The sequence below is a fragment of the Aplidium turbinatum genome, chromosome 16 (assembly GCF_918807975.1).
Source record: "Aplidium turbinatum chromosome 16, kaAplTurb1.1, whole genome shotgun sequence".
Taxonomy (NCBI): Eukaryota; Metazoa; Chordata; class Ascidiacea; order Aplousobranchia; family Polyclinidae; genus Aplidium; species Aplidium turbinatum.
Window position 1 is genome coordinate 5,914,923 of NC_137487.1, and position 121,942 is coordinate 6,036,864.

Genomic DNA, 121,942 nt, shown 5'->3' on the forward strand with positions numbered 1-121,942 from the left:
GATAGCATAGCTTTACAATTGTATTTTGTATTTTTGTATTTATATGGATAGAATGAGATGGAGAATACGAGCAAAAGCAATTGCTGCAAGACAAGAATCGGCCACCCTTAACAGTAGGAATAAACCGAAGTTAGATGATGATAATGACCTTGGCTCAATTGATATATCTAGCCGACATGAAATTTAAACCAGCTCTCGGTTAAAGAAATTAACAAAAAAAGTTTTAGAAGATTAATTAATAATGTACATGGATAACTGTAATGCATTTCATATTTTCATAACCATCAAACCCAGACAGCAAATCAACCGTTTTTTTACATTCATTCAACGTCTGCATGTAAAAATCGGTTGATTTGCTGTCTGAGATGGGATTGCTGAAAAACAAATTAAAGATTTTTCTGTGTGTTTGGCTTTTTCGTATTATTCAAAATAAAAAAATCATTGATTAATCAGCAAGGTTTGTACTATAACCTCTCTAGCGCTGTTTAGCGGTTACAAAATCTTTAAATAAGATTTATTGCATCTTTTATTTAATATCGTTTTCAAAAACATTTGTTAATTATTTTTTCAACTTTAACTGTCGTCTTTTTTCAACAGAAACTTTCAATAAAATTCCTTGAATTTATTTTAATTCAAAAACATTTTTAGATTTAATATTTTATTATCAAAAAATGACATCAGAACTATGTTTATATTTTTTTCAAAATTTTATAATATATTTTTGTACAGTTGAAAGAAAATGACTTCGCTAGTTTCAAGTTTTAAACAACGCAACGGTCACATGGATACGTGATTATGATTGTCTGGGCCATTGAGAGGATAATTTGGGCCCGGTAACAATGAGATCCTCGGGCCCTGAATTAAAACACTTATAAAAAAACGCTATATATCCAACAAATAAGTTCTAGTTTCTTCAAGTTCTTGGGCACCTTAGAAAGGTTATGGCCCTTAAAGTCATTCTGGGACAGGTGCAAAAGTAACCCTTGTGCCCTTGTTAACCGTAATGATGATTGTCGTGATGCTCGAATGAGCTAGAAACACATGGCGACTTAGTGCATTGATAAGTATACTTTCTTGCCTCTATCTATCATATAACTTATGCTGCGAGGGTTGCTTCTACTCCAAAGCTTTCCGAAAGTTTATTCATCCTACGCTTACACAATTCAATGCATCCATTCATATACCGAACACTGGCTAAATACTGTCTGGAATTCCTTGTAAAATTTTTAATCGTTTACTGGTCAGCGTAAGTTAGGAAACGCTTCAGTGTATGACATCTTTATTAGTGACGTCCTACAGTAACCTGCGATCCATAGCTTTTAGCCACACTCGGCAATGCAACACTTAAGTGGTAGTTTTTTATGTCTATTCGATGTCTTGCAGTCTATTTTTTGTTCCAAAACACCCGTAACAACTGCTTGAATAAAAATTTTGCTCACAAACAAGCAGTAAACTACTTGTATGCTTACCAATGTATAAAACAAAAAGTACACATTGAAAATCAGACTGTGTTTAAACGTAGAAAGCATTCATGATCTGAAGCAAGGAAACAAAAGTTACTATATTCCATGCCACCATGTTCCATACCATCCGGCTCGGTGGCTTAGCGGTTAGTGCGCCCGCCTCTGAATCGGTAGGCATGGGTTCGATACCTTGTTGGGTCAGACCAAAGACTTTTTAAAAATGGTACTGAATCTAATTCTTGCTTGGCACTGAGCAATGGAGTGGATTCTGGTAATAATGTACTCAGTTGCACCTCTATACGGCTGCATTGACACTGTCTGCTTTGTAAAGCGCCGAGGAGCAACACATTTTGCGTTGGATACAGCGCTATATAAAAACTAACATTATTATTATTATACCAAACAAAGAACAAGAAAACTGTTTTAAAACATTATGTGTCGAAGTCTGACTATGAGAACATTTTAATCTAGACATAATTACTTCGTCTAAATTTGAGGAGATTGCTGTAACATGTTTGCTCTTTAAAAATAAAACGAGTCTGTTTACCGGGCGTTTAATTCAATAGCGTGATACGTTCATCAGGTGTAAACTAAGCTTAACTATCACAAGGTGTTTTAAGCAATAATCCGAATTAATTCCGACGTTTCTTCAATCAGACACGATTGACTTCTTCAGATGGCTCGATCAGGTAAATGACAACCTGTTTAACATGGCAGAACAGACTACCAAGTTGTCATATAACAACTAAACATGCAAAATGAAATTCAATTTTGAAAAAAATTATCGTGGGTAAATTTGAAACTTAGAAAAAGGAATATTTAAATGTTATTAATCAACAAACTGAAATGAAAGCAGAGAGGAAGAGTAACTGGCATGAATATTCAAGAATTAAATACACACTAGAATTTTTGTTCTTTTGTGTTCATTCCAAACGTTACTATTGTAATCGAGTTTTTTCAAGTTCAATTGTAATCACAAAGTGGATAAGATCACACAATTGGCAGATTTAAACTTTAAATCAGTCGTGATTGTTGCTGTAGAATAAGCTAACAATTAATTGATGGCTTTAGAATTGCATGCGAAGATGGTCGTAATCGACTAATCGTAGAATGCTCAAGTAATCGATTAGTTTGAAGTGATAAGTAATCGTAATGCAGAAAAAGTAATTGTAGTGCTTACCTGATTTAGCATTAGTAGGCGTTCCCATTCTGCCTTCCTCTGATTGGGCAGAGTTTTTTCTTTCATCATGACGCAGGGCGGTGTTTTGATCAGCGCAGAAGCAGCACTTGAATTTGAATTTTCCTCCCGCAATCATACAGCTTAAAAAGTTTAGACAAAAACCTAAACACAGGTAGCAGAAAGGTACCTAAACTTTAAATCACTGAAAAAGATTTGATAGAAACTGAGTAAATTTGTGAAATTGACGTAGAAGTTAGGATTACATTCACTCTCCCCTCTCAAAATGTCACTGCAAAATCTTTTCACAAAAAAACGAAGAAAAACATGTAAAATATTTTCACTGTTAGCCTTTTTAGCCTATGTTTTTACATTGATTGAACGTCAGCAGACGTTCAATCAATGTAAAAAACGGTTGATTTGCTGTCTGGGTACACTCAATAAGTATAAGACAAATAGTATTTTAATAAACAACTCTATGCTATGTTTCTCGGCAGCCGATTTGTAGCAAGAATTGACAGCGATAAACACGTGTTTCGCCCATGAGGCTGGGCTCATCAGTATCGCACCGTATTCTGCCACAAATTTATTCGACCACCGCTTTACCAGTCAGTTTAACTCTTATCTTTGTGGAAACAAAGAAAGAGCCAACAAAACCAGCAGGCGCCAGGGCAGAGGACATTGTGAAGAAAGGGGCGTTTCTGCTCGCTGAACTAGTGAGTGCTCAGCCTTGTGCTGATAGCCGGGAAGAACGCCCCTTTCTTCACAACTCTATGCTATGTTATGAAGTAACCTTTTTTCTGCAAGGCTCATTGAACTGAGTAAGACTTTAACATTACCAATTAAACTATAGAAGAGCGTAGTTTTACAAGTGAAAAAGTCACACTTTGTCCGGATTGTCGATAACAGTGAAAAAGCTCATGTAGTCACAAAGTGTAAATGCAAATTCACCGCTCGGAAAAAATGCCAAAGTCAACTTTAAACTGGCATAAGATTCAAAATAAACACAACTTCAATGAAATTGCGACTGAGATTCCACTGAAACTACACTCTTCAAGTAGCAATTTATATTATCCAACGATCAATTTTGAAGTGGAAAGCTTAAAATATGAAAGAGGTACGTATAGCCAAATGTGAGGTGTATGCGAATGGAATGGAAGACTTTTCAAAGGCATGTGACATAGAAAAGTATTATTACATTGCCTGTCACAATCAGCGGCAAATACACTTTTGCAGCACAAAACGCTTTGAAACTCATTGCGGTTCCACAATTTCATACGAGTTTGTTCAATTTTCAATTTTTATATCCAGAAATACAATCAATTTTATCTTGTCATCTAAATTTGATATGATAAGAAACTCATATCATATTTCATAAAAGTTATTAAATAATTAAAAAAGATAGCTAACTGCTCTAGGCTGCTGCTGAGCTGAGTCGGAGTCTGCCTCGCTTTCTGACCTAGTCTTGTTCTGACACGATCCCTGTTCCATATCTCGAAAGCTAAAACCTCAATTGCTAAGGTAACAGGGATCAGTAGTCAGTAGATGTAACAGAAAATATAACAGAAAATATATATTTTTTTGTTTGTTTATCTTTATCCTGCATTGCGGGAAAGCGGACTTGAGCGCTATGCATCGGTGTACGCCTTCCGACGTACACCTGACCCACGCTGCAGCCGACGGCAATGTCTGTTTCCGGTTGTCTACTTTACTTATGACTTAAATTTGGTACTACCCATTACTCGAAATCGATCACTGGGTAGAGGCAATTATCGTAAAGTTTCTTGCCCAGAGAAACACCAGCAAGTGCGGGTGGCTGGAGTCGAACATGCAGGCTTTCGACTGTGAGCCCAACGCGCTAACAACTCGCACTTGCTAGTGCATCGTCATTTCTGATCAAAACTGAACTGACGATGAACTAGCAGATCAGAACTGACAATGCACTAGCAAGTGCGAAATATATTTTCTGTTACATCTACTGACTACTGATTCCTGTTACTTTAGCAATTGAGGTTTTAGCTTAAAAAAGATACAGTATATTCATTTTTGTACACAAAAAATAACTTGAACTAAAACTAAAACTTTCGTGCATTTCCAGCTTCAATGTCAACGAAATCTAACTAAAACTTTTCCTGTTTCATTTACAGTAAGAACACTGCTTGTTTCAAAGACACTTCTTGTATTAAAAGCAAAACAAAATAGACCTACTGAATCTACTTTTGACACTCAAGCCAATGCAGTTATTTATTACTCTACTTTGACATCGACCTGTAAACAAACTTTTGTAAACTAGACTGCACCTTTAGTATGTATTTTACACTTTACGATGTAATTGTAATCTATTACAAAATACTGCAAGGCTATTCGAAGAAGAAACACTTTTTTTGAGTATTGACGAAAATCCTTGCTTTGTACCGTTTCGAATAAACTTTCCAAGCCACAATTTTCGTTTTAAATTCAAACCGCTTTATTTTCTTCGTCCTATGAACCTTTAGGGCCGAGGGTCTATCCTTTCACCACTTCAGATTTACAATGTTTCCGGACTATACTGAAAGGCTACAAAAAAGCAGCTGGTCTTTGGTTTCATCATCCAATACACGCTGACCGTTAGGGTGGCTTGAATACGATACAATCGTTGACGATGTGGTCTGTTCCTGGCAGTTTCGCTATCGCATACTTATGATAGGCTACACACTACACAGGCCCGGTTACCGTGACCAACAGAGTGAAGTTTCCGCTTATTGTTAAAGTGTTGTGGCCTGAATGAATGTCATATCTCTTCTAAGGCTGGCCGCATGAAAACGTAAAATGTTTCTTAGTCTATCCCATGAAATGTTTGGCTTAAAATGACAGCTGAATCGAGCAAAGAGGCTGAATTTTTGAAATTGAAAAAAAAATATCTGCAAAGTCTAACCATGGACTTCTAAATAGTAGCACCTGGACTGGAAACTCAGTGGGCAACAGTAGGCCAAACAGTTGGTACAACAGTTGGTCAACAGTGGGCCAACAGGGTTAGTTACTTGGCTGTTGGCCCACTGTTGGCCAACTGTTGTACCAACTGTTTGGCCTACTGTTGCCCACTGAGTTTCCAGTCCAGATGCTACTATTTAGAAGTCCATGGTCCAACTAACGTTGATTGTAATTCAATCGCGTAGTTAAAATAAAATCCGTGTTTTCTTTGGTAGTCCCATGTTTCAGACAGAGAAGCGGTTCTTTTCCTGCTTATTAAGACAGCGAGGCTTTTTGCTCATACAAGATTCATTATTAAAGTCTGCAATTCTGTCTGCTTCAGAAGAGCTAGGTGGAGACTCTAACACAGACAGCGCAGAAATAGGTAGATCTTCATACTGAGGTACTGGAATAAATCAAGAGTGAATGCTTGTGAATGCCATTGCTTTTTTTATCTTTTATCGTTCTATGGTGAACCTTTAAGCCGAAAACGATCACACAAATCAAAAAAAATAGTAACCATTTATTTGGTTGGCATATTTCACGATACTAAGCCTTGTTGAGCAAAGTTCCCGGAAAAGTCGTTTTATACCTACGTTTTATACGCGATGTTTCTACTGACATAACTGTAAAGCACATTTACATAGAAGCTTTTGAAAATAGTATTACTTTCCAAACTTCTATTAAAGCTCGTACTAAGACTTTGCACATTTAGTTGCCGCAATAAAACAAGCACGTTCCAAAGCATATTATATTATTGCAAATATTTTAAATACTATTGACAGTATACCAAAAAAACTGACGTCAGATTCTGATTCAGCAGCCAACAGTAACCTAAGACGCGCTCAACACAATAAAAAGACAAATGTTAACTGGTGTTGCACTTTTTACACACACCAGGTAACATTAGAGTAGGCAATTTAGCCAGCATTAAAGTTAGAAAGTGACCTCAAACCAATCCCAGTCGACTGTACAAGCAAAAGGTGTTTTAGTTTTTGTGGTTGTGACAAACACTGTGAGTTTTCACAAAATCAGAATAGTTGCGTGATGCATAAGAGTGCCGACATTGTCTAAATCTGAAACAGGCATGGTAGGCTACACGAAAAAGAACCACTCTCGTTAGCATAGAAGCCTAAGATTCAATCATAATTGCTGCACAAAAACCCTGAAACAATTCAACAATTAACTAAATCCTAAAACCAAAAGTGTTGTGCATAATTTGCAGCCTTTACATTTTAGTGCTGGTTTACCATATCCCGTCTGAATATCGCTCATGTCAAGCAGCCCTGTGACGTCATATTGGCTGCATGATGTCATTGGTAGCGCTGTTTTAGACCAGTGGTTGTAAAGTGCGTCATCTTCGTTTTCAACACAATGACGCTCGTTTTGGTATGATTATCACCCCAAGTCGTCTGCTATGGCAACAAAAGGCATTCTCAAATAAAAGGTTTGTGATCATTAACCAACGTAACAACACATCAATCAGACAAATAAGCACTTTCTGAGGCTTGCTTAAACGTCAGCAAAAGGTCGATTTTAAAATACATGAAATGACAAGAGGTTGTTCTATCACTTGAAAGATTTTTCGTTTTCTAAACTTATCAACGTTTGCGCATGTTGAATCAATGTAAAATCTTGATTCTTTTTACTGGATACCGCCAGTGTGGTGAACGACCCTATCCAGCAAATCGGCCTTTTCTACGTTTATTCAACGTGTACAGACGTTGCTGACTGAGACGTTTGCCTGCTCAGATGGCAATCGTTTTTACTACGGAACGGAAACCTCTTCAACATCATCACATTGATTGAAAACGTCAAGCTAAAATGCGAACTGCTCAGTGCGTACGTTAAATCTATACCTGTGCTCATTTCCGCTGAATTATATCGACACCTTACTTACGCTCTTGCTTTAAGGTTTAGAAAATGAACATTGAGTTAATTCACTCAGACTGTAAAATAAATAGCAGCGCCAAATAAGAGTATGTTACTGAAATGCTTGTGCCATCACAAATAAAAACCACCCATTCCACGATCAGGCATCACTACCAGCTCATTCAGACAGCAAAATCAGTCATTTTTGTTGCCTGGGCTGTGGCCGAGTGGTTTCGCCGACTCTGGTGCTGGTAGATCTGAATTCGATTCCAGTTCGGGTCTTACCAAAGACAATTAAAAAATGGTACTAATTTAAAAATGGTATCGATAGTTTTCTTTTTTGCATAACGCAGTGAGGATAAATCGTTTAATAATGTGATAACATCGTAAATCTGATACTAAATTAAATACGAGCTCTGTCGCTAAAAGACCTCAGTAGTTGTAATCGGCAACAATTATCTTGAAAAACAAGGAGTAAAGAATACAAAGGGATAGAAACCGAAAAATAAGTTAGTTATGCGCATAGCAACAAAAAACTTGAAACCAAAAAATTTCAATATCTGTTTGTTTTCAGCAAGGCTATCAAGCACTTATCTGCATTATAAATGACCAAAAACATCAACTGCTTCAAGAAATTCTCTGAACCAGAGCAAAACAAAAGCACCAGTCTACCAAGTACAGTTCGACATCACACGAAGCAACTAGCACTAGACATATTCCAAATGAAACAATCCAGAAGTCATTGATTTACCCTGACAGAAAACTTGGAAAAAAGAAACAAAAATAAAAGTACTTTTTCCAAATGAAAACCAATACTCTTGTCTAAACTTTAAAACAACAAAACTTAATATGGAAACGTTGTTTTCTAAACTGTGTTTTAGCTTTCAAGAATACACGTTGGACATTACAAAACCAAAGTTGTTCAAAACGCTCAATCAAAATTCCGCACTGCAAATTTATCACACTCGACTTGATAACGTAGCACAAAGTAGATAAAACAGCTTCAAACAGGCACCGCTTTCGACAAAAATACACTTCCAACTTCTCTGGAATGACATCAATTTTGCGATCGTCTACGTAGCCTACAGAAAATTTAATTCAGCTAATTCTAAAAATTCTATTTTAAGAGAACTCTATTGATACCTACTCTACTATCTATCACAATTTCTGTTTCCACTTATTTTGTGCAGTCAGGCTGAAATGTGTCCAAACGATATCTCAGTAAACTGGCATCAAAGTTGGAAGCACGGTATGATCAGTAGCGATTCCGGGGGCACTGTCACGTGTCCCCCTAAAAAAACTAGAAAAATCATATATTTTTCTTTCATTTTGCAAAGTTTTCTCCTTTGTTTCGCTCCATTCTACTTTAGTGACGTAATCGGCTACATTGGGAACGTAAGATTTCAGTGGTGGATTTGAAGAAGTAGACATTTTTACGTGGTCCTCAAAAACTAAGAAATAATGCAACGTTCCAAAATATATACATTGCTGACACAACTAAGTAACATCACAACTGATATATTTTTCCGTTAATAGAGGTAAGTAATGGAGTATTCAAATTTTAGGACACGTGCTGCGAAAAGGAAAATTAGAACATCTCTCTCTCACAGGCAAAATTGAAGGAAAGCGTGCCCAAGGCAGACAAAGATTAACCTACTTAAACCAACAAACCAATAAAACCAACACCAACATAGACCTAATACAAACAGCAAACAACAAAGAATCTTGGAAACTTTTCATGCAAGAGGCAGTCAATGCTTGGAATCAAGCGCGACAATAAAAGAAGAGGAGATATGAGGTGAAATGTGACTTGTATTTCACTTTAGACGATTTTTCGAAATTTTACTCCAAGATAAACAGACATAACTCAGCAACAACACTACATTTAACATTATAAAAAAAAGCAATAAGCGAACGTTTTCGGCTAGACATGATACTGTCCTTTTCAAGTCTGTAAAAAAAATATTTTAAAAGAAATACTAAAGAATCATACAGTATCATAGAACAGCATCACAGCAAAAATATGGTCAAACCTAAACATTTAAGAAACTGCTCATTTTCTGACTCAAAATGATATTGGGCCTGCGTCAGTGATTCAAAGCCTCTACAAGTATGCGAAACTGCCAGGAGTAAGCTCTGCAAGAAGCTTTCCCAGTCCGAGGATAAAAATTCAATCAATCAATCAATCAACTGAAAAATTACCCAGTACAACAAGTCGACTAGTATTTGAGAGATAAAATTAATTGTTCAGAAAAGGACTCAAGCAGATTACGCAAGATGGACAGAAACACAACACCAGATAGCGGCGCAACAAAGCAAAAATAAGAGTACAACGCGTGACAATTCAATCAAAAACGGTTAAAAGATAGGAGGCTCCGCCAGCAAATAATCGCCTGTTGAGCCCTGGGTTGAAAGATGATCAATGCCTCGGAGGCTCGTGAATCTTGGTGTCGAACTCCGACAAACATTAACGAACAATTTCGAAGGACTCCAATCAGGGTTTATTGTTTGAACACGATTGGCAGTTTCTAATATGATCTTTAATTGCGCTGTTTTCATTAAAATTAGCTAAATTCAAATGCTCTCCTACTCTTTTGAATTTAGCTAATTTTAATAAAAACAATGCAATTAAAGATCATATTAGAAACTGCCAATCGTGTTCAGCAAAATCCGCCATTTTTGCTTAGATTAAACATCTGGAAACGTTGAATCAATGTAAAAATGACGGACTTTGCTGTCTTGGATGTTGATATCCACTGCTTCAATGCTTCTTTTCAAAGCTTAGCAGGGCTTCTGTACTAACGCAAAGTCCTTCTTTCTTTTATAAAATTTCTCCCTGACAACAAGTTGACAACATCGTATTTATACATTCAACACTCATGAAAATGCAATAGATCAGAACATGTTTAGCTGAGGAAACACGTTTCACTGTTAAAAAAATGTTAAAACAGCACATTTAAAATGTCACTTGCCCAAAGTGTCAAGGTACTGTCACGCAGCACGTTTGCTACTTCTTGTGCATAAAAAAAACGTTTGACTTACAGAATGACTGGAAGTAGAATCCTTCAGTACGTTGTGGATTTAGGAGATTGGCCGGTTAGAATGTAAGTGGATTAAACACACCGGCGATTTCAAATGGTTGTAAACAAAACCTGCTAAACTTGGCAATTCTGGAGACACAATAACAATGCCATGAGTGACTGAAATTTATCAAGAAATTCACTTTTCAAACTGTAGTCAAGACTCTCACAGAATATACTTTCTTTGAAATGAGAATTACAGAGTGCTGATAAAAAAGTTACCAAATAATAAGCCCACCCAGTTTAACACTTTAAATAAAAAACAAAGTGCGGACAAACGAAACCGCAAACAGGAAACACTAACTGTACGAAAAAAGTTTTCAGACGTCATTAACAGTAATTGAGTGCATCAAAAAGATTGAGAAACAAGCAAGTCGTGAGGTGATGTCGCCAACCCGGTCCAGAAATTACATTCATCTAGTGTTGCCAAAAGTAGTTAATTTAATAAATTGCGTGAAAAAGTTGATGTTTAAATAGAACATTGGCAATACTATTTATGTATTACAAGTACAACAGAAAGCGTGCATTGCTTTACTTCTATTTTATTCGTATCATTTATACTTGTACCGCAGCCTACTATTTTCACAACAGATGAAATAAAGGGTTTCTCTCTTCCTCCCCTCTTTCTCCCACGGGTAATTCTCGAACTTCTGACAGTAACTCATGAACCACTAAAATTGTCAAATTTTATCTTCTGAGTAGAATAAGCTAAAAGGTAGATGAAGATTCCTAGGTAGCCTAACTAACTAAGACTGTAAGATAAAGTCATATAACTTTTATTGGTTTGTAATTGGCTATTCTTACAACCATTTTGTTCAACCAAGACACGGCAGAATTTGACTTGATTGCCTAAGCTACAGACTCGGCACTAATTTACCATCTGTCCACTTGGAAAACTTATCAAACCTGGTAGTATTACTTAGTCTTCACTATTGAGAAAAGCTGATCAAATTTGAAGTCCCACCCAAACTTTTGAGTATTTAAATTTATATCTCACTGTGCTAATCTAAATCTCACTTAAATCTCACAAACTTTGCAGCAATATTTTGTACGCAAGCAGTGAAAAATCTTTCATTGAATCTAGCTTCTTGACAGACTTGTTCAATTTTTATAGTTTGATATCCAGCCTGTTTGCAAAAAGTATCTTTCACTTTTCTTTGTTTTTTTCGACGAATTAATAATGAGACATGCTGTGTAGTAGGAAAGCTAAGGCATTGTCTGTGATGTAACAAAAGAGAAATGTGAGTGCAGTGCCGGTCTTTGGGATGTGCACTGTGCAAACCGTGCGATCGCACAGGGCCCGCAAATTAGGGGGCCCGCAATTTACTCAGAAAATGCAGTAATTTTGTAATTTCCAATGGAAAAATTCAACGAGTGAATTCAACTAAGAAATTAGCAACAAGAAATCATAGAGACTCAACGGGTGCAACCTATTTCGTCTCCTGAACATTTCGTACCCTGAAAAGATCGAGAAAAAAGACACAGCCGAAGTCGCTGGATCGGAGTTGCCGCAAACATTTCAAAATTTTTCCTGATCTTTTCAGGGGACGAAATAGGTCGAAATTTGATTTTGTTACTCCGATTTCAGGGTACGGAATCGGGCTACGAATTTTTCAGGGAACGAAATAAGTTGCATCCAGACTCAACATAGCTTTATTTCCGAAAAATGCCAAAGAATGCATGATCTTATCCTTTTGCTATGCCACCGGACAACACCATTTTACAGTAATATTCATACCCAAATTTTGAACATGCTCTCAGAATGCCCTAAATTCAAAGTAATCTTTCAAAATTTTCTGGGGGAGGCCCTTCAGACCCCCCGTCGCTGGGTGTCGCCTTCGGCGATCACGCCGTCAGGCTTCGCCCGCCGACCGTCAAACCACCCCCCCTCCCCTTTCAAAATACCTAGCTAAGCTACTGAATTGGATCATTGTCATTGGGCCCCGCAAAGCATTCCGCACAGGGCCCGAAATACCTGAAGACCGGCACTGGTGAGTGGAATGTTACATTTTTATAGACTTTAGATTAGGATTTAGGGGATAGCGGTTGGGCTAAATAATTTTTATAACATTTCGTGTGAAGAGTATACTTCAGTACACACCTCACATTACAACAAAAGTTAGAAAAATTTTAATCAAACAAGCAACCTCTGGTCAATCTGCACTGTCAGGTGGCTTTCAACTCAAGATTACTAAAATTATGAATCAAGGCCGGTGGTGAGAAATACACACACCACATGACCTTTTCCAACATCACTACCATCAAGTTTTGATTTCATATGAATCCACCAAAATGGTTAAGTTTGTCTAACTCTAACATTAACAAAATAACCCTGTCAAGATTTTATGACGCATTATTACTCTCTTCTTATCTGCAATACTTTGTTAACATTGTGTCATATTTCCTGCGCATGAAAAAAACAGTAGGCTAGGCCTAGGCATACAACCAAAGCTACAATACGGCAAAGCTACATCGCACAACAATTCAAACACGTACAGTAATGTGACAATTTGCAACACACAAAATCGCCATGAAAAGGCTTCAACGGGAGGATATGAAAAACTTTTCTCTACTCCACTTACTGCTCAACTTACTGCTCCTTGCTGCTATATCGGTAAGCTACAATTGGGCCCAAAATTTGGAAAATGCATCTTAGGGGGGAAGGTTGCTTCAATACCTTTGTGACGACGAAAGTATTGTTTGCCGCGTGAAAAGAATGAAGGAAATCAAGAAAATGGGCCCAAGTGAGATGAAAATAGCTTCAGTCAGAAAATTAAGGCTGAGTTTGGATACGCTGTGAAGAGCAAAGTATAAATGCCTATCAATAATTTGGTGGATATTATACTTCACACGCTAATCGGGTTATTTTAACATGTTTGATGAATATGATTACGAGGATGATCGAGAAAAGCACCTTGACGCAATTTTAAGCATCACCGATAACCACAGACGCACGTCTAAGAAAAACGAACTTCTCTTTGTTAATCTGCAGTTTTGCATTGTAAACCGTTGTTCTTATATCATGATGCCATATTTGATTTCTAATTTTTTTTTTTAATTTACAAAATTTCTGACTCACTTTAAGTTTTTAAGTCTATTGCGTGTTACAAAGCATATTATGTAAACCTCGACGTATAAATAAAACAAAATGTTGTCAGTTTTCAAAAATATTGCCTTGTCATTATCCCAGACAGCAAATCAACCATTTTTACACTGTTTCAAAGTCTGCAGACGTTAAGTCAATATAAAAAAAAACGGTTGATTTGCCGTCTGGGGAGCCACGATGTGAATCACAACACCTTAGTTGCAGAAATAAAGCGTTTGAATAAAACATCTCGCTTACGAAAAGAAACTTTAAGAAACAAGCTTTGCATTGAAACACAATAAAATTTGCTGTGAAAGTCGAAGATTGTATAATGTTAGTCTGAAAGCAAAAATATACAAACCGAAAGTTTTACCAACTTTTTGTGCATTTTCTACTTCTGATGATTGTTTTCATGCTCCGGTCAAACTCGCTATTGATACCATGACATTGAAGAAGTTCTTTGACTTCCAAAGAGAGAAGTTTTGCTTTTTCAAATAAAACAGAAAACACCACTGACACAGGTGTCAAGCAGTGTTTTTTATACTATCTCTGCTATGTTTGGCATGTATTGTTTTCGATATGATGATCAGAAGCAAAAACAAGCTGAAGTGAGCACTTCAGTCTAAAACAAATTTGTTTAGGAGCAAAATGGGTGGAACGCCTGCAAATTTCACATAAAACAACACCATTAACGTTTAACTAGATTTTAATGCAATACTTCCCGTGGTCCAGGAAGTACCTCAAGCTGGTGAGACACCACACTGAGTTTCGTTGCCAATATTTTGCCTGAATAGCGGTTCTCAGAGCTGTCTACGTGATGTGCCTGACGCATTGAAATTATGACGTTTCCTTGACAGATGGCACGACCAATAAACGCGGTCAAAGATGCCTACTTGTTACCTAACAGGAACATCGTCGATTGACATTTTTTTTCAAGCTTTTGTAAATAATTGACAAATAGCATATAGATCTCCCAGATAATTTTTTTGTCATTACGTCATCATTACGACACGTCTTCCTTCAGATAAGCAACTGGCTCAAGTTTTCATAAAAATGAGACTTGCAAACAACGTTTTTCTAAAGCTTTACTTTGGAATCCATAGCTTCCATCGTTTTCAGTGCACCATGAAGCGGACCACAAATTTAAATTCACAGTCAAAGATTCGAAGCCTTTTACAAAGGTAGGTTAACCGCAACTTGTGCTTCAAGAGGTAATTAAACTAAATGTGAAATATCTTAACAGAGGTCCCAGGATATCAGCGGGAAAGTAGACTTTCTGTGAAATCCATCACAATTGACACACCACTGTCGTTAAAGGCTGCAACAAAAGGGACTGGACAAAATGTTGCAATCATACCCAAGTCGTTTGCAAATAGAACATATTCCAAATATTGCACTAAAACTTTGAATGAATTTAAGACAATGGTGTGAATTCAAGGCAAATAGATGCTACATAAAGTGAATGGTGAAGACTGGTTCTTAGACAAGCGCAATAGTCTACTAGGCTTGTATCGAAAAAAACAACGATTCCTTTTCTATGGCAATTTCAAAGTAAAAAAAATCACATTATTATCAGGCACCACCCAATGAGGTACTAAAAGGTTGTACCAGGGCTCAACTGAAACTACAGAAAGGTAGCTGTCCCTAGTTTTCTAAAAAAACAATTACTGTGGTTTGTTGCCATACTTAAGGCGTAATATAAAAACAAAAAAGCCATAAATTATTTAAATCTAGTTTGCCAAGGGTGTCTTGCCTCTTTATGCCTATTAGTTGCAGCTTTGATAGTAATCCTGCAGGTAAAATATACCTCGATCATGACCTAGTTCGTGACTAAAAAGAATCCATGCTCTGACGTAGACTTTCATTTTTCTACTTCAACCAGCCGCTTGTTTGCTCTGTCTTGCACCTCAACTCATAACAACAAAATGTAGGCTGCTACCGTACATAAGAGATACTGCATAGTTTGCCATGCACAGGGTAACATAGAAAAAGCTACTAATTCTCATGCCACACAACAGCTTGTCTGCGTCACTTCTGTTGGTGTACGACATCCGTTTTTGAAATGACGCATTGCACGCAAAGACCAAAAAGTGACGGTATTATCGGTGTTTCGTCACAGTCTCGCCATTCCTTATATGGAATCAGTTTCTTTGTTATCACAACACTATGTCCAATTGTTATCTCACAATTTAATCAACTATTTAAATACAATTTTGAAACCTGTTATTTAGACGCTCAGTGTATTATTTTTTCAAGTGCCTTGCTACGTCAATCAATACATCATTTATGGTTTCTTCGGCATAACTAAGATGGCCTTTGTTTACCCTCAAGATTCTTTTCTTGGCCTGTAAATAAACTTTCATCTGTGGCAGCACATTAAAATTAATGTGGATTCTTAAAATAACAATTTTGCGACAATTTCTGCAAAAAACTGTGTTTCTTAAATTGGCGTTTTGAAAAAAAGAAGTAAAGCAGCTGTATGATTGCACCACTTATCATTTTACTTCAGAATTAAATCAAAAAAATGGCCCTTTGCAGAAGGCATCTAGAGTCACGTGACTCTGTGACTAAATTTGCATAAATTTGTAGAATAAAAACGTGGACTGCAAAGTAAAAAAAGTCTCTACAGCAGTGGTTCTCAATCCTTTGTCTTGGTGGAACTTTTTTGGTACCTTCGAAGCGGTTGCAAACCCCTAAAAGTTTTTAGCTGAAGACTGAAATGTTGATATATCGCTTCTTCTGAAAAAAAAATTATAAGTTTTGAAGCGACCTTTACAAATAATATCTCCTTTTTTCATTTGCAATCAATATTTCGTTGAAATCACAGTCATGGCAAAACTGTGAGTGCTGATAGATTGCTGACTAACGTTTGCCAGTAAGGTTAACAAAGGGGTACAGGAGGTACTTTTGGACCGGGGCCCGGGATAACTATGGGTCCCGGGAACTTGAAGAAATCACCGCGTATTATTTGGATATAGTGCGCTTTTAAAAAAAATTATGTTGAACATACATAGCCTTAGTAAAAAATTTAACTGTTTTATATTAATTTTGTTAGTTTGGAAACTGAGTTTTCGTGCGACTCCTTTTGAAATTTCCAACAACGCACCAGGGCGTCGAAAATCACTGTTCGAGAATCACTGTAGTCTAACTCTAATGCACAAGCAAAGTACAACCAATGTTTTTAAATGCAATTTACCAATCATGCTGTGAACTCAAAATCTTTATGGACCCCCTAAAAAAGCTTTGCGGTCCCCGGTTGAGAACGGTTGCTCTACACTCTACAGGCTAAAAGCGGGCTACAAATCTATGACAGCCCGTTTAATTTCTCTGCAAGACTAAGTATAAATTTTGTTGATATTTTGCTTTTATTCTAACAATCTAACTCATAGTGTGACAAATCAAGTTATTCTTTAAAAATAATGAAATAGCAGCCTATGTGCTAAAATAGTATGTTTTATTTCGTCAGTTATCTGTGTGTGTGAAAGTACCGTATCTGCTTATTACTTCAAACCTGTTTTGCTTTTTTCACAATGTAAATTTTGAGCTAAAACAGGTCGTCAAAATCTTTATTGTGAAGTTGGTTGCAATCATGCTGCTAAAAGCGAAACTCAATCAACTGTTTTGCTTTTGTTTTTACACAACGTTTTTAGCATACCATTGCAAACAACCAGCTATTGCCTTCACAAATTCTTTGCCATAGTTTTCACCACACATCTGCTGATGATTTGACCGACAAAGCTAAGACGTGCATGGAAAATTATTTGCAGGCAAATAACATTCGCATCTCAACCTGGACCATTCTTGGTGTAAGATTGAAAGGTAAAGTAAAAAGTTATCTCACCAATTGCGTTGCTTTGGATTTTTCAAAAAAAAAAAGAGATAAAAACACATGATTGCGAGTTCTTGACCAATCACCTATCATCGTCAAGTCATCAGAGAAAACATGTCAACAAATAGAACCTTCAATTATCATGGCGGCATGTTCGAGTTGAAATTTTACTGAATTGTATCAGCGGTAAAGAAGATACTGTCATCGTAAGCTATAACCTAACTGCTTACATAGCAACGTCTATGTCAATAAACTTGTATTCTTATTGAAAGTTAGGATTTCACAATGCACTGAAAAGGTAATACTAACGCAGTTGATCATCTTGTAGGCTGCCAGGCGTTGTTTTTCTAGCACACAAGTCGTAAAACTACATTTTGAAGACCTTGAAATTAATCGTATGCTTGTATGCGGCAACTTGGCCTGTTGGTATAATTTGGTGCTCGTATGTGCACATAAAGCACCAGGGACGCAGCTACGGAAGGTTGGGGGAGCAACCGCTCCAACTAAATTATATCTTGCTTCTCTCCTCTAAGCAAATACTGTACGTATAGCTTAAATGATGGCTAACTATCCAGAATACCCGTACTCTACATCTAAAGTCCTTTTAGTCTTTCCACTCGTCACGTTTTATTGGCTATGATTAGATTGTCAGGTTGTCTGCTTTGAATCACATCACGAACAGCTTGAGAATTATTCACTTTATCGTTAAGTAGGCTCAGCCTATCCTGTTAGCCTGTCACTATTGCATAGCCTTCCAGAGCAGAGTTGATTTTATAGCCCTAGCTAGCCCAATATACTGTATAGTGTACGCTAACAGCTTGATATAGTAAGTTATGTGGGCGGCTCGGCGTTCGAAAAGTCGCCTGATCGACACCGCTCAAAAGCACGTGGCTGTATCTTTGGCAAAACTTTTAAACTAAAGGCATGCCTGAAGGTGGACACGAAGATTGGCTTCCTTGCCTATCCGTCCACTTAGTTTAAATCTTCAACTCCTGGTCGTAAGCCGGGATACGACAAAAAAACAGCCAGTAAGCCTACACTTAAAATCTAAGACTGTTTAATACTTCATAATGAATTAACCGCTAAATAATTTGGTTTAACTAATTAACTTCACGCAAAATTACAAATTGTTTGGCAACATTACAGCTCAGGTCTTATTTTCAGTTTTTGCATCAGGCTTACGATATCACCACATTATTACCCGACTAATATTCTTACTGCGTTATGCGAGAAAGAGCACCCGACCCAGAGTCGTTCTCAGATCTACCAGTACCAGAGCCAAAGACGAAATCACTCGGCCACTGGGCTGGTTGATTTCCGACGAAAAGGCGCTGGTGAAATGAAACTGCTATTGGGAAGTTTTCAAAGCTGTAGGAGGGAAATCCATTGCAGATTACTTTTGTACAGATTTCAATTGTCTTGCGGGGTCTATTGTAATGATTGCATACGAGAGCCAAAAAGAATCGGTTTGATGCAATAAATTCTAATAGTAATAGTGCCATATCCAGCGGGCCAGATTAACAGAAACTGAAGAGGACTTTAGAATAAGCTTTGGCCCTTGGTCCATAGTTCACTTGCGTATGATTTCCAGCGTAATAAGCCTAGGCTATTATTAAATAAGTTTCAATTACAGATTACAAATTCATTAAAGTCTCATTGCAGAAAGGTAGAAATGTTTTTCTACTTTCTATCGTTCGCTTTAAACTGTCCATTATTTTTCATTTTATTTTGCTACCAGCTATGACTTGGTAGGATTTTAGTTTATTATTTTTACAATCCTGTTCTTATACAAACAGTACTGTGCATATGCCTACTCTATTTCAATTGATATCGACTCAGACAGCAAATCAGTCGCTTCTTGCATTAATTCAACATCCATGGACGTTGAATCATTGTAAAAAGCGTCTAATTTGTTGTCTGGGAACTTTGTCCGGGTTGTGTTTTTTTAAACAGCAGGACGTAAGTTATATTTAGCCCATATATTCACTTGCAAACTGTTCTGTTGTTTTTAAAGATTTAATGGTGCAGGTTATTTTGTAAGGCAAAGAACGTTATTAATCTAGCAATTGCTCTTCCACACGAGATAGCTTATTTATGTAGGCCTAAGATAAATTGATCCAACGCCTGTCAGTATTTTCTTTCGGCTGTTTATTCAAACACTGTCGTGGAACAAGTTCCACTCATTTAGCTAAGTACCATACAACTTGCTAAAATTAGTCTTTCATAATTCGATATAAACAACAATATTATACAACAAAAAGATTTTCATCTGAGCTCAATCTGTGTTTCTGATCTGCCAAGCACTGGCATATTGAACTTTTTGCTTTATCTCAGCTATTGCAGTAGATAAACGGTAAGCCCAGTAATCTGACCACTATCTTTTCCACTGTAACAAAACATACCTTGCGCTACGTTTTGTACAATAAGACTAAGGTATTGTTGGCACAGTCTTCTATTCGTGTGAGCTCAGCTGTGTCACTTCATAAATACGACAATTCACGCTTCGTTAAACAGCATTTTAATCGCTCATGCGTGTAGTGCTTATAGAATATCGGCTTGGTTCAAGCTTTTCGAACAAGCATAAAAAGTTTAATTTTTTATTTATTTATAACGCCAAACAAGTTACATCTTCTAAACGGCTTTTTTATCAATTTCTCAGTCAACCAATTGCACCAACCTCAACATCAAGGATATGATCACACTCAGTGAATCACTGTCTATAGCAGTGGTTCCCAACCTTTTTTGGTGTCGGGGCCGAATTTCAAACTTCAGAATGCGTATGGAGCCGCATGAAAACACTCAAGTAATTATAACGAAAATTTTAAAGCATGTAGGCTACCAACGAATAGCAACACTAACAAGAAAAATAACACAAATCAATTTAATGTCCAACTTGGCATTGGCTTTGAACCAAGTTTGTCAAAGCGAGGTGCAATTGCAGAGGATGCAGTATGCAGTAGCTGCTTGAGGTGGTCATCGGTCAACCGATTGCGATATTTATTTTTGATTCTGATCATTTTGATGAAAAGTGCTTCACATAGCCTACGTAAGTTGATCCGAATACAGAGGCATTTTTCTGGGCATTGGTTTTCAAGTTCTGATACTTTCCCTCTGGAACTCGACTACAAAATTCAACTAGGTCTTCACTTTGAAATAATTGTTTGAGCTCGATATCTGACTGCATGTCTAGCAACTCCAATTGAAAATTATCAGGAGCTGTGGCCACATTAACTAACTGCAATAGGATTTGCAAACATGTTCATCATTGGCAAAAATAAATTCATTCCGTTAATGCGGCAGTTGAACTCATCAATCAAGTTACTGATAAGTCTGCTGTATGCTTCAAATGATTCATTGGTTCGATGGTCAGATAGCGTTGGGAAATGTGTTGTAACACCACCTGCAAGCTGCGTTTTCCTTCAGATTTATCTTCAGATTCGTTACTAACCTTGAACCCTAATTATTATTATTAGATTTTTTATTTTTTTTGTGGGATTTTCAGGGGTCAATGAGAGCCGCAAGAAGGCTAGCTTGGAGCCGCATGCGGCTCTAACAGTCGCGGTTGGGAATCACTGGTCTATAGGCTGTTTTTTCTTACAAAAAGACTTGTGCCAGGCCTACTACTTTGGGTAGCTCAATATCAATCAAAACCTTTTTTACTGATTGATTGAAGCCATAGCGATCTTGAAACTTTATCCTCGAATCAGGAAAGCTTCTTTCAGATCTTCTTCCTGGCAGTTTCGTATACGACACCGTAGCCTACTTGTAGAATGTAGAGGCTTTGAACCACTAACGCAGGCCCGGTAACCGAGATTGACAGAGTGAAGTTTCCGAGTGTTGTTGGCGAGGAATTATTCAATTTATTTGGTGTCGCTACATGGAGAGCAGTTCTTGTAATGCATTGCTTAAGCGCACACTCCGAGAGTCGAACCAGCGCTGCTTGATCTTGAATTTTCTTCATTCACGACGTTGAGCACTAATACATAAAAGGTCACTGAGTTAATGACTATTTTAGTTATAGGCCTACGGTAATGATATCCTTGAAACTACATTGCGAAAGTTCTGTGATGATTATTAATAAATAATAATTGATATTTATAGCCGTGTTACTTTTTTGTGCAACTTACAAACTGTCCAACGAGCTGATTTCTGTCGGTTTAAGACTGGGTATGATAAGTAGGCAAAGAGGTTTGAAAAATTAAGAGTTATCAAATTTTTTTAGGTTTGCTTGACAATGATTCAATTGTTCCCAGTAGGCTACCGTTAATAGGATAAACTGGGCCCGGTAGGGATTTAGTGGTGATATAAATTTTTAATAAAAGTAAAATACTACATAGCTTAGGCCTACAAGTAAAATTTTATCGTTTTATTTCTCAGATCATTTCCATTGCTTTGAGCATTTTTTATTTGTCTTTTTCGAGCTTTTTCAATATTCTACAAATAATTTAGTGCAGTGAAATCTTCCTTTGGCAGTAGGCTTTTCATAATATAATAATTTTTTCGTAAAATATTTAAATTTTCCGTCGTCTTTTTGATATGAACCTTCTTCACCACTCCAACTAAGGGTTGAGGGTCTCTGCTTTTTATTACCATTGAGAAGTGGCGGCGACTCGGTCTAGATGTTTGGGAAGGTGTAGAGCAAACACTGATTTGATTCGTCATCCATTTCACACAGACCACGCACATCATTTGGCGCACGATGGATAGCGCAGTTTGCAGATGGTCCGGTCTGCGGTTTGTTCTTCCTTGCCACACTCACAGATCGCAGATAGAGCCATCTCCCACTTGTATGTTGGATCGGAGTAGTCCATTGCCAGTGCGCATGCAGTTCAGCTTCACCCAGGCCTTTTTAGCAAAAACATTCTGCTTGGGTGAGAGCCGGTTTCGGAGAAATTTTGAAGTCTTGAGGAGTTCTTCTTCCATTCCAAGCTCCATTGGTGGTCCGCCCAGGTAGCCACACTGATGGATTAGTCTTCAGTCGTTTTCATCAGGAGTTGTGCGGCCTGTACAAAATAAGTTTCTTGATTTCAGTTTCCGAGCTTGCTCGCTCACAGACTCGTAAAGACTTGAGTGGAGCAAGTAGTTGGGGTTTGTAGTGCGGCGAGAAAGAGACAGGATGGCTTCTTCGCGACGAAGCTTCGCTGGTTGGATGCCTGCAGGGACAGGGAGGTTGTTCGATAATATAAGTCGCAGACATCCAGTCACAATACGCAAGGCGTCATTTATGGCAATATCAACTTTATGACAGTGGACACTGCGACTCTACTCTAAACAGGTGCACAGTAGCCTATTCTGCTGGAGCACGAACTAGTGCAATGCTGGCAATGCACAGTATGTCAACTCTGGCTTCGCATGTGCGAAGTAACATATATACACAACGGTTCATGCAATATCAATATGAGAATATAAATGAAAGGCACTCATGAATACTACAGCTCCCCAGCCAATATTCGTGGTTAGGAAAATCACATAGGCCTATATTATTCATACACAAATTTTTGTTGAACATGCTCTCAGAATGCACCAAATTCAAAGTAATTTTTCAAAAATTTCTGGGAGAGGCTCCCTAAACCCCCCCGCTGGGTGTGTCAAGACCCCCCCTTTCGAATACCTAGCTACTCTACTGTATTGGATCATTGTCATTGAGGCCCGCAAAGCATATTCCGCACAGAGCCCGAAATACCCTAAGACCGGCACTGCAGGAGGTATAGGCTATGCCGAAAGTGTCGAAAACTCGACATGATTGATTGAAACTTTATCCTCGGACTAGAAAAGCTTCTTGCAGAGCTTAATCCTGGCAGTTGCGCATACTTGTAGAGGCTTTGAATCAGTGGCGTATCCTGGTTGGTTGAGCAAGGGAAGCAATAAAACTCGTGGGGGAATAGAGCGTGCCGAATGCACGTGTTTTCTAAGGGGGTACGGGGCATGCCCCCCGGAAAATTTTTGCAAAATTATACTCAAATAATGGATTATACTGCTATCTGGAAACACTTTTAGGGTAATATTTGTATGAAATTTATTAGCAGATAAACAGCTATTAACTTATTAAAGGTAGCTCTTACACACAAACGGGCAAAGGGCAAAAAATGCGCCTAAAATTAGAGAACACCAAAAACTCAGCTACAAAGTCAAGTCTAGCTTAGACCTCACATATCCTGTCTTATGCCAAAGTCTGTCCAGCCAGGATAACAATGTAAAGCCAACATTTGGCTCAAACTTTTGCTTACAAGGCCGATATTATAACCATAACAGTGCCCTGCCCTAGATTTTCTCATTCCATAGCCCACTGGCACAACATCCAACAGAGCAGAGTTGCCAGACTAGGAAAAGGTCTTAAAGCCAAAATAACACAAAGAAAAGGCCAAAACAAGGAAAATATTTGACAAAAAAAGCCAAATGGATATATTTACCTGTTTCTATCAAAAATAATAAAATGTACATATATTTTATGACTTGTAGCGGATTTTAATAAATTGTAGCAAAAATAATTCTGAAAGTAGCCCAAAAATAAAAGGACCATAGCGGATGAGTTTTGATCCGCCACATGACGGGTATTAAACAAGTATAGAACATGTATTGAACAATGGTGAATATGGTTTCATCTGGTAAGGTTACGATATTAGAGAAATATTGATTATTATGCATTTAGAAGAGTTAATTTTAAATAAGCCTAATTCGCGGAATTTGGCCAATCTGGAAACCCCGCGACTGGAAGCAGCTTTTAAATCGCTTCCACGATCAGTTAAAAGAAACGTAAATTGCGCAAACTTTGCGCTGCTTTTTTCCTTTCTTTCAAACTTGTTTCTTCTTATTGCAAAAACGAGAGCAATGGATGCAATACGAATCTTTGCTTCCCCAGCTTCCAACTTTTTAAAAATTAAAACCGAGTTAATATCATACGGGGGCATGAGTTAAAAACCGTTCTAAATCGCATTCAGGTAAAGAAATTAATGACAAAAAATAAAATGATTGAATGATTGATTGATTGAAATTACGAAATCGTTTTACTGAAAAATATCAGCTTCTCTTTTTTCAATTTTGACAGGGGAAGCAATGCTTCCATTGAGGATACGCCCCTGCTTTGAATCACTGACGCAGGCCCGGTCACCGAGATTGACACAGTGGTCACAACGGTAAACCATAATATCTTAGTGGGAAAATTGTAACATAAGATTCCCGCATCCGTTCGTCTGTATGTAATGACCGAAAGAAACACTCCTTTGAAAACCTCTATTCAAAATTGTATTTCTGTAAAATTAGCCACCTGGCTGTCGAAATTGGAATGCAACACCGTACACCACTAAAAACTTGTCACTACGATACAAACTACTTAGATAAAGACGGAACTTTCGTCCAGCTGGCAATCACTAAGCAAACAGTTAAATATGCGACTAACTTTCAAGCAACCATTTTACGAATGACTAGAATACATTGCTATATCTCAAACTCACGTACGCAGTTACTGTGACGTCATAGTGAAACATTGTAAAGCAATTCTCAACAGGTGTGATACAAGTCTTACGAACGATGGTGTAATCTTGGCTCATTTTTTAGGAAAAATTCCATGACGTAATACGCTAAGATTCAGTAGACCTGAATGGTTTTATATGACGTTAGATTTGGTGAACCATTGTCGGGAACACACAGTGAAGTTCTGATGGTTGAAGTGTTGCCGGAGAATTATTCCATCCATTAGGTGCCGTTGAATGGAGAACAGTCTTTAACGTGCGTTGTTCAAATGCACACCTCGAGTGTCGAACCAACGCCGCTTGATCTTCAAGCTTCACTGCTTCACAATATTTCCAGAAGTCACACGCTAACCAACTGAGCTATCGGGGTGGACATATCCTGGTATAGGGTCTCTTCTAATGTTTCCTAATGATTTGACAGGTGTAGAATGGCTAAATCTTCGGCATAGGCGTAGCCTACTTTGCGGATGCCGTGTTCGGCAGATCGTGGTTGTAGATGTTAAACAGAAGGGCAGCCATGCCATGGCAGATTCGTGGGACGCCATTTTTAAGGCGTCGTAACCTGCTTGGTTTACCACTTTCGGTAGACCTAGTGAACTAGGGTAAAGGGTTCTGCTGAACTGTAGATTTTTCTGACGCCAGCTTAATACAAAAATCAAATACCTTATCTAATTAGTTGGTTTCGGTTTTCAATCTTTATCCTTGGACTGACGTCTGACAAAGTATTTGACACGTTTATTCCTGGTGCTTTCGTATACTTGTAGAGGCTTTGAACCACTGATGCACGAACTGTTACCAAGATTTGCATAGTAGGCTACGATATATTTTCCATAGACTAGTTGTTGAAGTTTTGTTGTTCGTGAGTTATTCTATTTACTTAGGTCTACCATATTTTCATCGCCTAAAAAGAGGACACGTTTTGCCAGCGAGTAAAATACAAGTAGAATGTTACGTATGAAAATTTTTTTACATCCTTTTGGATTACTTATAAACCTATGCAGCAAAAGTTACAGCAAAAAAACAGACAAGTTTGCTTCTCGAAAGCCGATTTATTAGATTTGTATGACAAAATGAAAATGTGTTGTGATAACTGATAATGTCATAAAAAATGTGGCAAATCAGGCAATATCTGCAGGCAGCCATGCCTTAACTTTTTTCAGAAAAAAAAAGGATCAGCTTTAAAGAAATCATAAAATTACTTGCACGAAATATAATTGAAGTTGTATACAGCTGTTAATGAGATGCTACGGGCAGACTCAACTAAAAGGCTGTTTCTTTCCTTGTACGGTCCCATTGTGGCTGCATCATAGAAAGTCATTCTACATTTGCACTCACATAAGTTGTAAGTATCCATGCCACGATTTATTTTGAAATAGGCTGTATGTCATGCATAGTGCACTTTGGATTATTTTTCGATTTGCTTCGCTTTACAAATTAGCCAAACTATTAAGTTGGTAATCAGCAACGTTTACAAGCGTCAATACCAAATAGATCTGGGTACAATAATAATTTATTGTAAAAGTGTGAGAACCTTAAAATGTAAATGTGTCAAACTCTTTTGCAAGTTTTTGCATTTTGTAATGTTTCGTTTCTTAGTGATTTACTCTATTTTTTTATTTTCTTATTTTTTTTATTTTGTCCAATTTTTCATTTTCATAAATTGGTTGATCAGATTTCCTCAAATGAGGAAAATTTCTCACAAGTGGATTTGCCGTTCCACTCGCACTCATCACTGACCATTTTTTGGCTTTTAAGACAATCGCAAAGCAATGTAGCCTAGTATGTTTCAACGAACGTCTATGATTGTTTAGAACAGGTGTGGGGAACCTTTTTAGTATTGCGGGCCACATAAAATAAGAAATAACACAGGCAGGCCACTAAAAATTTCGAAGTTTTATGTAGCCTACAGATAAAAAATGCAGCGAAGTAGACAATGACTTATTTCACTTTCACAGCTAGTGGGATGGCTGAAAGTTTTTATTTTTGGTGAGTTGTGTGATGTCTGCTGACACGGACGATGTTGCAACTCTTAACTGCATCTCCACGTTTTTATCAGTAGGTCTGGAGCGAAGCCGACTTTTTGTTAGATTCAATTTGGAAAAAAAAACTGCTCTCAACGGTATAGGTGCTTCCAAACAGAGACACATATTTCAAAGCATGTTTCCGCATGACTATGATGGATTAACTAGTCATAGAAGGCCATTCGCAATATACCGAGAATGCAGAGCCTACTCTTTTTTGAGCTGTTGTTTCGATACATTTTGAGTAAAGAAATTTTGAAAATGCAACATGCTGATTTATAGAGCGGTCCGCAGGTTCCCCACCCCTGGTTTAGAACAGCAGATCAAATAGTACGTCAATGTTTTTTTTGAAAATCTATACATCAGCATGTTGCATTGGTACAGAAATGGTTGGAAATTGCGAAAATGTCACATAACAATGAAATCCTGTTTAAAATATGAGCAAAAAAACTGAAAATGTAAAAAAAGAGGACATTTGAGCATTTTTGGGTGTCCTCGGAGGACAATTTATTTTTCTTCAAAAAAGAGGACAAATCCTCTTAAAAGAGGACATATGGTAGCCCTAATTTACTAGATGCCATCCATCAATTTGTCACATTGTGAAAAAAGACTTCAAAACTGCATTGAAATTTCGTCTATATTTAAAGAAACGAAAAAGCAACGCTGAAAAGTGAGTGTGAATTTTTCATTCCATTCAGTGTTGCCATTCCTGCAAGTAGTGAAGAACATTACAATCAGAAGCAACAGGTGCCAGGTAGTGACTTTTTGAGACAAGAAAACGAGAACATTGAGGGTGAGGTATTTAGACCAAAATAAAACAATTTTGCAGTGACAACACCGTGATATCTTTCTTTAGATGTGATATGATTTTAGGGTGCATCCTATGTTCTGATATTTGTCTAGAAGGTGAGATAATTATAATTACGTACAATTAAAGAATATATTCACGGTGATTTGATAAGTTGATAACACTTTCCTCATCCATCCCAATCGCTTGCTCCGATATGTGCCCGATTATGCAGATAATAAAATGGAAAGGTCAAGAAACTACAATTCAACTTTCGGAACTTAGGAAGAAAAAAACAGACTAAACCACACTTCAAGACGTGCTATTTTTTTAGCTTCGGTTTTTTTTTCTTAACCTTCACTGTGTTGACATGGATTGTCTTTGCTGTCGTGGTCAGAAATGAAAATAACTAAACTGAACAGCTGTCCATTTTGTGGAACTGGATCTTTGGAACGATTCTCTGGTAGCCATACATTAAACAAGCAGAAATTGCACTCTGTGATAGGAATGCACCAGTTTCTGTGATTGAGGCTTTGTCAGTGGTCTGTAGTATGTACTCATTAGTTTAGGCTCTAAAATGTAAGCGTGAGAAACTGCCAAGTAGGATTCGGATTTGAAAGAGGCGATCTTAGGCACAGGTAATTTTTTCACAACTGAGCAATCCTTGCTTATATTTTGCAATATTGCCATTGGACTAATTGAATAAATCCATGCAGTTGAGTTACCTCCATGGTGTGGCATGTTTTATCTAACCTCTGATATGTTGATGTTAATTTTTGCATTGATTGGCAGAAATAAGAAATGAAAGAGAATGATTTGACGTCAAGAAATGGTGCAATAATAAACCAGTTTTTGCATTAAACCTAAAACTGAACAACATCTGGCAACGTTAGTAGGGCAATGGTGCTTTTGAGTTTAGTTTCTTAGGTTGGTTTTGGAATGTTTTACTCAGTAGTCAGTAACTCAGTAGGCTAATGCCCTTATGCAGGAAAGGTTCAGCTGCAGGCTTCAGATTACTAATACTGCACAGGCCTTTTCAGTCAAACTAAGAAAACTACTACAAGGTTTAAAAACTTGTGTTTTCTGGTTTTGGAGTATATCTTCACTGTATTTCTAAGGTAATTTGCTTAGTCAAATGAAAACTAAAAAAAGATATAAAGTCTGATCATGGATAAATGGTCAACTTGCTGATGCTTTTATTTGGTACTATACTTGTTAACACATAAGCTTAAGCATAGAAAAATATTGACTACTTAATTCTGAACCCTCAACAATTACATGATATTATTCAAGTGTATATATAAATATTTAAATGGTTTTTATGATGTAAATTATACTGTATTATTTCAAATGAATCCAAATACCTATGATACAAGAAGCCATAACTTAAAATTGTATAGCCTAAGCCACAAACTATGTCAAGGCTGAGAAGCAACTTTTTCACAGTGCGTGTAGTAAATGCCTGGAATAATTTACCACCAACAGTCATAAGTGCACTTAGCTTGAATGCATTCAAGGCAAGGCTTGAAAAGCACTGGAGCAGCGATCCATTGAAATTTACCTTAAAATCATCTTATGATGTTATGTATTAAGTGACAGTACTATTGTGTATGTATTTTTCATGTATATATATTGTATATATCACCGTATTATTTTCTGGTCCCACTAATATGTCTTCTAAAAGTTTATCTATGTTATCAGGTGTTATTGACGGTTAGAGTTATTAGTTATCAAACTAGCTGTTAACCTAATTAACAGCAAATGCGTTATGTATATATATCAGAATGATGAAAAAGCACCTCGGTTAGGGTGGTCCCCAAAATCGAATTTTTCAAATTGCTATGTCTTACCCTCTGAAAAGTCTCTAAATGACTTAAAACTAAACCTATAAAAAATTGAGACCCATTGGACTACGTTTAGGGGTGCCACAATGAACTTGAAAATCGAGCTGGGGGGTCGCGGGGAATTTTTGCTCAAATTTACATAACTCCAGAACCAAATGAGATAGAGAACTGTGCTTGGTGTCAAAAGATGCAAAGCAACCATATTCCTATCTGTGCTCAAGAGGAAAGTATGCTCTAACTGCTTTAATTTTTGAGAAAATGGAAAAAAACTGATAATACGGTTAAAATCAAACTTTTTCGCCCTATGTTGCTTCTGTGAATTATCTATGCTTTACTGCAGACAGCCTTTATGTGTCTGCCTGTTGCTGTTATTGTATTCATTTATTTAATTGCACCAATGCACCTATTAAAGAAGTAGTTTCCTATATACGGTGTTAATCTTCTAATCACAGTATGACACAACCATGTGGCTTCTATTCCTCAGCTTTCCATGACTTTATTTAGTATCAATACAAGACATAGCAGTGGCACTTGTTCACTATTTGGCTAAGAAAGTTGGTGTTTTTGTTACCAAGCAGATATGTTAAGTTCAATGAGCAGTAGAAATTAGAAAGGGTGTTTCAGAAATGGAAATCATTGCTGAAACAGCCTTTCTAATTTCTACTGCCCATTGTTCACTGGAATGGAAAACTCCTTCCAGATATAACTGGTAACAAAAAAAGTTGAATGGTTACCACTAATTGTCACTGGAATGACTACTAACAAATTGCTTGGAGTGCCAAAGTTGCAGTCTTCATCAGGAAGTGCGCAAGCTACTGGACTAATGGTAGGCCTATGTTTTAAAGATTGGGGTGTTGTTGACAAGCAATGTAAGAGCAATGTGTTTGGACACGACATCCAGCAACACTGGTGTTTGGTCTGGTGCCTGTATTTAATTGCTAAAGAATTAAACAAGGACTTGCTCCATTTGGCTTGCTGTCACCATATTCTAGAACTTGTGTTGCAAAGAGCGTTCTCAACATTGGGCCATCATCTGGACAGGATATTCTTGTTTTCAGGTGATTTAAAGCAAAGCGGGATAGCCTAGTTTTGACAAAGATTGTTATGTCACCTTAGAAAATGATGACTTCTGCTGTGCTGGTGAGATCATTAGTTTTTGCAAAGACCAGTTGGAAAAAACTCAATCAAGAGATGACCAAGAGTTCCTTGAATTATCTATCATAATTCTTAATCGAGCACAACCACATGGCATTCGGTTTCGTTATCCCGACGCCCTTCATCAGGCAAGATGGATGGTCACTGCTAGTACAGTATATATGCATTGAAGATTTGGCTGTTCAGAATGCAGTTTGATTTGACCAATAAGGAGCAATGTGGTTTCAAAGAATTTGTCATTTTTGTGTTGAAAGTATACTTCTTTCTTGTATTGCAATGTGCAGACGCATTGCTTACACTTCTAATCTTGGTTTACTGCTTCTCTAACAACGTGCGACCCACGGAATGATCTGCAACCCCAGATAAAAAGACTAAAGGAATATCAGCAACATGATTTAGCGGTAGCCAAAGAAGCAATGAAAACATGGAGGTTTTTGGGGGTTGGGGTTTCAGGGGTTTGGGTTTTTGGTTTTTTTTTGGGAGTTTTTGGGGTTTGGGGGTTTTGGGTTTTTTTGGGGGGGTTGGGTTTTTGGGTTTTTTTGGGAGTTTTGGGTTTTTTTTGGGTTTTTTGGGGGTTTGGGTTTTTGGGGTTTGGGTTAGGGGGTTTGGGGTTAGGGGTTTTAATTAGGCTACGGTACCCGATAATTTTCAAAAAAAAAATCACCGAATAGGGCTCTCACTGAAAAAGGCTCTCACCGAAAAAGGCTCTCACCGAATCGGACTCACCGAATAGTAGCAGACCCATATTTTATAGCCCACTACAGACTGTAGTAGTTGCTACTGCCGGATTTGGCAAGATTGTTGCCTATTTTTCTTCATTTGTATCTGCACTCTGCAGTGCATTGTATATTGCTGAGGTTTTGTTTTTAAGACATTTATTTAGGCGGTTTACATATTTTGACAAAATTTTCGTATTTTTGTCATTTTTCACTGGTCATGTGGCACCTCTAAACCTTTACCAAAATACTTCAAACTTTTAGTGAACTGTTTTTTAGTGAAATGGAACCAAATGAGAGGGTAAGAACCAAACTTTTCCAAATTTAAAATTTTACCATACATTTGAGGACCACCCTAACCTCGGTGCTTACAACATCAAATATTTATTATATTATTATTGTATTATTATTAGGCAGTGGCTATTTGACCGGCTCCGGTCTTTGAATCTGAAACACTATTTGACCGGTCATGACGTCACTACATAAGCGCTTTTTTCTTTTTCTCTTTCAAAGCAACAGACGAGAAGCGCCAATATAAGTTCTAACTTCAACACGTATTCTTCAACTCAGTCCGTGGCGCATGCGATACGTCTCGGGCTGCCGATCTAGAGGGGATGAGTTCGATACCATCCGGAAGCATTCTTTTTTTCATTTTTTTTTATCTAAATTTTGACCCGAAGCGCATTTTTGTGGTCAATTTTTAATTTGAGTAGCCTACAGCCCATTTTTTATGTCTTTTCAAATGTGAGTAATACTGTTAGAGTTTTTTTAATTTGCTGGAATTTGAGAATTTCTCTTGGTAATTTTCCGATCGTCATAAGTGAACGTGTGTTGCCGAACGACCCTACATTTTTCTCTCAAGTTAGTTATATACAATACTTCTTTAAAAAATGGTTTACCATCATCATTTCTTTTAAAAGAAGTATTGTAAATAACTAACTTGAGAACTATACTTGAGAACTATTAACTAACTTAGACTGTAGGCTACTCAAATTAAAAATTGACCACATAAATGCGCTTCGGGTCAAAATTTAGATAAAAAAAAAATGAAAAAAAAAGAATGCTTCCGGATGGTATCGAACTCATCCCCTCTAGATTGGCAGCCGGACACGTATCGCACGCGCCACGGACTGAGTTGAAGAATACGTGTTAAATTTAGAACTTATGTCGGCGCTTCTCGTCTTTTGCTTTGAAAGAAAAAAAGAAAAAAGTGCTTATGCAGTGACGTCATGACCGGTCAAATAGTGTTTCAGATTCAAAGACCGGAGCCGGTCAAATAGCCACTGCCTTATTATTACGCAAGCTAGTGCAAATCCATGTGGCCCAGTCTCGATTTTGCTGCAACAATAGCCTAATAAAGTGTTATACGTAGGTAGCCTACTGTTTTTCCTAGGCTTATTAAAAGTTAGCTTTTATGTTTTTTTTTATAGTCACTACTCATATTGGAGCTGTCAATTGTTATCAAGTTAAACTTTTGTGGTTGATTCAAAGCATTTGTGAAGATTTACAAGGCTAACAATGGATCAAGAGCAAATAAGTAGTCACATAAACCAAGTTACCCAAGATAGAGTAATTATAGGATTCCCAGAGTCACACACAAAAGTTGCACGAATTGATCAAAAGTATGACTTTGATCCTCGAGTTCGTCATGAATGCACAAGTGAAAAGATATTGGCAGTTAGCCTTAAGATATGCAAAATGATTATCATTGGTGACGTTGGTGTTGGTAAAACTTCGCTTGTTACCAGATTTTGCAAGAAGGCTTTTGACAAAGACTACAAAGCAACCATTGGAGTAGATTTTGAGGTTGAACGATTTGAAGTTTTGAACTGTCCATTTACATTACAAATGTGGGACACGGCAGGACAAGAGCGTTTTCAATGCATTGCTTCAGCATATTATCGAGGCGCACATATTGTTGCCATTGTTTTTGACGTATCTGATATTTCTACTCTGGCTAATGCTACGCAATGGCTGACTGCTGCAAGAAAAGAAAATATTAACAATCATGAATTGTTAATATTCTTAGTAGGAACAAAAAAAGATTTATTAACACCACTAGCATATAAAGAGGTGGAGAGTTCAGCCATTGAAATCGCTAAAAGTTTGAATGCAGAATACTGGGGCCTTTCATCTAAAACAGGTAAAAACGTTAAAGAATTTTTTTTTCGAGTTGCTGCTCTGTCGTTCGAAGGAGCTGTTCTGCGCGAACTTGAACGACGGCAGTTTAGTCCTTCAAGCCAGATTGGAGATGGTCCAGGAATTGATCTTAAAAGCTCTCAAAAATCTTCAAAAGATAAAAAAATTCCATGTTGCAAAGTATAACCATTCATGGAAATAAGAAAATTAGAATACTTACCACAACAAAAGAATCCAGCCTATGTTCTGGAAATTTATGATCTTAATGCTATAAGAACTTTTTTTTGTAAAGTCTACCCATGTAATGATTTGAATTACATTATCATATAATATATACAGTCTTCGAAATTAGCCTCGGCAATCGGCAATTGCCGACGCAAATGCATGAATGGCGCATTAGCGTTTGCAATAAAAATGCCAAAGCCACACAAGCGCTTGTAAGGACTACAAGATCACAAAAAAAATATATTTTTCTTAGACTACACCAGACTAAGATGTTGATTCAATTTTGCTATTGCTGGATGTTTTATTTGGGTTAATTTGGGCTGATTCGCAGTGCTTAGACACATGCCCAGCTGGGAGAATTGAATCTTTTATAAAAATATCACCTATTTGCATTGATTTAACGCCAGTAGATGTCAAATTATTGTAAGCATCTACTCCTTATTGCGCCTCGCATTCTGTTGTCTCGTCCAGCTGATACAGCATCTGATGATACCGGTTCTGACTAGTTCTTTATCAAACAGACTCTGTGTTGCTCGCAGTGTCCCAATTTTGCTGAAATTATATTAACTTACACGTAAATTGAGGCAATCTTCTCGCAGGGAGCTATTAGTTTGTTACCGGTTTCTGGTTGAGCAATTAACGTTATTTTATAATAATTCAACGTCGCTAGATTTCGAATTAATGTAAAACAAACGTAAATTTCTTATTGAGCATTGTTGCTAAGAAATATAACCCGCCTGGAAAATCAAATCAATTTGTGCTGACTCAAACACTGAATCAGCTCAAAATTAACTTACTTCCCCCCTCCCCCCGTAACTTATTTAATGTGAATTACCATAACAGCGTGCGTATCGCGTTGCTCGCTTTATCGCTACTTTCGGTATTATTACATCATAACAAATCAAACAATGCGGTTGTGATAGCCTACTCTAGTATATTTTTTGCTTCTTGTTTTACATGTTTTGGTACAATTTTTTCGTAATAAATGTTCACAGTAATTGCCGAGGCAATTTCAACTTCTGCCGTTTGGCCTCGGCAGCGTTTTGCCGAAATAAAAATATGCTAATTTCGAAGACTGTATAATATGTATAACAGACTTTGTCAAAATTAATTTGACAATGATATTTTTGGAGAAAAGTTTGTGCAAACTATAGCTTATGTCGTTATTATATATTTTTTACCAAACCGTGCTACTGTATTAGCATATTAAAGCTTTGTAAGAACACAAGTAAATCACACATCCTTAGTCTTATTGTTTGTGGAGAAGTTTCCAAACTTCCTGCTTGTTGACAACTGTGATAACTTTTGCTTGGTGCACCACAATTAAACAACTACCGTATCATCATCAACACTACAACTACTACAGTATCATGGCTGATGCGGCCTTTGATACACTGGATGCTCAATCTGTAGTTTTTCTATCGTTCCGTATGTCGCACACTGGCACTGTACAGTATCCCAAAATGTTTTTGGTTGGCTGATTGATTTATTTTGTTGAAAGTTAGATAAACATGTCAGTTGTTGTCTGCCACAAGCATGTCTCTTGAAAAGGCGACCACTTAGACCAGTGTTTCCCAACCTTTTCAATTTACGGACTATTTTTGCAATAGCCCAAACTTTTGCGGACTCATGTTGCAGCAATCACAAAAGAACTTGTTTTAGCAAAATTTGTTTATTGTTCACATTCTCAAATTTCAATGGGAACCTTGTCCCTAAACTTGCTTCACTAGTTCATGAAAATTGAGGTTGATGGTCGTTAAGGCACATCTGATGTCATCTTCTGATTGTGGTTGGTTGCGGTACTTGGTTTTAATCATAGCTAGTGCTGAAAAAATAGCTTCACAAAGATATGTTGTCGGCAAGGGCAAAAGAGCTCCTGTTGCCTGCATACAGAGTTCAGATAAAATGGGCTCCATTACTTGGACATTGGCCCAAAATTGAGTCAGAGAAACAGTTTTGTATTTCTCTTTCCACACCTGTCGACTTTGCAGCACAACCAGTTGTTCACCAATGCAATCTATTTCCGGATGAACCAGTAGTGCTGAAACCTCGAAGGGATTTAGCAGTTTAGCACCCACTTGAACTCTTTGTTGAAATTGTGGGAAGGAATATATCTGTCCAGCTCAAACATAAATGAAGTAAGGTGCTCAAGAAAGATTCCACCAATGCTCTTCAAATCAAATTCTTCTTCTTCCATTTCCGTTGAGTTACATCAAAGTTGCATTGAAACACATATATTGCTTACATATATGATCTTAGTTGATGTGCTTGCAGACTCACCCAGAGCCTTCCGCGGACTCAAATGAGTCCGCGGACTCGAGTTGGGAAACACTGGCTTAGACAGAGATCTTCAAACTCTTCTTTTCTGATGACGTAACCAAGAAGTTTGAGTTGCCTTTGAGTTTTGTTGTTCAATAGTTCTCTATCTTGATGTACCTGGTTTGAAACTTCTGTATTTGTGATATGATCAGTATAATGAGATCCGGAGCATTCTTCTATCAAGCCACATTTCAGCTGCTTCAATATTATGCCTAGTTTCTGCTATGAAGGACTGAAGGTCCATGTCTTACAACCATACTGGAAAATAGACTACACTGAGTGACACTTTAAAAAGTTGCACTTTCAGCGGAATTGAAAGCTTGCGATCTAAGAGAATAGGCTAAGTTGTAGTGTATTAAAATTACCTCTAAACACCTGCTACTGTAGTTGAATAAACATAAAACTTTAATCTTATTCTACAGCCTATGTTTGTAATTTTAAAGAGTGTATTTGGCAAAGCTATGTCAGGTCTATCATTCCCAATTTTCCGTTGTTCATTTTCGTACCTGCATGATGGTGTATTTTATTTTTTTGTGTTACTGTATTGTAAAATCGTAAAAACTGAAGCTTTATTTTATTTATTATAGAGTTGCAAGTTTTCTTACTATAGTTACGAAGCAGAACATTAAGGCGCGAACAAAACGGCGCGAGACAAAACGGCGCAGAGACAAAATGGCGCAGAGGCAAAACGGCGCCAAAGTCATTGGGAAGCACGAAATAACATTATTGTAAAGAGAAACTACCGTGCAATAATATCTAACTTGTGATAATTAAATGAGTAATTATCGAGCTGGCAGAAGTGCGACCACAGTGCGCTTAGACCTGAAAATTCGGAAACAACTGTTTGCTTGAGATTTAGGCAGATTTGGCTACAGCAGGGGTGGGCAAACTACGGCCCGCGAGACCATTTTATGCGGCCCGCCGACACTTGCAGAAACTCCTACTCATCACTTATTGTTTTAATTAAACAAGATACATGACAAAATATTATTCCCTTTACGAGTGTGTTTTTCTCTTCACTTTCAATGCGTAAAAACACACACGTTAGTCGCGCATGTATTGCAACATGCTCCCACGCATTGTTTGATTCAATTGTTTGATCATAAAATACAAATACGGTAGCGGCTACTGTACTAACTGTGGGCCTACCTGAACTTGCAGCAAAGTATAAAGTTCAGTTAGATACCTTGGCTATCGAATTCAGCAGAAGGTTTCAAGACTTAAAGAACCTAGAACCGCAGTTTACTATGCTCAGCTCTCCATTCACTACAGAAGTCTATTCGGTCCCTGAGGATTTACAGCTGGAACTGCTGGACTTGCAAGCAAATAATGACTTGAAAGAGAAGTTTAAGTCAGATTTACTGCCTGACTTTTACAAGCCTTTGTCTGACGATTTGTTTCCAAACTTAAAAATCTTTGCTGCTAAGTTTTTGACACTGTTTGGATCCACATAGACCTACATAGCAAACTTGCTCCCAATTTGCAGAAGATTGTGAAAAACTGTGAACAGTTGCACAAGTCTCATTAACTTTTGTGATCATGATTGCATAGCTTTAAATGTAACTGAGTGTGAAATACAAAAATTGTGTTTAATATGAATATGCGTTTATTTACACACCGGGTAAGTTTTCCTACTTTGTAATGAGAGTGTGCGGCCCCCGGCCGCAACATTTTTTCAAATGTGGCCCTCAGTACAAAAAGTTTGCCCACCCCTGGGCTACAGAATTAGCGCACGTGACAGTTCAGAGAGATGGGTGTCAGTCAAACCAGACGGGTTTTATTTTTTCTGTTCGATTCAGTTTGGCTAATGGTATAAATACGGACCGGCATATGTCATTTATTGAAAGCTAGACAGCTTGATAGATTTTGTTTTATTCGGTTTGCTATTATCGTCATTGGGAATGAGACTACAAGAGAGAGATTATCGTCATCTTGTTTGTTTATTTTGCCGAGGAAAAGTTTCGATAAGACTTTAAACTTTTAAGAGTTTACCAGTTTTGTGTTATAGAACACTACGCAGTATGTTTCAGCCAGCAAAACTGGTCTTTTTTACATTGATTTATTGTCTGCAGGCGTTGAATCAATGTAAAAAAGACCAGCTTTGCTGACTGGGAGAGCTGATTGTATGATCAAAGCATTTTTCTGTAAACTGCTGCAATCGGACTTCTTTTAATCTCACCGATCTCTGTGACGTCACAACGCGAACTTTGACGTTGAAGTTTTTGATTCAAGCGTGCTATTTTTAGCTCGTACCAGCGCATTGTTGTTTTAGCTTTGATTTATTACACTGTGCTGCGTTTGAAAATTTTTTCTCAAAGGTCAAAGATGTTTTAAGTGTTTCTGAATCAATTTTTTGCGCTGAAGTCAAAAATGCAACCAGTTTTTTTTTTATCACATACTGTATTTAATTATGCTAGCTTTGGTCATTATTGTGCAAAGAGAAACTAATTTCTGTGGTAGCTTAATTGGTCATGCATGTTGTCAATTTTCCCAAGATGGTATTTTTATTTGAATGCAAGGTTTTTGCAATGACAGCCATTTTAAATACTACAAAAAATATAATGACACAGTTGAAATAAAGGCACTTACAACTAACCAAGAAAGCTTCCTAACACATAATTTTGTTCAACGGCGATCAACCTAACAGTAGAAGTTAATATGTACACTATAGACACGTAAACACTTAACATCACAAATGTGTTTTAAATGCGAAATACTCGCCAACATCAATGTGTGCAATAAAAACGAAGTGTTCAAAATAGCTTAACACAGAAAGCGTTGTTCGGCACATGATGATATTCCGACGATAAATACAATAACAATATAAATACAATTACAAATGATTTATGCTGACAAAAATTGTCGCTTCAAAGATCTTCTTCTACGTGTGGAATTGGAAAGATCTCTTTTTAAGCACCAACAGTAATCTGCAAGCATGTTTACGTCCCAGTATCCTTGGTACCTTTCTTCCATCTGGCGAAGGTCTTCGTGGAACCTCTCTCCATGTTCTTCGCTGTAGTCACCACAGTTGTCAGAAAAGTAATCCGAATGCGAACTCAGAAAGTGCATTTTCACAGACATCCGGGCTCCAAGGGTTGAAAGCTTTTAAGCAGCTCTTTAACCTGTGCTTCGTAATCAGGGCTTCAATGCTTTCTAATCAAGGCTTCTATGCTTCTATTCTTTGGTGAGATTTAAATCTCGTGTTAGGTCATTCAGCTCAAGCTGTGTAAGAGGCTTGGGTTGGCTTGTACTTTGCTCTGCATCCCATGTGCCTTGTTCACTTGATTCGCTCTCTGCAGATGAAGAACACTCCATTTCACTTATTTTTCCAGGTGGTTCTGGAACAGGGATACCAGGGCCATGTGATGCTGGTTTCATGGCTGAAGGAACATCAGGGTACTACACATGTTGTTTGTTCTTCCGGTTTATTCCTGAAATGAAAAAGAACACTGTTACTCTTAAATCAAACAATAAATGAAAATGACTCCATACAGTACAAGTATCAGCATACCTTGTAAGTTGGTCATGCGAAAATAACAATCAATGACATGGTCTTTTCCTTCTCTCCATACCATAGGTATACCAAAAGGAAAGCTCTTTATTTTCATTAGACTCCATAATCTCAAGCTTTCAACGAATGCTCTACAACATATGTGCGGAGCAAATGCCTTGTCCTGATCGCTTTTAATTAGTTTTACTCCAAAATACTCATAATATGCTTTATTAACAAACTGCATAATTTTTGCTTGCCACATTATATAACAGAACCTGTCTGCATCATTTTTGCACTTTCTCATTGTACTGTAAAAACAAAACTTATCATTATTACACAAACGTGTCAAACATACTGACGTGGTAAAGTATTGAGTGCACATAAGTCTTTACATAGCTAATTTCCAAATAAAATACAATAACTATCATCTTGACTGCACACTAACGCAGCCTGTAAAAACCAGTTCATATGTTTAACTTTTCAAGCATCGGGTGCATTCGTCATGTTCTTCTCATTGTGATGTCACTGAAGTTTCATCAAAACTTAATTCATTTGCTAAATCATTTTTATGACATCACAAATCTCAATCGCAAGACGCTGAAAGCAGCAGTTGTCGAAAATTTCAAATGCAATTTGCCAAAAAACTAGACCTGATGGAAGAAAACGGATAACAGTTTTGGATTCAGCATCAAAAAGTACACTAAGAACCATCAATACTTTAGTAACCTTAAAACTAACGCAGCACAGTGTTATCATCATGGTTGAATCAATGTAAAATGACGTAGCTCGTGAGTATAGACTACGAAAAGTCTGTAACTATATATTTTTGCACTACGTTTTGTTTTGCATCTGTTTCTGCAGAAACGTGGTAAATAAACAATTCCTGATTTCGCTAATTGAATCGTTCTGAACATCGGCAAACCGTTGCAATTTGTACCCAGCTCGAAAAGTAAAAATATAACCCGTCTGGTTTGCCATAGATTCCGTCCAACTGTGATATTGATTTGCATCTTATCTTTGACACCCATCTCTCTGAACTGTCACGTGCGCTAATTATGTACTACAAAGCAATTATCCAGGTAACAATATCCGCCATTAGAATCAACATCAATGCAAAAACAATGGAATTGTTAGCTGTGAAAGAATATAATTTTTGCGGCTTGTAGCCAAATCTGCCTACATCTCAAGCAAACAGTTGTTTCCGATCTTCGCACCTTTCAAAACAAACAATTTTCACGTCTAAGCACGTGGTCGCACTTTTGCCAGCTGGATAATTACAGAATAAATAGTTTCTTGGCAGTTGATAAGCGGTCACGGTTGTTAGTGTGAGAGACAAAACGCAAAGTGTGATGCGGGAATATTAATCGCGCCGTATTTTGTCTTGAAAATGATGTGACATAATCTTTGAACTTATTGCAAACAAATTTACGCTGTTTCAAATTGCTCCCCGACCAAATGTGGTCTTTACTTCCCGACTGAACTTCACTTCGAATATAAGGAGAAACGCATTTGAATTAAGAATGTCATTGAGTGTTATTGAACTCATTTAATTATCACAAATTAGATATTATGGCACGGTAGTTTTTCTTTACAATAATGTTATTTCGTGCTTCCCAAATGAACTTGAAGTGAGCAACGCGTTTGAATCAAAACTATTATTGATCAACTATAGCGCTTGAGTTAAATATTTTCAAAAGAAAAAAATTGTTACGTTGACTTTGGCGCCGTTTTGTCTGCGCCGTTTTGCCTCTGCGCCGTTTTTTCTGCGCCGTTTTGTCTCGCGCCTTAATGTCGTGAACCGCTATAGTTAGCCTCTGAGGTAAGTGTGGTTAGTAGTTAGGCTAAATATGCTAGCATGGTAAACAAATGCAAAAATATATTTTGCATAAAACTTTGAAATGGAAGAAAAGTTGTCTTTTCAAATTTGCATGTAGCCCACCCTTATAAGCTACTCAGCTTCTGCAATATACATTTGCTGCAAATCAAGTTTTATCTGTGCAGTTGAATTTGCTCTATAAACCTGCCTGAAGTAGTTTAAACCTATTTGAATTTTAGAAGGTGTACAGTAGACTACACAATACAAGCGTTCTATGTCTACTGCACCGCACATAAAATGAATTTGATATATATACAGTTTAACTTATTAAGTCATTCTACATCATCAGATTTTTTATAATTATACCGTATTCCCTCCAGAGTGTCATCTTTGTTGTAACACATACTTCTGAGTGAGTGGGAGTACATATTAGCGTTATGAAAGTTATGGAATCGTTTTCTGTGTCAAATGTTTCTGACTTGTAATGCCAACAGTTTGAAATATTTTTTATTACATAATTGCTTGGCTATTGCAATTGCATGCACAATTGCACATTGAACATAAAGCATTGTTTTTGTTGCTGTATTCACTCAGTTTTACAGGTATCAAGTTCACTTTATTTTGTGTTTTTTTGTCAGCGGCGAAAGTAGATTTATGTAGTAACATTGACTTGCTTAAAGATTTTTTCATCTAGGTATTTTCAATTTAGATGATTGAGTAAATTGTGATATTAGTCAAGTGGTTAGTACATAATATTTTTTTCATGATACAATCATTAAATGCGATTTTGTACATGTGTAATTTTTGTTTTGATTATATGAATACTTTTTTTTGCTTGTCTCTTCAATAGTATTATGGCATCCACAATAATGTTTACATATGTTCACAGTTTTGCTTTATATTGGAAAAATTAACAAATTTCATTATTGGAAATATGAAACTTGAAGTTAAGCATATGATTTCTTATCCTAAACAACAGATAAAAATAAAAATGTAAAAGGTTTAATTAACTGTATTTACCGGCTGGATAATATTCAAACTGTAAAAGTAGTTTGCTATTGCTTTGCTATCAAGTAAGGGAGCACGTATTTTAGTTGCAGAGAGAGAGAGAGAGAGAGAGAGAGATTGCAGACAGTTAGGCGCTGGTGAAATAGGCGCGTAGCTGCATACTGTTGCGTCAGGATATTTTGGTGCGGAGCACTGTGGTGACCGGTCATTTAGGTGCTATTCCTAGTAAAGTTTGCAGACTATATCAGCTTAGCAGGTAGGGCGATGCTTTTCACACAAAATGTTATATTGAACAAAAAAAATATTGTTTTGTTATTGCACGTGCAATCGTGCATTTATTTGTTGTTAATCATGGCTTCAATGAGTGAAGCTGCTTGAACCGGCAACGCTTTTCACACAAAATGTTGCAGTGAACAGAAAAAATATATTGTTGTTTTAATGCAATCAAATATAGTTATTACTATCTGAAGCCTTTACAAATTGTTTCACCTAACGGATCATCAGAAGGTCTGAAAAAACATGCAACCAGTAAAGAATCGATAATTCTGAAAAGATATTAAATATTACAACTGTAATTTAATCTGCCAAAGAAAACCTTTAAACCTGTACTTCCTGAGAAGATATTAAATATTACAACTGTAATTTAATCTGCAAAAAAAACCTCTAAACCTGAATTCCTGAAAAGATATTAAATATTATAACCGTAATCCAATCTGCAGAAAAAAACTTCAGAATTACTAAGGACAACCTCCATCCGCCACGACAAAGTTTCAATCAATTTGTCCCAATGGAAACCAAGCAACATGATGGCAACATCTATGACATCACAAAGAAGCAAAATGCTTGTGTGATGATCGGCGCAACCTGTAGTAATCTGAACAAAATGAATAAAAATTGTTTTTAAACCTGTAAAAATTAAATGAGATTTATAACCTGTAAAAATCAAATGAAATTTAATTTTTTTCAAAATTATAACCTGTGAAAATCCCAAGGAATTGTGATGATGTAACCTGTAGTGACCTGAACAAATGAAATGAAATCTGTTTGTAAACCTGTAAAAATTAAATGAGATTTATAGCCTGTAAAAATCAAATGAATTTTTTTTTAAAAACCTGTGAAAATCAAAAGGAATTTATTTTATTTTGAAGTACTTGAGTTTAAATTTGTTTCTATGACGACATTTGCCGACCAGTTCCGAACGCTTGTTCAAAAGGTGGCCACTATCAGCCTTCAGAATGGCCAGCTTTTCAGCCAAACATAGGCCACAATTGTTACGACCACCACCACTATAAGGTCGAGCACAGCTGTGGATGGACCAAGTTATTTTAGGATCAACACCCTTGTCCTTAAGGTCCCAAACTGCCTTGGATAGTTCGGTGCTGTTTCGTTTAGACCTATCCATGAAGGTACATTTATGGTTGGAAAAACGTTTTTTAAAAGTAGTTTCGCAACAACCAATGTAATTAAGAACTTTCGGGATGTTATCAATGGTTTTTTTTGCAGATTAAATTACAGTTGTAATATTTGATATCTTCTCAGGAAGTACAGGTTTAAAGGTTTTCTTTGGCAGATTAAATTACAGTTGTAATATTTAATATCTTTTCAGAATTATCGATTCTTTACTGGTTGCATGTTTTTTCAGACCTTCTGATGATCCGTTAGGTGAAACAATTTGTAAAGGCTTCAGATAGTAATAACTATATTTGATTTAATTCGCTCTGCTTTGCCTTTTTGCTTGGCATTGAGCACTTTTTGTAGTATTAATAGTTTTCATTGTTGTTTTAATGCATGTGTTCGGCTTTTATTTGTTGTTAGTCCTGGTGTGCATTGGCGAAAGCTTTGTCAATAAATTATTCAAGTTTTCGAACATTTCTGACTTCACATTTAGTTAAGTCAAATAATAACTACACTAAACATCATTAAAAAAACATATCTGTATTCAAGCAGGTGGTAAAAATTTTGGTGTGTACTGTGCGAATACGGAAACTGCACAATTAAACACTGCAAATAATAAAATAACCCACCTAAAAAATACAATGAACATACAAAAGGTAATTTGAAAAGTTAAGGTCCCATGTGGAAGTTGTGGTTTACTCCTCGAAGAAACTCCCACATTGTTTGAGTGGAGCCACCAATTCTCCCGTTGAAGCGATTCACCAAAGTTAACAGCCTTTCGTGTGCATCTCTATACTTCCTACGTTTTGTTGGCATATCCCGCAATAGGAATAGCACCTAAATGACCGGGCGCCACAGTGCTCCGCACCTAAATATCCTGACGCAACAGTATGCGCGCCTATTTGACAGGCGCCTAACTGTCTGTACCTAAAAGACGTGGACCCTCAAGTGATTGCATTGGCATGTTTTTTTCTCAGCAGATATTTAAAAAGTGGCATTTGTTGCTTTATGTTACTGTGATAGTTAATTTAAATGCCATGCATTGTGATTTACGTGCCGAAAAGTTCATAAATTTCTTTCATATCTTGATGTAAAGTTCTTTGTTTATTTCATATACGGTTGTATTAACTGATTTGCAGTGATAAAAAAACTTTTTCAGTAGCGTATATTTTTGTAACAATTGGTGTAGCTGCAGAGCAATAGAGTTATGGATGAACAAGAAGATTTAATTGCACAATTCCGTGGAATAGCCGATACTACTGCAGAACGTGCTCGATTTTACCTTGAAAGTGCTCAGTGGCAACTTCCGGTAAGTTCGTAGTTAACACAAAATCGTAACGATTGCACCTGATCACTTTAAAAGTTTGAATTTATAGTTTTTGGATTGTTTGACATTATTGATGGATTGGTTCATTTTTTGTTGCAAGTATAATAACTCAACTGTAAAAAAAGAAAAAAAAGTACATATTTAGAAAAGTCACATTCACAAAGCAGTATTAAATAAAACGAACTGTCCTGTAGAATGCCTCGTATTCTGCAACAGGGGGCTGCGAATTGACCTGGGAGGTCTTCGGGTAAAGCAGCCACCCTCGTCCCTCAGCTGTGTCGATCACTGTCGAAGGCCATGATTATGAGCTATTCTCACGCTCATTCCTCTAACTCGTCTAGATTGCATAACATAGCTTGCTATTAATGCTTTACAGATTCAAAAACAATGCAATATTTTTACTATCTTTGTTTACAGGTGGCACTAAGCAGCTTCTATGATAATCCCTCTGCTGGCGCAACTGAACAAGATAGTAAGTTATATTGGCTACATCAGCTTTTGCTTAGTAGCAAAAATGTAAACTAAGACTGAGTTAGAAATTTATTTGCTACAACATTCCTTGTTTGATTGATTTTTATCCTATATCTTTCTTTATCCTCGAACTGGGAAAGCGTCTTAAAGAGCTTGTGACTGGCAGTTTTGCATATTTGTAGATGCTTTGAACCACTGACACAGGCCCGGTCACCGAGATTGACAGTGAAGTTTCTGACTGTTAAAATGTTGTTACTGAGAAATTATTCCATCCTTTAGATGCCGCTTTTTATTCCATTTATTAATTAATAAAATGTTTTTTTTTTTTTTATATTGTTGGATTTTCTTGCGTTTTTGTACAAACTAAAGGTGAGTCCCATGCTTGAATCCAAGTATTGGGAGATGAGAAGATAAAGTTGTTATTATAGTAAGCCTTCGGCATTAAGGACACAAGGGTGGCCTTGCTTTCTCTCGGCCGCCTTCGGCAGCTACGTCCACCCAGTTTATTGCACCCTGGGTAGAGGTGAGCGATGTTTTACAACAACAGCTTGAGCTGGGAGTTAAACCAGAATTGATTGATTGGAAAGCAAGCGTCTTATTCGCTGCACTTTCCCACAGACATACCTTAGAGCAGATGTAGTCTACAATTTAAAAGAAGCCCTAATTCAATTCAAGTTGCACACAATGTACGGCTGTCTTTTTAAAGACGAAATGGATGTTGAGTATCACCCTGCCCAAGAAGAGTTAGCTCCTCCTGCTCCACCGCGAGAGTCATCTGCTCAGAGTGGAGGAAGAACTACAAGAAGCAAAAAGCCAACTCAGGCTTCAAAATTTGGATCTATTCGAGATTTCAACAACGATGATGATAATTCCAGCGAAGAAGAAGGTCAAAGGTACAGTATATCAGTATGACATTGAACTCAACATAAAAACTAGTATTTGTGGCATAGTTAAATGTGAAGCATATCATTTTGGTATAAGATGAATGGTTTGGATCATGATGTGGTATTGACTTTAATCTCAGGTTTAAACCGTTTCGAATAAAGTGTATTTTTGTACGAATTATCGTTTGACATATTTTTCAATGGACACGGAACAGATACGTCTATAAAAGTATGTCAATACGAAGTGGTACGTTACTTCAGAATACGAAGAAAAGTGAATTTATTTGATGGTAATAGATATGGTTATTAGCAAAACAACTATCAGTCTCTGCACTGCTATTTCTACAGTGATCTGCTAACAAGCCTTACAGTATACAATATATACACAAAATATATTATAATCGGATTTTTGGTACAAAAGAACGTTTTGGCTTTTCTATTTCCAAGAAGAAAATTTATTCCATTTTGTCTCATTCCATTGTGGATCAAAAGTTCTGCAAAAATTGTGGTTTCAATCCGTTTATTGTTAACCCATAGCAATGTGCTAAATTCGTTTCAAGACAAGATCAGTAAATGTTCATTCACTAAATTATCCGTTGCAGGCCTCTAAGCTCTCTTATTTTTCCGGCGACTAAGCATGGCCTACCAGAGCTTCTTCCCGACGGCCAAAGTCTCGCGCTGGCAGCCAAAACAAAAAATCCGTTAAAAATTGTGTTTTTAGAAGTCCGTTAATTGATATCGTGTTTTTGCGTTCACTCAGATAAGAACAAAGCAAGCAAGCAAGGACCAGAAACATATTTGCAGTTGTATTTAAATGTACTTCTTCCCAAGTAGGTCTTCGAGTTTTTATAGGTGGACAGCAACGCTCATACTTTGCCTTGTTTGTGAAAAAAGATTGCGAATGCGTGTGAAGAGAAAATCGTTTCGAATACCAACGGAATGGAGAAATGCTGGCTTGTGGAAGCCGGCAACCAAACATGGCCTATCGGCACGATAGTTTCGGGGGCCATTCAACGACTTCTCGGCTGGGAGGCGCCTGCGTTATGTTTCAAAACATCCTTTAACCGATTCAGAACTGGTTCGATCACATCATGCAATAGTTCCGTGCATAATTTTCTGTAACGATCTCAACGGAACTTTTCACTACGTTTTCTTCTTTGACGTTATTTTATCCTCAGCTCTTGAGTCTTTCGTGTTGACATAATTGAAGAATGCCTGGAAGTTATTTTCAATTTTACATTATTGCCTTAAGTTTAAATTATTACAGGTTGCAGCATATATTGTGGTAATGCAATAAACTCTTAAATTCAAACTGAATGTTTCAACTATTCACTGAATATTTAAAATAGCAATACAATAAATACTATTAATTGTTATTAATATATTATAATTATTAATATTGCATACTATTAATATAAAACAGCAATACTGTATCATCTTTTCAAAGGTTTTATGCCGGAGGTTCCGAGCACAGCGGTGAATTGATTGTTGGTCCTCCGAGGAAGAAGCAAAGCAATGAAGAAATTGCGAAGAACCTTTTTTCTGAGGTACGACGCTATGAGATACCAAGATTGCCATTTTGTTGATACGTATGTTACTACGTACTAGCAGGGCTGTGGAGTCGGAGTCGCATGGATTTTGGCGTGTCAGGAATCGGAGTCGTTAAAGAAAAGGGCCGACTCCGGCTTGATACAATACAATGTACAATAAAAATTTTGTTTGCAGTCTTTATTCAAAGTATTGTGTTTTGTTCTCCGTATTGCGCTCAAACCTTTTCTCGAAAATAAAAATGTTTGTTCTTGTTAGTTTTAGTAAAAGTCGCTGTTTCAGTTTCGAGCACAACTGAAGTGAAATTAAATTTTAAAAAATTTGAAAAAGGATCAAAATATAAAAACAAAATCTGACAACTCTAAAGCTGAAGTTGGAGTCGGCCAGTTATAAACCGAGGAATCAGGTCATATATTTTTCGTCCTACCCCCACAGCCCTGCTTACTAGACAGTGTAGGATCCGAACAATGCTTGTTGGTATTGCTCGTATTTATCTAAAGAGTTTTATACGTAAGATTTTGTTTGGTAACCGTACATAGTATTGCCAAACTTTGCGTATTGAAAGTACCGAACAGACAGAAAAAAAAACCTATGGAGTTAAATGGTTTGTGAAGTTCCCCCGAGTTTACATTGACTTAGCAGGAGTTGATGATGATCACTGATAGTTGTCTGTGTACCTACCTCCTTCTACAAGTCTGCGTGTAGCTAAACTGTTACCACTAAATAATTTCATGTTACTGACGACAAATACAAAGCTTGATTGACTGTTACTCTTGAAGGTTCATTATACCCGCATCTTTGACGTCATCCTCCAGCAGTATTAAGATAACTATGAATTATACGGTTACGCATGAACGCACTACTGTTTGGTTTGATTTTTCTCCAGCTTTTTTCAGCTACCGGTACCTGTTTTAGAGCTCTTCTTTTTTACTATTTTTTTTAACCCAGCAAATTCTTTGCATTATTGATTTTGTTTTTGAAGGCGAAGAAGCACGGGGCACAGGCGGTTGAAGCCGGCTTGGAGAGGGCTGGGAAGTCTGGAGATTCCGCCACCAAGCACTTTAGCGGGGGTGGTTATAAGTTGGGGGAGAGCAGCGAAACTCCAGAGTTCATCCCGAGTGAGGAGGCTCCCCCTGAACGAGGACCGGTACGTAAAAAGCTATGAAAGAATTTGATTTTGCATTTATTGACTAGAGCATTCAGTAATAATAATAATGTGGGTTTTAGTTTTATAAATAACACGAGATGTGGACGGGAAGACTTCGTTCTCGACAGACAGACAGGCCACACCCTCGACATGAGGATTAATTCATGGCCTGTATAATCAAAATTGGTTGATGATGATGGTGATGACTGTATCACATAAGAGTCTTATAAAGCGGCGAAAGATTCTGCATAAAGTTTCGGTGCTTCATTTCAGCCAGCAAATCAATTCATTATTTCATTGATTTAACCACTGCTGACGTTGAATCAATGCAAGGGATGATTTGTTGGCTGTCATATAGTTGTTCGTTCTCATCACAAATTCAAACACGTAGTTCTGATCACGTGACAACAACTTTGTCCCAGGTCAATGTCATGCTTCGGTTATGGTCGAATGGCTTCACAGTGGATGACGGGCCGTTGAGAGATTTTCACGATCCAGAGAATGCTGAGTTCTTGAATAACATCAAAAGAGGGTGAGAAGAAGAATGTCGATTGAAGCTTTTGAAAGAAAGCATAAAAATGTTTTTAAAGCATTGAAAACTGCAGCAATAAGGTTAATATAGATTTTTAAATCTAGTTTTTATAGTGACCATTATAAACAGTAAGAAACTATAATCAGGTTTCGTTGAATCAATTTGCTTTGTTTTGTGAAATAATGTTTACATGAATGCCTCGATAGCTCCTGCGAATAAGCGATCGACTTTGTTAAAACAGAAGCGGCAAGATCAAGTAGTTGGATTAACTCTCAGGTTGTGCGCTTGAGCAGCGTGTTCCAAAGACAGCTCTCAACTTAAAAGCACTCAGTGAATGGCATAATTCACAAGCAACACAACTTTTCCATATACGGAAACTTCACTCTGTCAATCTCCCATAGACAATCTTCTCTGGATGAAGACTCCTATGTACAGGCAATGCCGGTTTAATGAGTTGCTGTGATTATTACCTGGATCGACCAACACAATAGAAAAGCATTGGAAGCAATCCGTGTCCATTAGATTTGCGTGGTGAAATCTGATTCACCCCTGTTGCCGAAATGTTGCTGTTTCACGTCGTCTTAACTCCAGAAAAAAATCTTTGCTTGTTGGGATGAAGCTGGAAGTGTGACGTGGAGTACGTTGTCCACTAGGGTGTTTCATTTTTTCCACACTTTCGAAATTGAAAACGTTCTGGTTTGCGTATGATGGGACTTTGGACACTGATTTGAAAAATGTAATTTGTATTCCTTTATGACGTCATTTAGATGTGGCACCGCGTGGTCGAAATTCGTGTGGGGCTGAAAATGGGGATTTCCCGTAACTCGGTAACGGAACATGGTAGAGAGACGAAATTGGTGTCAAAATGCGCAGAAGTGCCGCTTTCCTATACCTTTTTAAGAGACTTTATTGCTGTATCTTCCCCGCAAAGCGAATTATATCACAAAAACGATATTTCGTATACACAAGGTGTTGCTATAAGTTTAATTTTTTCCGTCAGTGGAGCTGTTGCTACAAATTTGCCTTGCATTACTACTACAAAGCTAAGAAAAGGAAAAATAATGAAAGCTGAGAGTGAGACCTATTTGGATAACTTGGAAAGTTCCGACTAAGACAAAACAAGGGCAGCTTTCCTATTCCTTCTTAAGAGACTTAAGACTTAAGAGACTTACTGACTTAAGAGACTTAAGAAGGAATAGGAAAGCTGCCCTTGTTTTGTCTTAGTCGGAACTTTCCAAGTTATCCAAATAGGTCTCACTCTCAGCTTACATTTTTCAAATCAGTGTCCAAAATCCCATCATACGCAAATACAAACGTTTTCAATTTTGAAAGTGTGGAAAAAATGAAACACCCTATTGTCCACCCTGGTGACTCCGTGACATCTTTTACTTTACTTGGATGGATTCTCTACATCTGGATCACAAATGGATTTTCAAGTCCTCAGAGTTTGTTTTCGGCAAGAAACTATCTTTTCAAATCACAAGTTGGTATGTTCAAAATGTCCCAAGCCTTAAGATTGGCCTTCTAATTTTCATTGATTAAAAATGGTTCTTCCAACATAATTTTTGTTTTCCAGCGAGATTCCACGAGAATTGATCCGGGATGCAAAAGGAGGAGAAGTTCATGTAGACATGGAAGATCGAAGACAAGAGGAATATAAAGCCCTGAAGAAGAAGCTGAAGCCTTTCACCGGCCAAGGACACATGCTAGGAAGGTATCTCGCTGACTCAGCAAACTATTAAATGTCAAATTGTGTTACTTCGTTCCTGGGTTTTTTTTTTCGCTGACACTTTTCGGTCATTTGTCCGAAATGACTTGAAAAAATTCGGTCATTTTTTATTTATTTCGATCATTTTTTCTGAGGAAAATATTTCCTTTCAAGTAGCTGATACAAACCAAAATTTGCACTTCCTGACCTACTACAACATAGGCGCCAACTTTTTATGCTGTATTGATACATAAAACAATAGATGAACTAGCGATCGGCAGCAGGACAACATTTTTTGAATGCAAACCGCAACAGCTTCGCGATAAATAATCACTAGAACGAGTAGGATGCTACATTGCTACAATTCCACACCAGACAAAATCTGTTATTTTTACATTGATTTAACATCTGCAGACGTTGAATCAATGTAAAAATGACTGATTTTGTTGCCTGCGACATAGCAAAAATCTACCATTTTGTGTCGATTCAATGTCATCAGATGTTGAATGCACCCAAAAACAACATAATTTACTACGTAGACCGAGCGTGCGTTTAGCTTTACGCGCTTGCAAACAGACTCGATGTTGCTTTCGAAAGTCGAAACCTCTGCAGTGAATTGTCGCGGCAGTAAACCGCTTGCTGTGAAAATGAACTTGAAGTCTCGGCACGACGTAAACACCAACCAACGCAACAAGGGCTGGTACAAACCGCATTGCGCACATGCGGAATAATCAACGCAACAACGGACTCGCGCAAACTGCATGGCGCACACACGACCGTTGCCATAGAAACCTGATCATAGGCGGGAATATGCGCATCTTTTGTTTCATCTGCAACACGAAAACAGGTCAACCATAAAGTTGAAAGCAGGTCAGTCATAAGTTGCGATATTGTAGTGAAAAGGGAGCTATAATCAAACGTCTCTCCGTAACTATTTTTCAAGAGCTGTTTACGGATGTCAGCAACTTCTAAATTTATTCAAGGTGACGTGCTGTTGAATTGATGTAAACGTGAATGATTTTACTTTCAACAGGTACATTTTCAAGCGCATAATCAAGTTAGTACTTGCATTCCATTTTCAAGACATTGTCATTCCATTTACAGTATACCTTTTACTTTTTAGTAAACCTTTTCGTCTCTTATTTCATGGTAATAAATCTAATTCGTTGCTAAACTTTATGTTGTGCTTAGCTTAAAGAGTCGCAGTCCATCAACCGCTAGTTTACGCAGACGCATGGCATGTGTTTGCTTAACCGAAGTGGTCGAGTGTTGTTTATAATAATTAACGGTACCGGTAGGTCGAACGTAGCGATAACTCCGAGTGTGGCAATAAAAGCAATCCTAGTGTGACGACATAATTATGTCATCCATCTGCGTGACATTTTGCTGAATTTACGTTGCTGCTGATGAAACACGCTTTCGCCCCCACGGCCAAAAAAATAGTTAGGCGCCTATGAGCTACAACATTAAGTTTCGCTGAGAAACGTTGTCGTGTTTTATCTGAGAAAACTTTCTTCAACGTTCATCAGCGAAACTCAACCGTGCAACACCCGATTGGACTATATATTTTTCGGACATTTTGACCGAATTGACTATATTTTTTTCGGACATTTTACGCTCTCAAGCACGTCTTGATGTTAGCGTTTTGTTGCTTTTACATGTCATTAGACCTGTGATGGTCACAAATAAAAACAAATTAAAACTATTAACATAAAGTCTATGGATTATGAATTACTCTTAGTCAGATATTATTGTCAATGCGTACTTTTTTTTACACTTCACGTTTTTCTACTTTCGTTATAATGGTAAGAAATTCTAATCTTTGAGAAGGTTTTTGGGCTAGCCGAATGTAACGACGGTATGTCAATTTCTCTTTGAAGACGAAATTTTCCCATAAAATAAGGCTTCACAACCAGGGGTAAATTTCACTCATTAAAGACGGTAAATTTACTAAAGCAGAATAGATTCTGTGATAAATGCCAAGATGCTAATTTGAAAATAAATGGCAGGGTTTATTTATATCGTAAACGAGAAAGCAGTTAAAGAACAAAGTGCATCTCCAGGGATTTAGGCAAGATATTCTTCCCACGATGCTTCCTTGTCATTGTGATTTCAATGGTCAAAGAAGTGAATATTGATTTTGGTTTTTTTTGTTCCAGTCCGACACCTTCGTGTACATCCACCAGCAATGTCGGTGAATCCGCTCCTCTTGAAAAAAAATCCTCATCAGTTGATCCTCCTCTCTTAGTGGATGACAGCAAACCGAAAACTACGCTGCAGATCCGATTGTCAGACGGGAAGAGGATCAGGCAGGAATTCAACTTGACGCACAGGTTGGTTGAGGAACTGTATTCGTGGTTATTCTTTCGTTCCTTAACAATTTCTGTTTTCTTTTTTATATTTGCATCAAACCTCTGGTTATATTTAGGCTAAAGTTGATCTTTTCCAACAATCCTGTTGATTTTCAACATCGGAACAAGTGTTTAATTTCTTATTTAGAATATCCGACATCAGAAAATTCTTACTCAGCGAACACCACGAAGCTTCTTCAAGAGCTTTCATTTTCTTGACCACCTTTCCTAACAAAGAACTTAAAGACGAAACTCTCAGCTTAAGTGATGCCAAACTCTTAAACGCACAAGTGGTACAAAAGTTGGTATGATGAGAAAGACACCATCCATTTAATTGCTGGTTGCTTTAAAAAGGAATTTTTTTGTTTCCTTGGGGTTTTTGCCCGAAATGTGTTTATTTAAAGGTTTGTTTCCAAAGGAAATATCAGGTTGAGATTCCCACCTGACAGATCAAATAGTGCTTATCTCATTAAACGAATGGAAAATATTTAGAATTTTTTCTGCTGCAAACATATGCCTTTTATCTTGTAGAAGGCAGTTGCTGTTATTTTTTAGGGAATGTAAAATTTCTTTACTGTTTATTTGGAAACTTGTTTATGTATCCGGGAGGCAACTTTCCAAAAGGTACCATAAAAAATCCCCTATGTTGAAACTTCGAAAGGGTAGTAGTCCAGTTTTAATTCGGTGATGTCTCCGTTACCGAGGGTGGCCGGATTCACCTCCAATTGCCGCAATCGCCTTCACACCCTGCCTCCACATCGATCTGTCTAACACGTCCTCTCTTGTCAAGCCCACCTTACTGCTTTCCTCCTCAACTTGCCTTTTCCACGTTTTTTGGGTCTTCCTTGTTTTCTACGACCCTCCACTTGTAACTCCAGCGCTCGTCTCAAAATATCATATCTTCATCCCTTCTCAAAACACGCCCATACCACCTCACTCCATTCGCTTTCGCCAACTTATCAACATTCTCATTCAACCCAAGCAAGTTCATAAGTTCTTCGGTATTCCTTTTGTCCATCAGCTTCACACCACACATTGCTCTCACCATCGCTCTCTCAGTTCTTAAAATCGCCAATTTGTTTTCCCGTAAGCACCATGTCTCACTTCCGCACAGCATTGCAGATCTCACACAACTAGTATAAATTCTTCCTCTCATTTTCAACAGAAATCTTGTACCACATAACAACTAAACATGAAAGAATAAAAAAAGCGCAAACCCCAACTGAATAACGTGCGGTTTGCCATCGGCTGACTTGGCGCAGAGGGTTAGGGCGATGGTAGTCATTTCAATGATGTTGGTTTGATTTCCACCACTGCTTTTGCTCTTTTTTTCTTCTGCAGTTATTACCAAACAAAGTGATAAATGTTAAAGTGCCTACCGTACTGGGCAGCGCGACTCTGATTGGTCAAATTTCAAAGTAGGGAATTTTTTTTCAGTAGCTTTTGGAAAGTTGCATCCGGGAGTGGAAAACGAAAGGGAAATACTCTATCCGGCCAGTCATAAATAGCGATTACAGTTTTTTTGTTTTCTAAAAAGTAAGCATTAAAATCGAAACTAAAAGTTAATGTGACGCCAAAGTAATGTTTTGTGTTGCAATAAATAGCCTACTTTGTTGTTTCGTGCAGTTCAATAAAAAAACGTGATGTTAGTTCGGAGGTTACCCAACGTTTTTGAGAGAGGGCCAGTTGACTGAGAAGAGATGCTCCTGGGCGGATCGCCATTTTGTACCGTGAAGTCTGCAATCTGTGGGTGTGATTTATTCAGCTTGATGCAAAAACTGATATGGTTGATCGTTGCAAGCTAATGGGTTGTGAAGTAAAAGCTCATTGTTTTTTTTCCAAATTCCCAACGTCGCATGTGCTTTAGTCATTCAGACACAGCTACCATATTTAAAAAGATAAAATAACAGAAGAAACTGCAAATTGAATACTTAAACATTTCACACAGAGTTAACCGTCAATAAGATTTCCATATACTGTAGGTAAGGCAGTGTTGTGTCTAGGCCTGTCAAATATTTTGGACATGCTTAACTTTGAAACATCACTAAGGGTGGATGCCAGGGTATGGGATGTAATAGAAGACGTTTTTTCCATCTTCCATCCTGAGATTTTCTTCCATTCCATCTTAGAAATCTCTCCCATCTTCACATTTTGTGATCTCCGCGTTGAATATGCCACAAATAAACCTAAAAACCATCGGCTAAATTTAAGCTAAAAATTTAACAGCAGTATTTTCCTAAGGATTACGTACCGTTTGGTGTTAGAACGAGAAGCGTAGATTGATTTTATAGATAGAGACAACACGTAGCAAAGTTAAAGAAACAGAAGATTCAAAACCAACCAACCTATTGCACAACACTATAGCGCACCCAGCATTGGGCTAAGGGGGCTCAAGCCCCCTCAACCCGCCACCAAAAATGAACATTTGTATGTTCCCCATTTATACCTTTTACTTACAGGTTAAATATGAATAAGTACCGGAAGAATAAGTAAAATTGTAGCATCATAGGTACAGGGTCATCTATAATTAACTTTGCAACTTCAAACAACCGTATTTAACAAATGGCAAACAATTTTTGAGTAAAAACAAAAGGAAAAGGAAAAACAAAATTTTCTCAATGTGTCCGCCATTTGCGTCGATAGCAAGTCCGAGACGCTTTGAAAGGGACCTGCAAGAGTCACAAATAACTCTTTGAGGTATTTTGGTCCATTCTTTTTTCAGAATAGCCTTCAGAAATTGAAAAAATTAGTTTTCTTTTTTCAATTTCTGTTTCGCCTGAGTTGTGTGATGTTCTAGGTTTTTCCGGCTGAAACAGGGCTTTCACTAGTGAGGAAATTTTCTCATTTGAGAAAACCTGACTTTGGTTTTGAATCTTTATCGGGCTTACCAAGCTTGTTAGTTTCGCATGCCTGAAGACTGTAGAGGCTTTTGTCGCAGAGCTGGTTTCCGAAATTAACAGTGAAATCAAAGTGTTGTTGCCGGGAATTGTTCTATCCACTAGGTGCCACTGAATAGAGAGCTTTCCTTCGAATGCGTTACTCAAGCGCACACCCCTAGAATCAAGCCGGCGCCGCTCGATCTTGAAGCTTCTTTGTTCACAAAGTCACGCGCTAACCAACTGAGCTGTTGGGGCCAAAATTGATGCAAGAGGAAATTTAAAAAAAACAAGGAAATCAGGCGTAAAATCGACGAACAACAAAATTCTTGCTCTTTATGTACGGTAGCTAGAAATACAGGAAAACTAGACTTTTCTAATTGGCCTGGTTCTAAACAAATATTTCATATTCCTCAAACATATTAGAAAAGAATTGCACGGACTTGCCATTACAATAAAACTATAGCCTACCTATAAAATCAGTTATTAAATCTGTTTGTTGCTTAGTTGGCCAAAGCAAATTTTTGTAACAAAGTGCATTTGAAATCTCAAAAGCTCGGTTGGTTAGCACGTAGATTTATCAACAAAAAAGCTTGAAGATCAAGCAACGCTGGTTCGACTCTCCGGGTGCGCGCCTGAGCAATGCATTCTAAGGACTGCTATCCATCCAGTGGCATCTAATGGATTATGGATCAAATAATTATGTCCGCCCCGATAGCTCAGTGGTTACGCGCCGGGCTCAAGATCACACGACGCTGGTTCGACTCTCGGGGTGTGCGTTTGAGCAACGCGTTTCAGGACTGCTCTCCATTCAGCGGCACCTAGTGAATGGAATAATTTCTCGGCAACAAGACTTCAACAATCGGAAAACTTCACTCTGCCAATCTCGGTAACCGGCCCTGCGTCAAGTGCCTCTACAAGTATGCGAACAAGTACCAGGAATAACCTATCAAGGCTTTGTCAGTCCGAGGATAAAGATTCAAAACCAACCAAACCAAACCAATTACACGACAACAACATTTCAACAACCGGAAAACTTCCATTTGTCAATCTCGGTGACCGGGCCTGCATCAGTGGTTCAAATCCTCTACAAGTATGCATAATTAACCCCCAGGGTTAAGCTCTCAAAGAAAGATTTCCCAGTCGAGGATAAAGAAACAACCAATCAATTAAATGAAACAAGTTTTGTGTTGAAACAAAGCAGTTTTGTACGAATTTTCTACTTGTCTCACTGCTACGTGGCTGTATAAAAATAGCCTAGGCTACTCAATGAAATAAGTAATAGCATGAAATTGAAATACAAATTATTTTTTTTCAAATTTAATTCTTTAAGACGTGTTTTATCATCATTCTCACAGTATAGTTATGGAACTTGGATGCTATACTGTAGGCTACCTGACATTGGTATGTTTGTACTTTCAAAGTTTTGGCCTGGTTTTGTCAAATAATAACCTATTTTTTCGGTCAATAGTTCAAATATTGTGTGAGAAAAAATTTCGGGAGAAATTTAGTTTCCAAAATGAGGAAATAAGAGGAAGTATTTACTTGGTGATGACTGATAAGTAAATAGAAAATGAAATTGTGGAAGCCCTGGCGTTCAAGCATCAAATACTCCACCGGAGAAACCAGAGATATTCAGGTGCTCTTGCACAAGACGCCCTGTTGGTCAATCGGAAAAAATGATGACGTCACACATATTGGAATAGACTATTATGAAAGAGGAAGAGCGGGGTGGAAATGCACTGAAACACACCGGAAAGAAATTGTCTCCCATTTATTGATTTGTTGTTCAATTTCAACAAATTTGCTATCGTAGGAAAGCACAAGCATAGATCTAACCAACTAAGTTAATACCAAGTCCCAAAATACTACTAGCTCCATCTAGTGGTCACCTAAACTTGACCATCAAAACTTCAACCAAAACTTCACCAAAACTTCATTTTAAATGATAAACAATCTAAATCAAATCCAATTAAAAGAACATGTTACTGTGTATTGAAGTACTAACCTTCATTTTTATATCTTATTTAATATGCGAGCAATCGTTGTTCGAAGACAGCCCCCCAACGAAGCTTTTGCCCAATGCATTTCAATGACGAATCGATCGTCTTTCAGTTCACGCCCTATGTGATCACGATAATTAATTGTCTCCCATTTATTCATTTCTTGCTCAATTTCAACAGATTTGCTATCGTTGAAAAGCACAAGCATAGATCTAACCAACTAAGTTAATATCAAGTCCCAAAATACTTCTAGCTTCATCTAGTGGCCACCTAAACTTGACCAAATTCAAACCATTATCAAAAGTTTATTTGCAATGATAAAAACATTTTAACGACAACCAATTAAAAGAACATGTCACTGTTTATTGAAGGGCTAACCTTCATTTTTATATCTTATTTAATATAGGAGCAATCGTTGTTCGAAGACAGCCCCCCAACGAAGCTTTTTCCCAATGCATTTCAATGGCGAATCGATCGTCTTTCAGTTCACGCCCTGCGTGTTCACGATAATTAATTGTCTCCCATTTGTTCATTTCTTGCTCAATTTCAACAGATTTGCTATCGTTGAAAAGCACAAGCATAGATCTAACTAACTAAGTTAATATCAAGTCCCAAAATACTACTAGCTCCATCTAGTGGCCACCTAAACTTGACCAAATTCAAACCATTATCAAAAGTTTATTTGCAATGATAAAAACATTTAACGACAACCAATTAAAAGAACATATTACTGTTTATTGAAGGGCTAACCTTCATTTTTATATCTTATTGAATATATGAGCAATCGTTGTTCGAAGACAGCCCCCCAACGAAGCTTTTTCCCAATGCATTTCAATGGCGAATCGATCGTCTTTCAGTTCACGCCCTGCTTGTTCACGATAATTAATTGTCTCCCATTTATTCATTTCTTGCTCAATTTCAACAGATTTGTTACCGTTGAAAAGCACAAGCATAGATCTAACCAACTAAGTTAATATCAAATCCCAAAATACTACTAGCTCCATCTAGTGGCCACCTAAACTTGAACTGTTACCAATGCAGCATTTTTCGTCGTAATATGCTTGAGCTTGGATTACAAAGCAAACAAAGCAACTGAAGTACATAAAATGCATGTAGATTAAACATTTGTGTAGACTAGGTGTACTGAGAGTAAAAATATGTAGGGGAGATGTGGCACCTATGGGACGAATATGACATTATTTCTAATAAAACGTTATTTTAAAGCAAATCATGAACTAAAGCAATTTTATTGCAAAGTTTAGTCATTGTTTCATAACATGAAATCAAAACAGTGATGACTGTAGGCTAATATTCTTTATCGTTTTTTTTTCATCATTAAAAAGTGTCAGACAACTGTCCCATAGGTTGCTTACATACATGATCAATGGGACAAGGGTCTATGTGCCAGGGGACACTTTGCTAAATACATCAATTGATTGTCAAGGGTATGATGGAATGAAAGAGACTCAAGAGAAGAAGCAGAACTTGTTTTCTTGGTTTTCATCAATAAATAGACCCGCTTTTCTTTTCAGACATGATAAAATAAGACACTTTAAAGGTTCAATGAATTGAAATCTAAAAAGGTATATACTTTTGCCATGATCTATAGCAAAGTCTAGTGTAATAAGGCTTTTCAAGATTGTACAAAAATAAAGCAGTAGCTCTTATCTACATCCCTAGCGAAAAATACTTTTTAAGTGAAAAAAATTCCTTTCAGCCTTAAAATAACCTAAGAATATGTCCCAAAATTGATTGCTTGCACAGTCCCATTGGTCATTCAACCACCAGTTTGTGTTTAGCTTGTCTGAAGACATATCACAGTACAATGTGTACTTTTCTGTTGTGATAGCATCAGACCCAACCATATGGCTTAAACTGTCATGCCAAGTCCCACTTGATACAACTTATTCATAGTGTAGAAACTGTTAACAACAGTTAACCATTTAAAGCAGTGGTTCTCAACGTGGGCGGTACCGCCCCCCAGGGGGCGTTTTTGATTTTGCAGGGGGGCGGTATGATCACTTCGGATTAAGGGGGCGTTTTGATTACTAGGGTGCATTTTGGTTTAACCCATCTACCGCCCAGCGTAACGATTTTGTCAAAGAGCACGTATCTACGTGGTAGCATTTCCTACCTCATACCTGGTGGAAAAGGGATTCATGTTGTTCTGCTACATACCAAACAGCGAATCCCACTTGACATATCCATAAGAGGTGATCTTCGAATGTTTCTCACTGGCTTTACACCGGATGTAAAGAAACTGACACTTTCTCACCAAGCCCAAGGTTCACACTGACTACCAGTAGGCCTATACTATTTTCATGCTCGCAAACATATATTGCTTTTCATCAAATATAGTTACTAGTCTCTAAAACCCTTACAGCCTGTTTCACCCTAAAAGGGGATCATCAAAAGGTCCTTATTCTAATAGAAATATAATTCTATTTGAATAAGGACCTTCTGATGATCCCCTTTTTAGGGTAAAACAGGCTGTAAGGGTTTTAGAGACTGGTAACTATATTTGATATAATTATATCGCTCTGCTTGTCTTTTTGCTTGGCATTGAGCACTTTTTGTAGAATAAATAATATTTATTGTTTTATATTCGCTTTTCATAATTAATCGTTTTTGTTGGGAGGCGGTAAAATTTTGCCAGTTCATAAAGGGGGCTTTGGGCCAAAAAAGGTTGAGAAACACTGATTTAAAGTTAGGCTACTTTGGGAGCAGAAAAAACAATCAACTGACCTCGCCACTTAATTGCACAGCTCCTTTTCAAAAAGCACGATGGCTCATGTCAAAAGAATTATGCATCCATTAAAAATAAATTTACCAATTTAACATGTTTTTGTTATTTCTATTTGGAAACCATTGCAGCAAGCATTTTACGCTGAAATTTATTTAAAGTTGCTTTCGTATGTTTTTAGATCTTGGATATCGCCACCAAACCGTCAACCATCACCATCATTATGTTTCGGCCACAGGGGTTCATACGAACCACATTGAAAACCTGTGGTTGAATTGTAAACGGAAATTTAAAAGAATGGGTGGCACCACAAGACACATGATACCTGGGTATCTTGATGAATTTATGTGGCGACATCAGTTTCCACGGGGACGACATTTTCCGGAAGTTCTCCGCGCCATAAGGGAGTCCTACCCATTACTGTAGCCGCCACATCGTCCATTTGCCAAAAAACAGCCCTTTTCAGGGCTACCTAATGATAAAAAAGAGTTGCTGCCCACATACTTTGTGATGTTTATTCTATTACAAACAAACTAGGCTAACAAAAGTGCAATGTCGCATGAAACAAAATTATTTTTTTAACTTAATAAAAGTTACGTTTGTAACATGATTTTTGTGTGTCAACGTTTAAGGTTTCGACCTATGAATCATTTTGTTTACACACACGGATGCCTTTGGGAAAATGACTTCATGTGGTTATGAAAGAACACGAGAATGCAAGCCCAAGTCATTTCATTACGGTTTCGTTACTTACCTTTGATCCATATTTAAGCCTAGGTTTATTCGGCTTAGCCTATGTGTTGTGAAAAAATTATTTGGCTAAGCATTGAACAAAACATAAGTATCCGCACCCACTGTATCGCTGGTTGTTGTTTCTTTTTAATATTTGCAGAAGTTTCTCCATCCAAATAGGAACAATTTTCTGGTTCCTGCACTTGGAGCTGACATCACTTGCTTCCTCAACCGAACTTTTCCAGTTGATGTCGACTGCGGGCCGAGTGACAAGAATTCTTCCACGACCTCACAAAAGATCAAAGTTCTACACCGCTCTAGAGCACACATCGCTTTCCTATTTATCAATGTTTGTTACATTACTTGATTCGGACAAGCCATTACACCACCAATTAGGCTATTTGTGTGCCTGATCCTAATCCTTTCTATGACTTTAGCATTTTTTCAATATAAATGGGAGACAATTAATTATCGTGAACACGCAATGCGAATCCAAAAAGACGATCGATTCGTCATTGAAATGCATTGTGCAAAAGCTTCGTTGGGAGGCTGTCTTCGAACAACGATTGCTCATATATTCAATGAGGTATAAAAATGAAATTTTGCGCTTCAATAAACAGTAACATATTCTTTTAAATGGTTGTCGTTTAATGTTTTTATCATTGCAAATAAATTTTTGATAATGGTTTGAATTTGGTCAAGTTTAGGTGGCCACTAGATGGAGCTAGTAGTATTTTGGGACTTGATATTAACTTAGTTGGTTAGATCTATGCCTGTGCTTTTCAACGATAGCAAATCTGTTGAAATTGAGCAAGAAATGAATAAATGGGAGACAATTAATTATCGTGAACACGCAGGGCGTGAACTGAAAGACGATCGATTCGCCATTGAAATGCATTGGGCAAAAGCTTCGTTGGGGGGCTGTCTTCGAACAACGATTGCTCGCATATTAAATAAGATATAAAAATGAAAGTTAACACTTCAATAAACAGTAATATGTTCTTTTAATTGATTGTCGTTAAATGTTTTTATCATTGCAAATAAACTTTTGATAATGGTTTGAATTTGGTCAAGTTTAGGTGGCCACTAGATGGAGCTAGTAGTATTTTGGGACTTGATATTAACTTAGTTGGTTAGATATATGCTTGTGCTTTTCAACGATAGCAAATCTGTTGAAATTGAGCAAGAAATGAATAAATGGGAGACAATTAATTATCGTGAACAAGCAGGGCGTGAACTGAAAGACGATCGATTCGCCATTGAAATGCATTGGGCAAAAGCTTCGTTGGGGGGCTGTCTTCGAACAACGATTGCTCATATATTAAATAAGATATAAAAATGAAAGTTAACACTTCAATAAACAGTAATATGTTCTTTTAATTGGTTGTCGTTAAATGTTTTTATCATTGCAAATAAACTTTTGATAATGGTTTGAATTTGGTCAAGTTTAGGTGGCCACTAGATGGAGCTAGTAGTATTTTGGGACTTGATATTAACTTAGTTGGTTAGATCTATACTTGTGCTTTTCAACGATAGCAAATCTGTTGAAATTGAGCAAGAAATGAATAAATGGGAGACAATTAATTATCGTGAACAAGCAGGGCGTGAACTGAAAGACGATCGATTCGCCATTGAAATGCATTGGGCAAAAGCTTCGTTGGGAGGCTGTCTTCGAACAACGATTGCGCGCATATTCAATAAGATATAAAAATGAAAGTTAACACTTCAATAAACAGTAACATGTTCTTTTAATTGGATTTGATTTAGATTGTTTATCATTTAAAATGAAGTTTTGGTGATGGTTTGCATTTGGTCAAGTTTAGGTGGCCACTAGATGGAGCTAGTAGTATTTTGGAACTTGATATTAACTTAGTTGGTTAGATCTATGCCTGTGCTTTTCAACGATAGCAAATCTGTTGAAATTGAGCAAGAAATAAATAAATGGGAGACAATTAATTATCGTGAACACGCAGGGCGTGAACTGAAAGACGATCGATTCGCCATTGAAATGCATTGGGCAAAAGCTTCGTTGGGGGGCTGTCTTCGAACAACGATTGCTCGCATATTGAATAAGATATAAAAATGAAAGTTAGCCCTTCAATAAACAGTAATATGTTCTTTTAATTGGTTGTCGTTAAAATGTTTTTATCATTGCAAATAAACTTTTGATAATGGTTTGAATTTGGTCAAGTTTAGGTGGCCACTAGATGAAGCTAGAAGTATTTTGGGACTTGATATTAACTTAGTTGGTTAGATCTATGCTTCTGCTTTTCAACGATAGCAAATCTGTTGAAATTGAGCAAGAAATGAATAAATGGGAGACAATTAATTATCGTGATCACATAGGGCGTGAACTGAAAGACGATCGATTCGTCATTGAAATGCATTGGGCAAAAGCTTCGTTGGGGGGCTGTCTTCGAACAACGATTGCTCGCATATTAAATAAGATATAAAAATGAAAGTTAGTACTTCAATACACAGTAACATGTTCTTTTAATTGGATTTGATTTAGATTGTTTATCATTTAAAATGAAGTTTTGGTGAAGTTTTGGTTGAAGTTTTGATGGTCAAGTTTAGGTGACCACTAGATGAAGCTAGTAGTATTTTGGGACTTGGTATTAACTTAGTTGGTTAGATCTATGCTTGTGCTTTCCTACGATAGCAAATTTGTTGAAATTGAACAACAAATCAATAAATGGGAGACAATTTCTTTCCGGTGTGTTTCAGTGCATTTCCACCCCGCTCTTCCTCTTTCATAATAGTCTATTCCAATATGTGTGACGTCATCATTTTTTCCGGTTGACCAACAGGGCGTCTTGTGCAAGAGCACCGGATATTCACAGGATGATTAATGATTCAAACGTTTTTGCAGCATATCAAAGGTTGAAAACAGGGTATAAAATTATGCCACAGAAACATTTAGGCTTGTCTTTATAACACTTTAGAATTATACATTTAGTGCAGCCTGCATCGGTTTAGAGCAGCGTTTCTTAACCGGGGGTGCTAGCACCCCCTGGGGGTGCTGGAATAGACTGTAGGGGGTGCTAAATGCATGCTGTATAATATCAAAAAATGCCATTTTACTTTTCTGCATTTTTTCGTCTTTCTGCCAGTATCAGTAGTTGTTATATCAATGATTGCTGTTTCGAAGTAGCCTACATGGTTTGCTGTTATTGTAGTCAGCTCCCAGTCAAGTACGCAACTTGATCCTGAGTAGATTGTGCGAACTTACCTGGTGGGTGCGTACCTGCAGTTTTGTATTCACCTACATAACCTCACCATGCGTTTTTACCCGCGTGGCTACCGCATGCGTGAATTGCACGCATTGAAACACACAAATTTTGGTTTATTAGGACCTATGTACCCCTGAAGAGTAGTTTTGGAGAATAAACAAAATGATGAATTTGTACATCGCTTTCCTTCGCCAAAGGTTAATGGCGGGGCCAAAATTTTGACATGGTTTTGATCGCTGGCGGTATATTTTGTAGTGAGGTTTCTTGTCGTCTAACAAACTGTGCTGTTGTATTAATAGAGTTGATTCACTTACATATGGTTATAATCGGAGATGTACGTAGCCTATACGCCGCAAATTCTACGCCGCATACTTGCGGCGTAGACTTTTTGTTTACGCTAACGCTTGCGGCCACATGTTTTTGGATAGTTGTCGCTTGAGGCTACGCCGTAAAGTTTTCGCGTTTTTTTAGCGCATAGCCTCAACGCATACTTTTTAATGTCTTAGCTGTTGTTTGTATTTTTTTTTATCAAACTTTCCAGATTTTGAATAAGTTGAAGGAATGTTTTCAATGGGCAAAGACATATTGAAACCAAAACGCAGCAAAATGTCAGATGAACAGTTTCAGATGCTTGTGTTTCTTCGTGGAAATTCAAAATAAAACTTGTTTGCTTCGAGTGGTTTATACCGTGTGAATGTTTGGCACCTAGCAATCAAAATGAGTTTACGCTAGTTATGCGCTGACGCCGCCAACTTTTTTTACAAGTTGAAGTTACGTTGACGCATACGGCGTATGTTTTTCGAACGTTTGCGTTTACGCTGAAGGCGTCAATATTTTTTGTATGCGAGTACATCACTGGTTCTAATTGAATTTCTGTTGGTGAATGAAAGTGAAATATCAAATTCTGAATCAACTTCGTTAAAACAACAGCACAGTTTGTTAGACGACAAGAGACTTCATTACAAAATATATCGCCAGCGATCTGCAAGCATGTCAAAATTTCCGCCTCTACTACACTTTTGTCCGGCACTGTAGTAGTCGTATGTTAACGATAGTTAGGGGGTGCTAGGCTGTTCAGGCCTAGTTACAGGGGTGCTAAAGTCAGAAAAGGTTAAGAAACGCTGGTTTAGAGCAAGGGTCTCAAACTCAAATTGCTCTGAGGGCCAAATGAACACTTGTAAATAGACTCGAGGGCCGCACCACACAATAAGAAGTCAATTGTCTCTCCATTAGCTCAGTGGTTATGCGCTCCACTTAAGATCAAGCGGCACTGGTTCGGCTCTCAGGGTGTGCACTTGAGCATCACATTTCAGAACTGCTCTCCATTCAGCGGTACCTAATGGATGGAATAATTCCTGACAACAACACTTCAACAATCAAAAAACTTTACTCTGCCAATCTCGGCAACCGGGCCTGCGTCAAAAGCCTCTACAAGTATGCGAAACTACCAGGAATAACCTATCAAGGCTTTGTTAGTCTGAGGGTAAAGATTCAAAACAAACCAATAAACAAAATAACACAGTGAAAACGCAATAAAAAAGATACTGTACAGTAGTAAGAACACACCAAGAACGTTAAATCGCAAGAAAAATTAGTAAGAACAAAGAGATAGAAAAACACTGTACTAACGCAAAAAAAAAAACGAAAAAAAAACAGAAAAAACGTAAACAAAGCGACGGACTTGGAGAGCTAAAATCTTGCAATCAACTTTCAAAAATGTGGAAAAAACTAAACTGTTGAAGAATTGACTTTGAACAGCAAGTACCAAAGTTACTATTGCAATTATGACACAATGAGTGAATAAGCAATGTGATTGAGATGTAACAATACGAGTTTCCCGTACGCAAAAATGGCACGACAGTAGTGTTAAAAAGTCGTCTGAAGTTTGATGGGCATTTTCAGGTTTTTTGAGCATTTTATCTTTCTATATAGAACAATATGTACTGTGATTATGATTTATTTCAAAGTTTAAAAATGCATCGCGGGCCGCACCAAAAGTCCTTGAGGGCCGCATGCGGCCCGCAAGCCGCGTGTTTGAGACCCTTGGTTTAGAGTCAGTTAAATATTTTCTTTTATTCTTGTGTTTGTTCCTGCGGGAAGGAACTATGATGGTCCACTAACTTTCAGTCTGTGGACTGGGTTGTTCTAAAGTTAGTCTTGTTTCTGTTTGTTATTAAGGTTGAAGAAATGTTAGGAAGCATTTTTCTTCATGCAGCGTGTCTTTTATAGCCTAATGCATATTTTCTTTAGTCTCTCTTAACCATTTTTAAAATTGTATAGCTTTGGTAGAGAGGTACTTTTTAAAAACCATAGACAGGCAATCGATAACAACTTAATAACATTGAATTGCATAATTCAAAATTAATACAGAAATGAAATAGATACATAATTTCAAACGTTTTCGGCAAAACTTTCTGCCCTCTTCAGGAAAATATCTTAATTCATCTAAACAAAACGATTATTTGTGAAATGTTAATAATAAATGACTGAAATTCAATAAAACTGCACTGACCTGCGTACAAGCAACAACTGACGAACAAACACAAAAGGTGGTAGCAATCTGTCATAATTATGCGGGAGTGTGGTCATGAGACAAGATAGTGAGCGGACAAAATAACATAAAATAAATGTAAGCTAATACATATTCAACAAAAAAGATGCCCCTCCAGCGAATAATTGTTTATTGAGCCTGGGGTTGTGCTGCTTTATTTGGAGTGCCTCATGAATTTTAGTTTCAAACTCTGATTGACAGTTGTCTGTTATCGATTGTCTGTCTATGATTTTTAGGATTGATCTATGAAGAGGCTATACTCCAAGGCTTTATGATCAGCTTGCTTTATTTTTGTGACAGCAATGTTTCTAATCAAATTTAAGATGAAATATTTTGTACTATATTTTATTTTTGTTCCTTTTTCAAAGTACACTGCAGCTAACTTACACAATTTTATGGAAAAGACTATAAAACCAAATATTTACTACCCTATTCTACCCAATCGACCTTTCATCAGTGTATGGAATGTGAATACTGAAAACTGCATCACACAGTTTAACATAACAATTGATTTATCATCATTCGACATAATTAATAATCATAATCAGGCAAGGTTTGGGGATAACATGGTGATATTTTACATTGGAATGATCGGATTATACCCATATTTTGATTCAAGTGGCCATGCTATTAATGGGGGAATTCCTCAACTTGGAAACTTAACAGCTCACCTCGAAAAAGTCAAAAGTGACATTGAAAAATATTTACCAGATAAAAATTACCAGGGATTGGCTGTCATAGATTGGGAATCTTGGAGACCATTATGGAATTTTAATAATTTTGGTGAGGGTTTAATATACTGTGATGCTTCTATTGAAAAAGTCAAGAAAGAACATCCAACTTGGAAAAAAGACAAAGTGGTTGCACAGGCTAAAATAGAATTTGAAAAAGCTGCAAAAGCATACGTATTAAAAACTTTACAACTGGGTGTTTTTTTAAGGCCTAAAGCTAAATGGGGATATTATTTATACCCTGATTGCTACAACTATGGTAAAACTCTAGCCAATCTAACATGTCGTGCAAGTATAATGAAAGCCAATGATGAAATTGAATGGCTATTTGACGCAAGCTCTGCTTTATATCCATCTACATATTTAAGCAATTGGTTTAAAAATAAAAATGTTGCTGCCAATTATACAGCAAATCGTATCAAGGAAGCAATAAGAGTTGATCAAAATAGGCCGGGAAAAATAAGTATACCTATTTTTGTATACAATAACCTGTTCTATAGATTAGGTAAAGAGTTTTTGAGTTACAAAGATGTTATAGATACTTCAGGTGTTGCAGCTATGCTCGGTGCATCTGGAGTAGTAATTTGGGGTCCTGCAATAGCTGGCTCTTTTGAAAGTTGTAGTCAGTTGAAACATTATGTTGAAACAACATTAGGCCCTTATCTTAAGCTGGCTTCTGATAGTGCAAGAAAATGCAGCATTGACATGTGCAATGGAAATGGACGATGTGTTTTGATTCAATCAACATTTTCAGGCTTTTCCCAAAACTTACCACATCTTTTTGAGTTGTTTTTAAAGCAAACTTGTACCTCGTTTTATGAGCACACAATTATTTGTCAATGCTATGTGGGTTATTCTGGAAAATCATGCCAATATTATTATTGACAAGCCCAAACATGTAAAAATATTTTTGTAAATCAATGTGTTTATTCCTTGGTTTCTGATCATTAACATTTGATCTCTGAAATAAAACTATGTTAATAAAGGTTGCGCATTGCGCAAATTGCTACCTGTACAATGTACATAGCCAGCATTGAAAGCACAAGATTCAAAAGCATCATAATTTATAATTTGACAGTGTTATTTGGAGTTCTGTTAGTGCTATATTTATTTTCCCTTGAAATTTTGTTGTGGTTTACACAATACAAGACAAAGCTTTGATCCAGAGTATTTTGTATAGAGTATTTTGTATTTGTAGTTTTCAATCTTAATGGAATAAAAGAAATTATTATCCAACACCTAATTACACAAATATCAGCTTTGTCTATTCTGAATTAAAAATTGAGAAATAGTAAAAAGCACCAATAAAAAAAAGGAAAACTTTTACTAAAAAGAACAACTGTGTAATGTGTAGCAGAGTGACGTTTATTTCTACAATGTATGATAAACTGTGCAATTTCATGATTTTTGTATAACAATCAATATTCAATATGCTGTTGTGCTTTCTTCATTATCACATTGTCTTACTTTCACTTATAGGTTACATAATTGTTTTGTTCATGTATATATAGCTTTTTATTTTTTGACTCAAATATTCGTTGAATCATTTTTGTGACACAACAAGTGTCTTGTGAAAAAACTGTGGTGGGAATTCACTACCAGCAAACAACAACATCTGTTTGCTGGTAGTATCAATACATCTGTTTGCTGCTGGTATCAATAGATACATTAGAATTTGTGCCAATAGCCTTACAGTGAGATATTACAGGTCATCTGTGTCAGAATGCACTGACTAGGCCTGCTGATCCCCTGATTTTTGCAACTATTCATTCTTCATAGAATATTGTAATATGACTGGCCACCATTTAAAATGTACTTTTGTTTGTATTCCAGCAAAATTCTAATTATTTTATAACTATTGTTTCTGCAAACAAGCATCGTGATATTATTCTCAAACTTATTATGAACCTTGAAGAGTTCAAAGGCTCTTCCTACTCTGTGAAGAAGGTCAGTAGCTGGTTAGCGGAAAGCTATTTTTCATGATTGAGTTTTTATTTATGTTTATTATTTCGTCTGTGAGATTGGACTCCGGCTCCCAGCATAGTAGGCTATTAAGACTTGTTTTCAACGTAATGTCTTTGGGTAAGGCCGCAGCTCTAATAGACTGAGACCAAATGTGGCACTGTTTGCTTTGATGCTACTGCATTGGTAAGAAATATCATAAATATCAAAATAATCTGAAGTATCAACCCATCTATTGGGAGGTTTGCGTGTTTTGGATGACAAAATCAAAGACTGGCTGCTCTCTAGTATCTTTCCAGTGTAGTCCAGGAACATCATAAACTTGGGGGTGGTAAAAGGATAGACCTTCTCAGTCTCAAAAGCTCGAACAAAGAAGAAAATATCATAAAATAATTTCTCATGATTTACTGTCTTTAGGCATTGTGATGTCAACTTTGGAATGCTTCAAGCTTTTACATTTTTGTTACAGAAAGCGAAACTGAGCAATTGGATTTCCTCCTCATTTGAAAGTTTTCCAACATCTCAGGTTTCTTCAAATTATGCTGTTATTGAGACACATGGACCGAAACTTCCTCATTTATCATTCAATTTAATGTATTCATCAAATAAAATGACACATGTATCCTCACATTTAACAAATATTGCTATACACCTGCGTGTTCTCCATCTACCAGATTGCTTTATTGCATTGAAGAACAAATCTTGCATAATTCATTAATACCGGTGGGATGGTGCAGCCTATATGACTCTCGTTTTCCAATCATGCGATCTTAGTTCCACTGCAGGTTTATGAAGGTTGTTGAAAAACTCCGCTCACTTCTACTACCCAGTATCCATAGTATGATAAATTGAGAGGCATAATTGCTGAAGCAAAGGCCACTGAGAAAACAAAGCCAGCTCACCTTACTCCCCATTAGTTGTAGTATAACGAGAACCTTCTCTTATCATTCAGGATGCTCAAGTTAAGTATGGGAATCAACTTCCATCTTCAACAGGGAACAAATCAAAAGCTTAAATACAGTAGTAAAATTTATTAGGTCACTATTTCTATTTTCTCAAAACTGTAAGGAAACGTGCAACAAGATAATATGTCTAGAGATTGGTGCCACATTTTATGTTTTAAGGAACATGATAATCCAACTAAGAAACGCAAATTTTTGAAGCATACCTCCATTGAGCTTCCTAAACCAGACAACAATGCTACATGGCTTCAACGATATGCTCCAAGAACCGTGGTAAGTGTATCATGAAACAAACCATGAGAAAATACTACTGAGTAGGAGCAATGTACCTGGCGGCAGCACAAGACTGAGTGGTCTACTTACTATGGAACTGCGAGTATTGTGTTGTGCTAACCAAATCAGTGTAACCTCCACACTGGCCATCAATACTTTTTCAAAAACAACTATTTCTCTGCATTCGAATGTAGCAAGAATTGACAGCGATTTTGCCTGTGAAGCTGGTCTCATAAGTATCGCACCACTACTTCATACCACATAGCTCTTGACCACTGTATTTGCCAGTCATTTTATAGCCGAAACACGAGTTTATCGCTGTCAATTCTTGCTACACTCTGTAGTCGAGAAACATTCTCTGTTACTGATGCGCAAAAGCCTGTAAAGAATTTCTTCCTTGAATTTGATTTGTATTCCCGGCATCATTGGAAGAGAGAATGCACTTTTTCTGTTATCTCATGGAAGACAATTCAAGAGTTCTCTTTTACGACAACCTGTATTTTTGTGTTTTCTTTCTAGGATCAACTTGCAGTCCACAAGAAGAAAGTCACTGAAGTAGAATCATGGTTGACCCAGGACGTTGGTTCAAAAAAGGTAAGATAGTGATGTTGTGCGGTTCTCCCATCTGTTTTTCATTAACTTACATAAATGTAATGCTATTTTAATATCAACCTGGTTTTATCCCTGGGAGGTGAGATGAAGACACAAATACCCGTTTTTGACTTGTTTTCCTTGTTTTTTGTTTAATAAACAGTTTTTTAATCCCTGTAATTATACAGCAATTTTCTGTATTGAATTTTTAAAGCAAAATGTCATTGATTGACGTATTAAGCAGCGTCATTCATCTTGTTACTCAGGAATAAAGCACAAACGGCATTTGTTTTACATGTCAGGGCGGTGCTCCCATTTTGTTGCTCACCGGACCTTCTGGAAGTGGGAAGACATCTACATTGCTCCTGGTGGCTAGGAAGCATGGCATCCATGTAGAGGAGTGGAGCAATCCACTCACAACCCCGTTCAGCATCACAAAGGAAGCTGGTTTGTGTGAAGCAATTTGTATTAATTTTCGGGTTTAAACAACGCAATTTTGTAAACTGAAGTTTCTATCATAGTGTTCAATTGGATGTTTTAGTGCTTTAACCTTCTGTATGGTTTCAAACATTTCAGGTTTTTATTTCACAAAGCCAATGTAGAGCCGTTTAGATACGAACTGATGAATATTTTATCACTTTTATCATGTTGCATGTCCTGTGTTGTGTGTACGACTCTACCTTTATTTAATCACCAGGCGGTTTATCCCACTGGTACACCTATGATCGTGTTTACTTCCTAGCTATGTGACAGAAAGAGTTTATATCTTTTTTCTATGCGCGTGTGCATATCTTTATATAATTTTTTACATTGAGTACAAACCTATGGCCTATCAGAGAAAGTATTTTTCATGTCGGCATAGTAAGCTGCGCCCTTTTGGGGCAAATTTTTAATTTCAATTGGGGGGATATCTAAATATCTGTGTATGCCTGAAAAATGAAGGCATGCAAAAAAAATTTTTTTTTCGTCAATGTTTAGACCCTGCTGTCGGCCCCGAAACATTTGCAGGTTACCGGAATTTTGAAATCTTCATAAAATCTTAATCTTTTGTGCTAGGTAGGGCATGTTGGTATTCATTTCTATTGTTTTTGGATAATTAATCCATTTATTAAGTTTACAGACAAATTTAGACATGTTTTAAAATTTTAATTTTTGCAACAATGACATATTTTCTTGCATTTTATGTAAATTTTTGTGGTTTCTGAAGGTTATGATAGTAGCAAGTTGGATTTACTGGTTCCGGTACATTCTGAAGCAATATAAATAGACTCATTAGTTAAACATTTTAACAAAAACAATGGCTAAGGAAGTCCAGATGAAAAAATAGTATTATAATTCTTATTTATGTAACAAATTACATCACAGACATGTAAGTATGTATGCTGTTTCTCCACCCATTAACTTGATTACGATTTTACCTTCCAGGAAACTACGAAATATACCTACCTGACTCATTCTTTTGAATGTATTGTAATAGCTGAGTGTAAGAATGTCATAACGATCTTCAATAAAGGATAGTCCTTTAGAAATAGAAAAGTATGAGTCACTGAAAACATCCGAACTTCCGCTTCGTTTGAATGTACTCAGACATTTTCTCTATCTCCGTACATTTCAATTTATGAATTCCACAACATCTAGTCAACTGCACAATTAACTCTATGAAGACATCATCAACATATATTCACCTGCATCTATAGCAGCCACAAATTGCAAGAAGACCATCATAGACCAAATAAAAGAGCTTGAAACCAAAAGAAAGACTGTGAACAAAAACAAGAATAACCAGTAGATTCTTAAGTTCAATAAATTTTTTTTAGGAAGTCTTAACTTTAAAATTTGTATTCTACAGGAAAATGTGTTGCTGAAGGTGTCGTGGATCATCTCACCTCAATGAAAATTAACATATCTAACATATGTGTTATTTGAGGAGATGGTACAAACTCTAATACTAGCTGGAAGGATGGTTCAATGGCCCATATCGAAAGAAGCATAGGAAGACCTTGTCAGCATGTAGTTCGCTTACTTCACCACTGCGAGTTATTACTTCGCAAACTTTTTGAACACATTGATGGATCAACTTCAGGGCCAAACAGTTTTAATGGCCCAATCGGAAAAATGCTTGCCAAAAATGTATGAGAAATGGAGCCCCTACTATTTGAACCACTAAATAATATATATACCAAAATATCCTGAAATTTCGGTTCAAGTTAGCAGAATCTCTCAAATGATGCAAAGCACCTGCATAAGCTGGGCAAGGCGACCACTAGTGGAAATCTTCCAGAAAGTTTAATCAAGAAAAAAATTGGCCCACTGTGTCACTTGCGTTGGTTAACTCTAACTTATTGAACCTAAGAATCTGCTGGTTATTCTTGTTTTTGTTCACAGTCTTTCTTTTGGTTTCAAGCTCTTTTACTTGGTCTATGATGGTCTTCTTGCAATTTGTGGCTACTATAGATGCAGATGAATATATATTGATGATGTCTTCGTAGACTTGATTGTGCAGTTGACTAGATGTTGTGGAATTCATAAATTGAAATGTACGGAGATAGAGAAAATGTCTGAGTACATTCAAACGAAGCGGAAGTTCGGATGTTTTCAGTGACTCATACTTTTCTATTTCTAAAGGACTATCCTTTATTGAAGATCGTTATGACATTTTTACACTCAGCTATTACAATACATTCAAAAGAATGAGTCAGGTAGGTATATTTCGTAGTTTCCTGGAAGGTATAATTGGAATCAAGTTAATGGGTGAGAAACAGCATACGGTACTTAGATTAATTACTTACATGCCTGTGATGTAAATTGTTACATAAATAAGAATAATAATACTATTTTTTCACCTGGACTTCCTTAGCCATTGTTTCTGTTGAAATGTTTAACTAATGAGTCTATTTATATTGCTTCAGAATGTACCAGAACCAGTAAATCCAACTTGCTACTATCATAACCTTCAGAAACCACAAAAATTTACATAAAATGCAAGAAAATTCGTCATTGTTGCAAAAATTAAAATTTTAAAACATGTCTAAATTTGTCTGTAAACTTAATAAATGGATTAATTATCCAAAAACAATAGAAATGAATACCAACATGCCCTACCTAGCACAAAAGATTAAGATTTTATGAAGATTTCAAAATTCCGGTAACCTGCAAATGTTTCGGGGCCGACAGCAGGGTCTAAACATTGACGAAAAAAAAATTTTTTTTGCATGCCTTCATTTTTCAGGCATACACAGATATTTAGATATCCCCCCAATTGAAATTAAAAATTTGCCCCAAAAGGGCGCAGCTTATCGGCATAGTGATTTGTTTGAAGTAATTTGACGTCTAAAAACGGTAAGAACAAACTGTTTTTTCAGGATTAAAATACGAGTCGCAAATCACCACATTCGAAGACTTCTTGTTTCGTTCTGGAAAATATACATCCGTTTTGCTAAATAAAGAAGATGAAGACCATCCGGTCAGTAAGAAACTTATCCTCCTGGAAGAGTTTCCTAACTTCATCTATCAAGACCCTTCGTGTATATGTGATTTGTTAAGGTAATTCTGTTTTACTCTTCACTAGACTTTTATAAACGACCGTAACGCAACTTTGTGCCTGTGCTTTTCAAAGTTTTTTAACTCGTTGACTTGGATTAAGTTCCGTTGCTGGCTCTTTACTGTAATGACACAACTATGCACCTTTGTGAAATGATTCCTGCAGCCGTTTGCGTTCACAAATAGGTTCTTTTCATGTGGTTAGCGAAATAAAGGTGATCTCGGAATGTTTTCTTTTTACGTTTCGTTGATGTGCCAAGCACAGCCGACTGGGCATCTACAGTGGGCCGTGGTGCAAGGCTAACTTTCTTCCAGCTCCTTAACACAACAAAAGTGCGCTTTGACAAATTTACGATTCTGTAAGCCACTAAGAATACGGATAATCACATGCTTTAGTAAAACGCTACTCAAGTCTCTCAGATCGGTTGTCAATTACCGGGTTCATCCATGTCTCAGGAACGCCATTGCTAACACATTGTACTATTGTTCCAGAAGGTACCACACCACCCAACGGTGGCCTCTGGTCCTCATCATCAGCAACGGAGCAACATCCGATCCACTCAAGAAGCATTTGCGTGAGTTTAGGAGCAGCATCATGACAATCATGTGAGTAAGTGATTATTTTCCCCGGTTGAAAAAGTTGTTGTATTGATTGGTGGTACAAAACTTGAAAATGATGAGAAGATTGCACATAGCTCGAAGCTGCAGGTTTTCGTCTGACTCTCTTCAAGAGCTAACTAAAGATTCTGAAGAGAGTCAGACGAAAACCTGCAGCTTGTAGCTATGTGCAGTCTTCCACTCGCAACGTTGAAGTATGTAATATTTTTTGTTATTGAACTTGTTTTAGACACAACGCAAATGGCTTCAATTCATAGTACAGTAAGGATTATGAATTTGCTCACGTTAATTTTCCGTAATAATTATTCTTGGACCTGTTTGTGTTACATCTTAGTGGTCGTCGTCATTGCAACCATAGAAACCAAAATAGACTTTTTGTCAAGTGGTATGTCAAACGCCTCACGCGGATTTTATGCGTCTTTGTTTCAGATTTAACCCTGTTTCTGCCACGCTGATGACGAAAGCTTTAAATCGAATCTCTCTATCTGAAAATCGTTCCCTTTCCAAAAAGGAGTCATCCATCATGTCATCAACTGGTGACATCAGAGCTGCGATAAACAGCCTGCAATTCTCTTCTCAATTTGGTAAGTTTTTGTATCAAATGTTTTTGAAGGATCTTATAGTTTTTGGAAATCACAATGTCAAAAGTATTTCCTGAGAAAGAAGAAAAACTCTACAACTAAGCCAAAACACGGCAGCTTGATTCTATTATTGCATCGCTGCATATTCGGCTATGTGGTCGATTGGTGGGAGCCATGGTATGACACTTAAAAAAGCGTCGGCTCGACACCGTTCAAGAGCATGCGGCTGTATCCGACTCCGCTGCAGAGCATGTAATAGAAATGCCTGAAGGTGGACACAAAGATTGACCTCCTTGCCTTGCCGTCCACTTAATCTAAATCTTCAACCACCTGGTGTAAGTCCGGATTTGACAAAAATATGCTTACAACAATCGTCGTGTACATCTGGCAATCAAGTCCTAAGGTTGAAATGCATACACGACAGATATTGTTTGATGCGTTAATCTCATTAAATGTTATTGAATACACTGATGTTTTAGCAACGTTTTGTTTTCGTAGAAACTTTGAAAGAGGTTGCACAGAAAAAAAGAATATCACAAAAAAGTAAATCAACTGAACCTGTCGGCGGCAAAGATACCACCTTGATCTTGTTCCGCGCCCTCGGAAAGATATTCTATTGTAAACGTTAGTTTTGTTTCATATTTTATTAACATTGAAGCGTTTCACAAGCAAAACAATGTCTTTAAACATTCTGCGTTTGTTTCCGATTGGGATGTTTGAAACAAAGTTTTCATGAAAATATTTTTACTTCAAAGTTCAAACCTAACGCGGTGTTCAGCTTCGGACAGCGAAGTCCTGATTTTGTTGTCTGGGGCAGTGTTGCCCGGGGTAGTCGACATTCGACAAACAGGTAGTGGAACTTGTACTGGGTTTCGAACCCAAACCCACTTGTACCGGTTGTCCTGCTCTAACCAGTTGAACGTCAATTAATGTAAAATGTTACAAATCGCATCTTGAATGAAGCACTGATTACAATGTCCACATCTCTCTGTGAACGAATACTGTGTAACATTTACATGAAATGCCATTACCACTACGTAGCGGCTGGGCTGTTCTTACTAAAATACAAACCTTAAGGTTCAACCATGGTAAACTCAAATGACGCATTTACTGTATATAGATCGCTGTTGGTTCAATATAACTTGTCTTTTGACATTTGGCATGCGAAATATATCTTGTTTTAAAAAGCACTGTACACTAAATGCTGTAAAAGCAGCTCTGTGCTCACTGACAAAATATTTCAACTTCCACCTTTCAACATTCGTAGTTTAAATCCCTTGCAAATGTTCACCGCACACAGGAATAAGCCTCGGAAATGACTTGTACACGAGTGGCCTTAAACAAATCTGGGTATTGTTGCAGGACAAAAGCCAGCTCAAGAAAGTAGCATAAGAAAGAATGAAACTTACAGAGACCCATTGCTGGTGCAACCCGAGGTAAAAGAAGTCGTTGAAGATGCTTGACATGTACTGCATGTGTCGGACCTTAGAATTTCAGTGTTATTGAAAACAAAACGAAAATAGCATTGACTTTAAAGCCTGGTTAAACAGAGTTTTATTACTTGGTTAATAAAGCCCACTGGCACAGAGGCGTTGGTTTGTGAAAGTATTTTATTATTACTAACAACTGATAATGCTTTGCTTATAATGTGAATCACTGATTGTAATTTCCGCTTCTTCTACTAACCCAGTGCCGCTTTTTCCGCTTTCAGGATATTCTTGATCAGTGTTGTCTTTCCGGAAGCGCTTTCAGCCTTTTCCTTCACCACAACTACCTCGCTTTTAACGACAACAATCCAATAGAGGACATCACCACTGCTTCAGATTATCTAAGCCTTTCTGATATGATGAACTCACCACTGACATCTAGCGATCCTTCTTCAGGAGCATTGACTCACTTGGACAGATATGAAGGTGAAAGATTGTTTGCAGACGTAATTCCTGCATGCGACCGTGAAAGCATGTGTTCGTTACATGCTTCGGAATGTATTGTAAACTTCAACCGCTGGCGTATAATTTAAGCCGTCTGTTTTAGTTAAGCGTCAGCGTTTTGTAACTTTTTCATTACCCTATTTTAGAATGGAACAGCTTTTGTTAAGAATGTTGTGACAGTGTTGTAAATATCTGGAAAATCTGCTTTCGAAATAGATTTTCATGCCCTTAGTATCGCTTGCGAACTGGGGTGGGCTGTTTCAATAGCAACATATTTCAATGGGGCCTCGTCGACTCACCATCTTGGGCATGTGGCTCAGATTTTCAGACTGCTTACCCTATTATCTTCCAATGTCCTCTTATTACGGACCCCAGGATAGATATGTGGTTTGTGGACGTAACAACGCTCGATGAACACACAACTTATTGGTTGCTGCGCCTTGGCTTAAAACGTGACCTGCAGCGGCCTCAAACACAAGAAGATGCCTTTGGATGAGGATTGAGGGTTAAGGACAAGAAAGATGTGGTTTCATTTTCTCTGTTGTTGACCTTTGCGTTTGTTACAGAAAGGTCCAAATTTTCGTTTTATCTTTTACAAATCTCATTTATAACGAAAATTGTCTGCAAGGTAGCGCTGCAACTTTGATTCTGAAATCCAACTGCTTGTTGCTGAGTGCTACAAAGGGTTTCGAATGCGCTGATGTCATATTCCTCAGAACATGATTTGAAAACACCGCAACCAAATTTGGACCATTAAGCATTAACCATGTCACCGGTAACCAGCTATCAAAATCCTCCAACTTTTTTTGCATCGATTTAACGTCTACAAACGTTGAAGCCATGTAACCATATCTGGATTCACCGATCAGACACTACCTTGAAGCAGTGGCGGATTCAGAAAGTAATTTATGGGTGGGTCTAGGAAATATCTTGGTGGGCCTTCAGCAATAATGCCACGGCGGACCAACATACAAAAACTTAGTGTTACCGGAGCTTCTACACAAGGCGGAGTCTCCCAGGTTTCGAGTTAAAAAAGTTGATTATGTCATCATAATCCGAACTGTCGATGAGTTCTTTCAAAAGACAAATGTGTCAAGTTGTTACTTGTTAAGGCGTCCAGCCTGCATGGATGATCTCAAGCGCGTTTGGATCGTGTTTGTTGCAGAGAAAAGTCTCTCAACGCTGCAGGACGTGGAAGGCAGTGTTATGATGGTCCTTAAAACACTGTTCATGTTCGGGAAAATGTCAGCAGGGCAGTACTTCCATTAATGTAGGAAAGTTTTCCCGATCCATTTTCCGTCTGATGTGTTGAATGAATACAGCATGTTCAGCATCTGCGATTTCAATGCCATGCAGTGCACAAAGACCATTTAGAATGTTTTTTTTTCGCCAAAAGTGGCAGATCCAGGTGCGAAAGAGCCCACTGCTCTCATTAATCCATAGGCCCACGTGTCGTCCATAAAGCGGCAGTTTAACTCCGTTATATCCCTGTCAAGAATACAGTTCTACAGCGCCGTTAAATCTTCATTGCTCTTGACAGCCGACGTTTTTCCCAGCGTTGTGGTGACAACAGACTTGTCATACTTCGAAGGCAGCTTGCGTTCACGAGAAGCAACCACGTCCCTGTTAGTTGTCTCATGTTTTACCATCAGTTCTTCTGTCAGTTTGAGCACGTGACCAAAGTCACCTTTCGAATCCTCGCGGAAAGTTGCATAGCTTTCAGTGCTTCAACCAGTGATAGACAGTCTGTCACACAAAGTGTTGAGCTCTGCAGGCCCTTGGTAGCAAAATCACTGTTTTGAAACAGTTTGCAAAAAGCCACAAGCATGAAAACGAACTTTTTCGTTTTCTTTCAAAATAACCTGAACCCCTCCCGTGTGCCCCGACATGACCGATGCTCCATCGAAACAAAACCCGACACAGAGAGCAGGATCCAATTTTAGTGGTTGAAGCACCTTCAAAATTTTTTTTCTGATATTCCTTTTGCGGACAAGTCTGCAGTCGCAACAAAGCCCACTGCCCGCTCTTTGATGACACCTCCGTGAAGGAATCGCACACACACGGCTACCAGCTCACGTTTAGCTAAGTCTTTATACTCATTAATAAGTTGTTTTTTTATGAATCTGGTTTTGGGTGGGCCCACTGTCAATCTGGGTGGGCCTGTACCAATCAGGCCCACCCGGTAGATCCGCCACTGCTTGAATGACATCTAAATTTACGTTGTTTTCTTGCCATTTGCGCGAGCATCATGGGAAACTACTTTTGTTGTGCAATAGATTGAGTTTCGCTTGTAGCAGCATGATCGTTGCTTACTTCACCATGTATAATTGTAGATACTAACGACCTGTTTTAGTGTGATGCCGCGAGTTCGCTAAGGTAATAGCGGTTTGCACTTGCTTTCGGAACACTGTTCCCAAGTCATGTGCTATGACGAATGATGTTGAAGTCAGTGAGTTGTTCTTTCATGCGGCTCTTTCGTTTGGCTTGAGGCTGCTGTCTTCTGCAGTTTCTGTGTTGTTAAGGTGTTTTTGCTGTGAATTTTTGTTGAATGAGTTGATTGATAGATTAGACAACGTAATTCTTCCCTTTCGGCACGGTTGTTGGTCTTTGGATTTTGTCTGCTTATGACAATGGCCTCAATTGTACCGCGTCGTTTTCTCCAATCATTGTAAACTCAAAGTCGGCGAGACACTATTGTTGATGATCAAAGACCGAACTTTTATCTGAGCAAAGGTGTTCTTTCAAGCGGGAGTGGAGTGGGGAGATCGTGCTGCCTATGTAGCTTTCCTTGCATTTCTTGCATATGATCTTGCAAACACAGTTCTTGATACTTGATGGTACACATGTCGTCGTTCCGTATTGGGCAGTCTTGTAGTCGGCAAGGTTCTGATTTTTGTAGTTTTTGAAGGGCGTTTCACTTTTGTTGTGATTGACAGTAGGCTACCTGTACCTTCTTAAACTCTACGGTTTCACAAGACTTTCTTTCGTCGCGTTAATTTAACGTTTTCATATCTTCAATTGATTTGGAAGGGAAACTTTGATTTACAATTTGGGTAGAGAGGTAACTCTTTTAAACCATAAACAGACATAACTAAGCAACAACACTACATTTAACATTATAAAAACAAAAAACAACAAGCGAACGTTTTCGGCTAGTCATATAGCCCTTTTCAAGCCTATAAGAAAAATACATTATTGAAAGAAATGCTAAAGAATCATATAGTATCACAGCAAAAAATATGGTCAAATCTAAACATTTGAGAAACTGCCTCGCTCACACAAAATGATAACTGAAAATTACACAGCGCAACGGGTCAAGTATTTCAGAGGTAAAATTAATTGATTGTTCAGACAAGGACTCAGGCAGATTACGCAAGAATGACAGAAGCACAAGAGATAGTGGCACAAAACAAAGTAATGCGAAAAGCACAAGACGTCATAATTTAATCAAAAAACTGTTAAAAGATAAGAAGCTCCGCAAGCAAATAATTGCCTGTTGAGCCCTGGGTTTAAAGATTTGATGATCAATGCCTCATGAATTTTGGTTTCGAATTCGGACAAACACTTACGTACAATTTTGAAAGACTGCAATGACGGTTTATTATTTGAGCACGATTGGCAGTTTCTAATATGGTCTTTAATTGCACTGTTTTTATTAAAATTAGCCAAATTCAAATGCTCTCCCACTCTCGTCACCAAATGTCGCGTGGTCATACCAATGTATGACGATCTCGCATCATGCGAGCAAGTGAACTTATACACGACGTTAGAACATAAGCGGAAAGGAGTTTTGGACTTTAACTGAAAATAATAACCAGCTTTAAATGTTTTATAAACGGGAAAAATCTTAACGTTGAACTTCAATGCAATAAATCTGGACAAACTTGTGGCAAAACGTTTGGATTCCTTGCCAACAAACGGGATTGTTAGAAAGTTTTTGAAATCAGGCTCCTCAACTGGAGACGTAGTGGAAACCGAATTCAAAAACCCTCTAAGAACCTTATTAAAAACCAAGTCGGATAATGATTAGCACCAAAGTATGAGCGTAATTTATTAATTTCATTATTGAAACAGTCATTGTTCGAGCAAATGTCTCGAGCTCGCGAGATAAGGCACTTGATCAAAGCAGATTTGTAATTAGACGGGCAAACAGCGCTGAAATTAAGGAAAAGATTAGTGTTTGTCGGTTTACGCCAGACCCAAGTATCAAATCCATTACCATTTATTTTGATTTCTACATCCAAAAAAGGTATAGTCTCCGTGGCTTTTTCTACAGTAAAATTTATGTTTGGATGTTGCGTATTGAGTACTTCAAGAAACTGTGAACAAGAATTATCGTCATCAAATATGGCAAAAATGTCGTCAATATAACGTAGGTAAAGCTTGGGAAAGAATTGGGAAGTATTTTCAGAAAAAATCTTATTTTCAAGGTGGGCTAGAAAGAAATTGGCAAGAGTGGGACCCAGAGGCGAACCCATAGCCACTCCGTCAATTTGCTTGTACAGTTTATCTTTGTATAGAAACATGCCCTCTGTGGTTAAATGCATCAATTTGATAAAAATGTCTTTTTTGATGAGCGGGTGGTTTGGCTGGTCTTCTGCATATATGTAATTCGCGATAATGTCGATCGTTTCTTTTAAAGGGACGTTAGTGAATAGCGATTGTACATCAAAACTGACCATTACTTGATTTGGAGCACATTGAAAATCTTTCAGCTTGTCCAGAAAATCGTTGGTTGAGTCGAGCATGTACTTTTTTGGCATGTAAGGTTTAATAATATTGTCTAAGAATTTAGCCAGAGCATATTCCGGAGTCGAAATCATTGACACAACTGGACGGGCTGGATTGTCCTTTTTATGTACTTTAATCAAACCATACAGCTTACCTGGGCTGCTGCCCGAGGGAATCAGTTTTTGAGTTACTTCTTTTCCAAATTTCTTGAGATATCTTTTTACATAATACTCGATGGACCTTTCTTTTGAAATAATTGGATGAACTTTAGTACTCTCATTGATTATAGCAAATTTAGTTTCATCGCTCACAATTCTGTCCAATTTTGAAAAATAATCTGCAGTGTCCAAAATTGCCGTTCCTTTTCCTTTATCAAATTTGCATACTTTAATAGACTGATTTAAAGACAGGGACTTTAGTGTGCGATGAATTGCTTGATTTCTTTTGGATGAACACACTCTTTTAGCATTACACATAAAACGTTTTACAATAAATTTAACTTCGTCTTTATCATCAGAGTTGATTGAAATATCTCCATTTCTTTTCAGAGAACTCATAAGTTGTTCTATACTCGCTTTCATATTGTTTGAATCAATTTGTTTTGGAAGAATTGGGTGGTTTAGGCCGAATCGTAAGACTTCTTCTTCTAGCAAACTGAGCTTTATTGAACTAAGGTTAGTGAAACTTTAAAAGAAACGATCGACATTATCGCGAATTACATATATGCAGAAGACCAGCCAAACCACCCGCTCATCAAAAAAGACATTTTTATCAAATTGATGCATTTAGCCACAGAGGGCATGTTTCTATACAAAGATAAACTGTACAAGCAAATTGACGGAGTGGCTATGGGTTCGCCTCTGGGTCCCACTCTTGCCAATTTCTTTCTAGCCCACCTTGAAAATAAGATTTTTTCTGAAACTACTTCCCAATTCTTTCCCAAGCTTTACCTACGTTATATTGACGACATTTTTGCCATATTTGATGACGATAATTCTTGTTCACAGTTTCTTGAAGTACTCAATACGCAACATCCAAACATAAATTTTACTGTAGAAAAAGCCACGGAGACTATACCTTTTTTGGATGTAGAAATCAAAATAAATGGTAATGGATTTGATACTTGGGTCTGGCGTAAACCGACAAACACTAATCTTTTCCTTAATTTCAGCGCTGTTTGCCCGTCTAATTACAAATCTGCTTTGATCAAGTGCCTTATCTCGCGAGCTCGAGACATTTGCTCGAACAATGACTGTTTCAATAATGAAATTAATAAATTACGCTCATACTTTGGTGCTAATCATTATCCGACTTGGTTTTTTAATAAGGTTCTTAGAGGGTTTTTGAATTCGGTTTCCACTACGTCTCCAGTTGAGGAGCCTGATTTCAAAAACTTTCTAACAATCCCGTTTGTTGGCAAGGAATCCAAACGTTTTGCCACAAGTTTGTCCAGATTTATTGCATTGAAGTTCAACGTTAAGATTTTTCCCGTTTATAAAACATTTAAAGCTGGTTATTATTTTCAGTTATAGTCCAAAACTCCTTTCCGCTTATGTTCTAACGTCGTGTATAAGTTCACTTGCTCGCATGATGCGAGATCGTCATACATTGGTATGACCACGCGACATTTGGTGACGAGAGTGGGAGAGCATTTGAATTTGGCTAATTTTAATAAAAACAGTGCAATTAAAGACCATATTAGAAACTGCCAATCGTGCTCAAATAATAAACCGTCATTGCAGTCTTTCAAAATTGTACGTAAGTGTTTGTCCGAATTCGAAACCAAAATTCATGAGGCATTGATCATCCAATCTTTAAACCCAGGGCTCAACAGGCAATTATTTGCTTGCGGAGCTTCTTATCTTTTAACAGTTTTTTGATTAAATTATGACGTCTTGTGCTTTTCGCATTACTTTGTTTTGTGCCACTATCTCTTGTGCTTCTGTCATTCTTGCGTAATCTGCCTGAGTCCTTGTCTGAACAATCAATTAATTTTACCTCTGAAATACTTGACCCGTTGCGCTGTGTAATTTTCAGTTATCATTTTGTGTGAGCGAGGCAGTTTCTCAAATGTTTAGATTTGACCATATTTTTTGCTGTGATACTATATGATTCTTTAGCATTTCTTTCAATAATGTATTTTTCTTATAGGCTTGAAAAGGGCTATATGACTAGCCGAAAACGTTCGCTTGTTGTTTTTTGTTTTTATAATGTTAAATGTAGTGTTGTTGCTTAGTTATGTCTGTTTAAACTTTGATTTATCTCACCACGCATCTTGCTCTCAGGAGTCCTTGCATCTCGTGGTCTCATATATGCCAACTCCAAACGAGCAACATCCGACTCCTGTGCGAGCTCCTCCGGGACATGGAGACCCATCCACAAACCGACCTGGTATGAAGTTAAAAGAAAGGAGCAAGAAAACCGCATCAATTCTCATCGACTCTTTTGGAAGCAAGAAGATGCTCTTCCGTGTTTAGTTCATCTTGCATCTAAGTTTGATCCTCCTCAGAGGAATTTTCTCAGAGAAGTGGTGGCTCTTCCCAATTGGAAATCTTTTCGAAGGTGGGATGTTTTTTTTTTTATCACAAAACAGTTTCGATAGATTGAGGTCTATCGAAGGATGTAAATCTATCAAAATCGACCAAAATCTTTTAGTTTTAAAATATTTTTCCTTGAACTGTTTTTCGAATAGCTTTGTTGATTTTGAAACTACTGTAGTTACTCCACAAACTTTTGGTGAAACATTTTTCCTCTCAAAATGGTTTGCTCTTTCTAATTTATCTGTGACTTTGGGGCCGTTGAAGACCTGTGCTAGTAGTTATAACTTTAATGTTGTTATGCAAGTTAGAAGAAGCGATTTTCTGTACCTTCCTAATATAATCTTTTCGGCGTTAGTTCAATATTTATTCACATCAATAAACCATGCACAGCCACGACGACCGTCTGTCGGATCAAATCGGAGATGACGTCAGCGACAATACTGACGTCAGGGCAACCGGCGGTGACGTCATATCCAAGTCGGAGTGCGCTGAGGACGAAGATGACGTCACGATAGAAGAGTTCAGCGATTAATTTATATTTTTCCATATTTATTGATCAATACAGTTCCTTATGTTTCGTTATTGCTGGCTGTTCGGTTTGCACCTGCGGAGTAAACGAGTCGCATTGAGTGCTTCTTTTTGTCTGCTTGTGTTCTGTGCATCGATCTTTCGTCCCGCTGCAGCGCCAAGCTATTAAGTTCAACGTTGAGGTCAAGCGATAGCTCTGTTGATTAGCGCGTGACTTCGTGAACAAAAGAGCTTCAAGATCAAGCGGTGCTTGTTCGACTCTCGGGGTGTGCGCTTGAGCAACACATACTGAGGACTGCTCTCCATTCAGCGGCACCTAACCGATGGAATAATTCCCCGGCAACAACAGCACGTCAACAATCGGAAACTTCACTCTGTCAATCTCGGTAACCGGCCCTGCGTCAAAAGCCTCTGCAAGTAGCCTATGCAAAACTGCCAGAAATAACCTATTAAGGCTTTGTCAGTTCGAGGTTAAAGATACAAAAACCAAGCGAAGGCGGTTGAAACAATTCTAGCGCACCCAACAGACTGTCAGAAAAGCTTCATGTCTATTTTCAGCCAACAAATTAGTTTTTTTTACATTGATCAATAAATAAACGTCCATTGATCGTTGAATCAATGCAAAAAAGGGTTGATTTGCTCTCTGGGCTGGTAGGCTAACCGACAGAATAGTTTGCGCATGATATCATTTTAAGTAGAATATTTCATAAGCATATAATTTTGTTTTTAATTAAGTGCTATAAAAAAATTACAAATGTTATTACAGGTTAAGTTAATTATAAATTGTTTTAGATTAATTTTGAGCAACTGGCAGGTGCAACTATTAATTTGCATATCTGCTTGAAATTGGTAAAACATCTGGCAACACTTTTTGCTTAACTCCGACAGCTTCTTCGCAAGTTGGAAACCTCCTTGCAAAATGTAACAATAAGTAATGATTGCATTTCCAAACACTTTGCTGGTCAGTCTGCTGTAGAATATAACCCTTGACCCGTCTGTTTATTTGAGTTATCATGAAGCAAGATTTCACTTCATGAAAGGGAGTTTAAAGTGTACCGTAACGAAGTTTTTCACGCAGAAGACTCGAAATGAAACCAAAGCAAAATAGAATTTTGTTTGATTTAAGTTTAAAAACATTCCGCCGCATCGATCAATTATCCTAGGACGTTTAGAAACAAATGCTGGTTTTGTACATAAATCGTTCGTTGGTTCGCGAAACCAACGCATTAATTGAAGAGATTGCAGGAATTTAATTTTAACAAAAAATGAATTTGTTGAAATACGAATAGATCACAAATTTTATCAGGGATTTACAGAAGAATTTTATTCATACATTTACCTTAAATGGGTAGGCTGATATCATTGATAGAGCCTAATTTTTCTTCGGGTGTTGGCCTACATTTTCAGATTGGGCAACAAAAACCTCGCTTTCCATTGATCTGCAAGAGTGACACACTACAAAGTCGAACATTTCGATGAACTGTTTTAATTTCGGAAATAAAACTTTCACTGCGAAAATATAAAAGGACTGTTCAATTCTTACAGCCTAATGCATTTTTCTTGCTTTTTTAAGTTTGACAGCAAATGGAAAAACTTCTTTCCATTTGTGTCAAGTGATATTACAACAAACACGAGACACGGAAAAGTAAAAAATAATTCAAAAATAAACAAAGCAGTTATTGCAAATAGTTTACACAAACAAACAGGCTCATCAACAATAATATGATTGGTTGTTGACAAAATGTAGTGCACTTTAATTAAAAAAAAAGACATAGTGTGGGTTACCTGTGATGGTAATTCATGCCAACGATGGTAGGCCTAACCTGCGATATTTCATATTAATTTAATGCTTTCATCAAAAGGTGAGCTTTTTTCAGTAAAGAAGCAGCTCAATGCTTCGTAAACGTAAGATATTGAACATGAATTGGTTTTCATACTTGTCCACAATAGACAATAACTGTATACCATGACAAATCTGTTCCATGCAAAATTAAATTGAGCACCAGACTTTAAACCTTATTGATTTGCAACATGTAGGCCTAATTTTGTAATAAACAACATACAATTACTTCCATGCCGTAGTCTATACACGCATCACTAAGAATCTGTTTGAAATGTTTATCAGATATCGGCCCCCACATTAGGTCAATGTCGAGTATAACTTTGTTTTGCAGCTTACATTGCAGCCATAGACATTTGTACATTACATGAACTTGTTGTGTTTTTACTCCAACGTTTGCTCACGAATAGCTTTCTGTAACAGTTCCTGTAATTCAACTTCTTCCGATGATATGCTATGAGACGGCTGTTTAGGTTTTCCAGGAGTATTTGCATCATTCTGTTCCATGTGCATGTCGTTCCTGTACTCCTCCAAAAGCTCATATAACTCTGTTTCTTCTTTCGTTTGCTCCTTATCGCTCTTGTTTTCACTTTCAGTGGTAGTATTCAATTGCTTCAATAGAGATTCCATTTCTTTATCTTGAGCTCCATCTGATCCAGTGTCATTCTCATTTTCAAGGTCTTTTAGGACGTCACGGACAACCGCTGAAAGGCCATCTACTTTAGATGTCGTCATTTCGGATCTGAGAATGTTTTGTGACGTTATGTGAACTTCATCTTGCGTGGTTTCAACTTGTATTACCTCTGGCAACGTTGTTTCAGCAACAGTCGTTGGTGCTGCTGCTGTAGTTGATAACAGTTGGAGAAATGTGGTTTCTTCAACGGTGACTGTGGGATTGACTGTTTGGGTAAAACCTCGAAGAGAGTTGAGAAGCTCCCTTATCACTTTGGGCTCCAAGGTAATATGTTTTTGTTTGATCCGACTTTGAAGCTGAGCTAGCAGATATGTTATGCTTGGTTTTTCAGTGGTAGCGGTAACAGGTTCTTTCGTCGTCGAGTCGGCCCATTCTGCAGCGACAGGAAATTTGTTGATTGCATCAACGGTTGTCTGGCAAAAGGCATTCCACGCTTTGTGCTGCTTGCGAGATAATATAGAAAGCTCCAGTTTGTCATCTGCCAATAAAACATAGTTGTTAACACTTTTTCTGGGCATGCTGCGTCACTTCTATGAAGAGCACCAGTAGCTCAGTTGAATATTCGTCCAACAGTGAACAAGGTAACGATACGATCAGGTAGCGTTGGTTCAATTGTCGGGGCGTGCGTTTGAGCCAGGGGCGCCGGAACGATTTTTGACTGGGGGGGCAAGATTACGAAAAAAGGGCACTTTTGTTTACTAAAAGGCCAATTTTTTTTCAAGTTTTAAGATAAGACATAGCGATAATGCTAATCTATCAGCTCACTGTGTATTGAGTAATGATAGCCTACAAGTGTCCGGTATACAAAGAAGGGCATCATGCTATTTTATAATGATGTAACCTACTGTCAAGCCTTAAAGCAGCCTGCGGCCATGGCCGCTAAGTAGTGCTTGAATGAACCGCCGGTGCTACCTCCTCAATCGGCCAAGTTTGGCCGCCGGTCTCTCCTAGCCAATTATTTAATTTCGCAATACAATGATCGTGGATTAACTGTCGAAAGCATGCAGTATCAAAGAGTGACGCAAAGTTAGGTCAGCGCGTCATAATCGCCACTGTTGCATTGTGTGGGGAATCTTTGTTATTGATGGAATATCCATCTGCGATCGCCAGCGCTGTAAGTCTTGTTTGTAATTCCCGACGTTTATTTTTACAAAGTCTTAAACCGAATTGCTAATTTACATCGGCTGGCAATATTGTCGTTTTTATGTCGATTCGATGTTGTCGGACATTGAACCGTTGTTAAAAAGGAGAACAAAGTTAGTTGACATCAATGGGGAAAACATTTTTTGATCATATTTTGCAAAAATTATGCTTCTTTTAGTAATGTTTTTTAGTAATGTACATCATTGAAATAGCTAAAACCTCAATTGCTAAGGCAACAGGATCAGATGTCAGTAGATGTAACAGAAAAATAATTTTGCACTTGCTAGTGCATCGTCAGTTCTGATAAAGGGCAGTTAAAGCCTACAAGTAGCCTAATGTTTTAGGCATTGAAATACTTATTTTATTACCTTGCCGTCATCGTCAACACATGTCGAACGTTGTTTTTCGTTGCTAAAAAGAATTCTAGGGGAGTAGCGAACTTTTATAAAATCAGCCACATTGGAGACACTCGTGCGAGTGTTGTTTGAATAGTACTGGATTACAATCCCGATAAAGCAGTTATTGCGTGGTGCAGCGATTCTATTGTAGGACGTCGCCCAGGCTCAGACTTCAACAACGCTAAGTCATCATTTTAGCATTGTTGCAAGTTTAATTCTATTTACTTGTGCTATCGTTATTTTTATTTTGTATTTTGGCCTCCAAGCACGCAGATTTGGCCGCCGAGAAGGAGCTCCCGGTAGGCCACGATGGCTGCCGAAAAAAAAAACGAGTTTTAAGGCCTGTACTGTGTTGCAAAATTTTGTGCCGTAAGTATTATTTTGAGGCAAAAATGAAAGATTATAATTAGGCTAAAAGCGAATAGCAGAAATTGTTATATTGCAAAATGTGCAGTAGCTTACATGACTTTAAAAGGGCACCATTGCCCCCCCTGCCCCTCCATCTGCAAAAAATTTGGGGGCAGGGGGAGCATTCGCCCCCCCTGCCCCCCCGCTTCCGGCGCCCCTGGTTTGAGCAACACATTTCAAGAAAAACTATCCATTCAATGCCACCTAGATGTTGGAATAATTGACAGGCAACATTTCAAAAGCAAACTGCATTTTGTCAACCTCGGTGACTGGGCCTGCGTCAGTATTGTATTTTAAACGAAGCCTTCACAAACATGCAAAACTACCTTGGTTAACTTTTCAAAGCAGTTCTCTTAATTCGAAGATAAAAATTTCCACCATCAATTGGAATTATTCCAAAAATGAATGCTGCCATGTTCTTTTGAATGTCGAATTTATAAAGTTACATTTTAGCCTACTTGTAAACGTATGATTGTTTGAATACTTTAAAAATGCTGAGTTGTTGTCTTCAAGCAGGCCACACTGTATTCATGTGCAAATATTAGCAAAATCTTAAGAACAATCTTAGCTTGAGGCATTTTTCCTGCAAATTCGCACCATAACAAGCCGACTAACCTAACAAAACGTTTTCAACACGTCAGTAAAGGTAACAACACTCGCATGAAAACGTTAAGATTACGTTATTGACATAAATTACGTGTCGAACTTCAAGATAAGAAGAACTCTAAGAATGTGTACCCACCAGCTGAAAGCAGATAGGTTATATGAAAAATTTGCAACACCTTGAGAAATTAAAAGATTAAAACAAATGAGGAAAACTCAACAAGTGGTGTCTGGGAGAAAAAAAAGGCAAAACAATAAAAAAAAATTGATAGGCCTATAGACAATTGTCATGTTGGTTGGTCGTGGTGCGTTATCAAGAGTGTTAAACGGCAACGTGGGAGACACAGCTCCTGGTGCGGTTAGTTTAGATTAGAACATTAGATCATCAAGAAAAGCAAGGTAAGCAAAGAAAACCTCACGAAAAAATGTCTTACCATAGACACAGCCAACCCAATGATTTTAAATAGACCAAGTGGCTATCACGATATGCACGCTCTTTTAGGGAATTTTTGAGGTTATTTTTAAAAATCTATAATTTTAAATGTACAAACAACATTTTAATGTAATAAAAGTTCCCGCAATAAGTGCTCTTGAGCAATCTATGAGTCCGGACAAACAAAATAGATCTTTTTAAATTGATTCAACGTATCCGGACGTTGAAACAATGTAAAATAGACAGATTTAGCTAAGTGGGCTCGGTGACATTTAGCAATAGAAAACCCAGATAGCAAAATCTATTATTTATTTTAAAGTAAGGTATTTAAAAGTACAAATTTGAATTGCAAAATTATTGAAAACTCATGTTAATTTTCCTCAAAAAAATCTGTCCATTGGTTTAAATCTTACCCTCACTTTTGCTGTTCAATAAAGCTATTTCGTCTGGCATCAAATTTGTCATATTCTTTGAGTTGAAGAAAATGTCGTTTTTATCGAAGAGTAAAGCGATGTTGCAATCTGATTTTTTATTGGCTCCTTCTACGGAAAAGTTGTTCAATTCTTCCAAAGTGACTATTCCGTTTTTGTCTGCGTCCGCTACAGTGAATATATAATCCGTGGCGATAAATTTGTCTTTGTCCAAAACACTGCAAAAGTGAAATCAAATAACGAAAGATTAGCAAAAATCAAAATGGAACAAAAACCTACCACGACTTACATTTTTTGACCTTCTTCAGCAATTTGCAAAGCGTTGCGTCTGATGTAAAAACGTCAAGAAAAAAAATAGTTTTTGTAAAAATCTAGCGATTTTAAAACAGCAAAGCACAAAATCGTAGGTGTAGGCTATACAGTACAACATTATGTGGATGTGCTGAGACAGATCTAAGAAAATAAATTGGTCCAAAAAGTTACAAAGTAACTTCATGTTTACAAATGCAATTGCACAAACAAAAACACAAACCTATTCAAAGTGCTGGTGTACAAACTTATGCATTCCTCATTTCTTTGCAGTTGAGTCATGACGTCATTTCTGGCCGAGTGCAAAGTCGAACATAAGAGTTCCTTCCCTCGAAGCTGTTTGGCTGATGTCACATTGAACCATGCTTTATTTTCTGAAGATCCTATAAAATACATCAAAGAAATTGTTGCCACAATAATAATGTTTGACATGCTGGACAATATGCCGATGTGCGACTTCATAACAGTTTATGAAAATGCTTATTTGCCAGTTATGTTACTTAATAGCTGCCATAGACATTGAAGAAAGTTAATTTTTTTTTTCAGTTTAAGGGTGCTAACCTTGAAGCTCAAACAATTCTACCAATAACATGTGCGCAATAATATTTTTTGCAATATCGTAACTTAATACCTAAGGCTTAATGCATTGAGTCAGCATACAGTAATATAGCTACCATATAAACGGCGTGAAGATTACAAAAGAAAACTACAGCGCTGTAACAATATTGTAGATAATACTAATTTTTTATGGCAACATCTAATTTTTTTCACTGCTTATCAAAAAATACTCCGTTGTCGTAGGACAAACGATTCTTACGCAATACTGTACAGTGTAGGCTACATGCTGTAAAAAACTGCAACATAGTCTATTCTATAATCTATTCGTGTCCATGCAATAGGTCTGGATACCTAAAATGTTTCTAAAATTTTTCGAAACTTTTTGTTGGTTTGGAGTGCTTTGTAAGGTAAGGCAATTTGTAGCTTATCTTAAAAATTATTTTTTAAGGCCATGGAAGTATTTTATATGTCGGCTACGTTTTAACATGCAAATCAAGCCAAGTGGTTTCAGCGTCCTTTATTAAAAAAAAATACAAAAAAAATGGTTTATGACGCAAAGATTGAAGATTATTTTATCTGATAGCATCCACAAAAGCACCAGGCGCCTATTGAATTTCGTTAATGTCATGTGTCACTTTTGGTGCTTTTTGAAATAAGCGCCGCTTATCAATATCGAATTATATGTACAGTACCAATACCTACTTCTGGTTACCGCAAGTGAGTTGATCTTTCAAAGTCATGCAAGCCCAACTGTTTCACCTCATTGTGCATGCAACCACTTCAGTGACGAAAAATAATCTAAATTCTAACAAGACTAGCAGTCTACACTACAGGTCTATATTGCAACTTTTACTTATTTGCAAAATAAATGAAGTTTATAAAAAAAAAAAAACAGAAGATGCACTTTTAATTTAAGATAGGCTACTCAAATTTAATAAAAATTGATTACTCACCATCTTGCAGTTAGTAAACTTTCATAAAATTAGTAAAACCCCCAAATATATTTGAAATTCAAAATATTTACCGAGCTTTAATATATTCACGTATTTACCAAACAGAAGAACAGTTACAGCTTGAAGGAACCGAGGCTGGTCCAATAAGTCTTCTTGCAAAAATGTTTGAATGTTGCTGGCAATCTTACTGGCAGACATCTAAAATAAATTAATCAGTTGTTTGGGGCAAATTGTTTGACCTTTTTTTCTACTTTCTATTTTTATGTCTCTCATGGACATCAGAACCATCATCGGTTATCGCCTTCGGCTCAAGTGCTTTTAAATTTGAAATTGATTTTGCAGTAGGTCGGGCAACACTGAAGACACCAGCTCAGTGGCTGAGTGGTTTTGCTTTTGGCTCTGAAGCTGGTAGATCTAAGATCGATTTCAGGTCGGGTCAGACCGAAGACTTTAAAACGGTACCGATTGTGTTCTTTCTTGTGTAACGAAATGATAATAAGTCGGATAATAATGTGACGACATCGTAAACCTGATATAAAATTAAAAATGAACCCAGTCGCTCAAAGACCACAGCAGTTGCAAAGCACAATAAATAAAACCATAACATTGTTAATATTACAAGCAAACAGGTAGATTACAATATACTGTGAATTGTCTGAGTTGCAAAAGCAGACGACTACCAATTATTCAAACTTACATTTGAGTTTGGGTTGAAATAGAGAAAAACCTGCGCGAGCTCATCACGGGAAAGGTAAGAGTCTCCGTCCATGTCAAGAGTTTTGAATGTACCCTTCCAAATGTTAACCACAACTTCGCTTGAATGTGTACCTTCAAAACGTTTACGCTTTAATTTTCACAGGTGTCTAAATTTAATTCAAATATAGTTATTAGTCTCTAAACCCTTGACAACTTGTTTCACCCTAAAAGGAAGATCATCAGAAGGTCCTTATTCAAATAGAATAGGTGTCTAAATTTACATATTTTACAACTAAAATTCCTTTTGCAACAACACATTATCGTACCGGTACTGAAAACATATTAAAATAGCAATTTGTGTTTTATGTTGAATTGCTCCTATCGTTGTTTCTAAGTGATCGCAAAACTCTACTCTAGACCCCTTGTAGGCGATGAAGCAGTTAAGGAATACTGAAATGGAATAAAGACTTAGGGCAATATGCATTGAATGAGCTACATTGAAATTACTATGTGTGGCAATATATGTATCGATGAAAGCCTAAAAATATATATATGTAAACAGGGACGTAGCTACGCGGGGAGACTAGGGGGAACAATCCCCCACCTCCTAAATGTTATCTTGCCCTAATAAATTTATGTTTTTAATGCTGCAGTATTACAACTTATTAATGACTGACACTATTTGCCTAAATAGTTTCTTTTTTCTAAAATGTTCTTTGTAGCTACGTCTGGTAGGCCAACATAATGTAGGCTATCCTTGTATCCGTATGACTCCAATATCGTTAAGATGTATTTTGATAGGTTTCGCAAATTGATTTAGCCCACGTGATATTTGAATAAATTCAGTTACAAAGTCAAAATTTGTCTATAAGCCATATTTTTATTTCTTTTTTGAACAACTCCTATGGTAGACTCTAAACTGGCGTTCAATCAGAGCCCTTCTGTTATTGTTTGGGCTTATCCAAAGTTTCAAAATCGTTTTGTGTACCTCGCATAGTGAGAAATTCTGTACACAATCCACACAATACACAATCATGTTGAAAATCCACACTTCCCTTGTTGCAATTGTTGCAGCATACTGCATATTGTGAGCATACTTTGTCAGTGAAATATCGCTTTCTTTAACTCTTACCTGCGGATGATATTTGTTCCTCTCTTAGAGCGTAGGTGCAGTTGGACAAGTCTGTGACAAAAATGTATCAATCAGTAAATGTAAAATAAAAAAACAACTCACTTTATAATGTCGACGGAAAGTTATTACAAAGTCAAGGCATGATGTCTTTTATTTGAGGAAAGCAGAAAAAGTGGAAAATGCAGTAGCTCCAAACCATAATCTCACTTTTGATAGCCTTGCTCATAATTGCTCATTCCATCAACAAAGAAGACATTTTTGAATGATTACATCCCACACGCTGGAGGCGTTGTCTCGCGGCATTGATTATATCAGCCTTCAATATGAATATTGATCTTTTGTCAATTAACTGAAATAAGTATCAACGAGGAACTCCTTAAAATCATATTCTAGTCCTGTTGCAAGCGCTTTATTTGTGGCATAAATTTTATTCTTTTGCTTTTTCGCAGTAGGTCATAGACAAAAGTTCGCTTGCCTCGTTAGTTTAGTTGGTTAAGTAGCTCATTTGACTTTACAATAAAACAAACTGCAATATCAAGCGGCGCTGGTTCGACTCTCAGGATGTGCGCTTCAGCAACGCATATCAAGGACAGCTCTCCATGCAGCAGCATCTAATAAATGGAATAATGCAAAGACAGCACTTCAACAAGTGGAAACTTTCCTTTGTGCCTCGGTGCCTGCATCAATAGTTCAAAGCCTCTACAAGTAGCCTACGCGAAACTGCAAAGATTAAGTCGTTAAAAAAAGCTTTTTCAGTCCAAAGATAAATATTCCCATCAATCAGTTTTTGTCAGTTTTTTGTCAGATGGACTTTCATTACTATTGTTTGGACACCTGCCTTCCGTTTATAAAACCAGTACTCTGAATGTCGTTTATTTAACTTCAGTTATGACCAATTTATTTTCAAGAACATCTGAACATGTTTCTGGTTTAGTGAGGCGTAAACTGATGTAGTTTACAATGTAAGTTTTACATCACTGAGATGAAGTCTTGATTACAATTTATAATAAACATCATTCTTTATGCGTAAATATAGACTCTGGACATCAAAATGGCTATAGGCTAAGTTTACAGCATTTTACCACGTCAACACTCAACAGGGTCAAACAATTGCAATTCGTGGTCTGTAACTCCTCACTGGATTTTCAATGGTCTACCTGTAGCTTGATAGGGTAGGCCAGTGGTTCTCAAACTTTTTTTTGTTGCGACGCCTCTGGAAAAGTTTTCTGGACTTGCGACGCACCAGCAAATAAAAGTTAATGAGGAAACTTATTATTAAAGTTTTGTTTGGTGATACAACAACAAAAAGCGATGCATATTATTTAATGTGACGTGTGGGCTTGTTTGTTTTTACAAAGTTAATTAAATCTTGGGAGAATTTTTGAAATTGCCATCCGCATTTTTCTTTCAGTGTTTATTGGTGATCGAAATTTGCTTTTTATCACCGCCAAGGCAGAAAATCCTGCTTCACATAAATATGACGTGACATATGGGATAATAATTCGTAGTGCTTTTTTCACCAAAGCTGGATAATCGCCATTCATTGAAATCCAGAAATTTGCCGGATTTCCTGAATTAAACATCCTTTTCAGGGAATTGTCACAAGAAAGGTCAATGTAGGCTTCTTTTTCTTGTGCAGTAAAAGACAGTGGAGTAGGTTGGACGAAAGGATCACAAATCCATTCGTAGTTTGATAAATTTTTCGGAAAGTATTTTGCAAATTTTGACTCGAGCTTGGACAAATGTTGCCCAAATATGCTTCACAAATTTGAAGGCAGCGTCATACTTTTCTTTTCAAGCAAATTGGACAAGAAAGTGAAGTATCGAGAGCTTCCATACAGGTTTGCTATATCTTCCTTCCACAATAGCAGCTTTTTAACGAATGCTGCAATTTTATCTGAAATGTCATTTTTATTCGGCCCTTGCATAGAAATGTTCAGTTTGGCGAAGATATCACACAAGTAAAGTAAGCCAATTTCAATAAAAAATTGTTCTGAGCTAAACAATCTGCAAGTGGATTATTTTCTTGCTGCAAAAAAGCCTGAAGTTTATCCACCAATTCGTATAGGCGTTCAAAGAATTTTCTAAGCGAAAGCCACCTGGATGAAAATTAAAAGAGCAAACTCCGATGCGCTGCATTCATTTCTCCACAAAGTTTTTTGAAAACTCTTGACTTCAGTGGGCGTGTTTTAATGAAGTTAACAACTTTGATGACAACTGAAACTGCTAATCAAAGGATTAACCTCATCTTTATAAGATAAACTGAATTCAGCTACGAAACGAAACTCTTCTGCGACGCCCTTGGAAAATTGCAACGACGCACCAGGGCGTCGCGACGCACAGTTTGAGAACTACTGGGGTAGGCTATACATAAATAAAATGTTCTAATGAAATCAGGATATTAAGTTATTAACTATATTCGCAACTAACCAGTCGTCAGATTTTTGATGTGATAATAACTTGGCTACCATATACTGGAGCAGTCCAACTATAAATATTTAAATTTTCAAGTGAAATACTTGAGTGTAGTAGGGTTGCTACTGGGCAGATGTGGCAAAGTTATTGTGTTACAGTAGAATTCGCCTATAGTGACTTTGGCTATAGTGACACTTCGCCTATAGTGACACCTGTTGCAAAGTCTCGTTTGCATACGCAACAGTTGAGTAGAATTCGGCTATAGTGACACTTCGGTTATGGTGACACTTTTTCCGCGGTCCCTTCAGGTGTCACTATAGGCGAATTCTACTGTATTATGTTAGAACTTTCAACAAGCTTCTGATGCTCTTTGTCCTCAATAATGAGTTCCTATTTTATTCCAAGCTTGTTACCTTTAATAGTCTCGGATATTTCTGGTATGTTTTTGTTGAAGTAATTACAGAGGCTTGAAACAGTTGAAATCCAATCTCTGTTTGAAGACGGAGATCTTTCTAAAAAGACAAGAATTTGTGTTAGTGTGCATACATTCTTTATTGCAAAGCCTACAGGGCGACGTACGCTCACAGAACAGAGGTCAAAAGATAGAACTTTTTTTCGTCTAATATAGAAATTACAGCGAAGAAAGTGCCTGCGAAGAAATGCTTGAGTAAACTAGCTGGCATCAAATTTTCTAGTTTTTTCATACTCAAACTTTTGTACGCTTTTGCAAATCATTAGTACAATTGCAAGCTGATATGTTGTGACCTATCATAGGCTTACTTTTGTTTCTGTTGTGGAGTAAATTAGGTTACTGTAGTTACAACTTAATGCAATATGTCATACGAACATTTTTTAAAACCTCTCTTTATGAAAAGTTTTTTAGAAGGTTTATGTCACTGGTTTCATTTCACCCGTAATGCTATAAACAGCCTGCGTGAATATTTTATTACATAATCCATATAAATTTAAACAAACGTGCATACCAATCACCACGACCCTTGTAATTTAGAATTTGTGAAAAGCTTGTTAGTTTAAATTTTTCTTTCTGTTTATCTTTTCATTCTCTTAACATATTTGAAGAACTGCGGCAAGACCATTCATAATCACCAATATTAACAAGAAAAGCTTAAAACATATTTCAACTCATAGTCTTTGCGACTTAAGTAAGGAAAACATTAAACTACTAGTTCAAGATTCTACTTTACTCACCAATTCTACCTATGGTTTCCCCGACAATATCTTTGAATTCTGCCAAGTTTAACTCTCTATCTCCATCTTGTGACCTAGCTGCATTGATCCACAATTGCGCTTCAGGAAGTAAATTTTCCATTTCTTTTGCCGTTACTAAAATTACAAAAAAACGTTTAAACACAAAGATATTAACAACAATATCGATTCAATTAAATTTAAAACCGCTTCCAAATCAAATCAGCTTGGTGGTTCATCCGCAATAACAAAGTGGCGACAGTAAACATGCAGAGTGTTGGTGCACGCAGTTTTTTCGTACGGAGGCATTGCAAATCTATTTTTAATAACGCTCACTTGTTCATAGTAGCCAGCATCACGCCATGCCTTGAGGCCAGGGCCGTATTAATTGTCCCCTGTATCTCCTGGCAAGGGAGGTACGGTTGCTTAGAGGCCAACGTATTTCAGTTTGTTTAATGTTTTTTGGCTATAATGAAAAGATGATGTAAACATTGCTACAGAAGCTGTAAGAAATTCAATCGGCTACATAGGCTACTAATATCGGCTTATCTTTTTTTAATTTCCAACAATTTATATTTTTGCTGTCATTATACGCCATTGAAAGGGTTAGTGAATCATTTTGGTTTAGTTTTTCAATCACTAAAAATATCACAAAGTTATAACCCGCGGGCTTGAAAAACCTTATTACTTTAGCCAAGAGCTGTAAGCGTAATATGCTCTCTTAAAGTAACCTTTAGCATGTGCTAACATCAGGCCAAGTAGTTTTCCTCATTGCTACTAATAGACCAACTTTCACAGACTACTAATCGGATTATTTTTAGTTAATTTGTTTTGTTACTTGTTCATGAATTAATCATTGGATCTTTGCCATTATAGTGCATTCAACAAAACAAAAACAAAAAAACAGCATGCGGAGTCTATTAATCTAAATAACAAACTTTAGCAAGTTACTTAATCTAAGCATCAGCGTTGCTGGATCAATCGATGGCAAGCTATATCAGTTGTACAAGTGATATGATAAATTAGCCTAAATGTAAATGCGACCGTGCCACATTTTAATGATTGTCCTGCTTTGGTATCATGTATTGTATATGATAACGTCCACGTTTGGTCACTTCTATCTTTTTCTAGATGACTGTCATGTTTGGCATACATTGTTTTTCGTTGTGATGGTCAGAAACAATAACAAACTAAACTGAAACTCTCTATGTAGGTTTGGAATGTAGGCTTACTCCAGTACAGTATTAAACTTAATAAACTTATATCAAGTACAAGCAGATGACACGGGGGTTCAGGGGGTAGCTTTGGACCCAGACCTGGGAGGACTTTAGAGGCCCACAACCTTTCTAAGAGGCCCGAGAACTTGAAAAAATCACCATGTGTTCTTTGGATATACAATAGTGCGTTTTTTTGTTAATGTGCCTTGATTTGAGGCCAGAAGATCTGTACCGGGGCCAAAATATTCTCTCAACGGCCATGACTACAACAGAAGAATTGAAATCTTCAGAACATTATATTTGATCTTAAAGCGTTCTGTAGACTTTACTTATACGTGAAATAACATCAGTATAACTGGCACGTCAGTTCAAAAATAACACATCACTGTAAATAAAATTTGGGCAGCGGAAGTTAGTGTTGCGCCTTAAAACGTCAAGTTGTTTGAAAAAGTTATTTTTACACGAATGGTCGGTTTGATGGAAACGGGTCTTTATTCACAGTAGTTAGAACAGTCGGTTCCTTTGTACGCGTAGTAGGCTACTTCTAACATGGAAACATGTTCTACACAGCCAAGTTTTTGGCTCTCCGCACTAACAGAGTGCAGCTTATCAAAGCAGCAAAATGGATGATTAATTACTATTCCGCTGTCTGAATTAACAACACTGGCCTATAGCTTTTCCGTTGCCAACTTTTTTTCAAATCTGCACAAAGTACTAAAGTACATTTGCATTAAACTGTAAGCTATTCAACAAATTGATTGACTTTTGTTACAATCCAATGACTTTGACAATACAAACAAATTTGTACAAAATGTTTGAATGTGTAGAAAAATTTAAAAAAGTTGTTTTAACGTCTACAGACGTTAAATCAACGTATAAACACAATTTTTAGCTCGATAATATTAACATCACTCACCTAAATGTTCATTGTTCAATTTTAGGACGATCTCGGATGCGCTGACTAGCTGATTATTGTTTAAATCCAATGAATTGAAGAGGATCATCCACGTGATGGATGCAGCTGGCATCCCTGCTGATGCTAAATGAATATAAACAGGAAGCTACTTTATCATTGTAAGCTTTGCTTGTTTTGTTGTGAATGCTAATCAGTTAAATTGATACAAAAATACAACGTTGATCTTCACCATCATCTCCACACGTTGATCTCCACTTTGGAGGTATTTTGACTTTTAAAATGTTTATAAACTCACAATATTATTAACTGTTAAATTTTATCATTTGTGATAGTTGTTGCCACTCAGATGTTCATAGAGAAGCAATTAGATAATAGAACGTTCTAGACAAACCCTTAAGCAATGCCATATGCTGCAGGCCTGCAGCAGCACTAGCCCACAATTGCGCTGATAAAATCACTGAAGAAGTTGTGTAAGTGCACAAGAATAAAGCTTACCAATAAGTTCTCCAATAAGTTCATCGTATTCTCTTTGGCATTCAACAAAATCTGCAAAAGAAAATATATTAAATTATTAGTTTATTTGAAAAAATCAACAAGTAATCATTAGACCCAACTTAATTTTTGCAACTTGGCTTCCTTGACATCTTTTTCATACAACTTTAGATGTCTGGGTGGCTGTGTGTGTAGGTCTGTGGTAAATTGTACAAGATAACCGCGCTCAGTACATACGAAGACAAGTTTTCATCTATGATTTATCAATGTCTCTGCAGCTGCTTTGGCAACAGAAGTTTCTACCAGGTTGTCGAGTTTATACCAAAGAGTTAAAACCAGCTGTTTCCTTATAAGCCTCCGTTTTTTCTTGTCAAAAGTGAAAAGCTGGTGATCAATGAGCGCACATCTTGGATACAACCATAATAAAAATCACATTAGTTTGTGTATCGGTGTGTCTTTATACCGACTGCCAGTTTATTTGCTAGTCAGTGTCAGTCTAGCTCAGTGCCAGTCTAGCTCAGTTTCAGTCTAGCTCAGTGTCAGTCTAGTTCAGTGTCAGTCTAGCTCAGGGTTCCACCAAGTAGAACATGACATTGGGGTGAAAAACCACGTACGTCAAATTTGATGAAGGACAGAGATGTTTGGAAGGACTACGTTGATGGTGTCCGAGCACACCCGAATGGATTATGATGATGAGATCTACTTTTGTAAACACTGAATACTTCAGTTGACACTGAAAGTCGTAAAGTACAACGCAGCAAGTAATATTTATGTCATTATTAAAGTTTTAGAATGTTTTTTTTTTATTCTAAAAATATGATTAAGATTAAAGAATGAGGTTTCCGTAAAAGTTTCCTACATAGCCTGGAAAAGTCATCTTCTAATCAGAATCTCACCTACAAATTAACTTTCGCACTAACGGCTAAACAAGGAATAAAAATGCAAAATGTAGTCTTGAATAGAAATGTATGGAAAGTTGTTTGTGGCTAAACAGCAACGTTTCTCAATATTTTCCTGCTTTTACGGCCCTGTTAATATCTCTGAACAGCCCATAACCCCTAATTATTGTTAATATTCCACAACTTCAGTGGACATTGTTTTGATTCAGTACAGACATCATGTGGCTATATCTCCATGCACTTTACAGCAATCTTCTAAAGTGGATTCCAACACTTTTTAGTACGTTGGTATTTCAGAGTCAAAAGCCCTTCCATTCAATGTATATGCCCCCTCCTCTGATAGGCACATCAAATTTTGCCTCTCCGCTGCGTTACAATTAACAAGTCATTTTTCAAAGTAGCTACATAGCGGAAATACGAAAATTGACATTTACATGAATAGATGTGATTTCCTTAGATTTGTAAGTAACTGATGAACAATGCCGCACAATGAATGAAAGGATGTATGTTTTGAATAAGTTTACTTACCTACAAGGACAGTGCATTTCAAACGCTTCCTTTGCTGGGATTAATGTCTTAAGTTACAATATAATTTAATTTTGTTTATTGCTTTATGTATATCCCACTCACAGATCAAAATCAACAGTTAAACAAAATGACTGGGCTCACACCCAAATAAAATTCAAGACAAAAACAAACGAAAATTCTTTGCGGTGTTGCTGAATTTAACTTACAACAATTACTGTGAGTAAAGAGCAAAAGTTTGGAGCTGTTGGCAATTACCATTTCAGTCTTTGCAACAATAAACAACACATATTTGCATCGTTTGTGGTACAAATGAACAAGGGTCAGTGGCGACTCATCCTAAAACTAGCCGCTAGCCGCACTGACACGGATTGCTCTTTCAATCATCAAACTCCAAAATGTAGCTCTGCATTGACATTGCGTACGCTAACATATTTAGGCTGACCAAACTTTTAAAGTAATATTTGTAAAGCAGGCAATATACAACAGATGAAGCACATCGGAACAAGCACAAGTAGTACAAGAATAATTTTATTCTATACCTTGTGAAGGCACAAAGGATGCCGAGACACTTCCGAAGAGAATCCCAATAATCACGAATCGCCACATCAAGCCTGGTAGCTTTATTAGGCCTAATCCCGTCTTTATTCCCAGATTTCCAGGTTGTATCAGTCCAGACTTGTTTTTTCAAATCAATAAATTCACGGTTGTTTCGTAAGTTTCCTAGAATAACTTAATTATGCTCTTACACTCAATGGAAGTATCTATAATTATTGCAGAATGATAAGCACTAATTACTTGCTTGATGAAAAGATGGCGGTGAAACATTTTTATATTGAAATGTAACTACAGTATCCATATGGCACTTACCACATGAAATAGTGTTTGTTACGAGAAAGAAATAGCCTGCTTTTGTTTTCTTGGCTTCTTCATCTAAATCCTCAATTACCTTGCTGCATAAACCTGGGCAGCCCACGATGAAATACCCTAGGTACGTACTACGAGTTTGATCAGATTTAGCCATCAAAAGTCTAAAGTGTTTCTGCCTACTCGACGGCCGTCAAAGCACAATGTAGAAACAATACACGAGAAAAATAGGCCGGCCACTAATACAAGCTGGAACGAAACATAGCTTTAACAATAACACTAGCTGACCATTTAGTACAGTTTGAGACAGTAGACTAAGCTAAACGCTTTTACACCTGACAGGCCTACTGTAATTTCAGTCACCTCTCAAAGATATCCATTATGGACCTTATACTTTCAACACCTTATTACCTTCCAAGTAAATATAGCTTTGATGAAGACACAGATAACTGACATGTGCGAACGCTACGCTCAGAGGGCCCGGAGGCAAATATTTTTGGGTGTCGGGTGCAAGTTAGTGGTCTTTGACGCTGTAGCGTGCCGTGTTGAAAATAGTAAGATGTTTGAGCTGACGCAAAGACAGGCACAGAAGTCATAATACCTCGCACGATATCATTATTTCATTTCCGTCTTCTGTCCCAAGCTGTCACGAAATACAAAGTTTAATTTCTTTTTTTAAATACTTGCTTCTCGATAAAGCCACAATCTATTTGAAATAAAACAATTATTCAAAAAGATGCTTAAAGATGCACACTCGCCTATACCCTATAGGCTTAACCGTGACTGTCATTTGGAATGGAACCAAAATATCAAAATTGCTATTGAAAGGACATAATTTTTATTTTTGTACAAAACATTTTCTCATCCTTTATAAAAAGAAGATGCGTCCTCACCATACGCTTGATCAATATATTTCCCACCTCTGAACTCCGTTTTCGTACTGTAACAAAATTTTCTACGTGTACATGCCTACCCGACTGTTTTGTTGGAGTAATAGCTTTAGGATGATGGTTAGAAAACGTATTTTTTTGTCGTTTTGTCAGCAAACGAATCCCAAGATTGATTCGGATTTTTTTAAATGCTCCTCGCGTAGAAATTCTGCAAGATACAAAACTTCTAACTTTAAAACTGGTTCATAATTATCAAGTTTTTGGCTGTACTGAAAAATTGATTAGATGTAGGCTAATGTTAAAATAAAGTCAATGCTTTGAAGACGCACTGTGATTAATTATGTTGTTAATTACAAGACTTTGTTTTTCTTGTCACTTCGTCAAAAGGTTATCAGCAATTTAAAGCATACAATGGCTGAGAAACTAGTTTTAGCTTTTGGCCTGTCACTTCTGTTTTTAGTTATTACATTTATTTTGGCTAATCTTGTTATTTTCGTACAGCCTACTGACTGCTTTACTCTAATTCTTTGCAATGCGACTGCTTATTAGTGACGTCATTTGACAAGAAATCAATCCAAACATTAAAAGTCAATATCGGCAAAAATAAAACTCGTTTCCATCGTTGAACCGCAAGTTTCTTCTGCTCTTGCTCTGTGTAAAGTTACCAAGTCCAAATTTAAAAGCAAAGTCCAGCAATTCGACAAATTAAACGCAGAATGTTGCTCTCTTTCTTTGTCGTTCTGTGAGCCTCTGGGGCCGAGGATCTCTTCTCTTACTCATTTTTCTCTATTTTTCTCTATTTCTCTATTTTTTCTATTTGTGCAGATTTTGCACATGCTTGCAAGTCGCAACCACGGTGTTTTGTGCTAATTTTTTTGGATGACTTTATAGTTTTATCCATATGACCAAGATTGAAATTTCTAGTTGTTAAATTTAAAAAAATTCTGTAAAATGATGCAAATTTTACCTTGCTCTTACTTTTCAGTGATTTTGTTTGATAAAATATAATTCTGGTCGAGATGTGCAGCTATAGTTTTTCAAAATCAACCTTTTCCGAATAACTGAAAATATATTCGCAGTATTGTAAAGCATGCTAAAATGGCTCACATTAGTTATATCGGCAACAATCTATAAATTTTTTAATTTTATTACTTTATATAATCTCATAATAACATAAAATTCAGTTGCTATTCTCTAATAACCTCTACAGTCTGTTTCACCCTTTGTGGGGATCATCAGAAAGTCCTTATTCAAACAGAATTTATAAGATTTTAATTCTAATTCAAGATTCTATTTGAATAAAAACATTCTGACGATGTTCATTAAGGAAGAAACAGGCTGTAGAGGTCATTAGAAAATAGTAATTGAATTTGATGTAATTTGCTCTGCTTGCATTTTTTGCCTGGCATTTTTGTTGAATTTTGTAGCAGTTTTTGTAGTATTTATAGCATTTATTGTTTAATATTAAAATAATAATTTTTTATGTTTCATATCGCCTACCACTGCATCTATCGCTTTGGTAAGTAAATATCAGCTCTTTACAAGCCAAACAGTTTCACCAAAGCTCTTACAAAGCCATCAACAACTGTGACTACCCACTCACCAATAAAATAGAGATTTGTTTTAAGGTATTTCAGCGTATTAACATTATTACATAATGAAGGCTAAGGACCTTCATTAGGAACTACAACGACGCTGACGGTAAACACAAAATAATGTAGTCACGCCCAAGGCCTATGAGAGGGTGGTACGGGGGGTACGGCGTACCCTTGAGGGCCCTGGCCTGTGTTTGTTGGGGGGCCCGAAATTGTGATTTCGTAGTGTACGCGCAAAATTTTTGGTTAAAACCATCCTAAACGACTAAATTCAAGCATAAAAAGTGTTATTCTTTAGTCCTGGGGGGCCGTAATGTAGCAAAAGGCCCGGAAAGGTAATTGAGTGCATTGCGAGCAAATTAGGAACCTAAAGTGGTGATTTAATGTTTTACGTGCAAAATGTTCTGTTAAAAGCACCCTAAATTAAATCATAAAAGTTGGTTATTCTCCTGTCTGGGGGGTATAGTACAGCAAAAGCAGTTTTGAGAAAAGCTCGGGTGTTTTGTGTTTTTTAAACGCTATTTGAAAAACGTAGTTTCACGCTTATTTCACTTCAAATAAACTCGGAGTTGAAGAAGGAGCCGGAGTCAATACTTTCGGAGCAGAAGCGGAGCCGGAGTAAAAAAAGTGTGACTTTATTCACCTCTGCTAGGCAACATTTTTTATTAAACACACAAAAAAACAAGAAAAAAATACTAAATCCAACGTTTTCGACACCACATAATGTCCTCATCAGAAATAATTATAGGCTACATCTAAGAAAAATAAATAAATTTGAAAACTTTGTATTAAAGCTGTACAAGCGACACCTCTCAACAGCACCATCAACAACTGACACACGAGTTCAATGCAGGATACGCAAATTGGCGAGGGACCGATCACATGATATGTATAACACAAAACACTAAATAATAGTTTTTTTGCCGCCTGATACTATTATTGCGCACAGATATCCAATTGTGCAGTAAAATGTTGCATGATGTGCAATACGCCTAAGCAAACATCACGCGTTTTGCCCAAGACAAAGGGGGTCCGAAGTGAGAGGGGGGGCCCGGAGTGACTTTTCGTAGGCTACCTCTAGTGAAAATTTCTCTCAGAGGCCCTGGTCACGCTTCTAAATAGTTGATTCTTCGCATAAAAACCCCACTCTGCGCCAATTTCGAAGAATCGATTATTTTTCTCGAAACAATTGTGGTAAAGCAGTAAAGTTGTAAATTTTACCACAACTCAGTGGTAATTAGCTTCTTGTTTTTAACTCAACAATGCTTTCAGAATTGTATTGAGGGACTGCTGCATAGCTTGTTGAATTGCCACAACACTGTGAATCTCACATAGTGCTGTTGCTTGTAGGCCATGCTGTCACGTTTGTGTAACTACAATATTGTAATCGTAATCTTGCAAATCGTTTTCAAAGCTGAAACGCGGAGTTGTATTACTTTTCAAATAAACAATTATAAAATTTAATAAAAATGACATAGGCTGTATGTACACAAAAGTACATTTCTTTGCTACCAAATCTTCTTGCCCAGTTTAAGTCTCATTTTCTAAATTTACAGGTAAAACTGAAATAGTTTAGTTTGATTGTAAAAGCATTCTGCCTTGTATAACTTTTAATTTTATAGCTTAAAGTGATTGGTGGTTTAGGTAATTCGTCAATTGTCATTCGGTATTATAGGTTGGATGCTCCAACACTGAATGTTTTAAGCGGCCAAAAGATAAACTATCTGATTATGTAAAATATTAGAAAATCAGTTTGTGCGAAGTTTATTTGTAAATAAATAGTCGTCAGCTTTAATCAACGGATTACGTTTAGTACACGAGGGAAAAGCATCTCACGAATCAAACTTATTGATCGGTGGATTTTCTTAATCCGTGAATGATCCACTGCCAGTGCTTCCAATCCTAAACCACTAAAACAACTGCTAAACCGCAACGTACTGCTGCAGTTAAATGCTTTTGCAAACGTAAGTGTATCACAGAATTGGCATTTTCTAAACTCATTATTCATGTTTTCGATAATTAAGTATTTAGTATGCTGTGCAACATTGTCTTCTTTACGTATGCGGCTGATTAACTGAGGGTTGCCAGTCAGGCTTAACTTTTCTGCTTTAGAGTATTTTCTATCTTTACACTGTCATGCAAAAAAGTCCTTCATACTGTAATTACTGTTTGAGACATAAACTACATCAAATTCGGTTACTATTTTCTAATAACCTCTACAGCCTGTTTCACCCTTACTGGGGGTCATCAGAGTGTCCTTATTCAAATAGAATTAAAAAAGACACATGAGGCATAAACTTTGTAACTATTCTTGCTACACTCAGCCAGCAAACACAGTTTTACTTTGTCACTTGAATGCCATAAACAAATTTGATTTTTGCATGATTTGAGAAAAATAATAAAAAGTAATAGGTTTGCGATAAAATATTATATTAATTAAGTGATTGTTATACCTCCAAACTTTACGATTTTGATACTTTAGTTCACATGTACTTTCAAACATTTCAGATGCAACTACATTTACGTTGCCACTCGTAGGCTACATTTATGTTGTATTTCTAAAACAAAACTTGTTGTTTGTTGTAAGTTGAGCACTCTTGTGCATTCCAGTCTGTACTAAAAGAAACTTAAATGCAGTTATAAGTTGCACCGTGGTTACACAAAACTGACAGATGCATTATTAATGAGGCAAAAACAGCAATACTTGTCTTGCTATAGTCAAGAATTATCTAAGCAACTTTGTTTAAAAATAGATGACCTTTGTTCGGAAATGTTTAATGTAATTTTTAGAGTAATTAAATATATCAAGAAGTAATTATTGTGTTAAAGGGTGTAGCTTATGTCTATTTTGTTGGCAACTGACCAAGTTGAGAGAGAACAAAAGTTATTAAGAAACGAAGCTTTCGGAAACTTTTGTCATCTTACTATCGGTACAGTTGATCATTGTCGAATGTGAAGTTTATGAAATTAAATTCCATACAGCATGTTGATTTCCCAGTGAAGTCAACAGATAGTGTTGCGGTTTAGTAAAAATAAATACGTTTACTCACTCCAGAAGATATTTTCCCTGCCAAGAATGTACAGTGTGTTTTCTGCAACAGGCCGCAGCCATTGCGTTGTCACATCCACAAGGCCGTTGCAGTGTGAAAAAGCGCAATTCAAAATTTGTAAAACTAGCTCTTTTATGTATATCTTATCGAAAATGACATTAAGCTTTTAAACGTAGAGTCACATTACGTGTTGCTAGAGGTTACACGTAATATAGTGTGATAACCTTGATAAGAAAAATAAGTTTGATCACTTGATAAAGTAAGATAAGGTGTAAGCAGCACCTTTCTTTGTCTATTTCACCAAGATGCTTGCGACATCAGTGATACCCAGTGGTACGGTGGCGGTGAGATTATTTTATAGTTGTTTAAAAGGACTTTAGCGTCCTTTAGTGGTAGAGTCAAAGCGAGATGCGCCATTATTGAAAATGTTGGCACAGCAACCTAAAATATTGTGGGATCTTGCACATGAGCTTATAGATATTATCGATATCTATCTGTATGCCACAGGTGGTTGAAGTGCTGTTTTAATTTTAAGAATACAGGTCAATTTTAAGGTGAATATAAAGGTAGAAGTGAGTCCCATGCTTGATCTAAGCATCGGGGGATAAAAAAATATGGTTCTCATTGTATTACGCCGTCAGCACTAACAAAAGTAGCGTGGCCGGTTCCTTTCTCTCGGCTGCCGTTACTTCAGCCACTACGCCCACCCACTTTATTACACCCTGAGTAGAGGTGAACGGTGTTTTTCAACAACCAGCAACAAAATACTTCAAAATCATAAAACTGTAACTATCTAAAACTGACCACTGAAGATTCAACCTACGATAGCACATAGAATTCGGTTCTTTAGCATCTGTACATCAAACCAGGGCCTCTGAGAAATTTTCAGTAGGGGTACGAAGAGTCATTCCGGGCCCCCCTCTCACTCCGGGCCCCCTTTTTCTTGGGCAAAACGCGTGATGTTTGCTTAGGCGTATTGCACATGATACAAAATTTTGCTACAGAATTGGACATCTGTGCGCAATAATAGTATCAGGCTGCAATAAAACTATTTTTTAGTATTTTGTGTTGTGCATATCATGTGATCGGTCCCTCGCCCATTTGTGTATCCTGCATTGAATTCGTGTGTCAGTTGTTGATGGTGCTGTTGAGAGGTGTTGCTTGTACAGCTTTAATGTAAAATTTTCAAATTTATTTATTTATTTCTCTTCAATGTAGCCGATAATTATTTCTGACGAGGACACTACGGGGTGTCGAAAACGTTGGATTTAGTATTTTTTTCTTGTTTATTTATATGTTTAATAAAAAATGTAAAATCCGTTAACATTATTGAGTGTTACATGTATCTGGTACAACAAGTCAAGCTCTCTACCAAGGCTCAAACACAACATCTTGTTAAAACATAATCAAATTAATCATCCGACCAATAACTTTTCTTCATTAACTTTTGCATTCAACACAACCATGTCTAGCAGAGGTGAACGAAGTCACTTTTTTTTACTCCGAATCCGCTTCTACTCCGAAAGTGTTGAACTCCGCCTCCTGCTCCAACTCCGAAATTCATTTTGAAGTGAAATTAGCGTAAAAATACCCTTTTCAAGTAGTTTTAAAACACAAAAAAAGCACCCGGGTCTTTTGCTCGGGTTTTTCTTGCTACACCATGCCCCCCGGACAAGAGAATAACTAACTTTTATGATTTAATTTGGGGTGCTTTTAACAGAACATTTTTGCACGTAAAGCATTAAATCCACCACTTTGGCCCCCAATTTTCTCGCAATGCACTCAATTACCTTTTCGGGCCCTTTTGCTACATTACGGCCCCCCTAGAACTAAAGAATAACCGCTTTTATGCTTGAATTTAGTCGTTTAGATGGTTTGAACCAAAGATTTTTGCGCGTAAACTATAAAATCACAATTTCGGGCCCCCCCAACAAACACAGGCCTGGGCCCTCAAGGGTACGCCGTACCCTCCGTACCCTCCTCTCATAGGCCTTGCATCAAACGGAAAGCGTAACAAGAAGGTTGGTTTTATCAAAACAACTGAATTCCGCTGTATGAGAATTAGGAGAGATCCATATAAAGTAGGCTAATTGAAAAATGCTGAGAATGAAAGTTTTATTTCGTCTTGATTTTGTTTCAAACCAAATTCTCAGTGATGAATTTTGTTTCAACCGAACAAAAGTCACCTCGAAAATTTAAGAAATTTTCTTGTTAGTTCAAAAGAAAACCCAGTTCAGAAGTTTATTATAAAAACTCTAGATTGATAAATTGAGTTCGCTTGGTTTGACCTGCTTATCATGGAGTCCACAGGTCACATGGCATTCCACAAGAAATTGAGTCGATTCGACAGTTGCGTGTAACAATTTCTATGCAAAGAAACGGACTTGCCAACAAGAGCTACTCGCAAAATCACCTCCGACCTCTCAATAACGAAACCTTGCCTCAGCGCTCTGCAATTATGACGTCACAACAACACTGCCTTCCACGTTTTTTCGCAACAGTGTTGTGCAACAACAGTATTCCATGATGATAACAAATCACCTTTCAAGACTGACTGTTCGACAGTTTGCGATTCAGATTTGAGGTTGCATTGAGTGAAGTTGGTTTCTTAAGGCAAGTTGCTACAAAAAGCCATTTGGCTTCCAGTAGATATTTTAAAGCAAAACCAAACGGAGGTTGTTCTATGTTTTGGCATCTTAAATTTACCCATCGATTTCAAAATGATGAAGCTGCCTGAATAAAGATTTAGCAACTTAAATGAAAAGAAAAAGTGTTGAGCGTATTTCGATGTCGAAATAACATCACCTTGGGAAAGTATTCTACAGCAGGCAGGTGTTAATTTTATGCTGGATAAGGTAGAATAGGTTGAGTTGTAGGCCATTTCTGAGCGGCTTATCAAAATAAACGTTGCCCACAGAAGGACATCGACGTTCACTCTTCTTTATAGAGTACAGCAAACAACTTAATTTGTACAGTTTAATGAATATCTTAGCCCATTCAAAATTGAATTTCAAGTATCAATCCTCAAAGCAACAAAGTAAAACCAAAAAATCCCTTTCTTCACCTGAAAGCTTTTTGACGGCATTTTATATCAAATATTATGTCGATTCGGTATTGCCATTGTTAATATGTGTAAACTAGCTTACTGCATAAAGTGTTATGTATTTTAATCTAGACGCGTAGCTTTCAATATATTTTCTGCATGTGTGGCCTACAATCGTCATCAGACAAGATGAGGTGCTTCGGCTAAGATCAGTTGAAAAAGGCTGATGAACAGCCACTGTCGTTATTATTTTTTATTTTTTCTCTTTCGAAGATCGACTGATTTTCAAGCTACCAAAAAATAATAACCAACCATCAAGTAATGTATAAGACTTTAATGTAAACACAAAATGCAAAAAAAAAAAAATAACAAAACGTTTTCAGTTTTAATTGAGACTTCAGCATGAAATTGAGATTTTTAGGATAATAATAATAATTTATTTCGCACCATTTGGGTGCATAATAGCGTCAATAAAAAATCTCCATAATTGGTGATTTTCAGCCAACTCTCCCAGTTCTTCAGTGCTCTGTTTTGTAAGAGATCGAACCCTTTGCGTGCATGTTTCTGCTGGTCATCCTTGATTTAGTTTGCCTTAATAGCAGAGTTTCATTATAAACTGAGTTTATTGGATGTATTCTATGTCCCAACCAGAGAAGTTGACGTTTGCTGGCTTGTTAAAGCAGGAGGTTTTCTCCGACAGCACCGTATAACAAGTCATTGCGAATATATTCAGTCCATGAAATTTTGAAAATTCTTCTTAATGACTGTGTGTGGAATGTTGAAATGATATTTCCATGTTCTTCCCGTTTTTACTGGTGTTTGTGAAACATGAAAACCAACATGCTAAGAATACACAATTAAAGTAACACTTAACATTAAATGTTATGTCCACCCCAATAGCTCGGTTGGTTCAGCGTCTGACTTCACAAACGAAGAAACTCCCAGATCAAGCAACGCTGGTTCGGCTCTTGGGGTATGCGCTTAAGCAACGCATTCTAAAGACAGCTCTCCATTCAGCGGCACCTAGTGAATGGAATAATTCACAGACAACAACACTTCTACATTGTGGAAACTTTTATCTATTTCGGTGACCGGCCTGTGTCAGTTGTTGAAAGTCTCAACAACTACTGTTGCGAAACTGCCAGTATTAAGCTTTCAAAGAAGCTCCTCAGTCCAAAGATAAACATTCAATCAATCAATTAAAGTATTGTTTAGACATTAGAAGAATCAATTCTAAAGCATATCTGGTTGTAAATTTCAATTTCAACTAATACATCGTTGCAGCTATAACTCTCATCATCATCGGCCATGCCTGAATAAGGTGTCGGCTACCGTGAGTCTCCACAACGATCGATTGTCCATAGTTCTTATTAGGTTTTCAAAATTTTGGTTTGTCCATGTTGAAAGATTTTTGAAGATTTCCAAACGTGGACGCCCCTGGTGCCTTTGACCAGGAAGTCGCCCCATCATTACTAAGTGTTTAATTCCGCGTTTGCGGTAGACATGCCCGATAAATGTCATTTGCCTTTTTTTGATAGTTGTGATGAGGACGCCAGGGGTGCACCCGGAGCGTCTCCACACTTCTTCGTTAGTGATCTTATCCATCCAGTTAATTCCCAACATTCTACGAATGAACCAAATTTCAGCACTGATCTTCTTTTCTATCTTCGGGCATACAGTCCAGGATTCACAACCATATAGCAGAACTGACCAAATGTACACATGTAAAATTCTATAACTCTATTAGGCCTATATCCTTGTCGAGTGGGCAATTATACGTTTACGTTTCGTCTGTATTTGTAATTTTTTTTTAATGAATATTTCTACAAACATTGCGTATATTACGCTTTCTGGATAAATCCCTTTGTTTTTTCTTACATTACGTTTAGCAACACTGATGTTATCAGTTCAAAAAGGATCACAGCAATAGGAAAGGATCACTAATGAAATATTACTGATATAAAGTGGATAAAAATTGCATTGCAGTCTACATGGAAGTCAACAACAACAACAACCACCAACAATGGACGAAATCTGTTTCAAATGGATGTTTTTCTGGACAGACAACAACTTTCACAACTCTCACTGATATTCCAAATAACTCTCGTTTGCTGGGACACGGAGAGAACTTCGCCTGTCTGTCCGTATGCAACACGGCTTCAGGAGCAAACGCCATTGAAGGCATGGGCATGTATTCATTCACAGATATGAACATGTCTGAAGAAGATTTTGACGAAGATACCGGATCGTACGATGACTTGGACTGCACATCTAAAGATTCTGAAGAGGAATGTAACCAGGACAGTGAAGTCTTAAAAGTTCCGGGTAAACATTATTACTTTTGTTCCTTGTTGTACTTTTGGAGAAAAATAGCAATGCAAACCAATTTTGATACGTTTCAAAGATCATCACTGCAAACTTTTTTAAATTTACACTGAGTAGGTTGTTAAATTTCAATTCTTGATGCACATTTTCAATAGGTTTTTCTTATCTACTGTAATCCTTTTTTAGGATAGTGATTTACCTACTTGTTTCTAGTAGGGCTTTGTCCTTTTATGTTTATTTCTGTGTGTCTTAGAATTTGCACGCATTGTAGGTGATTTCCCCCCAACAAGAGAACAAGCGGCAGCGCCTAATTCTCCTGCTTCTTGTGGCAACTACTTTGAAGGTTGCAAAGGTGGAAGTATTTTGCTTGACACTGAGAGGGGATCTGTGCCGATGACTGTGGATAGTTGTAGAAAAAATGGTACGTTTCTTGGAATTATTCAATGAGTCTTGAAGATTTGTGCAAAGTGACCAGTTGAGGTGGAGTGTGAAAACCAGGCTTCAAATCAATGGAGCTAAACATACCTTTCTGTTTTGATGTTAATCTTTCAATGCGCTTAATTCATTTTTGTTGAGAATTTCTTTAACTATAGTTTTAAAGCGATGATTCAACTCCAATTGTACTTTTAAACAAAGCACTGCAGTTCTCCTTCCAGTGGCCCCTTGTGAATGGAATAATTTACAGACCAAAAAACTTTAGCAGCAAGCGGAAAATTGATTTTATCAGCCTTGGTGACCGCCTGCGTCAGTGGTTCCAAGCCTCCACAAGTATGCGAAACTGTTAGAGTTAACTTTCAAAAAGGAATATGCAGTCCAAGTATAAAGGTTCTCCCGATTAATCAACTCGTTACAGATCTGCATCGGCAGCGTTAAAAAAAAAATTGTTAGCAGACACACGTCCCCTAGCTTTGTCGCCTTCTTTCAACATGACGCTTACCCTGCTAGAAAACTGTTTGCTAACAAGCTTACAGTTTGTTTTTATTTTAGCCGTTTAAACTAACTAAAATTTTTATTTGAATAAAAATGTACTGAAAAAGCCATACTTGTGTCGCAAAAGCTCTTTAATAAACTTGAATTTGCTAATTTAGTGTGATAACTTACTCTACTTTTCAATAAATTAAAAGTCGATTTTTTTAACATTTTATTTTTTAGGCACTACTCAGTCTTCAAGCAAAAATTTGGTACCGGACAATTTGGTGTTAACTTCGAAAGAAAGTATCTCCGTCTCAGCTTCCATCATTCGTCAAGAGACCACTGCTGTATCTCAGGTGAGGTTGTGTACAAAAGCCGTTGCAGTTTATTACATTCTTTTCTTTCCTACTTCTATCTGTTGCATGCAACATAGAGGTGTTGTATATTTTTATTCGATTAAGTGTTTTGCATATTTATTTATTTACACATTTGCGGTTAAGAGTGAAATAAAGTGTTTAATACTCGTTAAGTAATAAAATTACACTGATAGATGATGTCTCCCTGCAACTGCAGCAATTACTAGTAAAGCGAATCAAATTAACAAAAAAAAAAGGATTTTGTTAGCTTGGAAATTTGTCTCCCATCAGATCACACTCTGTAACATCAGATTAAATTGCTCGCTGTGCTAGTGAGTATTCAGCCTTGTGTTGATAGACAGAAAGAACGCTTTCTTCACTCAGATTTGAAAGTTGTTGCATCTGGCAGGTGTCAAGCGTTTTGTTTTTAAGGTGGTATGGATATTTCTGACTTGAATCAATTGTAAGTCAAGCAGGTACTTTTTTAGTAACCTGCGTCAGTTCGGCTGGTTGCCTGTGCTTATTGTACAGAAGTTATACATTCAGAAACTGAGCGTTCATCTATGCAAGATATCTTGTCGATATATGCATTAAAAACATTACTTTTATAACGTATCACGCGTATAATTAACATTTTATTCAGTTTCACAAAATCTTTATTCTTACTTTTTTTCTTTTAGAACAGCATATTGAAACGCAGTGAAAATATGGAAATAAGTTTGACAACTTCCTCCGAGCGATCTTGCCAAGACCAACCGTCTGTGGTTATGTTTCCCAACTCAAATTCTTCATCAGTTGCACCTCAAACGTCAACAGTTTCCTCTTGTCCTGCTGTATCACTTGAGTCAGAAGAACCTGTTAAAGGCATCCGGGAAGAATGCATCAAAAACTCTTTGTTGCCGTCTTCATGGGAATCTAGTTTTTGCAGTGATTTTCCTCGTCCAGTGATCAATCCAAGTGATGACGTATGGATTCCTTGGAAGGCAAGTGCGGAGTGGGGAAGAAATCAGCCTCATCAGACCTTATTGGTTCCATCTACAGAATACACAAACCAGCAAATATTCAAGTGGACACAGCAGGAAGCATTGCTCGAAAGAGGTTCCTCATCAGAGTTTGCATCCAACTCACCACAAAGAATTGAAACTGCGGAGTCTTTATCCTCCAGAGAAAGAAGATGCTCATCTGGTTACAGCAGTGAAGTACCATCAGAAATCCGGAACGTACCTTATTCCATTGGAAGAAAAGGTGTTCGACGTCCTGTAGAATCATCATTACAAAGCAATGTTTTTCAACACCATCCAAAAGACATTACTCATGGTGCCTCACTGGCAATGTCCCACTATCAATCAAATTATCCATTAAATTGCGAACAGTGGTATAATCTTCCTGTAAATAGCATTCCATATCATCCCAATACATTGTCTTCTCGCTCTCTCATGAATCCTGACGCTTTGCCATACTCCGGGTTGCCCAATGACATCTCTTATCACCCGAATTTTCTTGCTAGAAACTACTCCAACTATTCCGGTGAGTAAAAGAAGGAAACGTTTTCTGCAACAGAATTTATATTTTTTTTACTCTAACACTTCCTATAACATGTCCGTACGGTCTAGCACCCCAACTGTCGCTAGCATTTTACCACTACAGCCCATGCTGTTTTAGTGTTGGTTCATGTTGGGCATGTGCCGGTACTGTCATGTTGGCTATTGAGCATTTCTCAGCACCCCCAGGGCTTGTTAGCATCCCCGGTGGAAGCACTACATAAAGCAAGCTATGATTATTTAATGTCTGTCACTAAATTTCTTGGTTTAAACTTATTTAATGATTAAAAACTACTTACCATTATCAAGAGGTTTAAATTCACCATAGCTCACTTTTGTAAAAGAACTATTGGCCCATTTTTTAACATCTATTCACAGCTATTCATTTGCATTTGACTTTGATTAATGTATTGTCTAATTTAGGTCTATATAAATGTTGCAATAACGTTGATAAACACATTCAAAAGTTATAGTATTGAACTTGGCAAAAAAAATAAGCAATCAACACTCAGATGTTTCCACGCAATCTCATGAACTTACATCTGTACCACCGCACTAAGCTTTTCAACTTATCCTTGTATTCAATGATTTACTACTTCTTAGAAAACCAATCTATGACATTGGATGCATAGATTAGCTGAGTAAACTCCCGTGCATTCGGAGGTGTTACATCTGTCGTTGAACAATAATTAAAGTCTAGATGTTTGAAAAGTGCGCCATTTCTAGCTGACGAACAAGCCTAGACCTTGCTGGATAAAGATAGGCTAGTCAATTTTTTTATCTGGTTAGTCAAAGCATCTGAAAGTCCAATCTACTTAATCTATCTTATGACTGTGTAGTTGCTCGGCGACCTTTAATTTCACTTATGAGTCAGAAGTAAGTTAACAAGTAAAAGTAAGGTGGTTTTAAAATCTTCTCTGTCCTTTTTGCATCTTTGTTGCAGTTTTCTCCCAGTTTCACCATTGTCCCAAGCAACATTGTGATTTAAAGGAACCCATTACGTACGAAATGTTTGTAGAAAGCTTACCAGAAAATGTCTCTCCTAGCGACGTGTTTTGTATGGTCCCAGGAAGGCTTGGGTAAGTTTGGAAAATTAGCGTAATAGCATGGTAAAGTTAAAAATAATATCAGTTATATTTTGGCCATGTGTTCTAGTCAATTTTATTAAGCTACAACTAGTGAAGCAAGTTGCTCAGTGACGTAGCCTGAAAGAAAATTTTAAGAGAAAAATGCATCCGTTCGGAGAGGCAAACGTTATTCAACATAAATTACAATTTTGTAATAAATAAAATAATTTTTGAGGTGGCAAGAAAAAAATTTGGAGGCAATTGCCTCAGGTTTTATCCATTTGATGGCCGTGTGTTCGATGTAATGTATTTGTGTATTTTACTTTAAATTTATGGTGCAGAGGTTAGAATTAGGGATTGTAGATCATAGGGATGCGAAACATTATCCGCTTTTGGCTTATCCGCAACACTAGAAGGGTTACGTTTTTTTTGTAATTTACAAAATATTTTACTTTTTATGGGTTATATAAGAAGAGTGAAGTTGGTTTTAAAGTAGTTTAAGGTTTTTAGTTGAAAGCAAGCCAGCAGTAAAGCGTAAAAAAAATGTCAAATTGGCAATTGACCCTTCTAATGTTGAAGGAACAACGGAGTTGCGCGTCCCGTAATGTACCGTCCCTAGTTAGAATTAGATCATGTCACCACCCCAGATTAGAGATGTTTCCCAGATTTAGCAACACCACAAGGTTACTGGGAAACAGTCAACCCTTGGTCTCATCATCCAAGACAAAGAGACCGTGTTAACTGTATGTTAATCGCATGTTTGCATTTTTAGAGTAAGCATTTTGAAACGTGTTTGCCTATTGTAGCTGTAAAAAAACGGAGCTGGTGTACAAATTTCCACCCTGGTAAAAATTTACCATGACGTCATGGACAGGAATTAACCAAAGATATAGGATAAAACTACTTTACCTTTGCTTTAATGTTCACACACTTCAACCCATGTGTCTTGGTGGATTCTTGTCTATGACGTCAGGGCGGAGACTTGTACACTAGCTCCGAAGAAAAATACTACATCGTATCTCACTTCAGGCATGGTCTACTCAATTAGCTCATATTTTACTACTTAGTTTCAACAATTTTAAAATGCTGCAGAATGCCTAATCAAGGCAAGAAGCATCAAGTTTTAGTTGGAGAAATTTTACGCCGTGTTTTAGCTCCTGAAAGTCTGAATATATCTTTACTGGGTCCGATTCTGAGGAAGGCGAAGTCGAAAAACGGGAGCAAATATTTGCGGCAAAAGCTTAATCAAATTGGAGTTGAATTGCCTCAAGGCCGTCGTAAGACAGCCCAGTGCACTTTGTTTACTTCTCTAACGGAAAGTAAGTTTCTGTTAGTCATCTAAGGTCGTTTCGTTGAAATGGCTAGAAAGTAGCTGGTCGTATGTTAGAAACCAAATCACATTTTTGAGAAGCTTTAAATTGGGGCCTAGTTTACAAAATTTGCAATGAGGTCAACTGAACAGTGAACAGGTAAGTAATGTAAGGCATAACAGTGAACAAAATGGGATTTTTAAAAGAAAAACAATTTTTTAGTTGATAAAAAAGTAGGTCTACTAAAAATGGATGTTTTAGTGTTGAAAATAGAACTTTCGCGAGGGCAAAGCTAGAACTTTAAAAAGCGCTAGCGCATAAAGCAAAAAAAATCCAGATTATCTGAAGGAGATTCTTCCCATGTTTGTCCCAAAAGACATTTGGCCTAGTAGTAGTAGCTTTCCAGATCTGAACGCTTGCGACTATTGGCTATTCAGCGTGATTGAAGGACAGCCTAATTCAATTCTATCTACACCCTAACCTCAACTCTCAAACAGCCATTCGAAGAGCATTCCGGAATCTCGATACCGATGAAGTAAAAAGAAATTGTTCACGGTTTCGTCAGAGAATATCCAAAATTATGGAAGCAAAGAGCCATCATATTGAACAATTGTGTTAAATAGATTATAAGGATTAGCCTACATTAATAAAGTTAAAATGGTAACTTTACCTTTTTCATCCCTGAAATCGGTAAAGTATGAAAAAATGCAAGAGTCTCAATTTAGCTGCGGGACGCTGTATTTTATCACAACGTGCTCAACAGAAGTTAGATCTGCAGTTGC

General features: G+C 37.2%; 4 protein-coding genes and 1 pseudogene across 6 annotated transcripts; 4 read left to right on the forward strand and 1 right to left on the reverse strand.

Annotated features, from left to right (window-relative positions):
• The first annotated feature begins 32,965 nt into the window (after positions 1–32,965).
• On the forward strand, positions 32,966–33,772 carry LOC145785953 (ras-related protein Rab-34 pseudogene; annotated as a pseudogene).
• An 11,213-nt stretch (positions 33,773–44,985) lies between these two features.
• LOC145785402 (NSFL1 cofactor p47-like) lies at positions 44,986–55,459 on the forward strand. Its single transcript, XM_082597060.1, has 9 exons — positions 44,986–45,151; positions 45,587–45,641; positions 46,347–46,533; positions 47,972–48,071; positions 49,055–49,219; positions 49,642–49,751; positions 51,328–51,465; positions 53,619–53,792; positions 53,959–55,459. The coding sequence occupies exons 1-9, from the start codon at positions 45,050–45,052 to the stop codon at positions 54,119–54,121; spliced, it is 1,194 nt and encodes a 397-aa protein (XP_082453186.1). The 5' UTR covers positions 44,986–45,049; the 3' UTR covers positions 54,122–55,459.
• Positions 55,460–68,412: 12,953 nt separating this feature from the next.
• On the forward strand, positions 68,413–70,511 carry LOC145785618 (hyaluronidase-2-like). The gene has a single exon (XM_082597293.1). The coding sequence runs from the start codon at positions 68,515–68,517 to the stop codon at positions 69,562–69,564; it is 1,050 nt and encodes a 349-aa protein (XP_082453419.1). The 5' UTR covers positions 68,413–68,514; the 3' UTR covers positions 69,565–70,511.
• Positions 70,512–70,517: 6 nt separating this feature from the next.
• LOC145785616 (cell cycle checkpoint protein RAD17-like) lies at positions 70,518–86,962 on the forward strand. The gene is made up of 13 exons (XM_082597292.1): positions 70,518–70,626; positions 71,111–71,167; positions 71,766–71,876; positions 72,396–72,470; positions 72,770–72,914; positions 75,830–76,010; positions 76,500–76,613; positions 77,055–77,209; positions 77,705–77,830; positions 78,569–78,642; positions 78,918–79,119; positions 86,154–86,430; positions 86,799–86,962. Exons 1-13 carry the CDS (start codon positions 70,582–70,584, stop codon positions 86,938–86,940), a joined length of 1,704 nt encoding a protein of 567 aa, XP_082453418.1. The 5' UTR covers positions 70,518–70,581; the 3' UTR covers positions 86,941–86,962.
• Positions 86,963–88,402: 1,440 nt separating this feature from the next.
• LOC145785513 (uncharacterized) lies at positions 88,403–104,959 on the reverse strand. 3 transcript variants are annotated; one of them, XM_082597168.1, is made up of 11 exons: positions 104,747–104,959; positions 102,784–102,834; positions 102,289–102,411; positions 100,159–100,293; positions 99,363–99,461; positions 96,535–96,585; positions 95,404–95,534; positions 94,805–94,904; positions 93,419–93,578; positions 92,869–93,104; positions 88,403–89,948 (listed from the first exon to the last, which is right to left on the reverse strand). In XM_082597168.1, the coding sequence occupies exons 1-11, from the start codon at positions 104,811–104,813 to the stop codon at positions 89,161–89,163; spliced, it is 1,941 nt and encodes a 646-aa protein (XP_082453294.1). In that variant the 5' UTR covers positions 104,814–104,959; the 3' UTR covers positions 88,403–89,160. The 3 variants fall into 3 exon arrangements, with proteins under 3 accessions (XP_082453294.1, XP_082453293.1, XP_082453292.1); XM_082597167.1 differs by having other exon boundaries at positions 92,875–93,104; positions 94,778–94,904; XM_082597166.1 differs by having other exon boundaries at positions 94,778–94,904.
• Between the last annotated feature and the right edge of the window lie 16,983 nt (positions 104,960–121,942).

Coding starts and splice junctions, on each gene's coding strand:
- LOC145785513 (XM_082597166.1), bottom strand. CDS start 104,813: ATGTGGCGATTCGTGATTATTGGGATTCTCTTCGGAAGTGTCTCGGCA. Junction 93,105..93,418: donor TACACCAGCACTTTGAATAG/GTTTGTGTTTTT, acceptor TCACTTTTGCAG/TGTTTTGGACAAAGACAAAT. Junction 89,949..92,868: donor ATTGAACAGCAAAAGTGAGG/GTAAGATTTAAA, acceptor TTTTATTGGCAG/ATGACAAACTGGAGCTTTCT.
- LOC145785618 (XM_082597293.1), top strand. CDS start 68,515: ATGGTGATATTTTACATTGGAATGATCGGATTATACCCATATTTTGAT.
- LOC145785402 (XM_082597060.1), top strand. CDS start 45,050: ATGGATGAACAAGAAGATTTAATTGCACAATTCCGTGGAATAGCCGAT. Junction 48,072..49,054: donor CGAAGAACCTTTTTTCTGAG/GTACGACGCTAT, acceptor TTGTTTTTGAAG/GCGAAGAAGCACGGGGCACA. Junction 51,466..53,618: donor CAAGGACACATGCTAGGAAG/GTATCTCGCTGA, acceptor TTTTTGTTCCAG/TCCGACACCTTCGTGTACAT.
- LOC145785616 (XM_082597292.1), top strand. CDS start 70,582: ATGAACCTTGAAGAGTTCAAAGGCTCTTCCTACTCTGTGAAGAAG. Junction 78,643..78,917: donor CATTGCTGGTGCAACCCGAG/GTAAAAGAAGTC, acceptor TTCCGCTTTCAG/GATATTCTTGATCAGTGTTG. Junction 86,431..86,798: donor AATTGGAAATCTTTTCGAAG/GTGGGATGTTTT, acceptor AACCATGCACAG/CCACGACGACCGTCTGTCGG.